Consider the following 116,586-nt stretch of genomic DNA (forward strand, 5'->3'; position numbering starts at 1 on the left):
AGTCACCATTTGGGGCTCATCGTGAGTTTTCAGTGCCCTATGAGGATGGCATCTGAACTCAGACTTCTTGATGATAATACCTCCTTGTTGATAGTGGTGAACTGGAGTGACTGAGCTGCTCCTCCAAGGGCAGCGATGGCATGTGGACACAGGAAAAGGGCATCATGAAAATCATTGTCTTTTACTTTGGGTTTTGGTGGATATGGACTTTGTTTATCACTTCCACAGATTCAATCCAGTGGGCCATATTATAACTGTCACCCATTTATGGCAAGGTATTGTCCTGGGCACTGAGGACACAGGCAAATACAAAACCAAGTCCTGCCCCTGGGAGTTTAATATGCTACTGGAGGATACAGGAAATATACAGGTAATTTCATATAATATGCTGGATAAGTGACATATGACATGGAAAAAAATCAAACCAAGTAAGGGAGTAGAAACCAACAAGCAGTATATTCTCACTAGAATGGCCAGGGATGGCGTCTGAGAGGGGGCCACTTCCGAAGAGATCTGAATGAAGACTGAGGTTATCCAGGGGGAGGGGCCAGCACAGAGGGAACAGCAAGTTCAAGGCCCTGACATGGAAGTCAGTTTGACAGAAATAGTGGAGGCTTGTGCAAGAACGGAAGGAAGTAAAGAGGAGAGTGGAAGAAAAAGGGGTCAGAAAAATAGCAGAGATTCCTGAAGGGCCTCCTGGGCCATGATAAGGACTGTGGACACTGGGAAGCCACTGAAAGGCTTTGAGCAGATGAATGACATGATCTGATCTACATTTTAAAATGACATTTTTTGTGGCCAAAATACCAAAATACTATTGTATTTATAGATTAAAAACTGTGTGTAAAGTCTTTACTATGTCTCCTACTCTTCAAGATAATATTCAGAAAAAGATAAATACTGTATGATATCACTTATATGTGGAATTTTAAAAATATAACTAGTGAATGTAACAACAACAACAAAATGATGTGGCCAAATATTTGGACTTAGACATTTCAATGTTCTTGGGCTTTTTTAAAAATTTATTTTCATTTTATATTTTTCATAGGGGGGAGGGTTTACTTTTATTTATTTTTAGAGGAGGTACTGGGGATTGAACCTAGGACCTTGCGTATACTAAGCATGCACTCTACTACTTGAGCTATAGCCTCCCCCCTTTTGATTTTTAATTTAACTCTTTTCACAGTCATGTTGAGAGTAAAAAATAATCATTTCTGTTCATCTTCCTTTTCAAGTGTTTCTGGATAAGGGATTCAAAAAACTAAAACTGTTTTTGTTTATAATATAAAATATGGAATTGATCTTTCCAGGGTCAGAGAGGATTAATGTTTTTGCTATATACTTTTATACATTCTTTCCTTTCTTTTTTTTTAAAGTGACTTCCATAAGTAAGCCTTTGTGCTAAGGTATAGATACTCTCTTCCCATCTCCCTACCCTTGCCTGGATCTAAGGTTTTTATTTATTTTATTATTTACTTTATTTTATTTTTTATTGAAGTGTAGTTGAGTTACAATGTTAGTTTCAGATGTACAGCAAAGCAATTCAATTATACATATACATACTTTTCCATCATATGTTATTATAAGAAATTGAATATAGTTCCCTGTGCTATACAGTAGGGCCTTGTTTATCTATTTTACATATAGTAGTTAGTATCTGCAAATTCCGAACTCCCAATTTACCTCTCCCCACCCCCTTTACCCGCTAGTAGCCATAAGTTTGTTTTCTATGTCTGTAAGTCTATCTCTGTTTTGTAAATAAGTTCATTTGTGTCTTTTTTTTTAGATTCCACATATAAGTGATATCATATGGTATTTTTCTTTCTCTTTCTGACTTACTTCACTTAGAATGATAATCTCCAGGTCCATCCATGTTGCTGCACATTACTGTGGTCCTATCTTGAGGTAACTGCAGCCCTGACCAACAGCTGGGCTGTAACTTTACAGGAGACTTCGAGCCAGAGGCATCCAGAGAAGTAGCTCTCAGTTTCGTTACTCCCAACAACTGGGTAACAATGTATATTCGCTGTTTTAAAGTCATTATGTTTTGGGACAATTTGTTACATGGCAACAGATAACTTATACAGGAGAATTAAGAGTAGAAGCAGAAAGACCAGTGGCTGTAAACAAGAGATAGTGACTTAGAGTACAGTAGTAGTGGTCGAAGTGGGTCTGGGCAGGACAGACAAAGGAGATGAGAAAAGTAACAACATGCTCTCTGCAGCCTGGAGAGGGAAAGTGAAAAACCATGGCCCCGATTTCCCCATGGTGGAGAAGCATGCTGGCAGTAACAGAGAGAACAGCTCTGGAAGGATTTTGGCTCCTACAGAAAGGTGTGAAGACAGGAAGTCCAAGGAAATGGCCTGACCTGAGCCTGGTCTAACACTCGGTGAAAGGATTGAGAAGCTGACTCCAGGAGCTGGGAGAGTGAAAGTGACAGCTTCTGGCATCAGCCTGAATTTACAGAGCAAAAGACAGTGGTGACAAGAGCACTGCTGCTGGGTTGAAGTAATCAGAGAAACTCATCTGAATAATAGGTCAGCCCAAGTGGCTATGATTAAAAATTATTAAAAAGTCATATTCTCAAGTGCTCCTCTATCAGGAAGGGTCAGCAGGTAATTGTAAATACATAAACTCACTGGTGCTGCACCCTAGACACAGAGGCAGGCTGTTGCCGGACATGCAGGCATTGGCCCTGGATGCAGTCAGCCTAGTGGTTAGGACTATCAAGTTTGATGTCAGAAAGGTTGGGGGGGGGGAGAGTTCCAGCTCCTCTATTGCTAACTGTGTGACCTCAGCAAACTTACTTAAATTTCTAGAAGCTTCAGCTTCCTTGACTGCAAAATAAGGGTAATAAAGGCACTCACTCTGGTACATTTAGTAGAACACTGATGACTGGAAGGATTTGATAAGATAGAGTATGTATTTTCCTTAGCCAGTTCTGGCACTTAGTAATTTCCCAGTAAATGACCTGCTGCAATGTGAACTGTCACCTGCTGCTGTGGTTCTAAGTCCCTGGAGAAACACACAGGGCGACTGAAGGAGGAGGCAGCGCCCTTGATCTTAAAGCAGAACTGCATTGCTGTGGCTGAGATTAAAACAGGAAGGTACACACATCGTTGTACTGCTATTCTTCTAGGAAAAGCTGTGATCAAAAGCCCACTTTCCCCCATCAGTGAGCACAGCTGCTGGTCCCCTCTGCCCTCTTCTCACTCTCTGTAAGGGATCTTTTAGAATGCCTTAAAGGTAAGTCCTGCTGCTGAGATGAAGGAGGCCCATATGGGGACAGGGCAGATTCATAGAGAAAAGATACTCCATGAAGTGTCACTCCTTTCAAGCCATCCTATGCACAGTGTCACCACATCTGCCTCTGACTTTCACTGGCTGCTTTATGACCCCCTGATGTACAAAGAGACAACCTAGTGAATAATCAGGTCAGGTGGGTCACTGGAGGACAGAGGGCCCACCAAGGTACCCATAAGTGCAGGCTAAGCTCAAGGTCTATATGTCATGTCATAGCTGTGAGAGACACTCCTGCCCAGATGACACACCCCTACGCCTGGGCATCAGGGCCTGTTACGTGACATCGAAGGCAAGACAGACTCAGCAGCTGCTATGTTCAGACACAAAAATCATCGCAACATAAAGCCACCAACACCAAGTCTGCTGGAAAGAGCGGTCACTGTCACGGATGACAACACCCCAAGCTGAGACCACCATGAATTCCAAGAACAATGTTACCAACAAACCAAACCAACATACGCAAGTATACAGAACAACACATCAAATGTGATCATCCAAAACTGAATACGAACGTCTATAACTGGAAAGAACAAAATGTTTGTTCTCTGTACACATCTAATCTCAAAGTCCACTGTTTAGTTCAAGATATCCTCTTGAATCCAAGAAAATGTCATCAGCTTGGTTTCCTGTCCTAAAAGGAAACACCTCAGAAATCCAGGTGTACTTGTAAATCTAACTGATTTTCAGTTAGGCCTATAATTAAGCCATAACCTCCTGCTAACACCCACAAACAATTCAAATTTGGACATGGAAGTATCAAAAGTTATACAATTTGCAAATTTTCTTAATATTCTTCTCCACTGTGGATCTTGGCCAGCATTCTGCCACTTCTAATCTATAGCATCAGTTTGACAGTTAAACCAAACAAGAACTAATGTTTGTGACAGGAGGAGATAATCAGCACATCCATTCATTAGCATCCTGCTCACACATTCATTGTCAATTACAAATATTTGCTTGGGCTAAACTCTGCCACCGTCATTGCAGTCATTACCTCCTGTAAGTATGTGATATATTTGAAGAGTCAAGCTTCTGGCATTTTGCAGCTGGGACTCAATAATCAAAATGTTCATAAACTAACACTTGGGTCCCAGCAGAGTCTCTTGCTCAAGATAACAAATGATTATCCTAGCAAATGGAACTGCAAGTCAAACTCTGATTCATGAGTTTCACAATCACGTTTGTGGGCTGTACCCTGTCGGCAGCCTTAAGTGAGTAGGCCATGGGGCCCAGGCCAAAGTTCACAATAGCTTGCACCTGGTAAGAGGTAAATGTATGCATGCCAGTTATGTAAGTGGTATGAACAAAGAAATGAACACTGCACACGTGCGGGCAAAACAGATGACAGCAGGGCAAGTGCGCCGCACGGGAAGCGCCATCTTGTTGAACTGGAAGAACGTGCTGCGCTCCGCTGCCGCCACTACGGCCACCGCGTGCGCCACCCGCTGGCACTGCAATAAAGTGCTGTTTTGCTCCATGTCGGCTCCTCGCGCAGTTTTCCAGTTGGGCAGCTCACTTCCTCCAACCCCTCTTCAGCCCCCGTCGGCTAGCATATCCATTAGCTTTTGCTTAAAGCTTTTCCACTAGCTTTTTGAGGACATTTTTAGGGGACACTCAAGTATGCAGGTGGACTTATTCATGGGAAGATGCTGCAGGATTTCGGGGGGAACTCCAGATCCTACTACGAGCAACGGAAGCATTGGTGCCCCACCCAGATACCATTTAGGGGCAGGTGCACCCGTCCCTCAGCTGCTTTGTGAGTGAAGGTGGTTAACGACTCATAGCTGCCCCCTTCTCCGGAGACCTGCTCTCCGCCACTCCGAAGCCATCTTGATCTGGAAGCCTGTCCTCCCCACTCGTCCCCAGAACTCAGCCAAGGACTTACCGACATGGAGTACAAAGAGCAAGTAGCTTCTCAAGGGAAGGACAGCCAGCTGTGGCGTGCGGTTCATGGAGCTTCCCCTGGGGTCCAGCTGAAGCTAGTCTCCCACAGAGACCACATTCCTGCTGAGTTTTCCTCCTCTGACCTGTCCTGTTTCTCTTACTCATCTTCTGAGAGCACGCTGAAAAAAATCACCTGAGGAAGAACGCGCGGGGTGGGGGGTGGGGGTAGTAGCTCACTGATAGAGCGCATGCTCAGCACGCAGGACGTCCTGGATTCTGTCGCCAGTACCTCCACTCAAAAAAAAAAAAGAAAGAAAGAAAGAAAACCCTAGCTCAGCATCTGCTCCCAGGGAGCCGGACACCGGGACCTTCTCCTTGCCCAGGATGGGACCGTGCTCCTTCTGGGGCTGCCCATGAGCCCTAAGTCCCACTTGAGCTGGTTGCTGTTTCCCAAATACTTGAACCAGGTGAATCTTTTTGCTGGTGGTAATCTACATGCCTTCCCAAGGGGAAACGCCCAGCCCGAGGACCGCGTCCCAATCACTCGAGCACCTGGCACGCTTCTGGCAGAATTCCTCATCGCAGCCCAGGCTGACAAAATCCTTCTCAGCCTTTCCTAGAAATCAGCTAGAAAAGGACCCCAAACCCAACAGAAAACTAGGCAAGGGTACGAATAAAAGCAGCCCACTGACATGTAAACAGAGGCATGACAACGTAAGAGGTGCTCATCCTCACTCATAATAAGTGAAATCTGAATTGAAACTACACTGAGATACCATTTTTCAATCATTAGATTGGGAAAAATCTGAAATACAATTTTTTATTCTATCCATTATTCCAGTCCAGTGAGAATGGGTTCTTTCTTCATCTGTTACAAATGAATTGTTAGTCTAAGAAATGCCCCATGGGATTCCACTGCTGGGACATGCATCTGATAAAGCTCTACAAAACCCTTTAGGGTCGTGGTGAAAGGTGAGTGCAAACCTTAACTATTAACCTAAACAGCTACCTCCTCGGGAATGTCACATGTTACCTTCTGCTCCTTCTCCAGGTCTGACAGAAGGTGCTGCTTTCCGTGTTCCCTCTGTTTATCCTACGCAGCGAGAGTCCTTACAGCTGTTTTTATCTATTTCTCACTTTCACTTGAAATCTTTTTTAGTTCAAGACCACAAAATGTCTGGATAGCATAAGGACCGTACCCTTCAGTTTGTTACATTTTTGATACCCATCTTACTGCAAAGTGGGGTTAAATGGAGTGCGCGCTTTCCTCTATTATATCGCACCTGCTAGTTAAGTGTATAGACGCACAGGTCTATGTGGTTTATTGCATTTTTTTTTCAAATATTCGCTTCCTCTCTCTGTAGAAGGATTGTACCTCTTTGCCCCAATAATGTCAAGTTTGGTCTTGTATCTTGCATTGGTCAGTGAAATGTGAGCAGAAGTGACAGAGGCCACTTCCAATCAGAGACTTTAAGACTTACCACGTGGTTTCAGCCATCTTGTTATTTCCTCTACTGCAAGACCATCCCCAGATTAGCACTTCTCAGAGATGGTTTGTTCCTTTAGCCTGGTTCTGGAATAAAGACAACATAGAGCAGAGACACGAAGGAAATAAAATATGAGTGAGAAATAATCCTTTGTGGTCTTAAGGCCCCGAGGTTTGGGAGTTGTTTGTTACTGCTATACAACCCAGCCCAGCTGACTGCTAGGTCCGTAAGCTCTGATGCATATTGTTATTATTATTTTATATCTCAGACAGCACCCAGCATAATCCTTTGCCCATCATGCACATTTAACAAAAATTGGCTGAATATTGTTTTTCTCTTCCTCTTTTGTTTCCCTTCCCTTTCTTTTCTGAACAGTTCAGTCCAAAAGCCATTATGAGGGACCATGGAAGATAGCAAAGATGTGAAGAGGAGCTGTCGTGGCCCGAGCAGGGTGTCAGAGCCTGAGCAGGCTCAATCAGTAAGTAACTGTCTCATGGATGATAGCAGCCAAGTTTCTCACTAGCAGAGAAGAGAGCTACAAATGTGGAAAGGGAGAAAATTATAATAAACCCTATTTTGTTGGATTGGAATTGGAGATATTAATGTGAACACATGGTTTGCAATATGTAAGGAGATAAATATAATTGAAGACGTGCGAAAGGGCTTGAGAGTAGCAACTCCTCTGTGGAAATGACCACACCCAGCACCAGGTCTTGGCTTCGAAATACCATTCTCTGCTGAAGATATCAGGGATCCTTGGGAAAACAGTTGATTCCAGAACTCAGACAGGGGAAGTAAAAGATGAGCCTGGAACATCTTGTGCTGCCATAACTATGGATACGCTCTAAATAAATAAATAAATGATGGGGCCATGTCAAAAGGAAACAGGAGCCAGGGGCCAGTTTGAAGAGGCTGCTACTGGCTGTATCTGAGATAATCAGATCATCAAAATAAATAATGAAAGTAATGAATTAAAACCCATAAACAACATAGGAATTCATTATATGAATATATAAATAGCTAGATAGATAAATGGAGAAATTGAAAGTTTGATGAGGAACAGGACATTTACATAATCTCAAAGTATCACCCTTCAAAATGCTCAATTATTAAGAAAACCACAGTAAATTTATATTGGAGAAGACTGGCAAACACCATCCTAATCAAGTGATTAAATTTAACATCACCAGGAACAGAACAGAGTAAAATGTGTGCCCTAACAAACTGCAGTGAGCCACACAGGACCACTTCTGTGACATCTCTGCCAGAGATACGTAACCAGAATCTACTCAAGGGGAGGCATCAGACAAACTCAAATTCAGGGCTATTCTAAAAATTGGCCTCTGATCTTCAAAATTCTCAAGGTCATGATAGTCAAGGGAGGGCTTCAAAACTGTTCCAGATTAAAGGCAACTAAAGAGAAATGACAACTAATATGACTGGGGAGGCAGAAATTGGATGGATGCAGCCACCAGTCCAGGAATACTGGCAACCACCAGTTGCTGGGAGAGGCAAAGAATGGGTTTTCCCCTAGAAAATGGGTTTTCTCTATGGAGAGAGCTTGAACCTGCTGAAACCTTGATTTAGTCTCAGTGAAACTAGTTTTGGACTTTTGGGGAAGAAAAGATTTTTAAGTTTATGATAATTTGTTAAAACAACTATTGAAACAAATACAGAATTATTCCTTAACTGTTAAGTCACCACAATGGTGATGGCGGCTTACCAAGAAATTAATGTTGCCTTATCTGGTTACTCTCCATTACCAATGAATTCAAGCAAGACTGGGCATAGTCAACCTTTCCCATACCATCATGCTTGGAGAGCCAAGGGAAAAAATCACAGAGCCAGCACACTGGTAGAGTGGCTACATCTTCAAAAAGAAGGCTAACAATAAAATACATAAGATTCCTGAAGAGGTAAATGTCCTTGTTAATAATTAAATATTATACTCTCCTTTCATCCACAGCCTGAAATAGTTTTATGTAAATTTATTTCCCAATAGTAGGATGCCATAGAGGCATCACTTGATCTAACAATTCAGCTGTAACAGGGTGTATTAGTCAGGGTTCATCCAGAGAAACAGAAGCAACAGGATGTGTGTGTGTGTGTGTGTAGAGAGAGAGATTTATTTTAAGAAATCTGCTCACATGATTTGGAGGCTTGGCAAGACCAAAATCTGCTGGGTAGGCTGGCAGGCTGGAGACTCAGGGAGGAATTGCAGTTTGAGTCCAAAAGGAGTCTGCTGGCAGAATTCCTTTTTGCTTGGGGAAGTCAGTCTTTTTCTATTAAGGCCTTCATCTGATTGGATGAGGTCTGCCCACACTATGGAGGGTAATCTGCTTTAAATTTTAAAATTAAAAATTTTTTAATACTTAATTTTTTTTAAATTGAAGTGTAGTTGATATACAATATTATATAAGTTACAGGTGTACAATGTAGTGATTCACATTTTTTAAAGGTTATATTCCATTTATAGTTATAAAATGTTAGCTATATTCCACATGTTGTACAATATATGCTTGTAGCTTATTTATTTTATAAATAGTAGTTTGTACCTCTTAATCCCTTACCCCTCTTGTCCCCACCCCCTTCCCTCTCCCCTTGGTAACCACTAGTTTGTTCTCTGTATCTGTGAATTTGCTTTTTTTTTTTTTATTATAGTCACTAGTTTGTTGTAATTTTTAGATTCCACATATAAGTGATACCATTCAGTACTTGTCTTTCTCTGTCTGACTTATTTCACTTAGCATGATACCCTCCAAGTCCATCCATGTTGGGGCAAATGGCAAAATGTCATTCTTTTTTATGGCCGAGTAGTATTCCATTGTGTGTGTGTGTGTGTGTGTGTGTGTGTGTGTGTGTGTACACCACATAAAGTATTGATCTCACTAAAAAATACCTTTACAGAAACATCTAAAATAACGTTTGACCAAGTATCTGGGTACTGCGGCCTAGCCAAGTTGACACACAAAATTAACCTTTACACCAGGGAAAAAGAACCCACTGCCACTGGGTTGGACATATGCATAGAATAAGAGCTCACCTCTTTGGATTCAAGATCATTTGCTTTGGACTCATGTCATTCAGTTTTGGACTCATGTCATTCAGTAATGTGTATACTTTTATCACATGTTTTCACCTGGTTTTCTTTTTCAGAAGGAAAAGTAGCCTTGAGAATCATCAAAGTTTGGGACTCATTTTGCCACGTGGCTAATGCATTTTGTAACTACCTTGTTATCATAAAGCATGTGGGAAAGCTTCTTACTAGGTATTCATGGAGCAAGAAAATCTAGGCCGATCTGCTTTACAGAACTGAATCAAGAAAGGCTACTCTCAGGACAAGAGCTTAAGGGAGCTAGAGAAGAGACCTAAGACATGAGGATGTTTTCACCTAAAAGTTTTTGATTGATTGTATTTAGAACAGTCTAATCCATTCACTATAGAAAAGAAAGATTAGGCTTCAGTTGGGGTAGAAATCAACCACAAATTACTCATTCTGTTTAAAAAGATGATGTTATTTCTTCTGCCAGGGACAAAAATGACAGTCACCTTGGATCATGTGTCCATGAGCAGGAAAACCAAAAGCAATCTTTGATGGAGCTGAGAAATGTCTTTCCCCTCACGGCTTCCTAGTCTTTGGTTCCTCAGGAATATCAGCTAAGAAAAGATATGTATCTCAAGCAAGAGAATCAGGGAGATAGTAAAGGAGACAGTCAATAACTGTAATAATGATTGATTAAATATCTATTTGGTACCAGATGCTGTCCTGGGTACCACAGAGACAAGATGACATAACACGGCCCCCGATCCTCAGTCTAGTAGGAGTAACAAATAAACCAGCCACTGTGATACATGAGGGAGAGAACTTTGTGCAAAGAGTTGACAGACACAAAGGAGGGAGTGATTAACTCTGAGGGTTTGATAGGGTTTCACAGAGTAGGTGACTTTGACCTGCACCTTGGACGATGCTTAAGAGTCCAGCAGGAGGAGTAACATGAAACAGGATTCCAGACACTGGGAGTTTATTTTTTGTTTATTTAATTCTTAGTTTTATTATTGATTATCAAAGACTGAGTATTTACTTAGAAAATAAGAAATGTACCAAAAAATTATAAAGAAGTAAAAACAGTGACCCCCCCCAAAATGACCCATCACTTCAGTATCAAGAGGAAATACTGCAGCAATAATTATTTTGCCATAATTCCTTATTTTCTTTTCCTACACATTTAAATATAAAATTGTGTTTATCTGATACATATAATTTTATATATTGTTTATTCTCAAAACATGTTCTCTCATTTAAAAACTTGATAAACCAATATTTGGTAGCTTCTTAAAATCTCACCAAACAGATTTATCATAATATTTGTAAGCATTAATCTATTGTGGATTTTTGTGTTCTGAGTTTTCATTCACATAAGGGATGCCTTTGTGTGTAAATTTTTGTTGTATTTTAGAAGTGGAAATTCTGGGATAATGCTCTTGATAACCAGCTGTATTGCTTTCTAGGAAGTTTGTGACAGTTTAGATTATCACTAGCAAAGTGTGAAAGGCTTCAGTAAACTACCAACATTGCATAGAATTTTTAAAAATTGATTTTAGTATACATTCAGTAAAGTGCACTGATCTCAAATGTATAATTCACTGGAATGGTATCATTTTTAAGTATTTAATAATTTAGTAGGAAATTTTAAATTTCTTTAAAAAATATGTGTTTTATTTGTATTTGTCATATTTGCTGTAAATCTTTTTCCCAGTTTGTTGTTTCTTTCCATTTCCCTTGTGATATTTTCTGACAGTCAAAGCTTTTATTGTTTGTGTTGTCAATTTCTTTTTGCCTTTTCCTTTGAGATTTCTTTCAGATAGAATTCAAAATATTTCTAGATTTCTTTGAGACTTCTTTGCCTCATGGGTTATTCAGAAGTATGTTGTTTAATTTCCAAATATTTGGGGGATTATCCAGCTATCTTTCTGCTTTTGATTTCTAGCTGAATTCCATTGTGGTCTGAGAACCCTCTTCGTATGCTTTCTATGATTTTAAGTTTGTTATGGTGTGTTTGTGGCCTAGAATATGGTCTGACTTGGTGACTGTTGCGGTGAACTTGGAAAGAATGTGCCTGCTTCTGTTGTTGGATGGAGTGGTCTACAGGTGTCAGTAAGATCCAGTTGATGGATAGTGCTAGTCAGGTTATCTACATCCTTGCTGATTTACTGTCTGTTCAGTTACTAACAGAGGGTTGTTGTTTTTTTTTTTTAAACATCTTTATTGTGGTATGATTCCTGTAAACTACACATATTTCAGATGTACGATTTGATGGATTTTGATGTAGACACCAATGAAACCACCACCACAATCAGGATAGCTAACATTTCCGTCACTCCCCAAAAGGTGCAAATTTTGAATTTCTCATTTTTCCCTTCCCACGCCCTTTACCCCCACTAACAGAGGGGTTTTGAAGTCTCCAATTGTAATAGTGGATTTGTCTATAACTCCTTTCAGTTCTATCAGTGTTTAACTCAAGTATTTTAATGTGTATTTAGGTTTATCCATGTTTAGGGTTGTTATGTCTCCTTGAAGAATTAAATGCTTTATCATTATGTAATGCCACACTTTATTCCTGATAATCCTCCATATTCAGAAGTCAGCTTTGTCTGAAATTAATATAGATACTCCAGCTTTCTTTAACTGATGTTATCATGGTATATCTTTCTCTATCCCTTTATGTATAATCTACCTGGATCTTTATATATAAAATGAGTTTCTTATAGTTAAGTCTTATTTTTTTAAAATCCATCCTGACAATCTCTGTCTTTAATTGATGTATCTAGACCATTCACATTCATACCTTCACCATGAAAATCTGGTAGGGTTCCTGAAGGTAAAGAAAACAAAACATAGGAACTTCCCCAAAAAACTATGGTCCCAGGAATTTCTCACTCATACTGGTCCACATTCAGCTCCTGGAATTTCATTCAAAATTACCGTTCAAGTGTACAATTATTTTTTTCTTTCAGTTTTACTAAGACATAAATGACAGCACTGCATAAGTTTAAGTGAACAACATAATGATTTGGTTTACATACACCAGGAAGTATTATCACACTACGTTTAGTAAATATCCGTAATTTCATCTAGGTATAAAATTTTAAAAATAGAAAATTTTTTTTCTTGTGGTAAGAACACTCAGGATCTACTTTCTTAACTTTCATATATAACATACAGCAAACAGTGTTAATTATATTCATCATGTTGTACATTAAATCCCTAGTTCCTCTAATGCTTCTTGACTTGTGTGTGAATACCATCTGTTTTACCTAAAAATTAAATCATAAGTCTACGAAATTGTAACAGAAATTACAAAATTTTTTGACATTGGAACTGATGGTACAGTAGAAATGATAATTAAAATTGGCACATTAGCATGAAGGCAGTGGTAACAAACTGTCTGGATATTCACTGTATTCTTCACTGCCAGTTTCTCAAGTGTACAATTCTTAACTGACCAATGTCCATGAAAATGTAGTCCAAGGAGATAACGATTCAGCACATCTAGAAGACCACTTCTTTTCAGATACACAACCATGGCATAAGCTTTCTGTCTAAAAAGTGTCTATGAAGCATCCCTTTAAAATGGGTTAGTTTCTATGGACACCAAGAGCATGATCCACTTTAGACCGACAGAAGATCTCATAAAGCCAAGTCCCGGGGGCAGAGACACAAGCAGGAGGGACTGGAAAGGCCGTGGCTAAGCAAGGGTGTCCTTTCCTACAGCCCCTTAGGCTGTGCTTCTGGGGAGAGCATCCCTAAGAACTTCTCAGAAACAGCAAACTAAGTGTGAATTTTATATCTTATACCCAAAGCACCCTCCCTTCATCCTGCTGGTGAGTGTGTCTGTACCTATTTAGAGCTGCTCAGTTTACAGGTCTGGTCAATGTCACACCATGTTATTATGCCCTAAAGGAATTTCACTGTCCCTGTATATACCTCCTACCTTCCTGTTATGGCAAGTGAACCAAGGTTTCAGTCCAATTTGGAGCACAGTAAAAATCTGGACTACTCTGGGTGAGGTCACCTGGACAGCCTCTTGCAGCTCACCACTAGGATTACTAAATGTGTTGTGTTCATTATATTACTCAAAGATTCACGCCACAACAAAACTATAGTAATCAAGACAATGAGGTACTGGCTTAAAAATAAACATATAGATCAATGGAATAGAACTGAGAATCCAAAAATAAACCATGACATTTTTAACAAGGATGTCAAGACAGTTCAGAGGGTAAAGAAAAATCTTTTCAACAAATGGTGCTGGGACAACTAGATATCCAAATACAAAAGAAAGAAGTTGAACCATTACCTTGCAAAATACAAAATACACACAAAATAGGCCAAAGACTTAATGTAAACTCTTAGAAGAAAACATAGACATAAACCTTCACCACTTTAGGTTAGGCAATTTTTTCTTAGATATGACACCAAAAGCACAAGTGACAAAAGAAAAGATAGATAATTAGAACTCATCGAAAATTAAAACTTCTGTGCCTCAAAGGAGACTATCAAGAAAGTAAGAAGACAGCACAAGGACTGAGAGAAAATATTTGTAAATCATATATATGATTAGGGGATTGCATATTGAACATATAAAGAAGGCTTACAATTCAGCAACAAAACAAAAATAGCCCTAGAACCCACATCTTGATTTCTAATACCATTCTTCAATGGTATCAATAAAAGGAACAGGGATCCTTGATTCTAGGACTGATGCAAGAAATATACATGATCAGCCTGGAGCATCTTACAGTGTCAGAAAATAAGGAAGTGCTCAGACACACACACACACACACACACACGTACACACACAGTGGTGGGGGTAAATCGAAGGGACTCAGGAGCCGGCTGAAAGAGTTCCCAATGGCCTAAGCTGGAGCAATTTGAGCAGTAAGGCAAAGTAGTATTGGATTATAAACCAAAATATAAAATAAATATCCATAAGTCCATAATAATATGGATAAATGGATAAATAAGGGAAAAGAGGCAAATCTTCCATTCAGAAGAATTCCAAATAATTTATGTAAATATTCTGCCCTCAAGAAATGGCATGTAACTCCTTAAATATGGATTCTGCCTAGTGACTTCCTTGCAAAGAGTACAGCATGGAGAGAGAGATGAAAGAAACTATATAAACACTGCCTCAACTATGTGATCAAGGCCAACATTAACATTGATAAGCTATGTCAATAGTGTGTGATGAAAATAGCACTTTACCACTGTGCTCTTCCTCCCAAAACAAAAAAGCCCAGTCTAACCATAAGAAAAACATCAGAGAATCTCAATAAAGAGACATTCTGTAAAATGCTTCACCAGTACTCCTCAAAACTGTCAAGGTCATCAAAAACAAAGAATGTCTGAGAAACTGTCACAGACAGGAGGAGCCTAAGGAGATATGACAACTAAATGTAACGTGGTATCATTCTTTGTAACAAATGCACCACACTAACGTGAGATGTTAGTAATGGGGGAAATTAGGTACAGGGTATATGGGAACTCCCTGAACTATCTTCACAATTTTTCTGGAAATCTAAATCTGTTCTAAAAGAATAAAGTTTATTTCTTAAAAAGCCACAATAAACAAAGTTTAAAAAAACATTTTAAAATGGGAAAGATTTGAATAGACATTTAGCCAAAAGACATACAAATGGCCCATAAACACATAGAAAGGTGTTCAACACCATTAATCTATAGGGAAATGCAAATTAAAATCACAGTGAGATACCACTTCATACCCACTAGTAAGACCATAATTAAAAAATACACAATAACAAGTGTTGCAAAGATTCGAAGAAATTAGAACCCTCACACACTGCTGGTGGAAATTAAAATCATGCAGCATATTTGGGAATCAATGTGGCAGTTCCTCAAAAAGTTAAACATAGAGCTACCATATGGCCCAGCAATACCACTCCTAGGTATACACCCAAGAGAACTGAAAATGTATGTTCACATAAAAACTTGTACACAGATATTCATAGCAGCACTATTCATAATAGCTGGACAATATAAACAATCCAAATATCCATCAACTGATGAATGGATAAACTAAATGTAGTATATCCATACAGTGGAATGTTATTCAGCTATAAAAAAGAATGGGGTCCTGACACATGCTAGTACATGGATGAACCTTGACAATATTACACTAAATGAAAGAAGCCAGACACAAAAGTCTACATATGTTGTGGTTCCATTTCGATGAAATGTTCAGAATAGGCAAATCCATAAATGCAAAAAGCAAATTATTGACTTTCAGAGGCTAGGAAGAACAGGAAATGAGGAATGCCTGATAGTAGGTAGAGTGTCTTTTGGGAGTGATGAAAATTATCTGGAATTTGATGTGGCACAACTTTGTGACTATACTAAAATCTACTACTCTACTTGAAGTTAATAAAATAAGAAAAGTAAGATTCAAACTACACTATGATCTGACCTCTCCATTTTTCTCCAAAGAAAGGAGGAAGGCATGCTGTATGACACATATGCTATTTATGGAGGAACTAAGGCACCAAGTGGATAAGCCACACTGCCGTCATTTTGATCAGCAAGTGTTGGGCACCTGCTTTCCCAGGGGCTGGTACAAACCACATCCCTACGGAAAGTAATGCAGGAAAAGGCAAAGAATATTCTCTGCCTTCGTTGAGTGGGAGTTCCAGGATAAACAAGTCATGTCCATTAAAATAAAACAACTATATATAACAGATAAACAACAAATTTATACTGTATAGCACAGGGATCTATATTCTAATAACCTATAACCTATAATGATCTATAACCTATAATGAAAAAGAGTATGAAAACAGATATATGTACTTATATGTATGACTGGAACATTATGCTGTATACCAGAAATAGACACAATGTTGCCAACTGACTATACTTCAATGAAAAATAAATTAAAAAATTTTAAAATAAGACAACTAATGGAGGCTGGGTTGACTTTGACCACTGATTTAGAAAATTACTGGCCTGTGATGATTACTTGTATGAGAACTGGCTGTTAAACAGTTCTCAGGCAAACAGACTCAGGAAAAGGTCTTATTCCTGGTTTCATTGACAAAATGCCAGACACTAACCAGAACCTTGCTTTTACGCCAAGAACTCTGACTGAGACTCTTCCCATACACCAAAAAGTGAAGAGAAGTTGCCACTGAGTAGAGATATAATCAGGCTACATGGGTAACAAGGTGGATGTGAACACCTAAAGTTTCAGCCTGTTAGGTGTCCATTCCTCCTTCAACTGGTGAGAGCATCCTGATTGCCCTTTGAAATAACACCACTTCCTCATTCTTGGCCCATGTGGTTCAGGTGGAGCCATCCCCAGCCCACAAAACACAAGAATAGGCATATGACTCAGTTGTGGCCAATGAAAGCATAGTAATTAGTCCACAATATCCAAGCTACACAGTGAGGGTCACAGGACGCTGGCTAAGCTGAAGCAGTAAACTTGGAGCTGCCAGGAGACATCTTCCCCAACTGAGTGGAGAAAGCACATCTGCAATGGGAAGAAATGAGGCCGACTACAAAGGACAGCAGAGCTGAGAAAGAAAGCCCTGACTGCATCATTTGATCCTTGATCTAGCTGTACCTGAAGATGAAGTTACCTGTAGATGTCCCAAATACACAAGCTCATCAATTATCTGTTAGGTAACCTGGCTATTACCTAATAACTAGATTAGGTCATTTTTCTACTTTAATGAAGTAAAAGAGCTTATCGATAAGTGGATAAGTTGGATCACAATTTTTGCTAAAATTTCTGACAGGTGATTGGTTGCAGGCACCACCAGCATTACAAAACAGATCTGGTCAAAGCCTGTTGAATGACTACCAGCTGACCAACCAGAAAAGGCATATGAAATCTAAAGAAAGGACAAAGAAATTAAACCCTAGAATTAAAAAAAAAAAGAAGGCTCTTAACTTACTTGTCTTTTCTGTACTGATCAATTGTTTCAGATTATAATTGTAATTATGGCAAATAAAATGTTAATCATAGGTAAATTAATAACATTAACAGCAGCTATTATTATAAAAATTAGCATTTTAGAACCAATTTTTATGTGCTAACACTGTGCAAATTTTTTGTGTTCATAATCTCATTGAAATCTCATGTTTGGGGGGAGAGTATAGCTCAAGTGGTAGAGCACATGCTTAGCATGCATGAGGTCCTGGGTTCAATCCCCAGTACCTCCTCTAAGAATAAACAAATAAGTAAACCTAATTACCTCCCCCCACCAAAAAAATTTAAAAAAAAATAAATAAATTTAATAAACAAATTTAATAAATAAGTAAATAAATAAATAAATCTCACATTTGTAAGGGAACTACTATTATTTCCATTTTACAGATGAAAAAATTGAGACTATGATCATTTATGAATGTGCCCAAGGTCCCCTAATAGAATCTCAATATCTGACAGAATACTTTGCTGAACGCTAGCTTATAAAACAAGTAAGACCTAACCTTTTCTGCAAGCAGCTACCATCAGGTTAGCACTAGCAATAAAAGGCAATGTCATGTGTGGTTAAGCACCAGATTAATGGTACAAACCATGGATGTTATAAGATCTCAGTGGAGAAAAAGATTGCCATAGGCTGGAATGATCAGAAAACACGGAGCAGGTGAGTTTGGGGCAAGACCCCAAAAGAAAAGGAAGGCAGAGAGGAAGCCAATTCCAGAATGGAGGGAATGGTACCAAGTTGGTAGGAGAAAGAGCAGCCTGTCTTGCCAAAGTAACTGACTTTTGCTGGGATAACGAGGGAGACGAGCAGAGATCAGTGAGTCCTTAGATGCCAGTTTAAGAAATTTGAACTCTATCTTAAAAAAACAAAAAAACCCTTGGGCTCAAGGGACCAGATCAAGATGGTGCTGTACTAACAACATATCTTGCAGATAATTTCTACTGTCGGAGCTGTTCAAAATTGAACCTTTAAGGATTAGAGCAATTGGGGAAATATGCATAACTGTTAGTCACATAAGCAGCACTTTGGGACAATAAGACCATAGGAACATAGGCATGTCCACTGCACTAAAGCTGGGAGACTCCCCAAGCAAGGGAACAGCCCCGTGAAAGCTGAATCAAATGACTCAAAATCCAATCCAGTGCTCGTCTAACTTTCCCTGTATTTCTTCTTTCCTTCTTTCCTTCTCGCTTCCCATCTCTGCATTTTCTCCTCCTTTGCCATGACTATCTCTCCCACCGTGCTGTCCTTTATACCCTCTTTCTTCTGCATAAAAATATGGAGACCTCACTGTCTCTTCCCCACGGCCCCATTTCAACCCCCTTCTCTAGGTTCTGCTGCTGCTGCTCATCTCTCAAAGTGTTGATGCTTTACATCCTCCACATTCTCTGCATGTGTGTGCGTGTGCAGGTGTGCGTGTGAAGAAATAAAGCTAGAAGTTTCCGCTAGTCTACATGACTCTCTGGTTGGCTGGAGTCAACAGAAACTACAATTTTTCCTTAAATATTAGTCCTTCCCTCGCAAACATAGAAAACAAACGTATGGTTACCAAGGGAGAAATTGGGGTGAGGAGAGATAAATCAGGATTTTGGGATTCACAGTACACACGACTATGCATATATAAAAGATAAACAACAAGGTCCTAGGGTAGAGCACAGGGAACTATATTCAATACCCTGGACTATAATGAAAAAGAATGTGAAAAGGAACATATGTATATATGTATAACTGAATGCCTATGCTGTACACCAGAAATTAACACAACACTGTAAACTGACTACACTTCAATTTAAAAAAAAGAGAAGTATTAGTCCTTTTCCTCCCTAAAATAAAGCAGAGGTGCTTTGGGTGAGTGAGGAAAGAAGTGTAAGGAGTCACTGAAGTATTCAGTACTAGACAAGGAGACTCTCCTGTCTATGTTATTAGTTCAAGGCAGAGTTATTCCCTGTGAACGGGAATTCGTTATTCCATATTTCTTATAACTAAACTGATTTTTTAAAGGGAGGGATGATTTCTTTCCCAAGGAGATTCAGAGATTGAACGTCTGGTTTGAAAGAAAAAAAAACACAGACAAGAAAGACCAACTAACAAATGTATTCTATATGCTCACTCATTTTCAAAAAGAACAGTAACTATGCTTTTCAAAAGGTGACAACATGAACCTGGACACACACCGTTAACGTGTGTCTGTGAAGCTCTCCTGCTCACGTGGCGCTCAGTGTCCCCAGGGATCCGGGGCCGTCACAGTGAGTGTGCCGGAGCCGCTGAGCTCGCTGCGGCGTGTTTGATGAACACTCCTGCTCTGTCACATGTGGTCAGCATTACAATATAAAATAGAAATGACCAAAGCTGCAAAAGCAGGACAGGACTAGTTTTGAGCAAAGCAGGAACACAGACCAGGAACTCTTGTGGGCTCTCTGGGAGAGAGGGGCTCAGTTTCCACAATAGTATAACCGTTCAGCTTTAAAATACCACAGACATTAAAAAAAAAAATCCCTGTATCTCCAAGCATCTTCATATAAGAGTATTCACTTTTTTCTTATAACCTCAATCACCTCAGAAACAAAGTGCATATAAAGTCTATTTTAATAGATTATAACTAGATATCATCCATAGCTAAATTCTCAGATGAATTTGGTAAGAATTTCTGACAACTTACGACTATGCTAAGGGCTCACCCATCTCATCTTTAAAGTTCACAATGGCCCCAGAAGGCAAGAAGCATTATTGCTGCTTTGTAAATGAGAAAGCTGAGATTTGAAAGCACTAAATTACTTGTCCAAGATTACATTAGTATGTAGCTGAGATTCAGACCTAGGCCAGACTTCACCACACCCACTCTGCCTGCTCTATTTCACTGATTAGGGGTTCAAATCTGAGTCCATCTGAACAAGGTGACCCTTATAATCAATGGTAAAAAGAGTCCTGGACTGAGTTCCAGGTTCTAAGCATTGGTTCTGTCCCATCCTAGCCCTAGGAGGACACTTCCCTGCCATCCACTCTGTATCGTCAAGGTTGAAATAATCAAAATGGTTCTGCCAGAATCCATACAATGAATGCATGGGATGGGGCCTTAAATCATTTTTTCAGTTCATGTACTTTTCCTCTGATTGAAGTTTATGATTAAGTTCTTCCACCACTCAGGACTTTGGCAATGAAGTGTTTCATCACACAACTACACATCCTGCTTTTGCCTGTGAAACGTCTCGTCCGCCTCGGTCTGTGTAGTGCCACCCCTTCAGAGGCTTTTCTGATCACTCTCTCTAAAGCTGATGCCTTCTGACTCTCCCGGAGCTCCCTTCTCACTGACCTCATATATCTTAAGCTAGAGATCAACTATTCCATACAGCTGCTTGTGTGTTGCTTGTGTCCCCCCCTAGAATGTAAGGACTACACCTGCCCTGTTCAGCACACTCCTTAGGCCAGGCACAGCATGGAGCAGGTGCTGCGTATGAGAATGCTCTCTTGGAGGTATTTTTCTAATACAGAAGCAAACCAGAAAAACCCCCACTGGGCACAAAAACACACCTAATAATATGGAAAGATTCCCCAAACTTATGAATAAATTAAAAATGCAATTTACAATATAATCCCATTTATATACATATATAAAAGTATATTTGTGCTAAAAATATATGAAACAACAGGTAGACAGTGGGTGGCTCTAGTGGTGTGGGATTATTGAAGTTCTAAATAATTTTCCTTTTGTTTGCCGAATTTTCCTTTATGAGCACGTATATATTACTTTTGTAAGGTACCGTGTTTGGGAACACACGGTGAAATAAACTTGGGGGTTGGGTGTTAGATTGATGAAGAACAACTCAAACACAACTTGTGACAAAAGTAAATTCTAATGGCTGCACCAAGAAGGATGCTTAGGGATTTTTAGCCCTACCCTTTTATTTGATATTCATAACTGATATTTTTCTCAAAATCTTATAAGGTGCAAAGAAAAACTGTACCTTCAGTGCCTCACATCTATCCAGTTTCCTCACCTAAGCTTCTCTTGGTAGAAAATCTGGAAGCACTCATCACAAAATAACAACATGGCTTGTAATAACCATTTTGTTGAAATTTAAAAGTAAAGTGACTGGAGACAATAGGCCCCCAGATGGCAGGTACTCCCAGCAAATCTCAGTATCTCTGAGCCTCAGTTTCCCCAACTACATTATAGAAGAACTAGACTGGAGCACTTCTAAGTCACCATCAGTTCTATGAATCATCCTTTAACCATAGAATAGGTAGGAGAGTTTATAAGCTTTAAAAAAAAGTGGTATAGATAGAGAGAGAGGGACATGCTCCTGGTTATTGACTCTCTTGTATACAGATGTACAAGTAGGCTACACTATACTTAACAATGCTAATGGTGCTAAAAACCCATAGCATTTCCATAAGAGGCAATTCAAATGCTGAAATAACCAACCCATCCTTATCCAACAAAAAGAAAAAAAAATACCATCTGACAGTTTTAAACATGCTCTTTACTAGAAACATCCTTTTAAAGACTGCTTAGGAGAGATTCATTTCATATAGGTTTAGAGAATCAGTTACAACATGCAGAGCTCAAGACTGAACTGCTGGTTCAAGCACAGTTATCAACAGGTTCCAGCTCAGTTCTCTTGGAATTCTTAGGAGGAAGCAGTAGCTAGGCACTAGTAATTTCTCTTAAATTTTAGAAGACAGTGAGTGGCATATCCTAGATGTCCAGAACTTTTTTGTTGAATTAATAAAGGCAAGAACACAATATAGTGAATACAAAAGACCTCAAACCACAGAACGCCCGTGCACAATCACACACCAGCAGAAGCGGTTCGAAATTTAGAGAACCGTCCCCTCACCCCAGTCACAGTTCCCTCCACCTTTCACCAGCATGTTCCTGCTGAGGACAGTCGTTCTACTCATACATTCGCCCTCCTTCCACCCTTGAAAGAACACGTTCATAACACACTAAGAGACAATAGCAGGGAAAACAGGACAAACACCGTATCAGCAATGTCAACACGCAGCGTACTGTGAAGTTGGGAGTTTGACCCCAGAGCTCCCAACCCCGGTTTAAATCTCGGCTCTAAGCAGCGGCCTTTAAGCAGTTTGTTTGAGTATCAGGTTTCTCAGGTATCTTACTCAGCTGCTGATTATTTGAAGATTTATTTCTCATTTTTAAAAATAACAGCTCTATCGAGATGTAATTCACATACCATCCATCGAAAGTGCCCAATTCAGTGGTTTTATAGTATAGCTTAGTCTAGTTTAGAATTTTAAAACATTTTCATCACCTTAGAGGAAATCCCAAATCCATTAACAGTCACTCCATATTTCCCCTCATCCTCTCTTCCCCAGCCTGAGGAAATCAGCAGTCTATTTCCTATGTCTACAGATTTGCCTGTCCTGGACATTTCATATACGTGAAATCACACAGTATGAGGTCATTAGTGACTGGCTTCTTTCACCTACCTTAATGTTTTCAAGGTATATCTACTTTGTAGCATGTATCAATACTTCATGACTTTTTATTTCCAAATGATATTTTATCTTACAGATGTAGCACATTCTATTTATCCATTTATCCATTAGTGGATAAAGATATTTTAAAAATAGTTTCAGATACTTGGAGTGATATTTATTTAGGTGGAGGGCTTTTTTTTCCCTTCAGCTGTCTTAGCCACAGCAGGGTGCCATGTTAGCTTGGGTCTCCTAAACAGATGACCCATAATAAAGTTCCTCGTTAAGGCAGGTAAAGTTAGTGCAATAAAGGGTTCTTCACTTGTCATCCCATTGCCGTGTGCTCTACACATCAAGCAACCGCAGGATCCCACCACTTTGCCCATCCTGACCTCACTCATAGTCATAATTAGACACTCATTCCCAACAACTGTATCACCTTCAAATCTTTTATTTCTTTTTCACTTCCTCAACTACCATCACTCCAACAATTCTTTGCCCTTCCCAGAATATCCACTCCATCCACTCCACTACCTTTTGACTGTCCAGCAACCCCTTTACATCCTCATTTCCTTCCTCATCCAGTTTACATGCCAGGATCCTCCACCACCACCACCACCACCACCATCATCATCATCATCATCATCATCATCATTTCTCTTGCATAAAACCTCCACTCCCATCCCTTCTACCTTCTGTTGTCCTTGCCTGGCAAAGTTACAACCCTGATCTAATGCTCTGCTTACTCTGTCCCCAAATCTGAACAGTTGTGACATGCCTGGAGAGAAATCACTCAATATGCTAAAGGGCATTACTTTAAATTCATGATCACATATCTCCAGAGGGCCCCAGCATGCCTGGGAAATCCAATTTAATTTTCCTTGTCTATTCACTCTCCCAATTTCCTCTACAGCTGTTTCACACTTTCTTCTCTCTTCTTAAATTTCTAGCCCCTTGACCTTTCTAACTCTCACTGATGAACTTGCTTCTTATTCCATTGAGAAAACAGCTGCAATCAGAAAATAACTTTCTCAGTAAAAAATAAAATAAAAGTAGAAAATAACTTTCTCAACATCCCTCCATCAAATCTACCAACTTACCTTCACCTGGATGCATACACTCAGTCTTCCTTCAGATTTTAATGTATGAATGAATTTTGTTGATGAGCAAGAATATATAACTTTATGAAAGTTCTGAAAAGAGATTTAGACAATGGTGGAGAGTTTAGAGTTGCATTAGCGGAAAGTAAATTAGAAAACTAATTCTAGGGCCAAATTCTCCACTGGTGTGCTAGACTCCAACTCCTCTGGCATTCTGCAAAATTCTGCACAGCAAAGGAAAGTCATCATAATTTACCACCTGGTTCATCTATGGATAAGGTTCACATAGTCAAAGTCAACCCTGAATATTGATCTAACCAAAATTATGGAATTATGTATCATCTATTCACTTCCCACCATGGAAGATGAAAATTTAGCTTTCATTTCTCCCTCATATCTCCAAAAACAATTAAAACTTAAAATCAGCCATCTCTGCTTTATCATTCCTTTCTCACTGCCATGACTCTTATCACTGAAACTGAAAAAGACAAGATGACCAGTGACCTCTATATCACCATCTCAGTGACCAATTCTAAGTCCTCATCTTACTCATACTGGCAGCAACATTTGCACGGTTGATACTTTCCAGACTTCTTGAATCACTTTTTTTCACTTGGCCTTTTAGGACATCACACTTTCTTGGCTTCCGTTGTTCCCAGGAGATGGCAGAACAAGCAGTCAGTTAAAGTCAAAGCACTTGCAACAATTTGGGAGAAACTCACCAGGGCATTTTTGAGCGCTTTCATGACGAAGGTGCCAGAGATGATTCTGAAAGAAAAAGATCACTAATGCCCCTCCTCCATACCACGGGGACCTAGGGTGTTCCCTCCCCAGGTGCTCGGTTGCTGCTTTCTATTACAACAAAATCTCTGTGTCCCAGTCCAGTAGCTATAACTTCATCTTTTTTTCCAATCATACCTGACTTGCACCCAGATTTGTCTGGAAAGGTGTCAGATGGACAAACCCATTTTAAAATAAGATTTACATGCAAAAGTCCCAGAATTGCTGAGGCAATACTGAAGAAAAAGAACGAAACTGGGGGCATAACCCTCCCAGACTTCAGACAATACTGCACAGCTACAGTAATCAAAACAGCATGGTACTGGAACAAAAACAGACATATGGCCACTTGGAGAGCATACCAACGAGGCTGGGCCAGGATTGCTGTTAGAGGAAACAAAGGGTGCCTGATGCCTGGAAATGGTCAGGATAGAATGCGAATAAGTCTATACAGCCACCCAACCCCTGATCACCACTCAGGAAGACAATGAGAAGAAACGATCCTTTTCTGGGGACAGCTGCATTCAGTGACCAACTGCTTTATTAAGGTGTGTGGACTAGAAGGGTGAAGGAGGTAGAATCAGAAATATTTTTTAGTTGAAGTTGTTTAGGAGGTCATTCCAATACTCAGCAATACTAGGTGCCTGTGGACAGGAGAGAACATGAAAGTTCCACTGAATTTCTTAAAAATTAGCCCATTGTTGAGTGGCTTTTGTGATAGTAGGTGTGCTATTATCAGACTGCAAATGGTCCAGAAAGCCAAATACGTAATATAGGTTCCTTCCAAAAGCCAGAATACTGGATAGTAAATGAAATTTTCCTCTGCTCCAGAGAAAGGCACCATTTCTATTTTCCAAGGCTGGTCACTACAACTTGAAGAGTGTCCAGGCAGAGGCAGACAATGCCTCTGCTCACAAGATGTGCAGAAACACATGTACATACATATGCACACATATATATTAATTAGAAGATACAACAGAAGAAATGAGTTAATGATTAAAATTAATATCACCAAAATTAGAAACAAATAACATAAATGAACTCGTGAATACGATACCCTGAGAACACAATAGTATTTACACAAAAGTTCATATCCTGAATCTAACCATGAGAAAACATCAGATAAACTCAAACTATAAGACAACTGACCTGTTGAATGAGATGTCATTCTCATGAACTACAAAGACTGAGGAACTAACTGTTCACTAAAAAGAAAGTGAAGAGTCACGACAACGAATGCAACACACGATCCTGGACTAGATGGGTCTGGTCTCAGTAAAGAAAAAGTTTCCTACAATGGACATCACTGGCACATTGACAATTGACAAGTTGGAGTATGGACTTCAGATTAAATAATAGTATTGTTATCAATGCTAAATTTCCTGAGTTTGATAACTGTATTGTTTTTATATGAGAGACTGTCTTTGCAGGAAATACACACTGGAGGATTAAGGGTCAAGAGGCATGATGAATGCAATGTATTCCCAAATGATTCAGGAGAAAAAAATGCATTTATTTCAAGAAAGACAATAATAAAGTAAATGTGGCAAAATGTCAGAAATTGGTAAATCTGGGTAAAGGGATATGAGAAATCTTTGTATTATTTTTGCAACTTTTCTGTAAGTTTTTTTCTTCAAAGTAAAAAGCAAAAACTTTAAAAGATTAAAAATAGCAGATATTTGGGAATAAACATTGTGAATAAATGTTCACAATCTCTATAAATAAAACTTTACTGGGGGAGGATATAGCTCAATGGTAGAGTGCACGCTTAGCATGCAGGAGGTCCTGGGCTCAGCCTCCATTAAATAAATAAATAAATAGATAGATAAACCTAATTAACCCCCCCCACACACACAAAAGTATACAAAAATAAAAAGTAAAAAAAAAAAAAAAACTTTACTAAGGGACACAAAAAGAGTCTTAAATAATTAAAAAGACATATCATAGGAGGAAATAATTTCAGTGCAAAAATTTAATGTGATTTCAATTAAGATACAAACAGCAAAAATAGTCATTTTTTAAAAATACCATACTGGATATTAACATTTATTATAAAGTCACAGTTGAGTAATGTTGTATGACCAAGTAGACAACTCAAGAGAATAATTTCAAAGACCAGAAATGCACCCAAATGCACATGCAAATTTTAACCCAGCAATTCTAATTGCAGAATTTTGTCAGGTAGGTAATATAATACTGGCATTTATGCAAAATGACATATATACAAGGTCATTCATTATAGTGTATTAGAAATATCAAAAGATTGGAAATAGCCTAAATATCTATTAATCAGGGACTGATTAAATAAATTCTGATCCTTCCACACAAGGGAATTCTATGCATCCATAAAGAAAAACGAGGATATTCTTTACATACTGATAGTAAGTGATCGCCTAGACACAGAGCAGGGCACTTAGCACACGACCACTCACTTTTTAAAGAAGAGGGGACAATTTATACATGTCTATATCTACATATAAGGATATGTTGTGGTTGACAGGAAACAAAAAGTAGCAAAAGAATTCAAATAATGTCTCATTATTGATAAAGCTCCTATCAGAGAACATAAGTCAGAAATGGGTCAGCAGTAGGGTTCCCAGTCCCAAAACCAGAAGCAAGCAGCCTGGTCCACCTAGGCTGGGCCTTCACAAGCCTCCTCATGTGAGAGCCGCCCCTGTACATCTTCCAACATGAAGTTGCAGAGCAAAAAGTCTTTGCTGGAGCATCTTGGCTCCCAAAAGGAAGGAGAGGAAGGAAAGCTCCACACACTAATTTCTCTCCTAAACATAATTCACTCCATTCTCAGGGGAGGAGCAAGAGATAGTGTCAAAGGCCAGGAGAGTTAGAAAGAAACCCTCTGCCTGTAAACCATGTAGGTGAGCAGGAAACATTCTCCCCCTGTCCTTCCCCAATAAGGTAGACAAGAAACTGCTAATTAGAAACGGATACTAGATGGCTGGGGGACATGGACTGAAGGAGGCCATACGCTGGGGTCCCTTTTGTATTTTCAAATTTTACACTATGGAATTATATTCCCTATTCAAATAGAAGTAAAAGTAAAATAAATAAAAACATCTGCATGTGATTCTGAGCAGATAACCGGGGGGCTGCAAAGAAGGTGACAAGACTGAATTCATGTATTATTTGCTTCACAACTGGTGAAATTTTACCTAATTTGATAGAAAATTTTTTGCTGAAACAGGTAACCTACCCAGAAAGGTACCTACCTCTCCAGCCGTGTTTTTGGTTCTTTCACATGAAATGAGTTGTCTGCCCATCAGGAAGCCAAAGACAGAGATCAAGAGGGCAGCTGCAGACTTGATCTGTGAAGAATCATGAATCTAGGTGCAGTATGACCAGTAAACACCTCCCCAGCATCTGGGGCTCATACAAGGGGACACAGATAACCTCGTGCGTGCTCTATGAGAAGAGCTTACACTAGTATTTATGATGTTAAAGAATGTATTTTCCCTGACGAGCTGGGGATTGTCACATATGATGGTGTCTGCCCGTGTAAACACAGATGGGCTTGTGCTGGTCCCCATTTTGTGCCTTTTCAGACTGACCTCTTCTTTGCCTCCTGGACACTGACCAAATGGAGAAATGGGGATACAGCTCAGTGGCTCTCACCTTGACTCTGCTATTTGGGACCAGAGAGGTCTAGATTTTAAGACTATTCCTGTATGTTAAAATATATATATTAGGTTTGTTATTTTTTGTTCGTTTTCATACCTTTTTCTACTCATGTTTCCATATTGTCAATAGACCCTAAGTGTCAAACCGGGCATATTTTTAAAACAGGCTTTGTAAATAGGTCATGAGAAGCAGTCAAGCAAAATGTTACTAACTCACAGTCACTGAAAGTAATATTTCAAAGAATAATTGATTCAAAGTGCTTCCTTCCTGAGCTGGCAAAGGCTGAGGTGATGGTGAGGGATGTCTAACGTGCCAAATTCACAAAGGACATTTAGGACGGCAATCCCACCCTGCCCTCCCTCGCGTGCTCTGACTTCCACGGAGGATGGGCCTTTCCCTGTTCGGCCTTGCTTTATCTGAAAGTGTGTCATGTAATTTTGGTTCTCAGTTTTCCAGTTAGAATAGAGGAAGCAAGTGAATAAACTGTCAATGAAGGGGGGAAAAGGAGGTAAGAGAAAATGTAAAAGAAATCATGAGGGATATTAAAACACAAAATAAAACAAACTAAACCTTACCTCTTCTCTCAAACACTGCAGCATAGAAGCGGCCTCTGAACCACTGCCTCAGCCAGGCACACGCACCTACCAGGACCTCAGCCTCCCAGGCAAGGAAACCCCTCACACACTAGCAGAAACAGTGGCTGTCCCTGAACCAAAGGAGTTTTGTAATAAAACTGTCCCTTGTCCATGTGAAACTGAGGAAAAAGGGAGCAATGCAGTTAAGCTTTTATGAAGCTAAAATTGAAATAACTTTTATTCTGGTGTTATCTCCTTTCTCAATTTATGGTGTTAAAATGTTCTTTTTTTTACCTTATGGAGATGGTAGATGCTGGTTGCTTTTTCTGTTTGTTTTTAGGGGGGTTTCTTGCTAATCACTTTTAAACTTCCAAGGGGAAATACAGTATTCAGGATCTTCTAAACTTGCCTGACTAAACAACTCTTTATTGAAAAGCACCTAATAGAAACTATTTTTCCATTTACTTTTTTTTCTCTATTTGTCTATTAACTATTTTTGCTAGTTGCTTTTATTTTGCCCCATTTGACAAAATTAAAAGTTTGGAAACTCCCCTCCCCAATTTTAGAATTTTATATCTTACTGACCCATGAAATACAATAACCTGAGAAACATTGTTCTAAAATGTTTGCCAAAGGTGCACCACGGGAAGTTAAATCCACTGTCAATAAAATGTGTTCAAAACAGATATCATTATGGTTAAAATGTACTTCAAATGAATATTAAAAAACAAAACAAAACAGTGGAGCAGAACAGCAGGTGTAAAAATAATCCTTTTAAATTGCGAATAATGTGCAAATGTCACTCCAGACTGCTGGCTTCATAAATCTTTTTCCTGCTTTAGTAGTTTTAACAAATCCTTAAAAAAAAAAAAAAAAAACCAAATAGTTTACTTTTATTTCAACAACTTCAATAAAGTCAAAGCAACATACTAATGCAAAGTCTAAAATTTTTCATTCCTGTGGCCAGAAAAATTATTTTACCCACAAATGGAATAATGTCAGTAACAGCTTAAGTCTCTCTATGTCCCTTCTGACATATTTTAGTATTCAAGTCTACCTTACTAAAAACTTGTAAGCCCATTTACTTGCATCTCTTGCTCTCTGTACAAATTTCTAAGACAGTGGATGACGGTATTGTACCATAATTCCAAAATTTCTTGGTGCAGCATTTCTCAACAATGTTTCTATTAAGTGCTTTCAATAAAAGAGTTGTACAGTCAAGCAAGTTTAGAAAATCCTGAATAATGTATTTTTCCCTTGGAAATTCATAATACACATTGGCACATTAAAGGTTCTAAGAAGTCCTGCACTAAAGAAACCTCTTTAACTTGGTTTAATTGAATTTTCCCAAACTTTCTTTAGCATTTAACATTCATGGATGAAACACACTATGGGAAACAATGATCTAATGCAATCTACTTAACTGGTTGAAAAACTAGGACCAGAGAAATGCTTAGAGATTCATTCAGGATTGCCCAAGAAAGTTTTAGCAGTCAGGACCAGAAAGCCAGGTTCCCCAGATTCCAATACAGGGCGCTTTCTATTATGGCCTGCTGCCTTTGTTTTGCCTCATAAAAACTCTGGAAATTATTATGGAAAGCCTATTAGAAAATGAAATATAACCATGAAAGGTCAAAGAGAGGGCAGTGGCCCAATTCCAGGGAACCCCCACCCCTTCCCCAAAGTAGTTGGAATAATCCTCTCAGTTGTTAGCATATAAAAACTAGCAGCACCACACCTCTAGGTCACTCTCTCTCTCTCTGCACCCCCCCCCTCCTTCAGAGACAGAGATGGGCCCACACTCTGTCTATGGAGCGTGTCTACCTTTACTTAATTCCCCACTGTGCCCCCACTGCCCATGTACATCTCTCTAAACAAATCAAGAAAGAAAGAAAGAAAGAAAGAAAGAAAGAAAGAAAGAAAGAAAGAAAGAAAGAAAGAAAGAAAGAAAGAAAGAAAGAAAGAAAGAAAGAAAGAAAGAAAGAAAGAAAGAAAGAAAGAAAGAAAGAAAGAAAGAAAGAAAGAAGAAAGAAAGAAAGAAAGAAAGAAAGAAAGAAAGAAAGAAAGAAAGAAAAGAAAGAAAGAAAGAAAAAGAAAGGAAGGAAGGAAGGAAGGAAGGAAGGAAGGAAGGAAGGAAGGAAAAGAAAAGAAAGAAAGGACCCAAGTGAATACAAAGTGTGTGTTCTTAGCAATTTCCATTCCTTTCCAGTTGATGTTATCAGAACTTTTTAAAAAACTTGGAGGTATGTGCATAAATAAGGAAGAAGGAAGGCTTGTAATTAGTGGATGTTGTTTGGAAATTGCTTTTTCCTCGGGTTACTGTTATTGAGATCATGTTTGGATGTATGAAAAGTTGAGACAAAGATACTAGCTTCTATGTAACACACCAAAGCCCTCTGTATCTAAGGATCAAGATATAATGGGTTGTATGACATCACTCATATGTGGAATCTAAAAAAAGGATACAAATGAACTTATTTACAAAACAGAAACAGATATAATTAAGTGTACTAATCAGTTGACCTTAAGACAGAAAGGATCTTGTTGGGCCTAGCTGAATCACATTAGCCCTATAAAAGCATAGAGTTTTCTCCGGCTGGTAGTAGAAGTAGGAGTCAAAGAGATTCCAAATGTGTGAAGAATCTGACATGTCATTCCTGTCTTTGAAGATGGAGTGGACCATGCGGTGAGGAGTATGAACAGCCTCTGGAAGCTGAGAGCAGTCCCTAGCTGACAGCCAGCAAGAAATGGGAACCACAGTTCTATAACCACAAGGAATAGAATGCTACCAACAACCTGAAAAGGTTGGAAGAGAATTATTCTCCAGAACCTCTTAGATAAGAGCCCAGTCCAGGCTATACATGAGCTCTTTAAAAATACGTTAAAAAAATCTCTACCAATTCTTATGGTATTAAGGGTTTTTTTCTTACGTCAAGAATACATGCTAAATTTTGTAAAATGCCTGTATGCATCTATAGTGATATTTCTATCATTTCTCTCCTTTATCTATTAATCTGGTTAGTTATTATTGTTGTCTTAGGGACTGTAGGGTATTCCTGGTATGAATCCAATGAGCGCATAGACTATTAATGCACAATGTGCTACTGGATCTAACTACCCTATATGGGACAACTTGGGTAAACTTACAGAGAAAGCTAATCTCACTTCAGTCTCCTATAGGAAAGCTTTTAAGGCACAAGCAGGTTGCTACGGTTATTTTATCATCTGTTTGTGTTTTTCTACTGCAGAAAACATTATAATACTGTGTTCATTACAGATGTGGAAGAGTAATGTGATCAACCAGCAGGGGCTGTCCATAATGATAACACCTCAAATATAGTAGCCTTCCCCCAAGTTGGCTGTCAGTGATCCCTGCCTCCTTGTATTCATCACTTTAGGTAGCGCCCCCACCCCCATATTAGGTAGCCATAGGATAATGCAAAAATAATAGAGCATGACTTCTAAGCCTAAGTCATAACAGATGTTGCACTTGCACCTTCTGTCTTGTTCGCTCTTGGATCACTTGCTCTAGGGGAAGGCAGCTGCATGTTGTGGGGTCACCCAAGCAGCCCTATGGAGAGGCTGACTTGGTGAGGGACTAAAGTCTCCAGCCAACAGCCATGTGAATGAACCATCTTGCCAACGGATCCTCCGATCCCAGTGAAATTTCAGATGACCACAGCCACAGTCAATATTTTACCTGCAACCTCATGAGACATCCCAAGCTGAACCATCCAGTAAGCCACTCCTTTACTCCTGACCCACAGAAATTGTACAGTAAGAAATGTTTGCTTTTTAAGTCACTACGTTTTGGGGTCATTTATTACTCAATAGATAACTAATATACCAAGTTTCATATACTTTTCCCTCAGAAGAATTGCAGAGGTACCTCTCTAAAACATTTCTCTCCCAATAACGGATCTTTTTCATTATTTTAACCGTAAGATCATTGCCTCTCACCTAGACTCTGAAAGTGAGAGTTCTTCCTGAATGAGGGTCTGCCCTCACCATTTACCTAATGACTCTTTTCCCAAATAATGCTCAACCAGTGGGAAAAACCTAGTCCAGAAAAAAATCATCCAGAAACCTCAATCTTAGTATACTTATCTCCCCATGAGCATCTCTTTTCTCCGCTCTGTCAGGACACAAGTATAATGTGAATAAGTTGTTATAGAAAGGAGCAAACGTGCCATTATCCTTCATTCTGAGACACAATTATACTCTAAAGCATTTATCCCAGTCTTTCTGAATAACCTAGAGTTTTGTAAAATATAAGCCCTAGGCCTAACCCTCACTCTAAATGTTCTAATTCAGTATGTTTGAAATGAGACCCAGGAGTTAATTTTTTTAATTGCTAAATTATTCTGATGATCAACCTCTCTTAATTTGTTTTTCTGCTAATAAAACCTTACAATTTTTTAAAATTATTCTTATCTGTCTCTTCCCTCTGGAATATAAGCTCTATGAAGGAAGATATTTTTGTCTGTTTTGTTCACTGATATATCCCTAGCAACCAGTACTATGCCTGGCACACAGCAGGTGATCAATAAATGTTGAATAAATGAACAACAATTTTAGAAGTTGATGAGCAGTATAGAAGGAAATAGATCCAGGTGAGGAAGATTGGGACTGCAACATGGGCTATTTACAATGTAAACTTATAGTAGAGTAGACTTCATTGAGAAATGACTTGAGGATGTGAAGGAATGTGTCCTGTGAACATCTGGAGGAAGTGGGTCCCAGGCAAAGGAAAAAGCAGTGCAGAGACCTTGAGACTGGGAAAGTCCAGAAACATCAAGGAGACCAGAGTGGCTGAATTGAAATTGAAACCGGAGGTAAGGGGGCAGGGCACAACCATCAAAAAATAAATAAATAAATAAATAAATAAATAAATAAATAAATAAATAAATAAATAAATAAATAAATAAATAAATAAAAAACCACAGCAATTACACTGACATGGTGGAAAATTCAACTCCCAATAGACCCTGAGGCCCAAGATGGCAGGAGATTTGACTTCCAGTAGATCTTGAGCTTCATTATATGCTCATTGTAATACATTAGCATGGGAAATGACATTTCCACTGGTGCCGTGACAGTTCAGAGGCTGACCATAAAAGATCAAAAAGTGGGTGGTGGCCCAATTCTGGGGAATCACAGCCCCTTCCTCAAAGTAGTTGAAATAATCCTCCCATTTACTAGCATATGAAATAACTGAGCCAATAAAAATGAGCAACACCCTGCCTCTTGGCCTCTATCCCTCACCTTTGGAGATGGCCCACTCTCTGTCTATGCAGTGTGTACCTCTCTGAAGAAATCTACCTTTACTCAACTATGGCTCATTCATATTCTTTCCTGAGCCAAGCCACCTGATGGGGCGCATCGCAGGGACTTGCCTGGGTCCTGGGACATGGCCATCCTCTCATGACACATTTTTCCTGTATCAAAATGAACAAGGAGAGGGCCAAGCGAAAACCAGAGAAGTAAATGGGACCAGTTCACATATGGACTCATAGATATGAAAGAATTTTGGCTTTTATTTTAAGAAATGAAGAGCTACTGCAATGTTTGGAACAAAGGCACTGCATTTTAAAAGAATCATTCTGGCTGTTTGTGCTGAGAAGAGAATGCAGAGGAGCAAGGATGGAAGTAGGAAGACAAGTCAGAAGCTGAGGGAAGCCTTACTAAAGTGACTTCAAGCAAAAATTGGAAGAAAGAAATTGGATACAGTGAGTAAACACCTTTCTGAGATTTACTGCAAACGGGAACAGAGAAACGATTCAAGCAAAAATTTCATGTTTTAAGATGGTAAACATAATAACGTAGTATTTGTATGCTAATGGAAATGACCCAATAGGAAAAAAAGCATGGGGGTTCCAACACCTGGGATTCTAAACTCTGGAAGAGAAAGGAACCAGTGGAAGAGTGAAGAGAAGAGCAGGAAAAATACAAGGGGCTGTTGAAGAACAAGACTTGTAGATTCTAGCTTCAAACTCTAGCTACCAAAAAAAAACCCAGTTCACTTTGGAATGTTTGAGAGTAGGGTGGTTTGTCTCCATCCCCTTCCACGTAACAAATGTGACAATTATGTGTCAGGAGAGAATAGTTTCCCACAGAAGTGAGAGACAGTTTGTCAACTTTTTCTCTAACCTCCAGGGGGATGGTGGGTCCCCTGGTTTACATTACCACCATTTCCTCCTTCAGTTCTTGACTTCATTCTTTGGTAAACCAGATGTGGTTTATCTTAAGTTTTAAATCCTACCTCTCCAGCCCCTGAGGCATATTCACTCATCAAGGCACTGCTGCCCGCTGGCTCTCTTTATGTGCAAATACCACAGCAGAATTAAATGGGTGGGCTATTTGTCTGAAGATCTTTCCATGAGAGAAAGCTGTGACCGTCTATATCAGGGTTTCTTAATTGCCACAGGATGATCTTTTCAGTTGGGTAATTCTTCATGGCCGTGAGTGCTGTCTGGTGAGGTGTAGGGTGTTGAGCAACACTGTTGGCCTTTACCCACCTTCATCTCTCTCTCACCTCCTGCCCCCAAAAAATGTCTCCAGACACTGTCAAGTGTCCCCCTGGGGACAGAAATTGCCCCTCAGTTGAGAACCACTGATGTAGATGTATAATTTCTCAATACCTTGTTACTAGATCCTGGTGGTGTCAGTGGGATAAAGCTGGGGATTTGTTACCTATATCTTTATTCTGTGCCTTTGTCATAGATAATCATTAGATTAACCCTCCACTTCTTATCACTATTCTTAAAATGAACAGTCACTTCACCAAAAACTGGTACCTTTCTACACATGACTGGACCGGAGAGAATGAAGGAATAATAGGTGAGCTATGGAAACTTAAAATACCATTGGTGAGATTTTGCTATCCCACCAATAGGCTTTTCAAAATATTTGCTCAAACACTATAAAGGGATTTTTTTTTTTCCCTATCAACTGATTGCTTATAACCTAAAATTGGTCTTCTCTGCATTGGGTCTATAAATATATATTACTTTGAGGTATCAAAAAAAAAAAAATCAGGACCAGAAGAGCCAAATCAAGCTTGAGAAAAACATATTTGAATCCAAGACTTAGTGCAAAGTTACAGTAGTTAAGACCGTGTGGGATTGGTACAAGGATACACAAATAGAACAATGGAACAGAATGGAGCAATGGAACAGAAAAAGACCCAACTAATGACAGATATCAATGTAAGGCTATAAGAGAATGAATGGCTTTTCAATAAGGAGTACTGGAATATTTGTATATTTTATGGAACAAAATGAAACTTGACCCCTACCAAATATGACATACAAAATTTCATTTGAGATATCACAGTTTTAAATGTGTAAAACAATAAAGCTTTTAGAATAAAACAGGAAAATTTCCTCAAGACAGTCAAATAGAACATAAAAAACACTAACCATAAAAGACTGACTTCATTAAAATTAAGAACTATATTCATCAAAAGACACAGTTAAGCAAGTAAAAAGGAAAATCACAGACTAAGAAATTTTCATGGTACATAAATCCAACAAAAGACTCATTTCTAAATCAGTAGGAAAATGACAATAATTCTATTTTTTTTTTAATTGGCAAAAGACCTGACGAGGTCTGTCACAAAAGAGACTATTCAAATGCCCAAGAAGCCTATGAAAAGGTGTTTAATTATTTGTCACAGAAATAATAATTAAAATGAGATAACACACTTACCAGAATCACTAAAATTAAAAAGATTGTCAATATTGAAAAATAATGAGGATGTGGAGCAACAGTTGAAACTATTGTATATTACTTACGTGAAAGTGAATTAGTTCAAACACGTCAGAAAACAGTTTGGCAATAGAAAAACAGATGGCACTATGCAGTAAAATGAAAGATATGTCTACTCTACGATCCAGCAGTTCTACTCCTAGATACATACCCATGAGAAGTGAGTATACGTCTCTGCCAAAACATAAGTTTTAAAAATGTTCACAGCAGCATCATTCATAACAGTCAAAACCTAGAAGCTATCTAGACGTGCGTCAATAGAAGAATGAATCAATGGTAGAGTCTTGCAGTGGAGTACTACATAGTGATTAAATTAAAAATCCCAAAACATAGTGATACAGATGAATGTTACAGACATCATATTACGTGAAAGCAGTCACAACAGTACATACCAATGATCTATTTACTTATATGAAGTTTAAGATCAAGCAAAACTAATAATGATAAAAGTCAGAATAGTGGTTATCTTTTAAGGGTGGTGTTGACAAGAAAAGGGCATGAGGAAACCTTCTGGAGAGAGCAAATCCTCTACAGATTTATATGGCTAGTGGTTTCATGGGTCCCCTACTGCCTACAGAGAGCTCTTTTGAGGAGTTTTGCTGCCAAGCAGAGAATCAAGGCAGAAGCTGGCAGAGAAGGCGGGGTTAAGAGAAGTTTCCTAAGGGATGGGGAAATAACATACGTATATGCTGACAGGAGCAAGTAAGTAGTGAGGGACACTGATGACGGAGAGTGAATGCTGCAGTAATGTCCCTGAGCAAGGTGGGAGAGGATGAGATATTCTGCCTACGTGGAGGAAAGGTAGGTTCTATAGAAGCAGATTAAGATGCCAGAATACATGAGAGTGATCTTACAGATTGTATAGTGTAGATGTGGTGATGAGAACCTTTCACTTAATATGTCTGTGATATTCATCTGTATCAATGTTTTGGGTTTTGTTTTTAATTTAATTACTACGTAGTACTCCATTGTGAAGAAGTTCTTTTCTGATTGTTTCTAATTTCTCAGAGAATTAGGAAGCAGAAGTGGCAGAGTGAGGATAGAGGAAGTGACTTGGAAGTGTGAGAAAGGAGAAGTGTGAAATAACCAAGAGAGCAGCCCAGTGAACGGACCAGGGATCTATACTTCAACCATGAGGTATCACTGAGACCCACCTGATATTGGGGCGATGAATTTAGTTAGTGTAGTTGTGTTCTTCTCCAGCTATGTCCAGACACCTGAGAGGTGGAGCACGGATTTAACTAACTTCGCAGTTTTGCCATAGAAAGTGTCAGATTTGTGAGTGAGATCAGGTACACCTGGGAATCTTATTTTTACCAGGTGGGGCATCATTGCCATGAGTAAAACTAAGAAATGTTCTTAAATATTTTTAAATGATTCCGTATTAATGTTTATAAACAACTGATAAACAGGAATCTTTCTAAACTTTTGGGTTTATATTTGTGTATCTCTTCTCTGGCACCGAAAATCCTGGGTCCTGGTAATTCTATTACAATCAGCAATACAATTACCTCATGAAGTTTTAAGATTACTTTGCAGTTCTTTTGGTTCGTAGAACATATCCCGCTAAGAACATACAAATGGAATATTCAACGTTCACTTGAAATAATTATTTTCTCTGTATAGATTCTACCAATATGAATTAAAAATAGGTCTTTTAATTGTTGGAGTTAAATTTGGATTTTTACATTTTATGTTCCTTCTAGATTTAATGTATAAAATACATTGGTAAGAGAAAATCAAAACTATATAAAAAGTTATACTCAGAGAAGTCTTCTTTCCATCTTCCTGTCCCCATGTAACCAGTAAAGAATTAAACATTTATTCTGCCTTTGGGGAAGAACTATAATTTATCTCCTGTTGTTGAGGGAAAATTCTTCTTTATAGAAAAATGTCAGCTAATAAATGTAGAAGGAATTATTTAACTGGAAAAATCTTTCTGCAATTCTTAATGAAATAATTCAGACAGGATGTTAAAACCATTGGGTAAAAGGTTGTTGAAGATGATATTGGCATTGAACCAAATATCACCCCACAGATTAATTTCTTATTGCAAAGGAAAAACATATCTTACAATTGATTGATCTGGCATCATCATCTTAGGCAAGTGATAAACATTATGTGCTCACTGATGGGATGCAATATTAAATACACAGCATTAACCATGAAGCATTCTTGCCAAAAAAGTTGGATATGTTTCTAGCCAAACCTTTGAGCTAAACCTCCAGTTAATGGGAATATGGGAGCTAAAAAAACAAGTAAAACAATCAGATATCCAGAATGTGGGCCATCCTACAAGAAAACTGATCTAAGTAGCAGAGCTGTTCTTGGTTAAGAGACTAAATTTAAAGACTAAATTTTAAAATGACATAATGATTCACAAACAGCAAAGTATTCACAGCAGGTACACAAAGTGCAACACTTCATGATATTAAGTAACTTATTATCACTCTTACATTTGTATATAGATAGTTGTAGAAATAATAAGTAATGTATGAAGTGTGTTACTGATTCTTTACATCAGCAACAAGATGGGTGTTGAACATTGAGTTTTATTTATATAAGCCATTTAATAATATTTCATTAAAGTTTCAAAAAATTATTTTATTTAAATTTTTATTTTAAATTAAGACAATTATGTTCATATTTTGTCTTTCAATTTATCAATAATTTTGAATATTTTAAGACAACTTTTTAAAATAAAATAATTTTTAATATTTAATTTCCTTTTTTGATTAAATATATTTAAATATTACACACTTGGAATATTTTTTATACTTTATATTACTGCCAACGGATGTTATGAGAAAATTCTTATAAGAATGTAATTAATGATTTTGTTAGCATGAAAGCAAGACAAATGGGAAAATTTCTTCAGAATAAAGACTAAAAGATAAGATAAAAACAATGGAAGAATATCCAAATATATATAGAACAGCAAAAATTAGCAGTGTCCCTGAACAACAACATATATTTTTATCACTCACCCAAACATTGCTGTTGAACACCCAGATACGTGCAATAATTACATTCAGTCATCTTTGATACTTGGCACCTTGTCATATAAAAACATAATGCTATTATGTACAGAATAGATGAACAACAAGGTCCTACTGTATAGTACAGGGAACTTATTCAATGGCTTGCAGTAACCTGTAATGAAAAAGAATATGAAAAAGTATATATATATATCTATACATCTATATCTGAACCACTATGCTGTGCATCAGAAACTAACACGATATTGTAAATCAACCATACTTCAATTTTAAAAAATGTTTAAAAAAATAACTTACAATATCCCTGACCAGTACTCCTCAAATCTGTACATCAGACACAAAGAGAGTGTAAGAAATTATCAAAATCAAGAGGAGCCTAAGGAGACATGACAACTAAATGTAATGTGGTATTCTGGATGGGATCCTGGAACAGAAAAAAGATATTAGGTAAAAACTAAGAAAATCTGTATAAACTATGGCTTCAGTAATAATAATGTATCAATACCAGTTCATTAATTATACCAAATTATTACCACACCAATGCAAAATGTTAATAGGAAAATTGCGTGTGATGGGAGGAGGGGAGTAATATGGAACTTTCTATACTACATGTTCATTTTTTCTGTAAATCTTAATTAAAAAGGAAAAAAAAGCCAACAGTGCAACTCACATACATGTATCCATGGAGATGGTTGGTGGTGTTGGTTACAAAATGTGAACATACTTGCCACAGAACTGTACAATTAAAAATGGTTAAAATGATAAATAAAAAAATAAAAACCATAAGGCTACAGATCTTTTTCAATTTTATTGTAATGAAAATTTATTTGCCAAGGAAAGAGGATGGAATATATTTTAAGTTTGTTATCTTGATTCAAATAGTATGTAGACACAATTTATAATCTATTCAAGTTTCCTTTAACATGTAGAAAGAAACAAAAAGATCATTTCAGATATGCAAGGCTGAGAAAATATACCATCCATGAATCCTTCTTGAAAAAGTTGCATAAAGACATCTAACAAATGACCTTAAGAGCTCAAGATCGGGAGATCTCTGGCAGTGTAAATGCATTCCTACTGCTCAGTTCTCTCAACTCCAGCTCAAATGCCAACTACTTCCCCTAAGTAGGCAGGAAGAGAGTATACGATAAACCTCAAGTTCTGCTTAGATCTCTTCCAAAGAGTGAGTGAACTTGGGTTTTCCCTTTTAGGCCAAATGAAACTTCGGGGCCCTGCAGAAAGAGTAAGAGCTCTAAGGTGAGGATTGAAAAGTCACTGATATCATACATGATAAATGATATCATATCAGATCTCATTCCTTTTCACATGTCTGGCCCTTAGGGATAAGTGGGGAACCGATTGACTGACAGAATTTGAGGAGTCAAGGGGGCAGAGAGTTCTCAGTAGCGGATACACAACCTTCTGGCTTGAGTGCCAGCGGGCTGCAAGACAGTGCCTCTCAGAACTAGTGGAGTTGCACTGGAGCAAGGGTGGAGCCCTGTGGAGGCAAAGGAAAATGCCAAGGCCCCAGTTCTAGCAGCCAGAGTGAGGAAGAACAAGCAGAACACCGAGAACGGAGATTACCTCCTGAAACAGAGCTACACTGAAGGGCAAAGAAGCCATCTTAAACATACAAAATGAAAGTGCTTAAGGAAATCTGATTCTAAATCACAAACCATGGATTTAAATTTTTTTAATTAACTAGATAAATCAAAGTGGAGAAAGGTCACTTTTAGACCCTGATTAATTAAAGGTCAAGTCAGAGACCTATCTCACAACTTTAAGCAAGTATTGAAAAGAATGGGACTCAAGAGAAAAGATGACTACTGACCTGGACAGATCCAAGGGCATCTCTCATAAAAAAATCACAGAATTCCAGGAGAAATTAACTAAATACAGATGAAGGAAAGGCAATTACTAAACAAATCAATAAAAGAAAATGTAAGTGTGTAGATCGAAGTGGCTAGGAGCCCCAGTTAGGATAGTTTGAGAAAATACACACACCTAAATTAGCTTCATAAAATTATTATTTCAAGGATAAAATCATACAAGCTTCTAGACTAAAAGAAAAGATTGAGAGAGAGAAAAAGAATCATTTTCCCATCCCACCCCCAAAAAGATCAGTACTGGATTTCTTTTTTTTAATCTCTAACAAGACAAGGTAAAATTAGTTTAGCTTCTTTCTTAATCAAGTTTGAGCCTTTTCTTGAGTATTTTGTTAAGATAGTGTAGATGGCTGGTATAGTCTCTGAATATTTCTCTATCTGGAATTTTTTTTTCCACTTAGAAAGTGAAAGATGACACTTGTATAATACATAGCATGCCAGGCACTGTTCTAAGCATTTTAAAAGTATTAACTCTTAATCCTCATAATAACCCCATGAGGTAGATGCTGTTATAATCCTTATTTTACAGATGACGAATGAAAGCATAGAGTTTAAAAACTTACCCAAAGTCACAGGCTGGTAAGTGGCAAAACCTTTTCTCTACTAATATCCGCCAGTGTGCAATATAACTTTAAAAGCCATAAAGCAGAATAGAGTGACACATTATAGAAAAGGCAACTCATGCACATACAATGGTCATAAATCTGTAACACTAACAACATATGGTTTTCAAAGAAATTCACAATTTGTGATTGAGAAAAAAACATCCTAACTCAAGTCACTAAATGGTATACTTGTAAAAGCATTTATAGTGCAAAACAAATAATCTCAGAAAACAATAGTAGAAATAACTTGACTATGGATATATGCAGAAGAGTAAATACTAAAAGGCAGAATTGTCAATCCAGAAACACACGTGAAAAGTTTCAAAACTGTTATACAGAGAAATATCAAGTAACAATGACATACTACTTTACATCTGTCAGATTGTTAAGAATAACAGCCTCAGTTAACACTACCAGTCTTTACCGTGGCTGAGAAAGCCTACTGACCTCATTTCTTTCCACTTTTCTCCTATCACTCAGACACACCGTCCAGCTAGTGATCTTCAAATGTAAGACACCGTCCCCTCTGCCTAAAACACTTTCTCCTTAGATATCATGGCTTACTCCTTCCCTTAAACAGGTCTTTGCCCAAAAGTCAACTGCTCAGAAATTTGCCCTGATCACCCAGTCTAATACAGAATCTCCCTCCCACAGTGCTCCCTCTGCTTACCCTACTCTATTTTTCCTTACAACACTTGCAAGTTACCTGTTGTAATGGATTGTTTTATTGTATTTGTGCAGAATTTGTTAGATCGTATTCATTTTGTTGTATTTGTTTACTGCCTATCTCTGTCAGTAGACTCGAAACTCCATGGGTGCAAAAACTTCTTCATTCTAACATCTAGAATAGTGCCAGACATATGGCAGAGATATTCAGTATTTGTTGATGCAATGGACAAATACACAATGAGCAAACAACTACCACTAGTAAAGGTACTAAGAAAATGGAACTCTTTTACACGTTTGTGGGTGATACGTGGATTTATAACATTTTCAAACTTACGTAAAATTATGCATGTGTATGACAACACTTCCTTTAACACAGCATTGGGTCACCATTCCCATAATCTAAATAAAGCCCTAAAACATAAGGACATATGCATAGGAAGGATATTTGTAATGGTACTACTTGCAGAGGAAAAAACTAGAAACAAGATAGAATGCTCATCAATAAAGATATGGTTGGATAAAACATGGTACATACACAGCAAAAACTGCACAGGCTTTAAAATAACTGAAAGTAGATCTGTGCCTATTAACATAGAATTTATACTAAATAGTAAACAAGAAAAGCAAGATGCAGATAAATGTACATAATGTGAACCCATTTTATAAAACAATGACAAACCTCTACTCTATCTGTGTATATACATAAGCATAGTAAAGAGTGAAGTAACAGATTTGGGGGGGGCATGGAATTATGTTTATTTTATTTATTTTAAAGGCAATACTGGGGTTTGAGCCCAGGACCTCGTGCATGTTAAGCATGCACTCTACCACTGAGCTACACTCTCCACTCTCCCCCCAGGTAACAGATTTTTAGTAATGATTATGTGGGGTTTGCTTATGGAAAGGAAAACAGTTTTCTTTTGAAAAATGTCCACACCAAAATAAACACCAGACATAGCTGTTTTATGTACAATTACAAGTGTGACAGATACTGTCAGCTGTCTATCCAATAGCCATCCTCTATCATCCTTTCTCACTATCAAAGTCTACCTCTCAATGCAGAGGCAGAAAATGCCAGAGGCACTCTTTCCCAGTCTGCGCTGCAGCTGAGGCATGACCATGTAATCTGCCCGATGGAAAGTAAAAATCTGCCCGATGGAAAGTAAAAATCTGCTAGGGTCTCCTCGGAAAGATTTCTTTTCTCCTTGAAAAGAGAGACACAAGGAAAAGCAGGTTATTTCTTTATTTCTTGCTTTCGAACAGAGTTATCTGAGGAAGTTATGGCTGGAGCTGTGAGAGCCGTCTTGTGACTATGAGAGGAAAGCCAAGGAAATCAAGAGATGCCAGTCCAAAGCCCTGGCTTTGCTAAACTGTTGTAAACCCTGTAACCTTCAACCTCTTGTCTTCATATTACATGTTATATATTTAATTAATAAACCTCTATTGTTGATATTACTTTTGGTCAAATATTTGGGGCAACTGCAGCCCAACACCTTAACTAGTCCTGTGTTTTGTGGATATTATGAATACATGAGAATCTGACCACCAACATATTAACAGTTCTCATGCTTTTATAAATTGTATTTTTAATGAACAAATACCATTTATATGGTCAAATAAAAATAATAAAGCTAATTTCATTATTTTTGAAAATGATGACTTCAGGGTCAGGCAGTAAATAAGACAAAGTAGTTACAAATATAAATACTGTAAGTGTGGTCATAAAACAATGTAAACTGTTGAAAGTACTACTCATTGAAAATATGGACAGTGTAAAAAAAGTTTTAATAATAATCTAGCCTCTAAAAAGACTGAAAATAGTAAAAGTTTGAGGATTTTGTTAAATAAGAAGAGCTAAAAATATTACATCATGGACTAGTTAACATTGATGAAGAATATAAGAAGAATGCTATGCAAACTTAAAATATCCATTAAAAGAATCAAAAATAAAATGCACATTTCAGAAAGAAAAAAGCAAAGAAAATAGTTTAAAGCAAAACACTGAAAAAGGAGCAACCTAACATTTTAAGAAACTAAAAAGATGATTATCACCCCAAAGATATAAATTATAACAATAGGTTAGTCTTCTGTATTAAAGACAGGCAAACTCAGAAAGGATTAAAGAGGCCAAAATCTGGTTTCAAACTGAAAACAACAGACAGAGGATAAATTTACCTTTCTTCCTTCCCATAATCATAACAAAATAACAGTGAAGAGGAATACCGACTTCTGATGTGAAATTGTGTGAAGCAGCATCTTTCCCTTTCTCCTCCTGGAAACTGGGCAAAAACAGTAATACAGGCAGGAGGGAAACTTTGTGGTGTTCCTCAGTGAAACAGGATAATCCAGAGACACCGAAACATAGATAAGTACAGCCAGAAGCACCTAAGATTGTGTAAACAGGGATGGCACAGTGGTGGCAGATAGCAGAGAGCGCCAGGAATATACACCTGCACCCAAAAATGCATGTCCTTCTTTATGACAACAGTGCAAGAACTAAAGCGAGGGCTGTCACAGGCAAAGGGGAATGGAAAGCTTAGATGGCATCAAGAAGGCCCAGCACTAGAAAATGTGAGAAATGCCAGAAGAGTACATTTACATTGTAGTTCACTAACCTTTTAATATGGGTACATCAAAGACTCCATCAGAAATAAAGTGAAAAAACAGCAAAACTGACCAACAGATGAAGAGTACTCCTCGAGAGAATATGAAAAATTACAGTAACAAAGAATAAAATGGTTATTTTCTTCAGGCTATTCTGCTAGCAACTGAAATCCAACTAACTTAAGGGTGGAGGTTATTTGCTCACAGAATGTAGAAATTATCAAATGAAAAGTAGAAAGAGTAGGGAAACAGATGGGCTTCAGTTACAACTGGAACCAGGAACCCCCAAAACACCAGTTCTCACTCTCCTTACTGATTCTGGGGCATGTACACACACGCACGCATGCACACCCACACATTTATCTTGGGAAAGGACTACAAATGTGGCCAAGGTGAAGTTTTATAAGAACAGGGAAGCAATTTTCAATCCTGGCTACACATTTAATTACCTGGTTACTACCTGAGGAGCTGTCAAAAATACTAGAATGGAAAAACTTGGTAATAAAATGGGTAAAAGATATGACACAACATACACACAAAGCCTAAAAAATATATTCAACACCACTCAAAATAAAGAACATAAAAACTACCAAAATACCATTTCTCCTCTTTCCACTCGCAAATACTATATAAGTAGTAACAACACATTCTGTTGGTGAGGCCCTGGGGAAACAAGCGCACACACACTGCAGGTGGTAATGCACAGATGCAAACCTTAAGGAAGGGACTAACAAAACTACATATATACCTACCTTTTAACCAAACAATCCCATTTCCGGGAGTTTAATCTGAAGATCCATGAAAATTGAACTACAAGATTATTCATTGCAGCACTGTTTGTAACTACATATATTGGAAAGCATTTGGTTATATGTAACTAAGTGGTTGAATAAACTATGGGACAATGAAGTACGCTTTAGCTGTAAAAATCTCTGTGGACTGAAGTGGAACAACTTCCAGCATACATTGTCAGGCAAAGTAAACAGTGCAAAAGATATCTATAATGTTACTCTTTGCGTAAGAAGAGTACGTAAGAAAACAAACATGTATCTACTCCTTTACGCAGAAGAAATAAAGGAAAGATAACCAGGATTCGCATGAATTTGGTTACCTATATGAGAAAGGTTGGAACGGGGTAGAAAGGACAGAAAGAATTAGGGGAAGAGAAGGATGTAATTTTTCTGAGTCTAACTTTATAAACCATTCTAACTTTTGGAACTATGCTAATGTTTTATACTTGCAAGGAAGAAGAAAGGGAAGGGAGATGGGGAAGAGAGAAGGGGGAGGGGTAAAGGGAGAGAGGAAAAAAGGGAAAGGAAGAAGGGAAGAGAAAAAAAGGAAATGAAAGGGAGAAGGGAGGAGAGGAAACAAGATGTGATGGGGGCAGGGAGTCCTAAAATGGAATTCAAACAGAAACAAATGAGCAAAATATTTCAAATGATAACATAGCTACACCAAAGGAAAGGATTGGTAGGAGAGAGAAATGAAGATTTGAACAGTGTTTGAACTAATGCCCTAAATCTAGAGATAAAAATGAACGCTAAACATATCTCAAATTCTTAGAGTTCCTTTTTGCAAAGGCATAGGCTAGCAATTATGAAACTATTTTGTTTATTCTAGGATTGAATAATGTATTGGGGATGATATCCTGCTTCCTCATTGTACACAGAAAAGAATTACATATATGGGAAGAGAGAACAGAAAGATGGCTGTTCTGGGTTGGAATTAGAGATACCAGTGTGAAATAATCATGGATTTAAGGGGGCATGTGTGTGTGTCTGTATATATGAATATGATTAAAGAAAGAGAGATATGTGGTTATGTATACATACAAACTTCTATCTCCTAGCTCTGTCTCCTGTGAGAACTTGCAAGCAACGACACCCTGGTAATAATGAGTATACCAACTGCCCAGATCTTGGTTACCAAAGTACATTGTCTAAAGGAATCAGGGCTCCATGGAGATATCACGAATTTCAGGGCTGAAGCAGAGAAAGTACAAGGTGAGTCAAGAGAAGCCTGGGGACATCCTTCTGCAACCAAAAGAAAATTCCACTCAATGATGCGAGCACGTCAAAAGATAAGGAGCCAGCTTGATGGGGGTCCCACTGGCTGAATCTAGGGCATGAACATCAAAATAACTATAGTAAAGGATTATCTACTGAATAAAATAGAAACCTCTACTCTGCACTGAAATTAACTAATTACTTAACGGGAATCTCTTTCTTACAACAGGAAACCAACTAATAGATACAGAATGACAATGGAAGTAGGAAAAAAAAATTTGGCAATCATCATAACTGAAGGCACAAGACCATCAATGGGTACTAAAACTTTTTGGTTAATATTTGTGGACAAACAAGAAGTTCCACTAAAAGATATGTAACTGCTACAAAGGAAAAATTAGTAAGTTTATATTGGAGACAACCACAGAAATCACCTTAATCAAGTGATCAAAGTTATCACCAGTAATGGAACAAACTGATATCATGGGCTCCCTGATATGATGCCCCGACTTCTGTTGTATACTTGCCAAGTTTGTAACCTGATTCTGACCATGAAGAAACATTATTGAAACCCACACTGAGAAATATTCTACAAAATAACTGGCATATGCTCTTTAAAAATGTTAATGTCCTTAAACATAAAGGAGGGCTGAGAATCTGTTCTAAATTAAGGAGACTAAAGGGGTATGACAACAGAATGCAATGTATGAACGGAGGCTTTCATCTGCTAACAAATAAATTATTGGCAGATGGTAAAATCTGAATATAATTTATAGATTATATTACTGTACCAATGTGAACGTCTGATTTGATCATTGTATTATGGTTATATAAGAGAATGTCCTTTTAGAAAGCATACACTAAATATTTTAGGGAACACACCCTGAAGTGTTTAAGGCAGAGGAGGACATCAGCTTATTCTCAAATAGTTCAGAAAAAATTTAGAATAAATAGGATAAAATGCTAACATTTGATGAATCTGGGTGATGGGTGTATGGAAATTCTTTGTGCTACTCTTAAAATTTTCTGTAATTTTGAAATTATGTCAACTAAAAAGCTTTAAAAATGCTTATCTGGAGTTCACATATGATAACTCTTATAGGTCTTAAGTGAAATCCAAGAGCTTGACCTAAGTCTATAAGGATCTCAGGGAGTAAGGAGAATCAACAGCTCGTAGAAAAAAGTGGTTCAGGGCAGGTGACATCAGTGATACCTACTGCAATGGAAAAATACTAATAATTTCTCTGTACGATAAAGCACAATTAACAATGGAAACTTATCTTTTAGCATCTAATAACTTTGTGTTGAATTGTATAAAGCAAAAACTGTTACAAATACATGGAGAAAATAAAACATATCTACAAATCCAACAGAGCAAAAGCTTCATTAGGTGAGAAATTTTTGTTCCGCTTTATTAGTGTAAATTAGCCTGGCACATAGTAAACATTTAATAATAAATGTATTTTCACATATTTACATAATATAAACTCAAGATTATAATCATTGGGGTGGAACCATGTCTATTCTGTTCTCCTGTCTATTCAGCACTTAGAAGTGGCTGGCACATAATAGATGCTTAAGGATTATTTGCTGAATGACTAAATACTGAGTCTTGTGGGAGACTGAGTGGTAAGAAACACCTTTAACAGATTAGAATCCCAGTAAGATATTAAAAAAAAAAACTAACGTGCATGTTCCCTCCACCTTCTAATTTGCAACTTAATCAGTTGATACCACACGTGAGTAAGATAAATACAAGCTCTCTCTTTATATGAAGTATTTGTGTTATTGCAGATGACGTGGTTTATACTCGCAAAAATTGTGTGACCTTAAATAGGTAACTAGTCTTATTTTTTATTAAGTTTTTTTTTAAGGGAGAAGTTGATACACTTATTTTGGAGGAGGTACTGGGGATTGAACGCAGGACCTCATGCATGCTAAGCATGCGCTCCTACCGCCTAAGCTGTAACCTCCCCCCTTAGGTAATGAGTTTTGCAATGTAATTATTGTGCCCCCCACCCTGCAAAATCCCATATTCCACAAAGTACCGATCAGCATAAAACCAGCATTACCACTTTGGGCAAAGTCTTAACTGTTTAACTAAGAGTTAATAGTGCCATGTGGCAAGATAACTCATTCAGTTATCTGGGAATTTTTGTATTTATGTTAGAGTCTAATTAAGTTAAGTCAACCAAGTGTAAACAAACAATGGAGGCTTAAGAGAGACTGTTTCATGGCCAATGTGGCCCAACGGGTATAAACTCACATTAATAAGCTCACATTACCAGGGATACCTTTTACGGCATTTTTTCAAACTGCACGTTGTGACTGACTAGATGAAAAGGACCAAGACCAAAGATTTAAAAAGAAATAGATAAGCATAAAAAAATTCTCAAAATGCATTCATTCCCTATGGTACAGCTGAGTACAGCTGAGTGAAACTTTTGTTTTGGTATACATACATAAACAGAGCCAAGATACAAAATGTATTCTTGTTGTAGGCTGCAGTAATAAATACATTAAAAAATGCTGTTTTTATGTTTTAGAACTCTTTCAGTAGAGCCTACCCATCTCTGCAGATTTTGTGACATTTCATTCAGGTACATGTCTTTAACCGACTGTCAAACTGTCACAAAAAGAATGCAAAACTCTGATCCTAAAGCATATGAATGCACACACAACTAGTTCTTCAGATACTTGTCCAAAAGTGAAACTCATTGCTATTTGAAACTTACTAAAATCTCACTTGAGAAACTATAGAGCACAGCTGTCTAACAGAACCTTCTGCAATGATAAAATGTCCAGTATCTGAGCTATTGTTTTGGACATTACAGATACAGATTGTTAAGCCTAGTGTGGTCAGTGGACCACAATAATCATCACAGGAATCACGTAGGAGCTTCTTATAAATGCAGAATTACAGGCCTGACTCCAGGCATAATGAATCAGATTGACCAGCTGATTCACATGCACAATGAAATATGAAAAGCACCAATCTAAAGGACTGGTTCTCAAGGGACACAGTACCACTGACTACTACCATAACCAGGAGAAATTTATAGGACACTTGATTATAACAGTTATAGGTGGAGTACTCCCAGCATTATTAGGGATAAGCAATATATAGATACACATACCGAAGAGCTAGTATCACAAACAACATTCAAATATCCTGCCAGATATTTACGTAATTTTCTTAAAAATCTGTAATATTGAAATCTTGAATCTAGCTGTATTACCTAACTTTATCTAACACTTAGTTTTTTCAGTTTCAACATACTCTGAATTTACCCGAAATATCTAAGTTGAAAATATATATACTTTTTGTCCAGAGCTCAGTCCTAAGTATTATTCACCATTTCAGAGAAATTTAATACCTTGCATTTAGTTGTCTAAATGTTATTAGATATGGGTTCAATTGTCTAAATTGTTGTTATATATGGGTTCAATTACCTGACTACTTTCATTATATAGTTAACTTTTGGTCTAAAATTTTACTAAAAACTACTTCCCTCTAATTTCCCCTGTTATTATTCTATTGTTATTTCTATTATTCTCTAGTTAGCTAATTAACTTTTTAAAAACAAGCGGTAAGCAAGTTATATTGCCTGTAAATTTCATTTTAAGATGATAGGAGTATGCAATGACACGTTTGCTTTTACATAAGCAGTGAGGTGTTGGACAGATTTAAGAACCACTGGTTTAAGGATTTATGCAGCCATTATCATACCTGTAGAGTAGGGGCCCTTAATACAAGAATACAAGGTTACTCAGCCTAGAGAACCCATTGAGTGGCTTCAGGAGAACAACAGAAATCCTAAACAGTACATACAATTATATATATAGCTACCCTGGAGGTTAACACAAAACTTTGTTCCATCAAAAGCTGTTAGATTAAGCACCATTACATTATAAGCTGAGACTGGATACACTGGGCTGGATCTCAAAATGTGGTCAAGCCCTGCACCCAATTACATTTATGGAACTACAGTTTGCATCACTTCATCAGCCTATATTAGCTATTAAAAAAAATCCCATAAAAGTCAGTATTACTATAGAATGTCAGCTACTGCATTCATTATGCACAGTACAGGTACTGTTTTACAGAGACCCATGGAAGAAGACCAACACTCTTTTCACATCTGCTCTGCACCAAGCACTGCACTGCACTCTGACACACATGGCCTCATTTAAGTCTCACAGCTGCCCTCTGACACAGGTTTCACTCCTTGTTTCATAGATGAGAAAACTGGATTTGAGAGCTCAACTAAATGACTAAACTTAAACATTGACTAGATGGCAGAACTAGAATCTGAACTGAGGCTGTCTGACCCCAAAGCATGCGTGTGTGCTTTTCTGGAGCAGGTTGCTGTTTTTTCTTTAACCTTAGTGTGGAGTAGCTACTGAATCCTGTCTTCCTTTGGTATAGCCTGCTGGATACTTACAACAAAAACTGTGTCCCACAAAAGGCAGTTGCCCAAGCACAATATTAACATCTTTGAATGCTTCTCCATTTTATTTGGTTACTAGAATGGGCTTTATGGAATGCATTTTGCACACTAACCTCACGTTTGGCTTAGTCTTTTCTCACATTTTCCCCCATCTTCATTTTTTTTAACTTCCTATAATAAAGTAAGAAACAAACAAAGGCATATCACATGCTGCTTTACATAGTACAGGAAATATATTATTAAAGTAGTCCTTCAGAGTGAGTACAAGCTTTGTTGGATGATTTAGAAAACACTTTGCAATCATTTTTATTAAAAACACCAAGTATCACTTTGAGAATAAGTATATAGCTCCAGTATTTTTAGGTAGAGAACTCTCGTTACCTTGACTGCTTCCTAAAGAGTAGTAAAAGAAGTCTTAACATGCAGGTGCACAATGAGCATTTGAAGCCACGGGCAAAAAGCAGAGAGGTCAGTTGAGATGTCTTTTAGCATAAGAACCCAGACAGTACCAGGTACAATCAGAAGAAACTGCAGTGGACTCAGACATTGTCTAAGTAGAGGGGAGAGAAAATAAATGATGATGCAAATCACACTGTTGACTGAACTGATAATAAAGCCATCAGGTGGTAAAGGCGTTAAGGGCTTGCTGAAAGTGAAAAGGAAATGAAAAGAGGGTAAGAATATTTGGTTTTTGTCAATATCATCACTACAAAACATTTAGAGTAAAGGTCAGCAAACTTCTTCTACAAAGGTCCAAGTAGTACTTGTTACACTTTGCAGGCTTGTCTGTCACTAGTCAACTCCACCTTCATAGCACAAAAAACATCATAGACATATGTGAACAAATGGATGAGGTCATATTTAAAAAAAAAAAAAAGATTTACAAAACAGAATGCAGGCCAAATACGACCTATGAGCTGTAGTTTGCTGACCCGACAGAGGTACAATAGGCAGGGGAAAACATGGATCTGGAGCACAAGAGGAAGGTCATGGTTAAGGACAAAGATTTGGAAGTCACTGTCACAAAGTGACAGTATGGATAACCTAATAGTGGAGATGGAAAATATGAACAACTAAAGACAGAACCCTTACAAATAGCAACACTTCAAAATAAGCATAAGGAGATAAATAATTGGTGGTTTCCTGAAAGGAGAAAAAGTGTGTGAAATAGGAACTTGTGATTCCCTTAAATATCATTCTGGCTCAGTTCAAATCCCTTATGCTTGGAGAAATGCAGAACACTGAAATATTTAACCATGGTTATTATCTACAGGAAAAAAAAGCCCAAATCTGTATGTAATACACTGACAAAGCAGGGTCACGCTGGGACAAATCTCATGCCTCATGTATCTTGTCAAGTATCCTACACCAAAAACAAATGTCAGGCATCATGTGCAGACCATTCACCCAAAACTGAGTCAAAGGCTGAAGACAAAAATAAACCCCCATGCCAAATTCTCTTAAAAACAAAACAAATACCAAGGGAAACTGGTTATGACAATATAAAGATGTGTTTGGGAAATGCTCTAAGTTCAAAAATTATGAAGTTAAATTCATTACAAGGCTTGAAAGCAGAAATAGGTCCAATTATCACTATTATTTGATTCAAGCTCTTCCAATGTTTACAGGTCTAAAATAGAATTACTAGCTTATTGCTTGTCTTTTGCAAAAAGTACAATCTAGCAAATAAACTATTTTACTTGTGCTTCAATGTTGGCTCACTAGAAGAAAATAAAACAAAAATCAATCAGAAAAATATCACAAGGACCAAAATTGTAAAACTTGCAAAGTAGAACACAATCACAAGATTGGTGATGATCCTTGTATGAGGATTAGAACGGTCTGGATATGAAATGGGCAGAGAACAAGGCATGTTTAGTACTGCTGAAGAAAAGCAAATTGTTTTCTTTACAAATACGAAAAAAACTACAGTATACAAAGCTAGGACTACAACTCACACTGAGCAACTGTAAGGGCAAAAATTACAAGGAAAGGAAGGAAGGAATATAAGCAGTCCAGTAAGGCATACATTCATAAAATGGATCACTAGACAATTAATAAAAATGCTTTACATGCATTATCACATGTAAAACTGTCCAGGATTATTAAATGAGAAAGCAATGCTAGCAAAATTATTTGTGCCCAAAGAAAAGTTACACACATGTGCTCATATATATGGTGTATGCACAGAAAATTTATAGACATTTATAAGAAATTTGAGTGGTACCTTGAAAAAGAAGTGGGATTGAAGGAGGCAGGAAATTGTCACCTTCTACTTTTCTGTAGTGAAAATAAAATATGCAGGTGTTATGTTTGGTCAAACACTAAAAGAAAAAAATCAGTTATTTGGGAAGGTGACTAATGAGAAAATCGCTATCTATAAAACCACACCAATGCAGACACAATCACATTTAAAATGCTTCAACAAACTCAAAAGATACGTTAAATGATAGCGAAACTTTTTCAAAAAGCACAATCTCATAACCAAAAAGAGCCATAGACACAAAACTTTACTTGGACAATCATACAGGGTTCAGTTAAATAAAGTAGAAATTAAGTCTTTCAAAATTTGTAATTTACACATGAGGGTTTGGTCGAGTCTTCCCATAGTGTGATCTGTTCAGACTCAATGTTAAAACTGGAAGGGTCTTCAGAGCAAACATTTTATATTTACCTCTAGGCTACTAATCCCCAGTAATTCTATTTCAATAACACAAACTATTTGTAGAACCTTGTGGAGAGATTTATTTATTTTGAATAGATGTCTCCTTTCAAAAGTTTAGAGCACAGACCAGTCTGTTTTGTTTTCTGCTGTACACTCAACACCTAAAAGACAGTAAATAGAGGTATTCAATATATATATATATTTTGGAGGAAAGGTAGGGACATAACTTCTGTGCATAACTGTAAGGAATTACAAATTCTGAAGCAAAAGAAAAGGGGGCAAGATTAAAATGTAAAAATTATTTCCTCTGGATTGCAAGACACACCACATGTGATCATACGCCCACAATTTCATTTTTTTTTTTTTTTTTTTTTTTACTTCTAGCAGTGGAAGAAATAATCACAAGAATATTAAAGTCGAAAACTAAACAAAGTACTAGAAGGCTACCTAATACCTACTTTGAAACTCACAGTAAGCAAGATACTAAAAAGCATTCTTGCAAGATACTACAGTATGGCTGAAATTCTGACACCAAGTCCATTACCTGTGAGGAGATGAGTGAGAGATAATATACTTGGTTGTTTTGGGGACTGATGGGCAAATGAGCTGGTCTTGGCTACTCAGGATAACAACCTAAAAGTAGTGTCTCTCAAACTACATGTGAAGGACCAGTTTTAAACCCTAAACTGCATCCCTGTCACAACTATACTTTTATAAAATATATTTTAAAAAATCAGTTACTAGAGAAATGATCACATACTTTAAAGCCACAGCTGTATGAAATTTCTGTAGACATTTCCAGACACTCTGAATTTCTATACTGGTCTACTGAGACACTGGACAGTACTGACCTAGGGTTTTTCTTTTTTTTAATGTCAACCTGACCCAAAATCTTGTATTTGCCTAGAGGGTCTAATTCTGAGTGAGAAAATTCAGCTGTTTTTCTCCTCTACTCAGTAATGAAGAAAACCCGTAACAATTAGAGAAAAAGTAGCACAGAGACTTGGCATTAACTTGTTTTAATTTTAAAATGTAAAACATCACATCACACTGCCTTAGTAAATTAAAATTATCCTTTGAACGAAAACTTCAGAATTTAAGAATCTCAACTCCTATCAACTTGAAAATTTTGCTTTATTTTGCCATTTATCTTAGAAGATAACAGGATGTAGACACTTTAAACTGTATATGAAAATATTCACTTAATCTATGCAACTCTAAACTCCTGTACCTTTATCGTTATGTTCTCAAAACTCCCAAATGAGTTGATTGCTAACAGTGAGCCGAGAGGGACTCTCTCCATCTCTTTTAAGTTTTACTACCAAAGGAAATAAAATAAAATATTCTGACCTATAAACTGACTACCATCTAGTGTAATTTACTATAGCCTATCAGAGAGGCTCTACACTATTGAGAGAGTATGTGATTACAGGGTCTCTCAAACCAAAATTACCAGGACTCAAATCCACACTAACTGACTTAAATCCACACTGCTTCTGTATCTTCATCTATAAAACAGAGAAAACAGCACCTACATCAAAGGACTATTGTGCAGGTTAAAGTGCATGTAAAGTGCCTAGAATACTGCCTGGCATACAATGAGTACTATGTAAGGATTTTAATTTGACTCTTACATACTATCCCTCAAATCCTTCTGTAGAATTGGTATTAACAATTAAATTGGTTAAATGAAATATGGCACATCCCTACAGTGAACTACTATTCATCTGTTAAAGATTATTTTAATTCTCTATTATGAAAATATATTTATTTATAATATCCTGTTGGACAGACAGGAAAAAGTAACTGAGAAAATCATGTACAGTCTAATCTTATACTTAGAAAAGATTCTAATAAAGTTGGAAAATTTGCAAGTCACTATGATACTCAACTGGCATTTGCCAAAAGTGACTCAGAATCATTCCTTCCTACCCATACTGGGACAAAGACTTAAAATAAAATTATTATTCTAAGATGGTAATGATAAGGATAACCAAATGCTATAAATTAGGACTTTTTCAAAAAAATTTAGAACTGCATACATTTAATGCATTATTCCTCCTCTACCTCCAAAGCTGATACTTCCTAAAATGGACTGCCTCTTAGAATTAAGGAAATAAAGCATTAAAGCACTAATTTCTGATATATTCCTCCAATGCCACCCATTGCTAACACACCACCATCACTGTCACTTTTAAGCAAGCTCTTGAAGTGCTCACAACTACACATTATCAACAAAGACAATAAATCACCTTAACCAATCACCCAAGGTACAGTATATTAAGATTGTAAATACAAAAGATTCACTATTTCTAGAACACTGAACAAGAGGTGTTTGTGGTATTAAGAGTACTCAGATGGTAGCTTGTGGTACCTTTTACACTGTTATAAATTCTTCAGTGAAATCAATACAATTTCATGTTTATTTTATATAGGATTTTTGTCAAGCTTATCAGTTTTTAAATGACTGATTCATAATCACCACCTAAAGACAAAACTTCTTCTCAACTAATGGTTTTCATCCTACCTACAGTTCAGCTTACCCTTTTGTCTGATATAGCCGATTTTATTTCACAGGATCTGAAATATACAATTATGTATTACAAACTGTTTTCAAGTGTGCTTTCAAATGAAACCTACAAAGAGTAGATCAAATTTTTAAGTTTACATAAAACCATACTATACCAATTTATTATAAATACAAGTCTTCATACCTGTTTATTCCATTCTATTTAGACAGCAACACTAACAAAATTCTTAATGCATACACTCCCACCACTTGTACCCTTTCTTTATGCTATCATTTTGACACTTAACAAAAGGACATTGCAATTCAGCAACCAAGTTTTACAACTGTAATACCTATCAATCAAATGGTGATGCACCAAGGTCGCAATTTTCATGAGTTTTTTAACATATTAAGAGTACATTATTTACCTAACACTGAAGGACCATGCCTTACTTTATAAAAAAATAAAGATAGCCACATCAATTTAATTCCATATATATGATTCTACCTATTCAATTTATTAAAAATTGAAATAAACATAATAATCAAACTAATGCTCCAAAACTTATACTATTCATATGGAAGACACTACAAGAGAAGACACAATAGAGACTGCCCTGCAATAAGAAGTACAAATTCCTTCTACAGAGATGGAGAAATAAAAGGACAAATCTAGTTGTCTAAAAGACAATTCACTGTACACATTTTATTTACAGTTTTATACACTGTCTTAATATGAATGGGACCGCTTTCCTACTTGAGCCATTTTTTTTAACCAAAGCAAAATAACCTAAGTAATACAAAGTGTTAAAATACAGCATAAAGATACAAAAACAGACATACTAAGTCTAATTAGGAATGTAATTATGATGTTACATTTTTTATAATCCACAATTATGTTTAGGAAATCACACAAACATAGATCACTGATTTGAATGAAATGCATAAATTTGTAGCAAAGCTTTGTAGTTACAAAAAACAAAAATATTACCAAAGAATGCACAAAATTAATGTTTATTCCACCTTTGTGTCATATTCCTGGATCCTTCACCAATGTTACATGAGGAAAAAAACAAAAGCAAAACAAATGAAAAACTGAAATCAGAATCACTAATGTTATCAAGTAGGGAAACAAATAAATTAAAATCTAGCAGCCATCAGCAAGAGTACAGCACAGACAATGCTGTAAAAAGAAACAAAGAAAATTGCTAGAAAACTGTATGCATCATACTCTTTCAAACCAGCAAAATATGCTCCTGCGTACAATGGAACATAAACAGAATCTTTCTCCTGTAAGATACAGAAATGCAAATTCTTTTTTTAATATTGTGGGTGGGTCAAATGTGTTTGTAATGGTAAATTATACTAAGCTATTACAGAGTGAGCCAGGAACACATTTATGGATTGTGGGGACGATGTGTACTGTAATTCTTTGATTGGGATAGTGGACACTCTAGCCAAAAAAAAAAAAAAAATGAACACAGAAGTACAAGACAAAGGCGAATGAGACTTCTCTTATATCTTAGCAATATTTAGATGGAAATCAAATTTAAATGCAGTCCACTCTGCTTTTGAAGAGGCTTTGGTTCAGCTCCCAAATCTCGATTGCTTGACGCAGTCTCCTATGAGAATACTCAGAAGGTGTCTTCTTAAACAACAAACCTATTTTTAGTGGTGGAGCCGCTCTTAGTAGCTGTGTCTGCATGGGACTGATAACCAATCACTATCTTTGGAGGAAGTCCTAACCTTTCCTTGTATACCCTCCTAAAAGAAAAGGAAGAAAAGGAGCCATTAATTTTTATTTAAACACACATCCACCAAATTCAGTATTTTTATTCTTTATATATAAAAAAAAATACCTAGAAATAGGAAATTGTACACCCTTTTCCTTTTAGTAAAATGTACTCTTCATTTTCACAACAATCTTAGTTTCTCACTTAACTAATATTTGAGAACCAGGTACTGTGATAATCATTAATAAATTAATACTAAAGAAAGCAGGGACAGCCCATGGGCTCATGGTGTTTATAGTTTAGAATATTAGGTTATTCACAAACAATCACAAATACATATGGTGGAGCTGTATCACATGTATAATTAATTTACACAAAATCAATTACATACACATGTCTATTTTAATTTTCTGATCTAAAATGTTTCAATTATATTTTATAGATAAACCTTAGTAAATATTGTCTATTACTGCACAATCATATTTACTGATTAAGTATAATTGAAGGTAATAAATACATTGTATCCTAATGTAAATCTGATAATAGTTATAATTTTAGTTATGATAAGATTATTTTTAGATACTTTTAGTGAAATCTTCTGGAGCATGGAGTATGAATGAATTGCCTTAGTATCATACTGGAGAATCTAGCTCCTGAAAATGTATATCCCATTAGTTTTATTTCCTTTTGGTGCTTATTTTTAAAATTTTGCTCTTTTTTCTCAGATACCAGATTCCTAACTTGACCTGTGATGTTCTCTGATGTCCCCAATTTTACCTTGTCAGCCTATCTTTCATATTCACTTTCTGTGAAAAACTGAACTCAAGTGTTTTATGAGATTTCAAAAACTTTTAATATTGAGACAAAAAATTTCCAGAGGAAAGAAATTCATACTTAATTTCTTTAACCCACTTTCAAAGAAATACGAAACCTGCACAATTTAAGTTTTGATGCTGACAAATTAGGAACATGATGACAAATCAATCAACTTCCTCTTATAGAAACTCTCTGGAGAATGAAACTTCGAAAATCCCCATACCTTTTAATCCAGAAAGGGATTATGTTCATAGCAGAATTCATAATGTTCGAAAAATCAACACACAAAGGAACAAACCAAACATATTGTGGCCTATGACCAGCACTTAATTTTAACACAAAATTTGAAGTTTAATTTTACTAATTTAATTGTAATAAAAAGAAAATCCTAGTTAACACTGACTGATATGTGTGTGGGGGGGAATAAAATACAGGCCATTTTTGTAATTATATTTATCAAAATAAGTTAAAAAAAACTTAAACATGTGGGTTTTAAATATGAACGAAGTATTACCACTTAAATTTCAATGAAAATTTTATGTATAGTGTGCACATATGCACAAAATATACAAATACTACTCACCAAATTATTGAGTATTACATGTTAGCACTATGATTTTAAAGTAGATAAGACATATTCTCAATTAATAAATAATAAAATGCTACATGCCAGTGAGTGTCTGGTGAGTATATACTCCATTGCTAGAAAAAAGAAATTTTATGGAAGTGAAAAAAATATGATCAAGACACTGAATACCAATAGCAGTTCAAGATTATACGTGTCCGTGAAAACAAGGAAAATAATGATCTAATTTATGATCTTGATCCTTTTATTGAAAAAGTACTTCTGCTTTTAGTTATCTATTTTAAAAATACAAGCAGCAAACTTACCCTATATGTGTAACAGCTTCTCTGTTTTCACATTCAGTAGTCCATATTGCTATCTTATCACCTTTAGCTCTAACATTAACAACAGCTCCACATACATCATCACTGTAGTCATCAAAAGATTCTCCAATAAGGCACAGCAGCTTAAAAGAAAAACCCAATCCCAAATTACATTCAGTAGATTATAAACAGCTTATTAAACTGCAGATGTCTCTTATATATATATACAAAACTAAAAAAAGTTTTAAAACCAAGAGCTGACTTTTTAAAATTGTAACTTTATGAAAAAATCTGAGCCAGTATATGAAAAACATGCAGGGATTAATGATCAAGTCTATGAGTAAGAGAAGAGATAAGTAAGTGGTAGTCATGGAGATTTGCATGGCCAGAGCAGGTATCTCTCCAGTCTTCAGGATGCTAATCTTCAGCTTCTACAGCTTTCTTTTGAATATTGTTCTGTTGGGTCTTATTTTCTGTAGATAATCTAAAATCAACATTATGTTGTATACATTATCTAAATACTCAACAAGGCTGATTGCTCAGTGTGCATGCATTTACTGCCCTCTGTTATATTTCTAAATTATGCTGAGGGAAATCTCAAATGTTGTCTTTGTTCAATGTATTATCTAGACAGGTAAACCCCAAACATGAATTTAAATTCTTCGAAGGCTCCAGGTGAACAACTAACCACTAGTGTTTTAGAGTACAGCTGAAAATAAAGTGACTTGCTGTTGATTATTACTATGATACGGTAAGTCTGTTGCTAGTACTGTGTTCTTCTCATGGCTTTAGATATCCTCATCCTTTATCACTTATTTTTTTGGCTAACAGAACAATGGTTTACTATCACAAAATTTCACTCTGTTTATTTTCAATAAACAAAAACCATGTTTTGACATAAAAATATGTTTCAAAGCAGATGCTGGATAGATTTTTAAGTTGATATTTTAAATGTCTAAATTACATTTATATATATATAGTTCTTTGTGTTGGCTTTTTAAAAGTTCACTTGTTAATTTATTTCTCTGTTTAATATCAAGAACATTTACAGTTGTGTTAACTGTTTCGGCAAATTGAGCGAATAATGTCAAGGCACATAAAAGGTGATTTATTTTATTAATACTCATTTGCTCTGCTGCTTAAACCTGCCAGCAAACAAACATTAATGGAATAACTGAGATAGCTGTTCATAGTAGATAACTGTCTCTTGTTCTTGATAACTTTCATCAACACTTTCTAATGTGTTCTTTTTAATTGTGGTAAATATACAACATAAATTTTACCATGTTAACCATTTTTAAGTGTACTGTTCAATGGTATTAAGTATTATACCACCACCCCACCCATCTCAAGAAACGTCACCTTACAAAACTGAAATGACTTTTTAATGTGGAATTCTAAAATGATATTTACTGATAACCTTTCCCCAAAGCAAAAACAAGTTTCTTCTGTTAAAAAGTCATTCATTTGAATATTTATTACTGATTAACTTAATAAGTGCTAACTATAACCAGATAACGTGCCAAGTGCTAGGGATACAAAAGAGACTATAACCCCAGCTCCTAAAAGCTTGGGGTTTAAAACCTCTTATTAGAGAAAATGCCTATTAACTCATAATAAATGTTGTATGAAGCCAAAAGGTCCAACTTGCATCATAACATATAAGCTGAATGATATCAAGCTACAATTTCACTGTTTACTTCATTGATCTAAAAAGTTTGGTATACAAAGCAATAGTTTAAGAGAATTGTAAAAACTTACATCATAAAATATGTGAGAGGCTCTATAATTTTGAAATTAATGAAATGACCAGGATGAGCTTATTGTATAAGGTGAGTCCACTGCCAATCACTTTCTGGATTTGTAATGTGGTGGAGGGTAAAATGTAAATAAGATTCACATGACAGAACAAAATTAAGTGCTGGCTTACATTTCTAGAGTGGGCATCCTTATTTCCTCCTTGATTAAGTAACATAAATAATGTCAATTAACTTTCAGTACTCAAAAACAGCTTTATCATTTTAAAACCTTACTGTCTCTAGCCAAAAGCGATCCAGGTCACTTCGTCTCTGCTGTTTGTTCAATGTAATTAGCCATCGTCCTCCTCGTTTGTTTTTCTCATCTTCCCACATAGGCTCAATACCATCCTACAAGGTTAGGAGACAACACTGTTAGATTGTTACATTATTGTTACGTTAACTTAAGATATCATCACTGGAAACAGCAAACCACAACGCTGTTAAGCTTTTTACTTTATTCCCACAAAACCATTACTGATGTAGTGGGGAAGAAAACACATGAGACTTAAAGCCAGAGGCATGGGATTGCAGAATTAGATCCCTGACCTGAGCACTTATTAGCTATCAAACCTTGGGTTTCACTTAATTTGGAGGCTCCAAAACATTCTGAGTAACACCTCTGAGAAGCTATATACATTTCTATACCTAGAAAATATATATAGGAATTATGCAATTTCAGAGAGCTAATGAATATACCACCCACTGCCACCTTACAAAACTCACTAACAAATATCTCAAGGACTCACATTACCTCAGGTTAAGAATTCCTGGCAAACTCTGAACTTCAGTCTACTTAAATAAATAAAGAATAGACTGCACTGTAGGATCAAAGCTCTCTCCAAATCAATCATACTATGTGCCCATCAAATAAGACTCTCAATTTTAATTGTTTATACAAAAATAGGGCAAAATATATTTATGCTAAAGCCTGGTAACACTAATTTAATTATTCTCCAAGCATCAGAGCATTAACCATTGTTAAGTTTATGGCAAGATTTTTTAATGACTACCTGAATGGTTGAGTCTTACACTAAATACATGAAATTAACAAGCATACCTTAAAAAGTGAGTAGTCACAGCCAGGCATTAAATTACTAGACAACTGGATATGGTTGTACAGACTAGGTAAAAGAAAAGGACAATTATAAACAGAATATGTAATGCAGAGTTTAGGTGCTTATATGTACATTCAGAGAATAAGATAAAAATAAGATAAAAGCTCATGTTTACTTTTTTTCTATGCAATCAAGCTCTGAAGTGGACCAAATAGATTTTAATAATAGTCAGCTTTAAGAATCAACATATGATGAGTTTAAAGAAAGTATTTTTAATAATTTTATTCTAATAAAAATATTTTGATGTATCAGTTAACTTAATACATACACATGAAAACACAAGAAACTGAGAATAAAGGTGTGAGGTGGCTTTAAGTAGATGAAAGAATTCGTGAGGCTCATGAGCAAATGTAACCACACAAAATAGAAAAAGTCAAGAGAAAGCAAGACAAACTTCCTGACTATAAGGATTGCATGATTGAAATAAACCAACATTATTATCCTTGAAAGTAACCAAGAGTAGAACAGACCAACGGTTCCCCACTTAACCACCACAGACCATTACCAATCAGCCAGCATAATAATCTTTTGGGGAACTTAAAACACACACACACACACACACACACACACACACCCATCCACCCAAGTTTCATACTCTTCTCCTTGGGATTTTAATTCCTTAAATATAGGGGGGAAGCATAGAATCTGTGTTTCTAAATTATTTCCCAAATAGCAATGTAACAGATTAACATTTAGGATGACTAGATTTCACTAGCCTGAAAGGAGAAGGCTAGATCATAAGATCTCCTGACAGCAAAACTGTTACAAAACTGACAACAGAGTCAATGTCTCCAACATCAGATACAAAAGTGATGATCTTAGCTATATGACTACAGACCATGAATGATGCTATTATCCTTAGTAAGATTCTCTTGGTGTAATTTTAAGCCAGTTTATGAATATTTCAAGCAGGGTTTTAAGAGTCTGGCATCCTTTGGATCACACTCCACAGTGTAAAAACTCAAATCCAATTTGGGTGAGACAGCATAGGTCTGTTGGGTTGTTTTTTTAATGGTAACTCTTCCCAAACTACATTATCACTGACAGCTTCTACTAGGCAAAAGAGAGACCTGGATACGAACTAAAGAATTACCACCACCACTTTTATAAAATTAATGGATAGTGTGGAAGTGACCTCCTTCAATGGCATTCAAGGTAGAAAAGATCAGTTTCTTTCTGCTGCCTCCTTTCTCCTTCATCATTCTGTAAGGTCTCTTAGTAAGTTTACATACAGTGTGTATAATGGCACTTTTATTAAACAGAATTTTAACATTATATACTGGATACATCCAAAATAAAAACCCTAACTGGTTGTTTACCACTAAATTTGCCCCCCAAAAGTGAGAAATTAAGAAGTGACTTAGATATTTATAGAAAGCTGGTGGATTTACCGCTAAATTATGGTGTAAAAATCCACCAAGCTATGATATTGCTTACATACAACTAAAGTGTGGAGCCATGTTCTAATTAGACGCCTACTTAAAATCACAATTATGTAAACTGGTGAAAGCCAAACAACTTTTTAACTTTTTTCTAACTCTGAAACAAAATCTCAAAAATATTTCAACTATTTTTCTTGAAGTTGATCACAAAGTATATTGGTATTAATAAACTATCATTGCAGATACTGTCACATTCTTTAACAAACCCTGAATTTTACGCAGTTCAGCCTTTGAAATCTCAGAATCCCTATCACAAGAAATCTAGATGTTACACACTAAAAGGAATTTGCAGAAATAGAGATCTAACAAAGCTCTGGAGAATCCAAGTATGGGACAAATACATCTGAGCACCCAAGAAAGAGGATAAGCTCCAACAATTTGTCAAAACTTCTAAGGACAATAAAAATTCTCAATGAAGGATATCTCAGAACAAGGAAGAGAGAATAGGCAGAGCTGAACGATGACAAGACAGAAGCTTTCAAAAACTGATGAGGAATAATCACCAGTTCAAACAGTTGTGAGAAGACAGATAAACAAAAAGGTGAATGTTAACTATTCACCTTACCCTTCACTTTGTGGCTGAAACATAAAATGAAAAATTACAAAATGAATAAAACAATCATAAAATATAAAATGGTTACTTACGCCCAAAAGTCTTCAACAGTATCAAACTTAGAGATCAGCCGAAGGTTTGCTTGCCAAGTTTTGCTTTTATCATTTTTAAAAAACCAGAGTGCCCATCTAAAAACAGAAAGTGTCATCAACAACAACAAAAGGGTAGTTTTTCATCCATGCTAAAAGCAGCATTACTCAAAAAAGCCAAAGAGGGAAGTAACCCAAGTGTCCACTGACAGGTGAACAGATGAACAAAATTAACAAAATGTGGTGTAGAATATACAATGGAATACTAAAGAGCTCTAAAAAGATAAGAACGTGAAATAAGCCAACCAAAAAAGACAAATGCTGTATAATTCCACTTATATGAGGTACCTAGAGTAGTCAGATTCAAAGAGAGAAAGTAGAATGGTGGTTGCCAGGGGCTAAAAGGGAAGGAGAATGGAGAGTTGTTGTTTAATAAGTATAGAGTATAAGTTTTCCTGCAAAATAAGAGTTCTGGAGACTGTTTGCACAACAACGTGGATATACTTAATACTACTGAATTATACATTCAAAAAATGGTTAGGATGGTAAATTTTATGTATGTGTTTCACCACAAGTGAAAATAAGTTAATTAAAATTTTATTTATAGTAGCAAATAATGAGTAATTTTCTCTATTTCTTTCATTTTAAAAGTATGGATTTTGTACCTACTATGTAACAGATTCTCTGCTATCCTTAAGAGATCCACTTAGGCTCATTCCACAAGGGATTCAAAGAAATGTTGTAGAGAGACAATTATAGTGTTCTAAGTGCTATGACAAAGATAATTAAGCACAAGTTACCTAAAAAAATAAAGCAGGAACACTTAACTGGAAAAGAAAGTAGGGAACAGGAAAGTTGAATTTACAGAAAAACAAGAGGAGAGAAATCAGAGTGCTAGGAAGGGGGGACCCAAACACACAAATGGGAAAAAAATAACAAAATAAAAGACCTGATTGAGTAATGCTACTACAGATATTCTAAAATAACATATTACTAGTTTCTATATATATATCTGTATACATTTTTGCTGAAAATAGATCTATTCTAATACTTTGAAGATAAACTCACGTCACATCAGTTACATTTAAATGTTATCCCAACGATTCATCTTCAGTAAAATTGTATTTTCTGAATTAAAGGGAATCTCATTTACCCATTGATAAAAATGTTGCCTGAAGACAGGTTTCCAAATGGACATATATTTCATAACTTCATGATTAATGCTTGTTAATCTCAGACATAAAAATGAGATGCATTTCAACACCTACTTAAAAAAAACTATAATCTATTTGCTAACCAATATCAGGGGAAAAAAAGCAAAGGCAGAAAAACTATTACACACCCACAGACAACGTCAAGAACTGTAATCTGTAACTCTAAAAATTGAGTCTTTCCTCAAAAAATTAAAAAAAGAACTACAATTTGACCCAGCAATTTCAGTTCTAGGCATTTACCTGAAGAAAACAAACATGAACTTTAAAAAATATATGCATCCCATGTTTACTGCAGATTTGCAGTAGCCAAGACATAGAAGCAACCTAAATCTCCATCAAGAGATGAAAAAAGAAAATGTGGTATATATAGTCAATGGATTATTCAGCCATTAAAAAAAAAAGAAGGAAATCTTGCCATTTAGAACATGGATGGACTCTGAGGACTCCATGCTAAGTGAAATAAATCAGACAGTAGACAGGAAAAACAAATACCATATGATTTCAGTTATATGTGGAATCTTAAAACACAAAGCAAACAAACAAAAACAAAAACAAACAACCACTGCCTAAGCTCACTGATACAGATAACAGACTGGTGGTTCCCAGAGACACAGGGTTGGAAGAATGCATGAAAGGTGTCAAATGGTACAAACTTCCAGTTATAAAACAAAAAAAGTCATGAGGATGTGATGCACAACATGGTGACTATAGTTCATAATACTGCACCATAAATTTCAAAGTTACTAAGAGACTAAATCCTAAAAATTCTCTTCACAAGAAAAAAAACTTATAAATCTATACTATGATGGATGTTAACTATACTTACTGTGGTGATCATTTCACAACATACAGAAATACTGAATCATTATGTTATATATCTGAAACTAATGTTATAACTCAATTATACTTCAATTTAAAATAATAAATAATAAAATTTAATACAGTCTTTAAAAAAAAAACCACATTCAGCAATTAAACATATAAAGACTTATCCTAAGAAAGTAACTGGATGACTAAGCAAAAGTTTGTACAAGAACGTTCCTAATTTTGGAAAATTTGGAAACATCTTATGTGCCTATCAGCAAGGGATTATTTAAGTCATAGTTCTCAAAATCTGGTTTGCAGGCCCCTAGAGGACCCTAAGACTCTTTCAGGAGAGCTAGTAAGTAAAAACTATTTCATAATAATGCTAAGACATTATTTTAATTTTTCACTGTGTTGCCATCTGCACTGATGATACAAAAGCAATGGCTAGTAAATCTACTAGTTTTGCAGGCAAGAATCATATAGTGGTATCAACTCATACTAGTAGTCACTGTATCCTTTATTATTACCAACTCTTATAGTAATAACAATGTCCATTTCAGTTAATAATGCCATTGATGAAGCAGTAAAAATTATTGGTTTCATTAAATTTCAATCTGTGTACATGTTTTTTCCCACACAAAAACACTTCTGCATACCAAAATACAATTCTTAGGCAACTGAATTATGAGATGAACCAGTCACTTTTTCATGGAACACCATTTTTACTTGGAAGAAAGGCTGATCAGATGGCTATCTCTCGAAAAATGAACAGAGTGAGACAGTTGTTAAAATTTGAGCTTTCAGGAGAAAACCAGAATTCTGGAAAGCCTGTACGTGTCACTGTGAGCTTGACAACTTATTAAAACTTAAAGACATTTCTGATGAGTTTAACACTAATATTAACGAATGTTATTGTTTTGATACTATATAATGAAAAGTGCCAATATCTGGATGCTCTGCAAACTCACTGAACCAGTATTTTCCAAATGACCAGTGGTGTGCAAATTCATGCACGAGTGAAGAAGGATCCATTACAAACGTAAGATAGGCCAATGGATTTTAATGTAACAAAGTAGAAAAAGCTTAGATACGGTTTCAGATTCTACACTACAACTAACCTATAAGAAACCTAGTATCAAGGAGATATCCATAATTCTTTTAAAAGGCTATTAAAAATTCTCCCTTTTCCAAAAAAAATTTAAAAAAAAAACTCCCTTTTCCAGCCATGTACCTGTGAGGACATATTTTATTCTTAGTTTCTTTGAAACAACTCATCTCCAAAGACTGAAATGCAGAAAGCAGCTATAAAAATCCAGCTGACTTCTTCTAAGTCAGACACTTGAAAGGATTTATAAAAATGCAAGAATACTATTCTTCCCACTAAGTATTTTTTATTTTGAATAAATTTTTTCATTAAAATATTTACATGAACAAGTTATGGGCTGTTTAAGTGAATATGTAATTTTACATTTTTTTAGGTTTACTTTCTAATGTAACAAATGGAAATAAAAGTGTACATAATCAAAGCACTGTGGAATCCTCAGTAATTTTTAAGAATGTAAAGGGGTCATGAGATCAGAAAGTCTGAGAACTGCTGGTTTAAATAAAATATCCATGCAAGAGACTACTATGCAGCTATTAAATAGGATAAATGAGTGAGTAAAGTTCTCCTAAGACTGACACGAAACCCAGAAACCATGGAGGAAAGTTGGAATTTGATTACATGAAAATCAAAAACCTCTTAAAAAAAAAATTCCATAAACAATGTTATAGGACAAATGATTCGGAAATGCATTTTCAACCTATTCCCCCTCCTTGGATGGGTTATCATCCCTAATATACAATGCTTGGAAATAGACTTGAAAAGAGAACCAAAAAGAAAATAATAGACAAAAGAACTGAACAGACTGCCCACAGGTGAAAATAAAAATGATCAATACAATACAGAAAGTGTTTTGAAACTTCAAAGAAAGAAATGCAAATTTAAAACAAGACATTGTTTTCATAAATCAGACTAGGACCAATTCGACTGGCAATTAAAAGACTGTTCAACTTACTACTTTATTATAAAAATCCTCAGAATGGATTTTTATCCTTTATGGACTATTTGACCATTGATATCTCACTATGTGGCAATAATCCCCATTGTCTAGAGAACTGGTTTGTTCCTCACTGGAGGACAGGCTGAACCTCAGGTCTCCTAAGAAAACACTACTAAAACGTGACTGGACTATTTTATTTCAGTAGGTCTATCATGATAATGAAGAAATGATGACAACATATTTAGATGAATGCAACTAAATCATAGACAGGCTTGTGGGATCTTTAAAGTAAAGAGTAAAAGGCCCAGGACTGAGGGAATGAAAGGAATCAAAATACTTAAAGATCCTCAGAAGTTAATTCCAGTTTACTTTCCTCCACATTCTTACAATGTTTCTAGTTTGCCATTTTCTTCCCACCATCAGCTCTCAGTGAATTCATGTTAATCTTCATTATATAAACCAGAAAGACAATTAAGTAAAAATACAAACATACTGGGAAGTGATAGGGCAGAGTTAGGAAAAACCATATACTAAACTATTAAACTATTACACTATAAGTATGAAAACTTAACTCATCTTAACTCTCCTATTCTAACTTACCTTTAAATACAAACCAACCAGCCTCCAGACTCCACATCCCATAGCTCTCTTTTCTCCTTCACAGACCAACTTCAAATTGCCTATTCCTGCTCTATTCGTTTGTTTACTTTCTATTCAAAGTCTCAAATCTATCATCTACCCTACAAACTTTCTCCTATGTTAGCAAGAACTCGTCATTCAATCAATCCAATGAATATTCGACCTTTTTGTGACACATATACTGTTGACCATCTTGTCTTTAAAACATATCATTTTCTTGGTTTCCATGACCAGCACTCTGTCCTAGTTTATATGTCTATACTTTTCATAGGCATTCTCCCTCAAAAAAAAACCCTATGTGCTAATATTCCAAGCCTCTGTCATGGGTCAAGTTCACTTATGAGAACTCATTTACTACTGCAATTTCAATTACCATCAATTACCATTACTGATGAATTTCAAACCAATCTTTCAAACATTTCTCCTTTCTGAGCTCAAGATTCACACACAAAAGCTGCTTGCTAGGCGTGGGTCATCCAAGTGAAAACAGAATCCTCAACCTAACATATCTAAAACTAGTCTCATCTAACCTTTCCCTCCAAACCTGTCCCATTCACCATTTACCTTGTTTCCTAAGTCAGAAAACCTATGTGTCAGAAAGCTTACCTGTTCTGTAAAGGATGTTTAATATAGTGTTCTGGATTAGCAACCTCCTGATTAGATTCTGTTTTCTCTTCTTCTGTAGGTGGGGGATTAGGAGTAGGGGTGGTTTCCTAGTGGAAAATAATTAAACATAAATTTCTTAACATGAAGAAATAACACTAAGAAATTTCTTAATTTCTACGACAATACTCTAAATTTGAACCAATATTGTCCATATTATTTTTTAAGGAGAAGAAATTACAGCAGAATCATTTGATAAAACGGAACACAGACCAAACACTAAGAAAAGCACCGGACTCTCCATTCTAGCATTTCTTCATCAAGAGCAAAGGGTTTCTCTAATTTAAAAATAATAATAATTTTATATATTGTTATCTTCCACTTACACATTTTAATATCAGAAAGATTGTTAGAGACAGTGCAACAAAGTTTGGGAAAAATAGGTACCTTTCTTAACATACCATTAAAGACCGTGTATGGTACTGGCAGTGGGATGAGGGGGGCAGAAGAGTAAGAGTACAACTAAAGTTTGGAGAGTATAAAGATTATATCACAATGACAAAAAAGCTTATAAAGTGATCAAGTCAATACTACACAGGTTCTTGCCTTCATGTCATACTGTTATGACATATGGTAACTTAAAGTTCAGTATCTGCTGTCATTTTCAATTGGCCTTAAGCAAAAAAACTGAACACTGGCTTGAACATAAATCTTCTAGGAAAGACATAATTAACACTGTCATCTAAAAATGTCAGGGAAAAAAAGGAGACTGGGAATAACATGTATTGTCCACATTACTCTATGTAGTTCTTCATCCTGTTATAAACTGGTACAAACAAAAGAATAGCCAAGAAAAGGCACCAGAAGCTGAAACAAAAGCTGACACAAAAAAGGGGGGAGCATGCAACAAGGGTCTGTATATCAGATTTAAATCAAACCAGCAAAACAGTAGAGATATATATTCTCATTAACAAGATTATGTAAATCAGAGAAAGACCTCAGATAGGTGATACTCATTTTATAAAATAAAATACACTTTTTAAATCAATACGACCCCTCCAGAAACTACTTTTTACTAGCCTATAAACTCACTCAAGGCAGAGGTTTTATCTTGATTTTGCTCACAACTGTAATGGCGATGATCACAATGCTACACCCAATAGGAACTTACTGGCTTGATTACTTAACTGAAGAGATTTACTTATTTTTTCACAGAGATACTGGGGACTGAACCCAGGACTTCAGGCATGCTAAGCATGTGCTCTACCATTGAGTTATACCCTCCCCATTTAACTGAATAAGTTTAAACGTAGTTAAGGCCCTAAAATTTACATATAGTAGTCACTGCCTTAAAAAAAAAGCAATAATTTTAACCAGCATTTTCTCATCACAACAATTTAAATCTTCAAATAGATGATCATTACCAAATATTATTCCTTACTCTACTAGCTTAAAATTAATATGGTCTCCAGACAGAGGCAGTTTGAATGGATAGAGAAAATAGGGAACAGTTAGGGACTGACAAGGCAGATGGACTTTGGTGGACAGGGTACCAGGGCAGAGTGAGCTGCAGAGGAATTAGTGTCAAAAATCTATGTAAAAATCCTTCACAAATCCTTGGCTGATTCCTAAACTGTTATGTTTATAGTGCAACTCTGGGTGGCCTGGCAGAGAAGAGTTGAGCCAAGACTTCAGAGGTCAAACAGCATTAGGAAGAATGAGTTCAGACCTAGCTAGAGTGGATGGTTAAAAATCCTCAGCTTTCAGATGAAATCTTAGAAAGGCCATGTCCTAGGAATCAGGTGAAATACATGTGCTTAACACATTTTAAAACTAATCCTTGACGGGATTAAAACAATCTACTTATAAATTAACTGTCTTCAAGAACCAAACTCTACACCCCTGAGAGGAACATAACATAATCCTGAAGCTCTATGAATGTTATTTATAATACCTAGCAAACCATCAAACATTAGACATCCAAAAAAAATTTTTTAAGCAACTGTTGATCAAGAGATTAAACTGTCAATAGAAAGACACTCAAACATGTTCCAGATAACAGAATTAGCAAAGTCTTAATAACTACGATTACTATGGTAAAATAGAAGGTGGGGAAAGATGGAGAAAATGGGAGTATTTGAAAGCAGTATTGAAATCAATTTTTTCAAAGAATCAAGTAGAAATGGAACTGCCAACTGCAATGTCTGAAATTAAGAGCTCATTGAATGAACAACACAGTGAACTCAGCAGAACACAGGACGGGTGAACTTGAAAGACAGGTCAATAAAAAATATTCAAACAAACACAGAGGGGGGAAATAGATGGTAAGAAATGTGGAAGATGATTAAAAAAGTTAAAGAACAAGATGAGAAAGAATGGGACAGAAGCAATGCAGAAAGAAATAATAACCAAAACTTACCAAATTACATCAGAAACTCAAGCCAGGTTCAAAAAGCTGAGGAAAATCCAAGCAGTATAAATACATACAGAACTACACCTGGGCCCATCAGACTCAAACTACTGAAAACTAAAGGCGGCAATATTAAAAGCAGTTAGGAAGGGGGAAAAAAACTACATATTATTTCACAAGAACAAGAACAGTAACTGCTAACTTCTCAATAGAAAATTATGGAAGCCATAAAACAACAGAACAACATCTTAGTGCTGAAAGAAAAAACTGTCGACTTAGAATTCAGTGCCTAAGAAAAATATCCTTTAGAAATAGAGAAATAAAGACACACAGACAGACAGACACCACACGTGTAGACAGACAGACACGCACTCATACTCATACCAGAAAGGTCCAAAGTAAGAGGAACACCATAGGAAACTCTCAGGCTAGAGGGAAAAAAAAAATCCCAGTTGGGAGCATGGAAGTGTAAAAAAGAAAGAAAAGCACTGGAAAAGGTAAATATGTAGATAAATATATAAAAGACTATTAATTAACAATTTGAAGGAGCAATAATAATGATGCCTTTTGGAGTTTAAAATAATAATGATGGTTCTACCAAAGGGCTGGGCATATATGTGTATGTGAGGTTGGATGTGTGAGTAAAAGATACTCTTCCTCCCAAAGTTAATACTACAAATTCTTTTTTTTTTCCCACCTAAATTAAAAGACAAATGAGGGGGGAGGGTGCAGCTCAGTGGCAGAGTGTGTGCTTAGCATGCACAGGGTCCTGGGTTCAATATTCTGTACCTCCATTGAAAATAAATAAGTAAATAAACCTAATTATCTCCCCTCTGGAAAAAAAAAAAAAAAGACAAATGATAAGTAAAATTTACTCATAAGTTCAAAATCCTCATTACAAACCATACTTCCACAGTATTTATTTACACCTCTTACCTCAGTAGCACACAGAAAACAATGAATTAATTACAAGTTTTTTGGGGTCCAAAATGTCACTTCCTAACTCATTTAGTACTTTCTTTTCTCTTATTCTACTCTTTCACCATCAGAAAATTCAGTACTTTCTTTCCTTTAATTCTACTCTCTCACCATCAGGAGAATGATGGAAGACTTAGATGGTATCAAAAGTCTCTAGATATGCAGGAACTAAAAGCAGGTAATGACACAGAAAAAAAATATGGTCACTTCCTTAGGAAGTGTTCCTTTGAATTAAAAGTCCTACTTTAATTGAAGTTTTAGTCTTTATATTAAGAATATATAATTTTGGAGTTTTCCTATAACTGAAATAAAAAGTTACTCATCTTTAAATAAATATGTGAATGTGTGAATAAATATGCTAATTTAAAATCTTTCAGTCTTCACTTTTAGTATTACATAAACATGATAGATTTTAAGACAAATGCTCTAAAACATTCTAGAAAAAATGCTTATTAATCATAGACAATCATCTTTTCAGTATTTGAAGACTTTTAAAAATGTAAGTATAATACTGATATTTCATTTTTAGCCTTTTAACAGTTTAACAGATGTTCAAATTTTTAAACTTATTTGAATTTCTCAAATCCTCTTAATAAAGCAAAAGTGGTTTTAAGAGTCAACTGTTTCCATGACAGAATACCAAATACTCAAATAATCTACAAAAATATTCATTTACATGGCACAGATCAAATCTAATAAGATTCAGAAATCATTTTCATGATAGAAATTACTTATGAAAACATTAATGTTAAAAAGGCATGTTTTCTCAGCACAATTTTCTGTTAGGTCATATTCTGCTATGGCCATCTATTTATGTCAACAATCCATTCTTAATCACAGAAATTTAAGACAAAAAACTTGCTATCAGTCATTCATTCTGTAAGCTTCTTGATTCTGCAATTATGTTGTAAACTATTACAAAGGAAAATATTTTTTGTTTGAGACTACTGACTGACACATGCCTCATAAAATCATTTTCTGTTCATTTCTTTCAACTTATTTTATTTATTGTTTAAAACTTCTTAACTTTGATACAAATAATCAAGATACTTTTTTCTTTCTCATCTCCAACTTAGATAAAGTAAAATACAGTAAGATGTTATTTTAAACTTTCAGGTTAATTCTATGAAGGTGATCTATTCTATGGGGAAATTCCAATTCCTAGGGACCTTCCAATTTTATGGTAACATATAAAATGAGAAATGGTGTTCAGAATGATGGCCATTCTATACTAAATTCTTCGATGAAAACTTACGTATAAATATGGACATATGCCAAATAAGAAAGAAGAAATATATTCATTTTTAAAAGATACTTAAAAATTCTTTCAGGTCACTCCTCAATTAACTATAACAAATCTCAAAATTATTCATTATTTGTCTTAATTTGCTAAGTATTTTAATATTAATTGAATTTGGAAATAAAATTTAATTATTTTGAAATTGTATCTCTTTTTAAGATTCTTTGTAAGGCTGTTAACTACTAGGTATCTGAGACTTAGGATCATCAGAAAATAGGTAAAGAGGAACTATGATCCTTGTAGCACCAACTTCACTAAATTCTCCCTGAAAGCCCCTAACAGGTGTTTTCACAGGATATGTTTAAAAGTGGATCTAATCAGATTTTTTAACATTATATGACTGTCAAAGAAGTAATAAGATTATCACATGATCTATATGGGAACTAAAAAGTACAAACTTGTCATTTTTATGGTTGCTTCCTATAGAGCAGACAGTAAAATAATTTTAAATTTACATTCAGTTTAAAAACAAAAAGTTTTACTGCAAATTCCCACAACATCCCTCCACCTACTCTCTCAGGCTGGTGGTCTCCCCCGAAGGCAAATTTCATTGAAAATAATGTCTTAAATAGCCATGTTTTACCAAGACTTCGTTTGAAAATTATCCAGACAAAACAGGAAAGGCTAATTTAACAGATTATGGTTACTCTTAAAGTAATCAAATACAACTTTAACCTAAAAGACAACCTGCAGGTGAAAAACCACTGTATAACACATTTCAGGTGGGTAGAATGGAGAGCAAAGTCATGAGATGGTGCAGTGCTTATCTAGAAGATGGTAAGGAACCAGGGAGACTGAAAGTGAGGGTTCATGAAACCAAAGAGCTAGACTGGCAGGCTGAAACAAGACTGTAAAAGGTCTCAAAGGTCAGACTTAAAAGGTGTGTCTTTCAGCTTGTGAGCAATGGAGGCCATTAATTGACGGGTCAGTGATTAAATACAGATGACAAGGGAATAGAAAAGATAGCCAGTTTGAGTAAAAATTATTAAACCTGGTTTTGGATTTGCTGAGTTTATGAGATCCAAATAAAAATGTACAGAATTATAATTTAGTGGTCCCAGGGCTCAGTAGCTGTCATGGCAACAGAAGAAAGTTGAAGGGGAAGAAATAAAGTCAAGCAAAAGTGGGACAAGTCTAACAATTAGCTGCAAAAAATATCAAGTAGCTTTTTAGTACTTTCTGCAAAAATCAGCACATGTATCAGGCACAATTATTAACCTTATAATAGGACAATCCTAATATTATAAAGCTAGATTTTCTCAGTTCTAGCATCATTTCTGTGGGGTTTTCTCTAATCTAAAAAGTTCAGATTCTTCCTTCTAGCCATGTTAAATCCACACTGCTTAAATTCTAAAACCAAGGTGCACTATTTCCATGGTTATGAACATTCAAGATTCCTGAGCAATCCTAAAACTAAACACACTCACAAAATCTCTCTTCCAGAAAGATAAGGAGACTTTCCTTCAGGACACCCAATTTGCATCCATTACTTCATTGAACAAATATTTATTCCTAAGAACTTCCAGGATTTTTCCCCCCATTTAGGACATCACCTAAGTGTTCATTGGAAGTACACAAAAATCAATAGTTTCCTGGCACTAATAATGGTTTAAAGCAGTAACTCATAATATAGTCCTCAGACTCCTGCTGGTTACAGTGTACAACCAGGTTAAGTACAGAAATGGAAAGTAAACATTAAGAGAATATTACAATTTGACAGTACTTCTATGTTCAAACTAATAAATAATACAAAAATACAGGCTTACATTTTGTACACATTTTTTCATCTTCTTTATCCTACTGTCATCATTTTATAAAAACATTAGATTGAAACTGTTTAAAAACAAATCAAAAAGCAAACTAGTTTTCTACCAGAGTAGGATGAGCACTGGTTTAGATTACACATACTGGAGCCCTGTTACCCAGGTTGGAATCCTAGCTCTGGCATTCACGGGTATATAGTTTTGGGTAAAATACCACAGTAACAAATAGATAACAGTATTATTGGTAACTCATCTCCAGTAGCACTTCCTTACATTCCCCCTTCCTTCACTAGTTTTTAAGCTGAATTGCAAAGACTATTTGTGGCTTTAATAAAAATATAAATGCTATTAGGGTAAAAACAGCTGCAATTATCTCTACAAATTACTAACCCAACAATTCAGTAAACTGAAGGCATTACACACATTAAATAAAAATATGAAATGATGAACAGAAAGGTAAGCAAAGTAAGAACAGAAAAGAATGAGGGTGCTTTATGATTTTTAAAGTGTAACACCAACCCTCACACTTCAACCAAATTAAGAGTTTTTACTTTGACAGTTAACATTTACTAAACCGTTACTAAGAAACAATGGGCTACGTATTTTTATATACATGATCTCAATATATTATCTCAATATATTCAATTTTCACAATACTGTGAAACAACTATTTTCTCTGCTCTTCAAATTTAAGCCCTGGGAGGTAAACATCTCCTAACTGTGTTCTACATTTTATTGTGGGACTGTCAAAGTTCATGACTAGAAATACTGTGTGTCCCAGTTTTACCTGTTTGTTGTTTCAGCATAATTATTAGCAGAGCCCTTGTTCACTCTCAAAAGTGCCCAGAATTAGATAATAAATTATATGTGATTACCAAGGTACTCTTTCCAGGCAGCATAACCCTACAGTATGTACTATGCTTCATATCACAGCCTAGTGTTCATTCAACACCGTCAGTATCTTCCAGGTGCATTCCACTGGCAAATTAGGAAAATAAGGCACGAATGGTACACCTCACTCTTCCAACACACACACAAAATCCCACTACCAGGAAAAAAAGCAACTAAATGCCAATGATTAATTACAGTGAGTTTATTTTATTATGCAAGATAGCATACTAAATAAATATCTTAGAAATACATGTAAGAATAAATAAAAGCTCTCTTTCCTGGATACAAATAACTAGCTCTATGATGATGATTGTTTAATATAAGTAATGTATATGTAAATAGATTTCATGACACTTTACTCTTTTTAGCATCCAAACATTCAGTTCACAAGTCTCTAATTTTTAGCAAAGATGCATTTCCCCCAGCACCTGCCCATATATAAATTAGTATAATTAATTAACTAGTACACAAAAGCAGAGTCTCACCTCCTGCTTTGTAAGGAATGAAAGATCTGGTGTAAACAATGAAAATTACAACAAATAATTAAATCAATAGTTACGAGTGTTCTTTTTCAAATATATAACTACAGTAAAGGAATACCAGTTAATCTAGCATCACTCATCTGGAAAAGTGAGCCTGTGGATTTTGCAGGTCTTCTTCCTTGTCTGTAACAAAGGATCAAAATGGTGATCTTTGTGCCATAAACTAAAAAGTTGAAGTAGAAAAACAACCTATGTAGATTTAGCAAAATACAAACCTTTTAAGTTTAAAGCACTGCTCAAATGGAGAAAACTTTTTCATGGGAAGGACTGTGAGATATTTATGAATTCAGATTCAAAAAACAGTTGTTTTTTAAATATTCTTTTCAGCTAATGTAAGATAACATCTAAACAAAAAATACTGAAACCTGAGGTATAGAAGGGAAGAGTTATCATCATTTGTACAAATGTGTTGTGCCTAAAAACACGGCAAAACTTAACAGTTGTTCAATTTATTTAAGTAACAATAATGTAATTACCTGACTAAAATTGATGACTAACTAGCACTAGACTTTTAAATGAACAGTTAAATTTGCTATACCAGATCTAAAAACTGGTTACTTCTGAATAGACAGCAAGCCATACTTAACTACATTTTACAAGTATAAAAAAATCCGTAGAGGCCATACTTGAATTTCTGACCTTCTAGAATATAATTTTAAAACTTGGAAGCACATATCCTTAACTACTAGAAAGACTTGTAGGCATCTTGTTACATTTAAAATAAACTAATTCTTAAAATAGCAATATATCGGTCAACAAAATTACTCTGCATATCTTATGTAGCTTAGGACAAGTTTACAAATTCAGAAAAGAAAGTGTAATAGGAACAAGTAATAACATAAGTGATCTAGAATGATGAGGTTACCAATAAAATTTAAATGTCAGTGCTACTTAAACCAAAGGCTACCAGAAGACTCTTATTTTTAAAATAACTATATAAAGATTTGCAACAGTTGAACATTATACAAAAGCAAAAAGTGTTTTTTATTCAAAATAAATATATTTATTCAAAATAAATCATAACACTAAAATGTGTTAAGATAAGTATTTACAGTGCACAAAATTATACTGGTTCCAGGAACATGGTAATTTGTTTCAATCACTTTTAAAAGCTTTATAATCACATTTTGAAAGGCAAACATTTTAAAGAATTTAACTGCTGCTTCTTTTAAAGTTTATTCCTTTTAAAACTTTGAAAAGCATAACTAGAATTTAATGCCATTAATTAAATGTTAGTTTAAAAAAATCAAGTCACAAAAAAATTTACACGTCACAGTTAAATAAGCAGTTGAATTCTTTTTAAATTCCATGTGTTAGGCTTTTTAAAATTCTATGTTAAAAGTTAAAATTTCAATGTAAACTAAGGTTTTAATAGGGAAATTAATTTGCCCTTTTTTCTCCATGCATTTATTAAGTCATCTTTCAAAAGAAATCAACCTATATTTCTTTATGATAGTCACTGCTTCAAATGTCCCCAGGTTTACAGAGTAGGTTATATTCTTTACTTAAGTTAATGAACTATCAAGTTTCCAAATATTAAAAAAAAAATCTGTATTCCTTCACCTGGTAATTATACTTTTAAGAGATTTCTTAAAAGAAACTGTCAGGACAATAAAAGTTTTATATATTTTATATCATTAAGCAAAAGTAGAGATTATATATATATATACATTAAAAGATGCAAATGAGGTAAGATAAATCATGGTGTTCATGATATAAGCAGTAAAAGTTATGTTTGAAAAATCATTTTAAAATGCTAACGTAAATGTGGAAAAAGGAAGATATCAGAACTGAATAAACAATGATAAGTTTACTTTTAGGGAGGAGGAAAAGCATTTTATTTTTAATTTTATAAGCTCTAAATAAACTGTGGTACATCCAGACAATGGAATTATTACTCTGCACTAAAAAGAAATGAGCTATCAAGCCATGAAAAGACATTGAGAAGACTTAAAATCCATATTACTAAGTGAAAGGAGACTTAAAAGGCTACATACTGTACGATTACAACTATTTCACATTCTGGAAAAGACAAAACTATGGAGACAGAAAAAGATTAGTACTTGCCAGTGGTTAGGAAGGAGGAAGGAATGAACAGGCAGAGAATAGTGAAACTATTCTGTATGATGGTAAATATATGTCATTATACATGTGTCCGAATCTACAGAATGTACAATACCAAGAGTGAAGGCTAATGTAAACAACAGACTCGAGGTGATAATGATGTGTCAATGTAGGTTTATCCAGCATAACAAATGTACCACTCTGGTATGAGTGTTGATAGTGGGGAAGACCATGCATACTGAGGCAGAACCCTCTGTACCTTCCTTTCAATTTTGTAGTCAATCTAAAACTGCTCTACAGAGGCAAAGTAAAAGAAAAAGGCACAAAGAGGGATATGGTGAGAAAAAGAGAATCCACAAACAAGTAAATCAAAATATTATCCAGAGAACACCTTGTTGGGATCACAGATGATTTTTATTTTCCTCATATAGATCTAAATGTTCCAAATTTATAACAAAATTATACTGAAGCCCAAATATATATACAGTCCACTTCTGGACTGCTCAATCTGTTCCAGAGATGTCAGTCCCCACTTGAATCAATATCACATTTTTTAAAGTTATCTCTGTTCAATAATTTTTTTTTCTCCTTGTAGGGCTAGTTCTCCATTCCTCTTTTCTCTTCCTTTTCAAAAATTTAATGTCAATTCTCATTTGTTTATTCTTTCAAATAAACTTCACAATCATTACAAGGGGCTTGCATATTTTTTCTATAAAGGGCCAGAGAGTAAGTATTTTAAGCTGGTAATCTTCCTGTCACTTATTCTTTGTTTTGTTTTACAACCCTTTGAAATATAAAAACCATTTTTAGCTAGCAGGCTACAAAAATGCAGCCCTAAAGCCAGCTTGTGAATCCCAGCATAAAGTGCAGTTTCCCACCCCACCGGCAAAGATTTGACATTTTGATTCATTTTATATTCAATTTACATATTAAATGCAGGAAAAATTAACATCCTACCAATGTTAAATCTTTCAAAAACAAATTATAATTTTTCATTTATTAAAATCCTCCATCATATTTCTCATTAGAGTTGTATTGCTCTCATTTATGAATCCTGCAAACTAATAAGTCAGGGTTTATAATTCCTGGCCACTTGAAAGCACTGGCATTTGGGTATATGAATGCTGCAAATTACTTGCTAGGTTTATTACTTCTGATACTTTTTGCCTAGTTACAGGAAACCTGTAGCACTGTATTCTGTAATCCGAATGCAACAATAAGTTACTTTTTAAATGTCATAGTGTTATTTCTTTATTTCTTTCCTACTCAGTAGTCCAGTAACTTTAACGTTAAAGGAGAGCTGGTTAAGCACTCAAGGAGTGCCTGGCACATGCTAGGCACTCAAATGTTTGAATAAATGAATGTTTCTAATTTTGTTCCTTCTCAAAATCCCTCTGAAACTATAGTAATAAAAAAGTTAAAAAAAAAAAAAAGCCCACAACTAGGGGGAGAGCACAGAAAACAAACAAACAAACAAAAACAACTGGAATACAGACTGACAAGTGGTCACTGATCAATGTAATACTTTATTAAAGTCTCCTTGGCAGCACCTTTACAACTGGGAGTGAAGGAAGGAGGTAAATTTAAAAGAATCCATGAAAGTTGTTTGGGAAATAACTAGATCCCTCCATCTGTCCCTACTCCAAGTCACTAGGACTGTTGTCATGAGTTTAAAAATAAAAAGAAAATGAGCAACTTGGAGGAAACAGCTAGAGAATAGAAAATGCCTTTGAAAATATGTACCTATATATATCCTCTAAAGAATAAGTTAAGATTTTGCATGCACACAATTACAGGAAGCTATAAAAGTGAACATGCAGAAGACCAGAGAAAGAGAACATCTGGAAATTAAACTTAAAAGACAGAAAAGGTTGGAAAATAAATGTAATTTCCCAAAAAACAAAGCAAAAAGAGATGAAAAAATGAGAGAAGAAATTTAGAGAAAGAGAATGAACCAGGGCAGGAGATCCAGTATCTGAATAACTGTTTCAAGGAACAAAAGGGGAAGGGGATCACAAATAAATCTGTCAGAAATGATAGATATGAGTTGCTATATTAATTAAAAAGCCCAATGAGCACTCAGCACAACGAATGACAATACTCATACTAAAGCATGTCATTGTTAAGTGACAAGGAGAGTCTAAACTTCTGGAAAGTGGGAAGAGAACTGATCACATTAAAAAAATGTCATCAGAATTCCTTACTTACCAACAGCTATAACAGATGACAATGGAACTTCAAAATTCTGAAGAGAAGAATTCTACACCCCACCAAACTACAAATATGATAGTTTAATACGTATGGTCTCCAAAAATCTTTAATCCTCATGTAACTTTTCTCAAAAAACTACTGGAAGATGTGATCCAAAGTGAAACAAGTAACCAAATAAGAGGAAGACAAGGGACACAGCAAACAAGAGGAGTGCAACACAGAAGTCCTATGAGAGCAAATCAGGAGTGTAGTCAAAGGAGATCCAAGAAAGACAGGTGTGCACCAGATATAGAGAGCAACAGACCAGACTGGAGCAATGTGATTCAGTCTACATTCATTTGGTGTCTGTTATGACCCAGATGCTTACAATTCTACCCTTTTAAAAAAACAAAAAACAAAAATCACTGATTGCCATGTGCCTACAGATAATTCAGCTTAAATATGTGATAACAAAGCTTCTTTTCCAAATTCTTTTGTGCTCTGCTACCTGGAACAGCTAAGAATTTCACACCAGAATTAACCTACTCTTAAAACAAGATACAGAACAGATCACTCCCACCAACCACTCTCCTAACTAAAGGTTCTTTGCCTGGCGCATACCACAACCCACTAGGTAACCATAGAGTCCTATATTTTTCGGAACATGTTCATGACGGACTGGTTTTGCCAAGAGGGGTGCAGTAGAAATTCCAGGAAGCTGAAGCCAAACAATAGCCCAGAAATGGTGTTCAGCTTATTTTAGCTTAGGAAACTTCATCTAACAGCAATACTGTGCTTTCCTTACACATCATCTAAATTATTCTTTTTTTAAAACTAAAATACATAACTAAAAGATACACACTCTGGAGAAACTCTAAAGATAATTAGCCTGTAAAAAGAATAAAATCAAAGGAATGATTAACACGAAATTCAGGATAGTGAGTAGGGAAAGGGCCAAAGAAATGCAAATGTGATTATGGAGTACAAAACTGAGGTACCGATGTCTCATATGATAGGTACTCTGGTTTTCAGTTTATTACTCTAAAACTTATGTACACATGTATTTTATATTTTTCTACATATAAACATCTCACAATTAGAAAGGAAGGGAGCTCTAGAAAAAAAAACTGTAGCCTGATAGCCAACTACAGCTGCAGAAGTGTTTTATTTGACTAGTAGAGTTTTTCACTTTCAATTTGTTACTAAAACATTCACCTTACAGGTATATTATCTCATGTATGGAATGATACAGATGAAAGGGCTATTCATCACAGCACTGAAATAGCAAATGGTGGGAATGCCAAAGCATGTTAGACGCCTGGGGGAGGAGGGGAGCAGGGAGAGAAGACTACTCAAAGGTATGAATACAGGGAGGTTATGATTCTTCAGGGGGCATTACTCTAACAATCTTCCCACACCTTTCAATTCAATATTGCCTTTCTCAAATAATTACTGTGGTTACCAATCTTTCTAATTATTGAATTTATCACCTATTCCTAGGCTTATCTGGTATGGATCATATGGCCAAACCAATAAACACAATGGCACTACAATTTACCCAAAATTAATAATCATATTCCCTTTATAATCAATACAGGAATGTTACAAACTCCAATATACTTATATGCCTTAATTGGACCCCAGCTAACATTGATCAGTATAGAAATAAATGTTTAAGACCAAATCACCTAATACATACCATCAGAAAGGGAAAGCTTTATGTGTTGATATGCAATGCTCTAGAAGACACATTATTAAGTGAAAAACACACTGTGCCAGAATAATGTATATAGCTGGCTAAAATTTATTATTATTTTTTAAAGTATATACAGTTAACCCTTGAACAATGTAGGGATTAGGGGCACCCGACCCTGCACAGTCAAAAATCCACACATAGCTTTATAGTCAGTCTTCCTTATCCACTGTCCAGCATCTGTGAATTCAACCAATGGCAGGTTGTGTAGTACACATTTAGTGAAAAAACTCCACCTATAAGTGGAGTCCTGAAGTTCAAACCCATGTTGTTCAAGGGTCAACTGTATGTCATTATTTGCCTGTGTATATATAGCTGTCCCTCAGTATCTGTGGGGGATGGGTCCCAGGACCCCCAATACCAAAATCTGTAGATGTTCAAGTTCCTTATATAAAATGGTGTAGTAAGATGGCCCTCTAAAATCTGACCTGTAGTTGGCTGAATCCTCAGATAGGGAACCTGTGGTAAGAAGGGCCAACTGAATATAAATCTCTATGGAAAGATGTGAACTGATCAGCTGGTTGCCCCTGGAGGTGATCCACCTGAATGGGATGAGCTAGAGGAAACCACTCTTTTGCACAAAATTTGAGTTTTGGACAATGTCAACAACTGCCTATTCACACACACTTTTTTTAAGCAGGGAAAAAAAAGCCATAGGACAATTTAAATTTTAGGACAATTTTAACTGTCCATACAAGACCAAATAATGACCTTGGAAAGTTTAACGTATAATAGATAAGTTCTCCTAGAGTAAAATTAAACAATAACTTGACCAACCAAATTGGTCTTGGTCATACCCAGTTGTACCTTACAAAGTTATAACATGCATGTATGTTCATAAACACAAAGATATGTCTAGATTCTAGAAGTACAGTGTCCAATTTGGTATCTATCAGCTATAAGTGGAATTAAATTTCAATTAAAATTACATTTAAATTAAAAAGTTTAAAATTCATTTCCTTGGTTGGATAAGTCTTACTTCAAGTGCTCAATAGCCACATGCAGCTAGTGGCTATCATACTGGACAGCACAAATATAGACCATTTCCAACTCACAGAAAGTTCTCTTGGACAGTCCTTTCTTAGATGAGTCCTCAAAAAACTGGTTAACATGCTTTGGAGAGGAGAACTAGGGGTAGCTGGAGAAAACAGATAGGAGATAGGCTTTTCACACCACTAAGATAGTACTTTGCAATGCCAGGCAGCATCCTTAATACTTCATGTTAAGGTATTTAATCCTTACTGAACTTCAATAGAATTAATTTCCTTTGTAACGTATTTTATTTAGGGCATTTAAAAACATTCTGAAAATGAGGTCACAGGTGCCACCAGATTGCTAAAAAAATCCATTTGAATTTTGGACTATAAGCATGTATTACTCAGCCTCAAGGAAAAAAGTTATTAAAAATAAAAAGCTAAATACCATTAACTTTAAACCAAAACCGAAGAGATTTTACAATCCTAAACATTATTAAAAAGTTGTACAAGTTCAAGAAAATAAAATGTATCACTTCTAATCCCATCATGCCACCACCCATAAATCACCTGATACATCCTTTCACAGATATGATTTTTTTATTTTTTGAGATCTAATGATGACTTATGCATCAATTTTATCCTTAAGGTAAGAATTTTACTGAAGGTAAAGAGCTGGGCTTTTAATAGTTTTGGTTAAGTTTTAGTTTCTCACTCATAAGTATTTATCCCAAAATATTAAGATTTGGGGAAAAAAAAAAACCCTACAAGAAAAAGATGGACATTTTATCTTTCTATTAAAATATTTGTCTTAGTTAATACTTGAAGTTATCAGACTCTGTGGTTGTATAAGCTGTTGCCCTAAGATGACCATGCAAAACCCCATTAAGAATTTTTTTAACAGTACTAATATTAGTTCACATAAATACTAAAATCTTAATGACTGTCACTATAATAAGCACAGCACAAAAAGATTATAATTTCTGTACAGCATTTTGTAATAACAAGTTTAAAATATGTAACTAAAAACATTTTAACTTTAAAGATTACTGCAAAGCCATGGGGTTTCAGAGAAATCTTATGGTCTTAATACTATCTTCCCCAAATAATTTACTTTTAAGACTAGCAACATATTATAACTGAAACTTTTTCATAACAGCTTCTTAACTCTTTGCCAGACCTTTCACCAAAATTATTAACAGTACAAAGGTAGTTGACAATAAATTCCATATTCTCAAATTCTTAAAAATTTACTACACCGTTTCCACTAGCAAAAAATTTTAACTGGCAAATCATTTGAATTGACAAGGTCCAAAAATCAAATGGGAAGGAGAAGGAAGTGATCATTTACTTTCTTCAGAAATCTACCCACAAAGTTCTAGACCAGTTAATGAAGTATGATCAGTATTAACTATTACATCAAGGTGCTATTTAAGATTCTGTACTTTGGTTATCAGTTATCAAATGTTGTAGTACAACAGCAACTAAAAACAAATAAATGTCCACACATTTTCTTTCAGAGTTGTAGCAAAATATCCATTGTTTATCAAAGTAATTTTTCCAAGTCACATGAGGAATGCACATTATACGCCTATTGGAAAGACAGTGTTAAGGTTAAGAACACACACTCAGGAACTTGGCTGCTTTAGTTTGAACTCCACCCCAACACTTATTAGCTGTATGATCTTGGGCGAGTTAGTCACCAAAGTTAATTCTTCTGCACCTTGGTTTCCTCATCTGTGAAATAAGAATAATCCCCAGTTCACTGGGCTGCTGTAAAAATTAAATCAATTAACATGTAAAGCATTTGGTGTGGTGCCTGACATATGTAAAGTGCTATGAGTTAGCTATTATTAACAAATAAAGATCTGCCTACATAAAAAAAAAAAAAAAAATCCTGTTACAGATTGTGTGTTTTTTGATTTTTTATTTTTTTGGAGAGGGGGTAATTAGGTTTATATATTTATTTATTTTTAGAGGAGGTGCTGGGAACTGAACCCAGACCTTGTGTTGCTAAGCATGCACTCTACCACTCGAGCTATACCCTCCCTGACCCTCCAGATGGTGTTTAAAAGATCTTTTTATTAAGTCAGTTACTTAGAACTCTAGATCCACATCCCTGGAAATTCAATGCTGGTAAGATATTTCATAATTCCATAGAAACTTATAGAACACAGTGAGCCAAAACTACAGTTTCTCATTGTTTCTAAGGACTATGTATCAAAAGTTACAACTAGGGAAAAAAATCTTATTTTTCTAACCACATTCTCAGGTTCTAGAAGTGACTAGAAATAACTATTTAGTGCACAAGGGACAAAAATGATCCTTTCTTTTTTCTCTAGACATGAATAGGGACTTTGAAAGAGACACTAGTGATTTTTATGGTTACATTAGGAGTAGAAAGAGTTATTTGTGGGTTTTGGGTCATAAGCATTGCATTTCTTGCTAATGGCAAAGTAATGATAATGAAAAGTCAGCTATGTGTTACTCCCAGCAAAGAGTGGCAAAGGTGAGTATACCTATGCATGGATATACCTGCATGCAACACATTCACGGAATATTGGCTTTAACTTACAGTTCTTCATAACTGCCAAACTGTCATCTGTGAATACTGCATTGGAAAATCAAAATCACTGTAAGATCTCTTATTCCCATTTTTCAGCTAGACTTAGAAATTTCAGTCTTGAAGTTCATACAGATATTAAAATTGGACGGTAATTCATGCTGGATTCCACTTCTCAAAAAATTCTCTATGATAAACAAGTTCATAATGGATAGCACAGGGAACTATATTCAATATCTTGTAGTAACTTATGGTGAAAAAGAATATGAAAACGAATATAGGTATGTTCATGTATGACTGAAGCATTATGCTGTATACCAGAAATTGACACATTGTAAACTGTACTTCAATAAAAATATATATGAAAAAGAGAAAAATTGTATGTAATACAATTTCAATTAAAATGTTAATAGTTGATAAAAAAAATTCTCTATGATAAAGATGGAGCAACTCACAGCTATCAGAAGAGCAAGGGAATTTCCAATAGTAGCAGAGAAGTAAAAGAAAAAATTACCATTGCCAAAACAACTATTTCACAGGTTCCTTGTTACGTCCAGGACTGCTGGTACTTCCACTATATTCTCAACTTTATATAAATTAAATACAATACTTTTTTTTTAAGTTTTTGCGTAGAATTTTCTATCCAAATAGGATTGAAGTTACATAATTCATTTAACATTTTATTCTCCAAGAAACTTTCACGTGTAAACTATGTCTCTTTCTAAATTGGACTTCTCTAACTCAAATAATTAAACATAATATAAATTAAAAGTATAAAATGAAGTGAAATTTAAAATGTAGACACCAGAACTGAATTTGTTTGGTTTACAAATGAACTTTGATAAACTGGGTTCTTTCTTAGAGCAAAAATAAGCATATTAATTTGCAAGGTCTGCTTGTCAATCAATAGTCTTTGGTTAGCAAAAAAACACTGAATTATATAATGACATATTTGTCAATATGTATTTAACACTTAATTACTTTTATAAACTCTTTGCAATACAAAACATGTTCTAAAGGATAAAAAAGGAAACACTGGATCAGTTGACTAAGTTGATTCCACTTATGAAACTAATGTACAGGCTAAAAAAGATACAATGTAAAAACAAGTAAAATTATACATCTTCATTTTAACTAAAGAAACCAAAATCTCTTACTACTGAAAGAACTACAAGTCAAAAAAAAGCCCAATGAAGAATGGAGAATGAAGATAACAGCTACCAAAAAACACAACCCATTGGAGGACGCAAGATGGCCTGCCATCTTTACCAACTAACATGAAGACTAACTTTCATCTAACCACAAAATTTTGACCTAGCCACGATTCAAATACCAAAAGAATAACAGGAGAGTATTCTTTATCCCAATGTTCAAAATTCTGCCACTTTAAGAGGTAAAACGCTTCCTTTAATTTGCCTATCAAGCTTCTCAACAAATTAAATACTGTAAGCCACATCTTTAACTGATACTATACAAACACTTGAGAATCACACAACTATCGAACTGAAATGACTGATATTTTATGTAATTGCCATAAATAAAAGTTCCCTGAATGCCTACAAAGATGGAACAAGCAGGAAAAACTCATGACTCTTTCGGTGCTTACAATTATGCCCAGCAAAAAGGCAGCAAGAAAAAGCAAAAACACACAAGCTAGTTGAAACAGCAATGAACAAATATGCTTTCTGTAGGCTTTTACAGGGAATACCTCAATTGCAACAAATACTAATCAGCTGCTTTAATTTAAAAAATCCCACTATTTAAAACTCAAAAATTGACTAACCTGTAGACAAAGGTGCATTAAAAGTACCCCAAAATTTGCATTTTAACTAAAAATGAATAAATACTATTTTACATGCACCCTCAAACTACAATAGTTTCAACATGGCTTTCCACTTGGACACTCTGTAAGCTTTTAGGTTCCCTACTCCCCAAATTTAAATGCAGTATTCCAATCTCCCAGGAATCAGCACTAGAAAGAATACTATAGTGTATCTCTGACCACATCACTGGAAATTAAGCGCCTAGCTGCAGTGAACAAGGTATAGAATCACATTTTGTATAACTTTGTATCCTAAAGAACACTTGGTACAAGGTCCTAAACATACCAGGCGCTATAAATATTTACTGACTCAAAACAGTCCAACACTTTATAGTTTTGTTCCCCACTACTGAAACAAAAACTGCAGAGCTTTGCAAAACCCAAAGGACCCAAATGTTACTGAAACGTCACAGAATACATTGTTTTATGGTTCAGACGTTTGGCCTTGCCCCTATCACCAGTTGTAACGTTTTTTAAAGACGCTAGCTAGCAACAATGAGTAGGAAAGTTTATCCAGGCAGAAGCAGACTTCAAATCCCACTAAAAGTATTTTAAGTTAAAAGTTTACGTATTTATCTTTTATCTGTTTAACAATTACATTCTAAAATCAGTAAATTGTATCAGCAACTCAAGAGACAGTTTTGCAGTCAACCTAATCTCCAGGAATATAAATATAAATGGTACCAATTAAAGAACAAGTAACCAAGAAGGAAAGCTGCCTAAATTCCGGCAATAAGGTAAGGACTGTTTGCATCAAAGTAATGAAAAATACAAAAATACATTTTTGTATTCTATAGACCTTTTCATGACTCGTTTTTAAAAGTCTTTAAAAAGTCAAAGCAAACTGGTAAGCCATATCAAAACCACAAACTACCATTAGATACGCAAAAGTATCTGGCAACCAGGTCTAGAACTGGTTCCAGGGTTATCACGGTTTTCTGGTTCTTAACATACTCCATTGTGCCTACAAAACAGTATTACTCAGATGTGACATTCCTAAAATGGCAACACAGGCCTAGAAGTTTCGGTGAGCCAGTGCCGGCAAACCCAAACTGTGACAGAGATACTCTCTCCTTTGGGCGGTAACTATCAACTTTGGGCTCTGGGATCAGTTCAAATCAGTTTAAGATGGTGCCTAAATTGGGAGTGTAACAGTAGAGTCAGTAGAACAGATAAAGAGGAAATCAAATGGAAAATTAAGTTTAAAGGTTAAGTTTCTATTTCCAATAAACTGTCTGAGAAATCTTCCAGATAATAAAGACTTGATAGAACAGATGGCTCTAGGCCTATTCGCATTCTCTGAGGCGTGCGCACTGCTCGGAAAGGATGAATGAATGGAAGACTGTCGCGTGTGAAATGCAGCAGGTCCGGCCGGCAACCAGACCCGCAGCAGCGATCAGTAGGCCTCGCTCCTCCCCCTTCCCTCCTCCATGACAGCCCAGTCTCAAGCATGGAGGGGCGAGGACAATGTGATTCCCCTTCTAACCACCACCCACCCTTCATCCTACTCTCAGCTTTACCGCAAGACACGGAGTTCTCCTCCCCACACCAAACCTTTCTCTCTTCCAACCCCGGCAACTCTCGGACGCGCTGGAGTAACATGTGCTCGCCCTTCTCGGCTCCCCTCGGCGAGGTCGAAGCTTCTCCGCGCGTGCCGCGGCACCACTCCCGCCCAGCCCATCCTCTGGCAACGCGCGCCCACCGGCTCCCTGGCCCACCGGCCTACGGAAGCCCGGCGCGCGCCCCGCACCCGAGCCCCTGGGTTACAGCTCGGGAGGGAGAGAGGGAAGGGGACAAGAAAAGGCTGCCCCGGGGTTCCCTCCTCCATCTCATTCCAGGCCAGCTCGCCGCCCACCCTGCCTGCGGATCCCGACGCCCGCTCGGAACCGGCCCCGAGCCCTGCTACCCCGAAAACACAATTCCCACACACCTAGCCCAGGCCCCGGATCACCCTTCACCCTTGTAGACCCCTCGCTGCTCCGCAAGAGGCGCCGCCCCTCCCCCACCCCTCTCCCCGGGCTCTCGGGCCCCCACCAGAACGTGTGCTCTACACGCCGTCGCGGCCAGCCTCCGGGGCGCCCCCAGTTGTCCGCCGAGAAGTCAGGCCCAAGAAGAGGGGGAGGGGGTGGCAAGGGGTAGCGTGCGCGCCGGGAACGCCGTCCCGCGGGGTCCCCCAGTCCGAAGGGAGACGGAGCGCGGGGACCGGTGGGGGTGGGGGCCAAAGGCAATACTCACCGGTTCCACAGTCGCCATCTTAGATCGATCTGATCGCACAACCGCTCCTGAAGGGGGGGTGAGAGGAAAAAAATGAGATTCAAACCGGATTGGCCGGCTACTGTTCACGTGACGGACGTGTCCGTTTGGCCCTGGCGGCGCCTGCGCAAGACTGCGGCTGCGTGTGTAACGAGAGGCTTCTGGGAAGTGGAGTCTCTCTGTCTCTCTCTCGCTCTTTTTTTTTTTAGTAGAGAAGTTTAAAAAAAAAAAAGGACTGGTCACGTGGTCGAGGGGTATGGTGCGCGGTTCTCGGAGCGGCGGACACTCGCGTGCTGGAGAGTGGTTTTTCAGTCCTCTGCTCTTCCGCCTGGATAGCTGCTGTCGCACTTACTACCAGGCATGCCTCCTGTGCCCTCTGTCACCCTGTCCTCCCATCTTCCGCGGAAGGTTGGGAACTGTAGGCTCAGCACGCACAATAAGGCTTCATTTGCTTAGTTGAGGTCCTAGAAGTTGCCTGTGTGTTTATTTAATTTTCTTTTGACTTCCCACCATTTTCTCTGTTTCAAAAAGAGGCGGTGATGGAGAATCGTTAAGCAGTCAACCCTCCCCCGTCCCCCGGCTCCGCTAACGCTGGTGGTCACTCATTGCCATCGCTGTGAAAAAGGGTGGCGGAACCGCCCACAGTACCCACTTGCCACAGGTGGGGGGAGGGGGAGTGCACGCGACAGCTTTTCCTGTTCCAAATCCTGAGATTAAGACCTCAGAGCCTAAATCTTGCGTGGAAGTAAAAATTATTTAAACGTTCTGTCCTCTCGCTTCCACTGTCTGTTTTAACGTGAACGGAAATAGCCCAAGTCCAGGTGCCAGCCAGGGAAGCCACTCCGGCCCCCGCTGACTAAGCCCTGGACTGACCGTCAGGAGTCGTTAGGCCGGGTCAACTATGACTCTTGACGTTGACTCATTTTCCTTAAGCTAGTGACTTAATCTTTCAGTGCCTCAGCTTTTTCATTTATGAACCACGGATGGTAATACACTTACCTCACAAGGGTGTGCTGTGGTAATGACTGTAATCAGCTTTGAAAATGCATCGTACTCTATAAATGCTTCATAATAAGCAACCTCGTGCCTTTCTAAGGATCAGCTGCTTCCCCTGCTGTTTTTTTAAAAACAATATTTAAAATTTTTCTTTTGTGTACTTTGTTATATTATCATGTATACCAATGCAATTTTAAAGTTTCAAGACAATTTTGTTCTTTGTAACTGTAGCTACTCTCTGTAGAGGCTTTAATATTTAAGAAAATATTGTTATATTCACAACAATCACTGGCAGCTAGAAATTTATCCCTGCAGTGGCATTCTACATTTCCTTTCTCTTTAAGAGACTGTGGTGTCATTTCTCAAGCCAGTGTTTTTCTGCACAATCTGGTTACTAATACAAAAAACAGAGGTAACGAAATCTAGTAGAGAGCTGCTGTAAGGTTTTAATGATGAAGACATTGTATCACTATTTCCCATACTTCTTAAGGATGTCAACACCAGAAAAATCAGTATGAACAGGCCACCTGTGCTTGCCTGCTTATAGTGTTGCTGATGTCCAGAGCTGTGTCATACCTATTATTGAGTACATAATGGTTGCTTGAGTTGACTAACCCATAATTGAGGTTGTAATAAGAACTCAAAACCATTGCCTGTTCATATACTTTGATTCACCTGGATGTCAGAGATGATTAATGAAAGCTTTTGTCCAGTCAGCTTAGCTGTAGGAGGTTTAAATAGAATTCTAAAAAATGAAATGAAATAAATAAATAAATGGATTTCTATTTACAGAGACTACCTACTCTTTTTTTTTTTTTTATTGAAGTATGGTTTACTTGCAATGTGTTAGTTCCTGGTGTATAGCATAGTGATTTAGTTATATATATATTCTTTTTCATTATAGGTTATTACAAGAAATTGAATATAGTTTCCTGTGCTATAAAGTAGGACCTTGTTGTTTATCTCAGAGACTATCTACTCTAAATTAAACTATCCAAAGTAATTATACTCTGTCACAGTGATATTCTCTGTTGGTTAAAAGTAGTATCTGGTTATTTTCTTTGGGGAGACAGTATAGATGTATTATCTTCCTGATGCTGCTAGACAATAGAGCAAAGAGATTTAAATTTTAAAGAGATTTCAATCCCCGTGAAGAACTGAAAACCACTGATGTTCCTAAAAAATTTTTTAATGGTACCTTCCATTTTATGAACTTTTCTCTTGATCAGAAAACACTTCATTTTTGTCAGTCACCCTAGGACTTCTACAATACATCTGTATGCTCCTATTCTCTATAGCTTAATTTCTTTCCATTTTGGATACACTTTGTCGCATGTGTTTTATAGCACATTCATGTGTCTGTCTAATATTATCATTAGATTCTATCATGTCAAAGATTTAGTGATTAGATATATCTCTGTGGGTAGATGATTGTTTTATTTTGACCAATCTGAAATATACAGAGCAGAAATTTTATACTTTATTAATCTGTTAATCCACAAAAAATACATTTGTTACATCACTACCTTATTTGTGCCTGTATTAAAGAAAGGATAATAAAAGGATATTTGAAATGGGATATGGTATTGAAATACTTATTTCAATATTTATACTCTACTTGATTGGCTTATCTAGTTAATACATAACTAGGGGCCCAGCATAGTATCATGGTAACAGTTATTTGTAAGCCTGGAATTGTTGGTTATCATTTAGCATCTGTAATTAGTCATGGTCTTTTCTTTACATAACATATTCCTGAAGCTCATATATTACTAGTCTTTATAGATTTAACTCATGCTAAAAAGACTTTAAGTAATTTAATAGAATACATCATAATAAAAACACATTTTTATCATGTATTTTGTCATTGGAATTTCATTTAGGTTTTCTTTCCTTTTTTTTTTTTCCTTTTTTTTTGTTTCGTTTGTTTGTTTGTCTTGGTAGGGTGAGGGTAATTATGTTTATTTATTTATTTTTAATGGAGCTATTGGATATTGAACCCAGGACCTTGTGCATGCTAGGCAGGTACTCTACCACTGAACTGTACCCTCCCCCTCATTTAGGTTTTCTAGATAGCCGAAGTCATTGTTTTGCTAGGCATTGTTCAACTATGGTTCAAACTGATCAGTCTCTCAAAAAAATTACTGTGATCAGTCCCTCAAAATATTACTGCTACATTGTTTAAGACTTTTTTTTTTAAAAAAACAGGCCTTGGAATTTCAGACATTTTATTTATATTTGATGCCTTTTTGAGTCTCTGATTAGTAGTAGGCAACCATTTTTCTTAAAATGAGTCAGTTTTGAGACTGATAATATGAAATTATATATTTTTATATAATGATCCCTAATATTTAATGTTGGATATTAACTTTAGATATAATCTAAACCAACCTCTAGTTAACATTAACATTTTTTAAACCTTTTTCACTCTCTTTTTAAACTTGGTTATACTACTTTATATATCTATATCTATATCTATGTATATTTTCATTGTTAGTCATTTTCTACAGTGATATTCCTTTAGGAAAGACCTAAAATTTTGGCTTCTCACAGGATAAATTATCTTTTAAATTACAATTACATAGTTTAGTATTTGAGAACATGAACTCTGATGTCAAATTATTTTGGCTCATAATCCCAATTCTACCATTTACCGTGTGACCGTACACAGATTATTTAGCCTCTTTGTGCCTCATTTTTGTCATGAGTTAGATGGGCACAATAATAGCATTTACCTTGTACGTTACTGTGAGAAATGAGTTAATTCATGTAACATGCTTGCAGTAGTTCTTAGAACATAGTAAGCACTCAATGTTAACTCTAGTTACCATGATGTAATATTCTATTAACATAAATTTATTTGTATTTTTCAGTATAGTGTAATAGGTTTAAGAAATCTTCTATGCAGAGAACCAACTTCTGCCCATTATTTTTAGGATATTCTAAGCTTTCAGAGCCAAGCAACCTTCACTGATTTCTTATAACATACCAAGGATTTTTCATACTGATTAATTCCTTTGACCTTTGTAACAAATATGTGAATTAAACATTATCACCCCTATTCTTTAAAGAAACAGACTCAGTAAAGTTAGGGGACACAGGCAAGGCCACATAGCCAGTGGTGAGCCAGAATTCAATCCCAATTCTCTTTACTCCAAGATTCTTTCCTCCGTACCACAACTGTTTTCTCCGATAGGGTCTTCCAAATGCCTGTTTCTGATGCTTCTAACAATAAGTTCATTCATGAAACTGACAGTTCAAGAAGTACTAAGTTAATCATTGGAAATATGTAATTGTTGAAGGATATTTAGAGGACATGGGAAGCCCAGGCACATTCTTTCTGGACTGTAAAATCTGCTTGGCATCCTAAGTCCTATGAGTATAAATAGTTCACCACCCATATAAAGATGTGTGACTAAGAACCAAAAGAGTGCAGCTAACAAGCATCATAACAAGCACTCATTCACCAGATGATTGACACACTCACTTCGTTTCTTCCTTCCTTTCATTCAGATCTCTGTTCCTGTGTCTCCTGAGGGAAGGATTCCTGGACCACCCTATCTAAATTAGCATGCTCATTACTCTTTATCCCCTTACCCTACCTTATTTTTCCTCAGATCACTTCTTAACTCTAGCTCTAAACCCAGTATTATATTAAACATTATTTAATTGTTGGTTAAATCTCCACTAGTAAAATACTAGCTCCTTGATGACTTTGTAGGTAGATTGCTAACAAATATTTGGGAAAAACCCAAATCTAACTTTAAAAACTTCGCAAAAGTGTAGCTTAAGGACTAATAATGTAATCGGAAAACTACGTATGCCAGGCATCATGTTAAGCAGTTTATATGCAATGGTAATACCTCATTTTATCTTCCAAACAACATTCTGAGCTAGATGAGGTAACTGAGGTTAAATAACTTTCCTAAGAACACAGCTCTATCTTCAGGGCTCTTAACACTATATAATATTGACTAGATTGTAATTGGACTACTTTATAAAAAAGATAATTGTCTGAAATAATAAGAAATGAATAATCTGTAAAGAGTGAAATGTGAAAAATTCATGTAAGTAGTATCCTGGGCCAACAATAAGTACTATAAATAAACTTAATTTACCTTTTAAAATTGAAATTAGGAAAAAATGAAAATATATGGGATGAGATCAATAGTCTTTAGAAAATAGCTCAAAGGATGTAAATACCCACAATTCAGAGATTTGGGTGGAACTTTAGGGAGGAATGACTGGCTTTTCATTGTTACATATATGTAACAATGCATTGAAAGAAATATAATGAGAAATAAAATATCTAAAGAAAGAAATGTGTTAATGGGACTTGGCCATTTATAAAAGGGGAATTTAGAATGACAATATTTGATGATCTAGCTCTAGCGTTGTTCTGGGAACAGAGTGCCCTGGCACAAAAATATGGATCTCTGGTCCACTGGCCCTCATTAGTAATGGTTTCTTGGGGACACCACCCATACAATTAATTTGCCTTGTTTTGATTCCAGGTTCACCAAGCAACCATATGATAAACATATCTTCCAGTATTGATTTATATGTATGTAGCACTGATATGGATACCTGAATATCTAGACCACAATAGTAATATTGTTCAGAGTAAATGGCACTAAGTTTTTTAGTTTGTTTTACCTCTATGAGCTTTACCAAAAGAAAGCTACGTCTTTGGTGGCTTACCCACCATGACTGGATTTTCTGCGTGTTCTCACAATGTGATGATTCTCTGAGGAAATGGCCAACCTAAAGGAATTATCTGGATGGCTAATCAGCTTTCCCCAGGACTTGCCTTGTGCCTTTCTATTCCATATTTGGAGACATGGGAATTAGAAATTTCTCACTCACATGCTTCTAAATTCTAATTTTAACTTCAGAGTTGGAGAGATACCAATCCTCATTCAGGACATTGCTTAAAAACATGGGCCGTACTAAAAATCTCAGATATGACCCTGTGTGTTTCATGCAGCTAATGGAGAACCATGATTATTGTTTTGTAAAAATAAATAATAAAATAATTTTAATAATACTCCAAGAGAGCCGGTTATATATTTTTTAAAAAAACGAGAAATCACTATTAAAGATGGCTATTTGGAGAGAACTTTTGTCAATTTGGTGGATAAATTTAGTACAAATTGACCCACAACATGCAGAACTTGGAAATAGAAAGTTAGGAAACAAGGGCCATACTTGATCCTATCAGTACTGAGATGATCAGGTTTTAAGAAGGGGGAAAGGGTTTGATCCAGATATGCATGTTAGCAGACTGGATGTATTTAGCTTATTAAAAAACTGGCTTCTGGGAAATGAAAAAATACCAGGCTGGGCGGATTTATGAAACAAGTTGTTAGTTTAATTGCCAGATGATTTATGGAAATGGCACCTTAAAAAAAATAATCTGACCTTTCTTTAAAGTTTTTCCTTATATGCTTATATGCTTTTCCCTCTGGAAGGTAAGAGAATATATTCACATGGGAGTTAAATGGGAAAACTATTTCATTTTACAACAAAATGAGATGGCAAGATAAGTAAACACAATCTTATCCCTTTACTAGAGTTTAATTTTTACATTCTGAAAGAGATTTTGGAAATATATAGGAAAATATCAGTGGTCATTATTGAAATTGAAAAACCAAGGGGAAATTATTGTTTTGTTAGTTACAAAAAAATTAGCTAAATGTAATTTAGACTTGAAAGGCAGATCAATCAACAGTACTTGAGTAAAAACATTTAAGTATTTAAGTATTTTAGCTTATTATTTTGGGAGTTTTTTTTGGTCTTAAAAAAGAAAGTTACATTGTATGTCAACTGTACCCAAAAAACTTTTTTTTCAAAAAGCTTTAAAAGGGAATGTTAAATATAGAAAATTCACGGTATTTTCTGAACCTGATTGGGGGGTGAGGTAAAGGTATTTAAAGTACTCGTAAATAAACTCGGAATTATGCTATTTTGGGAGATTAAATCAGATATCTGATAGAGGATAAGATTACTTAAAAGCCTGGTGCTTAGCTCTATTAAAAAAAAAATCACACCCACACTCAGAGGGAAGTTGGTTTATTATTTATTTATTTGCTTTTTAACTTGCAACTGGACTTTAGCATATGGTTTCACTTTGGTGATGGGAAAACAGCTTAAACTGGTTGAAAAACTTTTGTTTTTCAAACTGGTTAAGGAACATTGGAGCAGAATTGGAATTTTAAAAATTATTTTATTATTCTTATTTTTACTATTCTTCCCCTTGGAGGTTATTTAAATGCATTTAATTTAATAATGGTTTTATTTTAAACACAGTATAACAAACATCATTAAAGAAACTTTTTTTAAAGGAAAATCTCCCCTACTACCCTAATATATCCATATGCCAACATTTTATGCTTTTACAATTATACATACAATTTTGAACTCTGCATTTTTCACATGATACATTATTACAAATATTTTGGACACTGTTTATAGACTGGATAATACTTTTTAAACATTTTACTTTGAAAAATTATCAGACTTACAGAATAGCTGCAGTAATTATTTCCACAAATTCTTCTAAACTAACCAATAGTTAACACATTGCCTTGTCTCTCTCAATCTTTCTCTCATAATTTCTGAGTCATATGAGAGCAAGTTGCAGACATGATAACCTCTAAACACTTCAACTTGTTTCTCCTAAGTATAAAGAGCCATAATCCAATTAAATCAGGAAATGTAATTCTGATTCAATACCTTTATCTGAAATATAATCATCCAATCAACATTCAAATTTTGCCAATTTTTCCAATAATTACTTTTACAGAATTTTGTTTCCAATCTAGGATCATGCATTGTATTTGTTGTCATGTCTCCTCAATTTAAGAAACAGCTCCTCAGTTTTTCTTTGTTTTTTTGAGACACTGACACTCTGAGGAGTGAGGGACATTGTTTTGAAGAATATCCCTTAATTTTATTTAGCTGATTGTTTCCTTATGATAGTTTAACACTAAATGCTGATAGAGTTACTGTGACCTTGTTATGTTGATACACTTTTGGACTTACGTATTTTTGGCAGAAATGCTACAGAAGTAATATTATGTCTGTCCTAGTGCATCATATCAACATTGGTAACATTAGTGGCTTCAGGATATTCCACCGAGTCAATATATTACAATTCTCTTAACTAATTTCCCATGGGAATACATATTCTTATGTACATAGTCAGGTTATTTCCAGTTTTTTCCTATTATGAATAATGCTCCAATACATACACTCATGAGAAATTTGTTTTCATATTTTACATGATTCCTTCAGGATAGGTTTTCAACAATGGAACTAAATAGTTTGTAGAATACAAACAAAATTTTCACTTTTTATTTCTGTTGGCATTCGCACTGCTCTCCAAAAGTGTTATGTCAACCTAACAGGTCACAACAAACTTATAAGTATTTTGCCTTTAAAGGAATTAAAAGAATATACTGTTGGGGGGTGGGGGGAGAGGGTATAGCTCAGTGGTAGAATGCATGTACTGCCACTTAAAAAATAAATAAAAAGCCTAATTTCTTCCCCCTACCCCCCAAATATATATATATATAGTTGATGATTTTTATCACTAGTTTTTATATTTATTTATTCATAGCCTTTACCTTTGTTCCTCTACTTTTATTTTGGAAATGTTTAAATCTACACAATGTTGAAACAGTACAATAAACACTGTAAACCTTTCATCTAGATTCTCTAGTTGTTAATATTTGAATAAGTGAGGATTTATAAGAATATTCATGATAATTGAAAAGTGTGTAGCAGCCAATGGCAGCCTGTCCCTCAGAATTATGGAAATAGTTAATAAGACATGAAGTCTCTAGCTGCAGAAGAGATACCCAGCCAATAAGAGTACTTTCCTAATTATACCATCAAAAAATCAATAATGGACGATAAGGAGGCTGAAAGCAGGTGTACCAAAATACATCACAATCTTTTGCCCAATTCCTGTATCTAAATCAGTTTTCAGGCTCAAAATTCATCAACTGCAGGAGTTGGGTGCCTAGGAGAAAGGAACCATGGCCAGTTATGGGGAAATGATTTCCCCAGGCCTTCTCCAAATGAATCTCTGTTCATTTATTTGAGTAAATGTATACTTTGAAAAAGGGAATACCCAAAGATTTCTAACATTGTTGGACTCAGCATCCTAGCTCCCCTCTTAGAATGACGGCATATGGGTTTCAGGTAATAAATGGAATCCTGGTCAAGGTCAAACTCACAGTGAGTCCACTGTATCCAGCAACCTGCTGGTGGTTATTTTACCATTCCTCACATATGTAACTAGAATAGACATACTTGGCAGTTGGAACCTTGGCCCTTAGGTGAAGAGCTATCATAGTGGGGAAGGCCAAGTGAAAACTTCTAAAACTGTTCCCCCTCCCCACTTGATTCCAGTTAAAATGATAAAACAAAAGTAGTATATATATATTTCTGGAAAGGATGGTAATAATTAGTACTATTTCTAAAATTCAAAAGGATCTAGGGATGATGGTCCCCATCATACCCTGATTTAATTCACAAGTCTGGTCCATGCAAAAACTGGATAGATCCCAAAACTTGACATTAGACTGCTGAAACTCAATCAAGTGGAAGCCCGAATTGCTGTTGCTGTGCCAGGCATAGTATCTTTGCTGTAGCAGATTAATATGGCCTTAGTACATGGTGTGTATATATACACTGACTTGGTGACAATTCTTTTACATCCCTACCAAAATGGGGATTAGAAATACTTTGCATTTTCATGGACAGAACAGTGTACATTTATAATTTTGCCCTTGGGCTATGTTATAATGCAGTATATTGTATTTTCTGTCATAATATCGTCCAATGAGGTTTTGAATGTCTGGATATCTTGCAAAGCATCACATCGACCCACTATCAATGACATCATTCTAATCAAATAGGATGATCAAAAAAGGGCTAGCACATTGGAGAATTTGGCAAGACATACGTGCACAAGATTCATGAGCCTGCCATGACAATACAATTTTTAGGGGTCTGATAGTCAAGGGCATGCCAGGATGTCCCATCCAAACTAAAGGACCAACTATGACATCTCACATCTTCCACAATGGGAAAGGAAATACAACATCAGACATGCTTCTTCAGGTTCTGAAATCAGTATATTCTACATCTGGGATCAAGTGATAAGAAAGGCTGCTAACTTTGAGTAGGGCCCAGAAGAGAAAGTGTTTTGAAGTAGGATCAGATTGTGGTACAGTCTGCCTCTTTGGCCATATGACCTGGAAGATCTATGATGTTAGAGGTATCAATGGTGGTAAAAGATTCCATGTGAAATTTTTGTCAAGTCCTAGTGGGATAATCATAATGCAGTCCTCTGGAGTTCTAGAGCAAGACCACACGTTGGCAGCAGAGAATTTTACTCCTTTTGAAAAACAATTTCTGGCATGCTATTAGACCTTGGTAGAAGAAAAGTACTTGATCAGGGATATCAAGTGACCGTATGGTTTTAACTACCCATGATAAGCTGGGTTCTGTCAGACCTATTCCACCAAGTCACAAGGTTAGGCAGCCTAGCAATGGTTCATTATGAGGTGAAAATTGTATATCTGGGATCCTGCATAAGCAGGACCAGAAGGCACAAGAAGTTTGCATCAATTCCCTTCCTTCAACTCACGTTATGGCTATATGGGAAATTCCTCATGATTAGCAGATGGAGGAGGAAAACTCCAGCTTGAATCATGACTGGGTTAACTCAATATGTGGATGCAAGCTGAAAATTAAAGTCACTACAGGCCCACATGGGTGTGACCTTAAAAAACACTGATGAGTGAAATTCCTTCCAAAGGGTACATTGTGCCCTGGGTCCTCCACTTTGTGTGGAAAGATGAGTGGCCCAGGGTTAGAATATATATAAACTCACATCAATGGTGAATGGCCTGATTAGCTGAACAGGAACCTGAAGGAAGAGTAGAAGATTAAAGTCAAGTGGGTCTGGGATACAGTATGTGGATAAACATATGAAAGCCAACACAAAGTATGAGGATCTTTGTATCCCATGTTAATGTCCATCAGAGTGCATCCATCATGGAAAAGACATAAACAAGCAAGAAAAAAAAAAAATAACTTGGGCATTTGATGTTAGCCAGCCCCTGTCATCAGTTACCTCAGTGCCTGAACAATGGGTGCATGAATAGAATACCCATGGTAAGATGGAAAAGAGTCTGCGTATAGGCCCAAAAAGATGAATTTCACTTAGCAAGGCTGATCCAGCTACTGCCAATGGCAAACTCCAACTTAGCAGACAAAGAGAGGAATCATCACTCTGTCAGGAGAAATTGACCTTTAATGACCAGCCAGGAAGGGAATATATACTTGGTGCTCAGGAGATCCATTTGGGTGCCTCTTGATACTTTCTGCCCAATTTTCATGGCAAATGGACATGTACATAAACTATTATGTACCAAAGAAGGGCATGACACCCTGGAAATCAGACCTATAGGATAAGGCCCTGGGCCAAACCATGGGGCAAACTACCAAAACTAGCAAAGGTGTTCTCTGAGGGTGAGAAGAATCTTGAGTGGATGGTGTGGTAGAGTAGGGATATGATGAGCTCAGTCTCAGCACTGACTACAGCTGCTGTTCCTCTCACTCATCTTCTACTTCTAAATTTCCCCTGGAAAATAGGTCTACTGGATTTAGGATGAAGTGTTCCAGAATATACATGAAAAAGTGGATCTGAGCAGTAGAAGGGGTAAACTGTGATCAACACAATGGTGAGCCACCAAAATTCACCTTTAACGAAGGGCTTGTTGCTCCAAGCCCCGTGTCAGGGTCTACTTCACAGGAAGCCCAACCAGCAACAATCAATATACATTGATAATAGTTAAAAATTTTGAATAGCTATAGTTTGATACATAGGTATAGAAGAAGGCCTATATTTAGTATATTTTTAAAGAAATATTTTAAAAAATATGTACCAGCATTTGAATTGATTTGGAGAAGTTTATCATTAAATTATAATTTATGAATAAATTAGAAAATATATAATGGCATAATATGTCATAAAACCCTGAGTACATATATTAAACTGAATATGGAAATCAAAGAGTGAAAAGTATTAAGTTGCAATGGGACTCCTCTGGCAACTTAAGCTGTAATTTCCATATTTTTTCTAAATTGTTATGTAAATAATTCATATGTCATGACTCCAAGGATTATTATTGTCATTTAGGATCATGCAGTTTGAGAATGCGGCTGAATGTTTTTATACTTAGATGGATAGCTTACTTGTTTCTATATTTAGAAATGACCAAATACTGAAATGTTATTCCTAATGTCCCTACTATTTTTGCTTGGATTGAAAACAGGTAAAAATTCAGCATTCAGAAAAATTGACCCTATAGTTTCCAGTCTCCACCTCCTAATTCTATCCCCTGGCTGCTAGGGCAAGACCTCCCCACTAAGTCACATTATGTGATTGTATTAGTCAGGGTTTTCCAGAGAAACAAAACCAACAGGAGACTTAAATAGGAATATATTTGTGCCTTATAGGAATTGGCTCACACAGTTATGGAGGCCAGAAAGACCCACAATCTGTGGTCTACAAGCTGGAGAACTAGGGAAGCCAGTGGTATAATTCAGTCCGAGTCTGAAGGCCTGAGAACCAGAGGAGCAAACGTGTGTCCAATTTTGAGTCCAAAGGCCCAAGAATCAGGAGGCTGATGGTTTAAGTCCTGGTCCTAGTCCAAAGGCTGGGGAACCAGGTCTCCTATGTCCAAGGACAGAATAGGAATGTCCCAGAGCAAGTAAAGATCAAATTCACCCTTCCTCCATCTTTTGGTTCTATTCAGCCCCTCAGCAGATTGGATGATGCCCATCCACACCAATGAAGCTATCTTACTTAGTATACCATTCAAATGCTACCCAGGAACACCCTCACAGACACTTCCAGAAGTAATGTCCTACCAGCTATCTGGGAATCCCTTAGCCTAGTCAAGTTGACAGATAAAATTAATCATCCCAGTGACACTAGAATAGCCATCTAAAAATAATATCTGGGACTAACCAGCTTAGGGTAGAGTTAGACTCTTGCTCAACAAATCTCCTCCAAACACAGATGTTATATTTATTAAACAAGTAAATTGTTGCAAATGTTGTAGCAACCCCTTTTGTATTCCTCCTAGACCATACCCCCCTCCAACCTCCCCCCACAATCCCAAAACATTCTTCCTAAATATTGGACCTTTAAAAATATTTTTATATATTGTTGTCATATTTAGCTTACAAGGGTTAGTAGGCAGGTGGGTATAGCTCAGCAGCAGAGCGCTTGCTTAGCATGCAGAAGGTCCTGGGTTCAATCCCCAGTCCTCCATCAAAAAAATAATAACAGTAATAAATCAATATTCACCTTTAAAAAAAAAAGGTTAGTAATCTTTCTGATTTAAAATGATTACTGTTTGTCAGCTCCAAGAAAATTTTCAAGAAATTAACGTTATGGTACTTGGTTAGAACATGCCAATGGAATTACTAGTTTGGATACTAGTAATTAATACAATATGTAATTCATAAAGAGATTTTGAATGGAACTGATGAAAGATGTGCTTTAATTTATGAAAATTATAGTTGTATAAGAAGAGGAAATCTGAGTGGGGAGGGTATATCTCAGTGGTAGAGCACATACCTAGCATGCTTGTGGTCCTGGGTTCAACCTCCAGTACCTCCATTAAAAAAAAAATAAACCTAATCACCTCCCCTAAAATAAAAAAAAAAATTTTAATTTAAAAAAATAAAAAAGAAGAGGAAATCTGTTTGTATGACACTTTCTTAAATCAGTCTTGGTGATTTTCAGCCCAAAGAACACGGCATGATCCTGATTGTGTATCTGCTTGTGCACGTTGCCGTTCGTGCACTGGTAACAAGGAAAAAGTATTGGTTGTCTGATCTAGTTGATTGTACTCCCTGAAGAAATAGCATGTTATATTTACAACTTTTGAGGATCCTATTAGTGAAAATAAAGTTCAGAACAGCCTGTATAATATTAATGACATCCCTCAGAATGTTTTATCATTACCTAAACAAAGCAATGTCTCAGACATCTGTATTACTTAAAAGGTCTGTAGGTGATTCAAATATGTAGCTAGTGTTGAGAAACACTACAGTCAAATTGCTACAGCTCCAGTTCCAGTCTGCCACTTACTAGTTGTGTGACCTTTGCCAATTACTCAACCCTTCTGTGCCTCCATAGCCTCACCTTTAAAAAAAAAAGGCGGGGGGTGGGGGTGAGGGACAAAAAACAAAACAAAACCAAGCAATGTCTCAGAGGTGGGAGGAATGAAATAAGAGTTTTCTAAAACTAAAGAGGATCTGTCATTTGGGGACTTAGTATAAGCAAAAAGAGGGGAATTACTTGTGAATCTCTTTTAATTGGAAGAACTTGAAAAAAAAAACAAGAATGCAATTAATTCTCAGGAACAGGGAACTGGAATGAATTAAAAACTTTCTCTGTCTCCTTTATTATATTAAGTGAAGTAAGACAGACAGAAAAAGACAAATATTATACAATGTCACTTACGTGTGGAATCTTGAAAAAAAAACAACAGTTTTTATTTAGAAACCAGAAATAGACTCACAGACATAAAAAACAAACTATGGTTACCAAGGGGGAAAAGAGGGGAAGGGATAGATCAGGAGTTTGGGATTAACAGATATATATTACTATATATAAAATAGATAAACAACAAGGACCTACTCTATAGCACAAGGAACTATATTTATTATCGTGTAATAATCTATAATGGAAAAGAATCTGAAAAAGAATAGACATGTATGTATATGTATAACTGAATCAATTTTCTGTACACCCGAAACTAACACTGTAAATTGACTATACTTCAATAAAAGATAAGAATTAAAAAATTATTTTCTCTTATTTGCTCTCTACATGTTTGCTTCATACTCTCTCCTTAGAAACTTGTGTGAAATAAAATTTATATTTTATGACAAGACAAAAAAAATTTAAACATAAAAAATTTTCTCTGCACTTCAGCCTCCTCTCTCCCTTCACTGTACATTGTGTATTTGCATTATGCATCAACCAAACCTCCCCACCTGCAGAAATACCTGCTGAACCATAAAGCACAAATTCTCCTAGCATCAGCAAGACAACTCCTTAGAAGATAACATTTCTTCTTGATATTGTAAGGGGTCACAACAGTCATCACTTTGTACTTGCAGATGTGGATTGTATAAACTGTCAATAATACATCATCTAAGGTACAGCTCTCTGTCTCATAAAGTGTATATAACTGTGTTTTGGCTTCTAGCATGAGAAATAGTTCTCTGAGTTTTCTGAGATGCTGTTCCCAGGTTATAATCCTTAATTAGGCATGAATAAAAATTTCCGCTTTTCTCTTAGATTGACTGATTAATTCTTTGTTGACATGGATGGCATAGTTGGCAAGACTATCCACCAGAGATACCCACCAGGGGACACTTGGGGTCTACTGGGAACTGGCATTTGATACCAAGCACTGGCCCATTGAGCCCCACCAGCGTCTCAGAACTACTCAGGTGGTCTGGTGAGTTCTCCTGATACCCAGATCTCGTTGTTTGAGTGATGATCCTGAAAATTTTCTTCAAGCTCTTTTCACTTAAGACTTGGAGTCTTAAGGGGCACTGGTATATTTCCTAGGAAGGACCTAGTCAGGGTCTGGGCAAGTGGTCCAGGGAAACATAATTGGCTGGGTTTTTGTTACATTTGGTTTAAATTGAAAAAAAAAAGAGTTGATAGATGGTCTGAAGAAAACTTTTACTAGTGAAATGAAAGACTGAACTATTCAGCTCTGAAGAATAGGGGAGACCCATCACAACCATTAAGTAAATACTGCTCATCTGGGGGTGCACAACAGAGGCTGATAATTAGCACTCTGAGAACCCTTGGTGGTTTTAGACTGTCACAGAGAGAAACCAAGTCACATAAAAGAGTCAAACTGACCCAAGGATAACTCCTTGCAGAGCTAGACTCAGAAGCAGCTCACATGCATCTACCACACTGTCCTCAAAAGTTGTTCAGATCGTATCTCATGACATACCTGAATTAGGCTATGAAATTAATACTGAGAAATTGTGCCTTAAATGCCAAACAGCTCCCATGCAAACAGCCACTTATGGAAATACTAGCTGGGTTTATGTACGCTTACAAGTACTTTATTGGGAACTAAAGGAAACTGGGCACTGAAATGGCCATGATGGGGTTCTTTTGGCACTCCAAAAATGGATTTTAAGCAAGCAGTTAAAGCTGGCAGTCTTCTGGATCTGTGCTTGCAGGGTCTACGGGAAACAACAGTGGTTAAGAGTTTTTCTCTTTTCTAAAATTAGATTAGTGGGGGAAAATATTTGTAGGGCTAGCTCCTTGGATCCTTGGAATTGGAGAAACTTCTAAATTGCTAAAATTTTAGAGAACTCTCATCTTAAACTACGGTACCTATCTTAATAGGAATCCAGAAGCCCCAAGAGGCTTCAAAATTCCAAAACAGCCTTATTGAAAAATTTGTTATAGAAGACTAATGAAAGGTTAATGATATAAAGCATACCTGAAATGTAGACTACTATTCCCTTCTATCCTTCTTTGAGTACTCATTCTAGTAATCTCTCTGAATTGCCTTTCCACTCAGAAAACACAATTAAGTAGGTACCTTTAGAAATGGGACCATGCTAGGCTGAAGGCAAGCCTTTTCAGATCATAGAAAGAACTGAGGGCCATAGTTAAAGAATTTTTTGGGGGGGTGCATAAATTAGGTTTATTTCTTTATTTTAATGGAGGTAATGGGCATTGAACCCAGGATCTTGTGCATGCTAAGCATTTGCTCTACCACTGAGCTATACCCTTCCTTTCTATAGTTAAAGAATTTTTTGACCCCCAGGAGGATCCTCAAAAGTGTTTATAAATGGATTACCAAGATGGGAGGCAATCAGTCTGACTAGACTGACCATAGCTGATATTTGGATCCTGATGGAAATTTTGTCGGGGGCCTTCTCCCCTAAGCTCAATGAGGGAAAATTAAAGCATTCCAACATAGGTGAATGGATGTGTCAGTCCTGTTAAATCATTGAGGTGGCCACCGAATTCTTTGAGGAAAAGAACAACTGTCTTTATTTCACAAATTTAGTCTTTACAGGACCAGAACTGTGGCTCCAGAAATAGTCCAGAGTCCACCAATCCTTTTATCTCTCTTAAAACCTCCGTTTATCTTAATAGGCTTGTAAGTAGTGAGAGAAAAAAAAAATATCTGGCCGTAAGGGAACAAAATCCTCCTAGAAGGAATTTTCCTTTCTCCTCCTATGCTTTTGAGATACAAATATTCTACTTGGTCTTCTCTAGGAATGCTTACCTCTGCCATTTTTTAAAAATACAAATTTCAGGAAGGGGGTAATTTGGAACTTGACTTGTCAAAGACAAACAGAAATCTTAAATATCTTCTCCATAAATATTAGTAAAACAGTTTAGCCGTCTAGGCAGATGATCTTGAAATGTTCCATCTGCTAGAAAACCAACTGGAATCCAACCTCTTTTGTAACTGTTGGGTTATTGTTGCACTTAATTCCTGGCTGACATTTTGGAATGGGAACTGTGATTTGGAACAAACTATGTCTGTGTGTTCGCATGCATCTATATATGTGTTGTAGATGTGTGGTATCGCCAAGATTAATTTGTAAAAGAGCTCTACTTGATTGACTTAAAAGAAACTAAACACTTATATAAATACTTACGAATATAAAAGAAATTGGCCAGAATGAATTTCATATTCACATGATCTGGGAAACAGACAATATTGAATTAATATCTGGTATTAGAGTTAGCCTAAGCTTGTTGGTTTAATTAATACAGATATGTCTTTAGAGTCATCAGTTTAGGTATAGTACTTTTATTGTACCTGTTTACTAGAAACCCAATAAGACCTTATTATTCCTGTTTCAAAGTTTGTCAGCAAGAAAAATGATATGATGAATTTCTTTTTAATTGAAATAGTTGACTTACAAGGTTTTGTTAGTTTCTAGTGTACAGAAAGTGATTCAGTTACACACACACACACACACACACACACACACACACACACATATATATATATTCTTTTCAGATTCTTTTCCATTATAGGTAATTACAAGTTATTGAATATAGCTCCCTTGTTATTGAAAATATAATACTCTGTATCTGCTAATCCCAATCTCCTAATTTATCCCTGCCCATTTTCCCCTTTGGTAACTGTAAGTCTGTTTTCTATGTCTGTGAGTCTGTTTGTTTTGTAAATAAGTTCATTTGTATCATTTTTTAGATTCCACATATAAATGGTATCATGTGATATTTGTCTTTCTCTGTCAGACTTAACTTCACTTAGAATGATAATCTCTACATCTGTTAGGGGATAGTGATGTTGCTGAGTCCAAACTTGCTGCAAGACAGGCCAATAAATTGGGAGATGAGGTGTTGGGACAAGGAATAGTGACTTTATTTGGAAATCTGGCAGACCTAGAGGATGGCAGACTAAAGTCTTGGAGAACCATCCTGCTCTAGTCAGAATATAGGCTCCTTTTATACAAAAACACAAGGGAGGGGGTGTGGTTGATTGTTGTAATCTTCTTGCTGCAGGCATTCTTTGTTCTTGCAGCCATCCTCGTAGGCTAGGTCACGGTGTCCCTGTACATCCAAGAAAACAAAGGTTATTCTCTACTACAGTGAGACCCCTAAATTAGGAAGCCCAACAAAATCCTTGCCGCTGGCTGTGAAAGAATTCACCAACAGAGGCAGAGAAACAAAGCAAAAAGCTGCTTTATTGCTCAAAAAGAGGAGAAAGGAAGTAAGTGCTTGAGTGGGGAGTCATCAGCCAAGACAGATCCAGCTCCAGGTCAGGCCACATGGACTTATTAGAAGCCTCTGACATCATGAGCTCCTTCCAGGTGTGCTGCAGCCAATCACCTTTTTTTCTCCCTTCCTTGTATGGGTTTTTCCAGTTGTTATTATGGCAATTTCTACTGTCATGGTTTTGGTGGGTGTGTCATTTAGCATACTAATACATTACAATGAGCTTATAATGAGGCTCAAGGTCCACTGGAAGTCAAATCCTCCACCATCTTGGGTTTCACAGTTTCTAACCAGTTCTTGTTCCTTCTCTTTGCAGTTGCCTCCTGAGACTTAAATAAGGGTAATTTGTTTCTATTTGAGTAGGGGCAAGGGTATTATCCTGGTGGCAACAGCCTTGGTAACAAAAAGGAAAGTTGCTTTTAATCAGAATGCCAGCAATCTGGTGGACCCAGTGCCCGCTAAAAACCATCTCTGAAGATTCTGCTTAGCCATGGCAGTTTTAAAGGGAAACAGGGAAGTAATCTCAGTTGATCATTGAGATAGGCAGTCAGAGTTGTCGCCATCCCCCACTGTGTGAAGATTTGTCCTAATCATCAACTGCTTGAGCCTGCTCTTTTATGACTTAGGGAGGCCTGAGAGACTTCAGGTTTTCTATACACAAGGGGCAGGGATCAGGCAGTGGGGCCTGCAGGGTCCTATTGGTATCAGATCCATCCATATTGCTGCAAATGGCATCATTTCATTCTTTTTTATGGCTGAGTAATATTCCATTGTATGTATGTGTGTATATGTGTGTGTGTATTTTTTATATATATGTATACATATATTTCATATATATATATGCATACATATATATATATATATATATATATATATATATATATATGTACACCACAACTTTATACTTGCAAGAGCAACATTCTCCTAGCATCAGCAAGACAACTCCTCAAAAAATATCATTTCTTCTTGATATTGTAAGGGGTCACAATAGCCATCACTTTGTACTTGCAAATTTGGATTGTGTAAACTATCAATAATACATCATCTAATGTATAGCTCTCTGTCTTAGAAAACTTATATAACTGTGTTTTGGCTTCTTATGGGTGGAATAGTTCTCTGAGTTTTCTGAGATGCTGTTCCCGGGTTATAATCCTCAATCTGGCTTGAATAAAAATTTCCATTTCTTTCTTAGATTGACTGATTAATCTTTCATTGACACTTGCTTTCTCCAAATTCTAGGAAAACATGGCTGCCCCAAATCTAAACCTCACTGACATTATAGGCTTTGCCACTATTATGGCACTAGCTCTCATGATCCTATGTTGAAGTAATCCCCGGGAAGGAAGGGTTCTAAGTCAGGTGCTCACACATAGACCAATCAACAAGGTCCAGCAGCAATTGGTGTTATGATTGGCCTTACTTGGGTTATAAACTCACCCTTGGAACAGGCAACTCTGCCTGGGAAAGGGGTAGTATTTGTAACAATGTAGTGACTCTGTGTGAGTAAGAGAGTTGGAGGAGAGGGAAGCGCAGATTACAGAGAAGGAGGAGTGATGTGCTACCAAGAAGTGAGAGTTTAGTATAGAAGAAAAACCAAGACGAGAGCTCAATAGCATACAAAGATGACTAAGTAACCAGATTGTCCAACCTAGACATTATAGGATGTGTAATCTCTAACAATAGAGTGAAAACTAAAGCATATTTTGAAAGAATGGTCATTTGAAAATATCCAGAGGATATCAAAATGTTACCAATGGTCATCTCTGGGGAATGCGCAGGAGAAAGGGATTATTGGGGGACTTCACTTTCTACACTTCTAGTGTTTGAAATTTTTTATATCTATAACTATATTTGTAGTGTACCAAAGCTTGTGAAGAAATGGCAAAAATAGAAGAACCAAGATTTCTTAAAAGTCTTTTAAGCAACAGAAATAGGGGAATGTTATATACTCAGAAAATAACAGGTGTCACGTGTGATGAAAAATAAGCAGTATCTACAGAACGTAACAGAAATTGGTCCTGTAGATTTGAAACGAAAAAAATAAATAAATTTTTACTCCCTGGGAGAAGAATGTCTGCAAAAGAAGTAAAATCCGAGCTGATGAAATTGGTAAGATACTGGTAGGAGGTCACAGAGTGCTTTGGAGACTAGATAGGTAAGAAAGAAAACTAAGTATTGAGAGGAATATGAGGCAAGAAAAAGTTTGTTAAGACTAGTTCAAATATTTCTAAGGCCTAGGTTGTTGAGATAGACTTGTAACCAATAATTTAAAACATAGTAACAAAAATGGGGTGGCAGGTAAATTTAAGTGGTTCAAAGAGCTAAAAGCAAAGAATGATACAAAGTGATGAGTAAGCTTCCCCAGTGAGAATGGAATGAGGAAGTGTAATGTGTTGTTGCTTGGTTAGGCAGAACTTGACTTTTTTTTTCTTTCTTTTTAACAGATTTGAAAATTGGCCAGCTGCTGCTCTACATGGAGACAGAATTTCCCTTTAGAGCAGATCTTTTTTTCTGAGAAGAATCACTGGCGTGCCCTTAGTTATGTAAATGTAAGAACATAGGCACTCCTTACCCTTTATTTTTTGGCCTGACAAAGACTGCCCTTCCTAAGGCCTCTTGATATGGAAATTTTCTTGGAAAACAAGGAGCTTCCTAAGTAGAAGGGAATGGAGACCTTGACCTCATCTCTTTTGATATTCCAATTTATTACAATCTATTTAATTGGTTGAGATGGTCCCAACTGATGCCCTCTGGCAGTAAAGGGCACCAAAGGCACCTGGAATTAGCCATGAAGAAAGGGGGCATCTGGGAATAGGGACCAGACCCTACATGGCACAGCATGTGGCTCACCAGGAAGCTCTCCCCCTCCCCACCTCACATCTTATTTGTCTTGGAGGGTGTGTTCCCAAATATAAGTTCAAGGCTATAGCTTTAGGGTCTAAACCTATTGTGACTTAGGCCCCATTTGGACCAGCAAGACTATCATTGTTGCATTAATAGACACAATCATAACCTAGAACTAGGGTTGTTAATGAGCTGGACCACTTCTTTCATTTTACTTCAGCAGCTAAGAAGTTTGGAATTAGAACAGGTCTCCTTGAACTGACAATATCCCTAGGCTTTTTAATAATTCAAGGGGAAATGCCAAAACAGAGCCTACTCCCCTAATACTGAGTAAAAATTACCAAAATCTATAAAGATGACTTATGTATAATTTTAGAGAAGCACAGTTAGATTGTGATTTTAACCACGAAACTTAAACCAAGTGGTTGCAATATATTCTGCCTGAATAGCAACTGCACTATAACAAAGGAGAAGGAGTTGGTGGTGGTCTCTCTGTCATCTTTAAAAGCAAATCCAGAGAGATAAATTTGATTGGGTGTTGCCTGTATATTCAGAGCCCTGGAACACAATATGGTAGCTGACTTACAGGCCAAGAACCACCCTGTATCAGATGAACAAAACTGCTGACACATGTTACTGAATAGGTTATAACGCTCACAAACAGCCCTGTAAAATTAATCCTGATAATTGCTTCCAGACGAACGCTTATGAAGGCAATTGGAGTCTAAAACAGTACTAATCCCCCTTCTTCCCCACTGAACATCTTTCTTTTCCTGAATTCTTTGTACTAGTTAATGATAAAATCATCTTCCAGTCACTCTTTTTCTACAAATCTGATCATCTCTCCAATGACAGTCTCTCCCATTTTCCACATCTAGAAAATCATCAGGTATTAACAATTCTTTTTAAAATTTTTTTATTTTATTGTTTTGGTGGGAGGAGGTAATTAGGTTTGTTTGTTTGTTCGTTTGTTTGTTTGTTTATTATTTTTAATGGGGGTACCAGGGATTGAACCCAGGACCTTGTGCATGTCTTTAGGTCTATAAACATATAGCTCAGCTTTCTCCTTCTTCTCATGACAGCAATTGTCTTCTTTCGGTGACCTACTCCTCTCCCACTCTAACCATGTAGTCCTCCTGGGGTCTCTGTCATAGATCCCCCTACTCCAACTGTTAGAGCAGGCAGGTAGCTAGATCTGAGCAGAGAAAGGGGGACATGGGCAAATGGCAGAAAATCATACATCTTGTGAACAACAGGGGTCCTTGGACAGACAAGAAAAATGGGATCCTCTGGACTGATAAAAAACCATACCTTTTGGGTTGATAAGTGTCCTGGAGGCAGAAGGGTGGGACAGGATGGGAATCCCCACCATCCAAATGTAACCTTTCGATCATTATGACCTCCATCCAAATGTAACCTTTTGCTTATGATATCCCCCTCCGAATGTAACCTTTTTAGGACCTCATCCAACTTCCCGATCAAGACTAAATAGGGAGGAAAAATCCCTCCTCCCCACCTGGGAAGGTGGAGCTGGGATGATCAGGAAAGACAACCTGGGTGGAGGGTAGGTGGAATCTTTATCCTAGCTCCACCGTCCAAAGTGGGGAGGAGGGATTTTTTGTCCTTATTTAGTCTTGTTCTGGAAGTTGGATGAGGTCATAATGAACAAAAGGTTACATTCAGATGGGGATATCATAAGCAAAAGGTTACATTTGGATGGAGGTCATAATGTTAGGTAGTTTAGATAGAAATGGGCACTGGACAGGGGGAGAGGATGGGGAAAGGAACAATCCAGAGCACAAGGAACCTGAGCTGTCAATTAACCAGAGCACAGGGAACCTGAGTTGTCAATCAATCAGTCAATCAATCAATCACAAAACCAGAATATAAAAACAGGAAAAATGAAGGAACGGCGCCATTTTCCCTCTCTTGGATTGGCCCACTCCCAATTCTTGGGAGCGTACTATCTTTTACTTGTTTTTACTTCACTAATAAAAATTTTGCTTATATCATGCTTTCTGCCTCTCGTCAAAAATCTTTTTTTCGGGTGACTAAAAATTGAGGTGATTCTTATTTTCCTTTTCCTGGTAACAATAATGATCAAAAGGACCATCTCTCCAAGGACCCCCGTTTTTCACAAGATGTATGGTTTTCTGCCATTTGCCCATGTCCCCCTTTCTCTGCTCGTATCTAGCTACCTGCCTGCTTTAACACAACCACAAGTGGAGGCATATGTCCCAGAGTAGGAAGTTAGAAGGGGAGATATAACTGAAAGGA

At 36.4% G+C, this 116,586-nt stretch overlaps 1 protein-coding gene and 1 long non-coding RNA gene across 2 annotated transcripts; one reads left to right on the plus strand and one right to left on the minus strand.

Annotated features, from left to right (window-relative positions):
* The first annotated feature begins 53,816 nt into the window (after window positions 1-53,816).
* LOC116657542 lies at window positions 53,817-72,089 on the plus strand. The gene is made up of 3 exons (XR_004312662.1): window positions 53,817-53,827; window positions 55,479-55,481; window positions 72,015-72,089. It is a non-coding gene; the product is annotated as an uncharacterized LOC116657542 (long non-coding RNA).
* EIF4E (eukaryotic translation initiation factor 4E) lies at window positions 55,876-92,808 on the minus strand. The gene is made up of 7 exons (XM_006191276.3): window positions 92,607-92,808; window positions 71,125-71,231; window positions 65,820-65,915; window positions 63,675-63,738; window positions 62,852-62,965; window positions 60,822-60,961; window positions 55,876-59,145 (listed from the first exon to the last, which is right to left on the minus strand). The coding sequence occupies exons 1-7, from the start codon at window positions 92,622-92,624 to the stop codon at window positions 59,031-59,033; spliced, it is 654 nt and encodes a 217-aa protein (XP_006191338.1). The 5' UTR covers window positions 92,625-92,808; the 3' UTR covers window positions 55,876-59,030.
* Between the last annotated feature and the right edge of the window lie 23,778 nt (window positions 92,809-116,586).

This window comes from Camelus ferus, chromosome 2 (genome assembly GCF_009834535.1).
Source record: "Camelus ferus isolate YT-003-E chromosome 2, BCGSAC_Cfer_1.0, whole genome shotgun sequence".
NCBI classification, from domain to species: domain Eukaryota; kingdom Metazoa; phylum Chordata; class Mammalia; order Artiodactyla; family Camelidae; genus Camelus; species Camelus ferus.

Bases quoted from the DNA above. Each gene is read 5' to 3' on its own strand.
- EIF4E (XM_006191276.3), bottom strand. The intron at 62,966-63,674 runs GTATGCTTGTTA...CTAACCTTGTAG, and splicing joins GTGACTACTCACTTTTTAAG to GATGGTATTGAGCCTATGTG. The intron at 59,146-60,821 runs GTAAGTTTGCTG...CTTTTCTTTTAG, and splicing joins GAAGCTGTTACACATATAGG to GAGGGTATACAAGGAAAGGT.